Here is a 144,179-nt window from a genome sequence, read left to right as displayed (position 1 = left end):
TTGAGAACCCCATGAACAGTATGGAAAGGCAAAATGATAGGATACTGAAAGGGGAACTCCCCAGGTCAGTAGGTGCCCAATATGCTACTGAAGATCAGTGAAGAAATAACTCCAGAAAGAATGAAGGCGTGGAGCCAAAGCAAAAACAATACCCAGCTGTGGATGTGACTGGTGATAGAAGCAAGGTCCGATGCTGTAAAGAGCAATATTGCATAGGAACCTGGAATGTCAGGTCCAAGAATCAAGGCAAATTGGAAGTGGTCAAACAGGAGATGGCAAGAGTGAATGTGGACATTCTAGGAATCAGCAAACTGAAATGGACTGGAATGGGTGAATTTAACTCAGATGATTATTTTATTTACTACTGTGCGAGGAATCCCTTAGAAGAAATGGGGTAGCCATCATGGTCAACAAAAGAGTCTGAAATGCAGTACTTGGATGCAATCTCAAAAACGACAGAATGATCTCTGTTAGTTTTCCAAGGCAAACCATTCAATATCACAGTAATCCAAGCCTATGCCCCAACGAGTAACACTGAAGATGCTGAAATTGAACAGTTCTATGAAGACCTAAAAGACCTTTTAGAACTAACACCCAAAAAAGATGTCCTTTTCATTATAGGGGACTGGAATGCAAAAGTAGGAAGTCAAGAAACACCTGGAGTAACAGGCAAATTTGGCCTTGGAGTACGGAATTAAGCAGGGCAAAGGCAAATAGAGTTTTGCCAAGAGAACACACTGGTCATAGCAAACACACTCTTCCAACAACACAAGAGAAAACTCTACACATGGACATCACCAGATGGTCAACACCGAAATCTGATTGATTATATTCTTTGCAGCCAAAGATGGAGAAGCTCTATACAGTCAGCAAAAACAAGACTGGGCGCTGACTGTGGCTCAGCTCATGAACTCCTTATTGCAAAATTCAGACTTAAATTGAAGAAAGTAGGGAAAACCAATAGACCATTTAGGTATGACCTAAATCAAATCCCTTATGATTATGCAGTGGAAGTGAGAAATATATTTAAGGGACTAGATCTGATAGACAGAGTGCCTGATGAACCATGTACGGAGGTTCGTGACACTGAACAGGAGACAGAGATCAAGACCATTCCCATGGAAAAGAAATGCAAAAAAGCAAAATGACTATCTGGGGAGGTCTTACAAATAGCTGTAAAAAGAACAGAAGCAAAAAGCAAAGGAGAAAAGGAAAGATATAAGCATCTGAATGCAGAGTTCCAAAGAATAGCAAGAAGAGATAAGAAAGCCTTCCTCAGCGATCAATGCAAAGAAATAGAGGAAAACAACAGAATGGAAAGACTAGAGATCTCTTAAAGAAAATTAGAGATACCAAGGGAACATTTCATGCATAGATGGGCTCGATAAAGGACAGAAACGGTATCGACCTAACAGAAGCAGAAGATATTAAGAAGAGGTGGCAGGAATACACAGAAGAACTGTACAAAAAAGATCTTCAGGACCCAGATAATCACAATGGTGTGATCACTCACCTAGAGCCAGGCATCCTGGAATGTGAAGTCAAGTGGGCCTTAGAAAGCATCACTACGAACAAAGCTAGTGGAGGTGATGGAATTCCAGTTGAGCTATTTCAAATCCTGAAAGATGATGCTGTGAAAGTGCTGCGCTCAATATGCCAGCAAATTTGGAAAACTCAGCAGTGGCTACAGGACTGGAAAAGGTCAGTTTTCATTCCAATCCCAAAGAAAGGCACTGCCAAAGAATGCTCAAACTACCGCACAACTGCACTCATCTCACACACTAGTAAAGTAATGCTCAAAATTCTCCAAGCCAGGCTTCAGCAATATGTGAACCGTGAACTTCCTGATGTTCAAGCTGGTTTTAGAAAAGGCAGAGGAATCAGAGATCAAATTGCCAACATCCGGTGGATCATCAAAAAAGCAAGAGAGTTCCACAAAACCATCTATTTCTGCTTTATTGACAATGCCAAAGCCTTTGATTGTGTGGATCACAATAAACTGTGGGAAATTCTGAAAGAGATGGGAATACCAGACCACCTGACCTGCGTCTTGAAAAACCTATATGCACGTCAGGAAGGAACAGTTAGAACTGGACATGGAACAACAGACTGGTTCCAAATAGGGAAAAGAGCACGTCAAGGCTGTATATTGTCACCCTGCTTATTTAACTTATATGTAGAGTACGTCATGAGAAATGCTGGGCTGGAAGAAGCACAAGCTGGAATCAAGACTGCCGGGAGAAATATCAATAACCTCAGATATGCAGATGACACCACCCTTATGGCAAAAGTGAAGAGGAACTAATAAGCCTCTTGGTGAAAGTGAAAGTGGAGAGTGAAAAAGTTGGCTTAAAGCTCAACATTCAGAAAACGAAGATTATGGCATCTGGTCCTATCACTTCATGGGAAATAGAGGGGAAACAGTGGAAATAGTGTCAGATTTTATTTTGGGGGGCTCCAAAATCACTGCAGATTGTGATTGCAGCCATGAAATTAAAAGACGCTTACTCCTTGGAAGGAAAGTTATGACCAACCTAGATAGCAGAAAATATTACTTTGCAGAGATATTACTTTGCCAACAAAGGTCCGTCTAGTCAAGACTATGGTTTTTCCAGTGGTCATGTATGGATGTGAGAGTTGGACTGTGAAGAAGGCTGAATGCCGAAGAATTGATGCTTTTGAACTGTGGTGTTGGAGAATACTCTTGCGAGTCCCTTGGACTGCAAGGAGATCCAACTAGTCCATCCTAAAGGAGATCAGCCCTGGGATTTCTTTTGAAGGACTGAAGCTGAAGCTGAAACGCCAATACTTTCGCCACCTCATTCGAAGAGTTGACTTATTGGAAAAGACTCTGATGCTTGGAGGGATTGGGGGCAGGAGGAGAAGGCGGTGACAGAGGATGAGATGGCTGGATGGCATCACCAACTTGGTGGACATGAATCTGAGTGAACTCCACGTGTTGGTGATGGACAGGGAGGCCTGGCACGCTGTGGTCATAGAGTTGCAAAGAGTCGGACACGACTGAGCGACTGAACTGACCTGATCCAGCCCTGAGGTCTACACACTCTGCTGTTGCTGTACAGTCTGACCCTTTGGGACCCCATGGACTGCAGCATGCCAGGAGTTTCTGTCCCTCACCATCACCTGAAGTTTGCCCAAGTTTATGTCCATTGCATCAGTATTGCCATCCAGCTGTCTCATCCTTTAATGCCCTCCTCTCCTTCTGTCCTCAATCTTTCCCAGCATCAGGGACTTTTCAATGAGTCAGCTGTTCACATGGCAATCTCCAAGAGGGCTTACACCAAGGGGACCTTTTAAGATTGCTGTTGCCAGTGCCCCGATCCCTGTGCTGAACCACTGCCAGCCCACACCTCACAGGAGACCCTCCAACACTAGCAGATAGTTTTGGTTCAGTCTCCAGTGGGGTCACTGCTCCTTCCTTCTTGGTCTTGGTGGGCACAAGACTGGAGTCTTTGTTTCACCCAGTCCTGTGAAAGTCCTATAATAAAGTCCCACTGGCCTTCAAGGTCAGATTCCATGGGGATTTCCAGTCCCTTTGTTAGATCGGATTCCCAGGCTGGGAAGGCCTTGACAGGTTCAGAACCAACTTTCACAACACTGAGAACCTCTTTGTTATTAGTGTTCTCCAGTTTGTGGATCACCTGCCTGGTGAGTCTGGGATTTGATTTTATCATGATGGTGCCCCTCCTGCAACTATTTTGCCTTTTTTTGATGGGTTCCAGAATTCTCCTATTGATGGTTGTTCAACAGCTATTTGTGATTTTGGTGCTTTCACAGGAGGAGATGAGCACATGTCCTTCAACTCCACCATCTTGAACTGGAAGTCCCTCTTCAAGGATTTTTCCACTATATAGTTTCAATTAAAGGGTATCACACAAATTGTGGTTTTTTATACCTGGTTACTTTCACTTAATGCTTTCAGGGTTCATATACATTGTAAGCAATGTGCTTTACTTGCATAAATGAACTACACTGGGGTGGAAGAATGAAGTGGTATATATATAAACACAAGTAATGGTGCTTAGTATACACTTTAAAGCTGACTTAGTTGATTAGATCCAATTGTTTGACAGATTTTATCATTTTTCAAAACCCTAGTCATTCAGCACATCTCAGCTCAATAGCAGTTTTCCTGGGAAGGTTTTCATGACTATACAGACCGGTGTAGTTCCTCTTATTTCACATTCTCTGAACATATACCAACACATCATAGTATTCAATAAACTTTCCTCAAATTAGTAGACTTTTACTCCTTAATAGAAAATTCAAACAGTATTCATTTTACGTATTATCATAGTCCCACTATCCAACACAGTACTTAGAACATGTCCATGTGTAAGGTGAATCAGTGGACCAGTACATGAATGAAAGGATTCCTACAAACAAATATCATTCCATCATGGATAAAGTTTTCCAAAATGTAGCTAAGATAATATACATAAAACCCTGAAGGACGATGTCAGTGAAAAAGAGGAAATTGATTTGCAGACTCACAACTGAAGAAAAATCCCTTATTTGGGGGTTTAAAGTAACTATGGCATAATGGTGTCGATTTAATGGTGTCGATTTTGAGATTTCCCTAAGATGATCAGTATAATCTAATGGAATTTGAAGACCATACATAAAGTGATATAGGAATAGAAAACAGAAGTTCACATGATGCCTGACTATCAGTGTTTCAATTGACACATAAATTACAACTAATCATAAGGTGATATAATTTCCTTAGCATTGGGGAGGATAAAACTAGTTTAAATTGGAAAGATTAATTCAGATGACAGAAATACAGAATTCTGTAATATAATGTTATGCCTAATAAATATTGTAATTATTCTATAATGCTCATTATCCTCTGGCCATTTGAAAACAGAAATTGTATGGCTCACTAGAGAGCATTCGTTCTATGCACATGTCCGCAACAACATATTAAACAATAATTTCTTCCAGTTCAGTTTACAATATCCAATTCATAAAAACTGAAGCAATATATCAGAAAAACAATCAACCCTATTAAAAACTGGGCAGAACCTCTAAACAGACCCTTCTTCAAAGAAGATATATAGATGGCCAATAAATACTGGAAAAGCTGTTCAGCATAACTATTAGAGAAATGCAAATCAAAACTACAATGAAGTATCATCTCACACCCCTCAGAATGGCCATTATTAAAAATCTACAAACAATAAATGCCAGAGAGCATGTGAAGAAAAGGAACGCTCTTGCACTGTTAGTGCAAATGTAAATTGGTACAGTCACTATGGAGAATAGTATGGAAATTCCTTTAAAAACTAGGAATCAAACTACCATATCACCCAGCAATCCCACTATTGGGTGTACACCCTGAGAAAACCATAATTCAAAAACACAATTGTATCCCAATGTTCAATGAAGCACTTTTTACAACATGGAAACAACCTAGATGTCCACTGACTGATGAAAGGATAAAGAAGTTTCATGGTACTTATATACAATGGAATATTACTCAACAGTGAAGAGAACTGAATTTGACTCAGCTGTAGGGAGGCGGATGAACCTAGAGCCTGTGATACAGAGTAAGTCAGAAAGCAAAAAACAAATGTCATATATTGACACTTAAATATGGGATCTAGAAAAATGTTAGGGATGAACCAGTTGCAGGACAGGAATGGAGACACAAAGAACCGACTTGTAGATACATCTGGGGATGCAGAGGGTAGGATGAGTTGACACAGTAGCATTGAAACATAAACATTACCTAGTATCTAGTAAAAAAACAGCTAGCTAGCGGGAAGTTGCTGTTTAACACAGGGGGAAGGTGCTCTGTGATGACCTAGTCGGGGTGGGACAGGGAGGTTCAAGAGAGAAGAGATATATGTATATTTATGACTGGTTCACGTTGTTGCAATTATCCTCCAATTAAAAATAAATCTTTAAAAACCATGAAAAGTTGTGTTTTTTGTTTTTTACCAAGTGCAGAGGGGGCATCTCCATTTTATCTCCTTTTTATCCCCAAATCCTCCATTGTACCTTCCATTCTATAGTTCAAAGAAAGCCATTCAGAGTAGTATGGAGTGAAAGACCTTTCTTCTTAGCCATTTTTCTCTCTTTGATCTTTTTACTCCACTTTCCTAGATTGCATGTTTCCTTTTTAAAACACACACACACACACAATACAAATTGTTTGTTTGTTTTGGAGCTGTACTGAGTCTTCCTTGCATTTTGCAGACTTTCTCTAGTTGCTGCGAGCAGAACTCAGTAGTGGTGGAGCACAGGCCTTGTTCTTCCATGAAAAGCGGCATCTTCCCAGACACTGGCGAGCAGATTCCTATCCACAGCACCATCAGGGAAGTCCCTGGACTACATCCCTTATCCTAAACCTCTCAATTGAATGCCTCATTGTTGGTTAAATTCCATTTAGGATAAGCTCTATAAAATTGGATGAAACGCAAGCTGGTGAGGCAAGGGGGATGGTAAAGAGGACAGATGATGCACTGAAAAGCAAACATAAGTTTCACACTAGATTTTGATACAGGTTTCATTTTATTTTTAAGGGTCAATTAACTTCTAGAATTGACATACAACAGATGAAGTGTGGTTATTCCATTTAGGGCATAGAAGGAAAGGAACATTCCTTCCCTTTCCCAGCAGAAACAGCATCACAAGCACATCACCCAGAGCTTCAAGAAATAATTCACCTAATGAGTCTTGTGTGTGATGAAGTTGGAGCTCTTACTGTGGTGAAAATGGATCAATTTAGGGAATACTAGTCTGATCCAGTCCAATATTCCAAGAAATTGAGTGTCTCCAAAGGAATCTATACCAAAGCCCAAAAGAAATTTCAGAAAAATATGAAAGAAATGAAGTTTTCCCCCAGAAATCTGGTTTGTTTGTTTGTTTGTTTTTCATGAAGATTAAATTCCATGGAGAATCTATAAAACCCTCCAAGGGCAGATCTCATTGTTCCTACAGGACTTGTGGTCAGTCCAAGAGTTGCAAGATGTGCCCCTAAAGGATGGTGTGGTGGAGACTGACAGATCCTGGCAAGGCCTCTGAAGAGTCAGAAGGAGGTTTACCTGAAATGAGCTGAGCAGGTGCAGAAACAGTACAAGGTGGACCTGGACCACTGACTCAAGTCTGTTTCCTGAAGAATATGCTGTTGATGGGGACTGGGATCTGTTTGTTTGGGATCTTAGGGTTCAGGGATTCCCTCATGTTCATGTTCTTAAGCTTAGTACAGGTAGTCTCTCTGTATTACCATATATTTTTGACAACTGATGAGTGCACATTGACACATCATTGTCACCAAAATCCATAGCTTTTACTATTGGTTTATGAAAATATTTTTAAGACATAAAAGTCTATGAAGTAGGTAGATAAACAGATAGACAGATAGTGCAGTTACTTCATTTTTTTATTTTATGAAAGCCAATATTTATTAAAGCTGATTTTGAGTTTTCATTGAAAAAACACAAATAAATAGTGCACAAGGCATTGGGCATTCAAAAGATGACTAATGCATGTATTCCCCATAGAGTCTTGGGTATGCAATTAAATACACAAGTAAGCTCTGTAAATATGTGCTTTCCATCTCTTAAAGTTTCTAGTGATTTATCAGTTTTACATGCCTTCTAGATGGTTGTGTGTTAGTTTCTCAGTTGTGTCCAATTCTTTGTAACTTCAGGGACTGTGACCCACCAGACTCCTCTGTCCATGGAATTCTCCAGGCAAGAATACTGGAGTGGGTTGCCATTTGTTTCTCCAGAGGATCTTCCCAACTCAGGGACTGAGCCACATTGCAGGCAGATTCTTTTTCATCTGAGCCACCAGGGGAGCCCTCTCTAGATGGTGAACATGTTGAATTTCTTTGGAAAATCCTTTAGCAGTTTGTGTCTCTTGTTTCCCTCAATTTTAAATCTTCGAAATTAGTCCTAAGATATGATTCTTTTTACCTGAAAATCAGGAGATTTTCTTATAAATCATTTTTGCAATGAAGCGTTGTGCTGTGCTTAGTCGGTCAGTCATGTCTGACTCTTTGCAACCCCATGGATTGTACTCCTCCAGGCTCCTCTGTCCATGGGGATTCTTCTGGCAAGAATACTAGAATGGGTAGCCTACTTCTCCAGGAGATCTTCCCAATCCAGGAATTGAACCAGGGTCTCCTGCATTGCAGGCAGGTTCTTTGCCGACTGAGCTACCAGGGAAGCCCCAACGACATACTACTAATTGTTTATAACCCAGGATAGTGAAATATCCAGTCAAGTGGGGGATCTTCTTGTGAATTTGAAGCACACATTACCTGATAAATTCAGCTCCTAATGTTTTTGAAGCCATGTCTTATTGCACGTGATACAAAGATACAAGTTATAATTCTTGATTTTAAAATATTTCATTCTGGAGGAGGAGCTAAGATGGCAGAGGAATAGGATGGGGAGACCACTTTCTCCCCCACAAATTCATCAAAAGAACATTTAAACGCCAAGTAAATTCCACAAAACAACTTCTGAAAGCCGGCAGAGGACATCAGACACCCAGAAAAGCAGCCCATTGTCTTCGAAAGGAGGTAGGAAAAAATATAAAAGACAAAAAAAGAGAGAAAAGAGGGAGGGACAGAGCTCCGTCCCGGGAAGGGAGTCTTAAAAAGAGAGAAGTTTCCAAATAACAGGAAACACTCTCACTGCCGAATCTGTGCCGAGCCTTGGAAGCACAGAGGGCAACATAACTGGAAGGAAAAAATAAATAAACAATTAAAACCCACAGATTATGAGCCCAGCGGTAAATCCCCCAGCGGTGAAGCAGTGCAGACGTCTGTACCCACCACTAGCAAGTGGGGGCTGGGCAGGGAGGCGCGGGCTGCATCGCTTAGGGTAAGGATCTGGCCTGAATGCCCGGAGCGCTATCTGAGCGAACTAACTTGGGCTGGCAAACCAGACTGTGGGATAGCTAGCACGCGAAAAGCCCTAACCTAAGACACCGCCAGGCCTGCACACAGGACAAAGGACTGAACAGAGCTAGCCGGCTGCAGACCATCTCCTTCCGGTGGGCAGCCAGAGCTGGAAGGGGGCAATCACAGCCCCAGAGAGACATTTTCTACCGAACTGCAAGCAGGCTTCTTTGCTAACTAAGACTTCTTGGGGTTCTGGACGGTCAACATCCACCTGAGAAGGTGCACCTGTTGTACACACGGAAAACCGAGCGTCGGGGAGGCAATAAGTCGCAGCGACCGCTCTCACCAAACACGTCATCACCTGAGCTGCTTGGACCTGGGAAGGGCACAAAACGCAGGCCCAACCGAGTCTGCACCTCTGAGGACTACCCGAGTGCCTGAATCTGAGTGGCTTAGACCTGGGAGGTGCATGCAGCCCAGGGCCAGCCTTGGATGGTTCCTGGCAGAGCAACCTAGAGCCTGAGCAGTGTGGGCAGGGAGGGTACACGTGCCGTGAGTGGGGGCAGGCCCAGCGTGGCTGAGGCACTGCGAGCACACACCAGTGTTATTTGTTTGCAGGGTCCCTCCCTCCCCACAGCGGGACTGAACAAGTGAGCCTAAAAAAAAAAAAAAAGTGTCCACCACCACCCGCTTTGTATTAGGGTGGAAATCAGACACTGAAGAGACCAGCAAACAGAAGAAGCTAAAACAGAGGGAACCACCTTGGAAGCGACAGGCAATAGATTAAAACCCTGTCGTTGGTACCACTACATAGGAAGGGGCCTATAGATCTTGAGAAATATAAGCTGGACCAAGGAACTAGCCGAAAATGAACTGACCCCACAATACCCACAACACCACCAGAGAAAGTCCTAGATATATTTTTACTGTTTTTACGATCATTCTTTCTTTTTTTTAATTTTTTTAAAAATTTTAAGTCCTCTATTACTCCCTTAATTTTCACTTTTATAACCTGCTGTTACTTTGCAAAAAAAAAAAAAAAAGACCCTATTTTTTAAAAAGCAAACTTCATATATATATTATAATTTTTGTGACTTTGTATTTTTTTTCTCTTTTTCTTCTTTTCTTTAACATTGTATTTTTGAAATTCCAAACTTTACTCTAGATTTTTAATTTTTGCCTTTTGGTATTTGTTATCAATTTTGTACCTTTTTTTTTTTATATAATCTTTGTGACTTTTTATTTCTCTTTCTTTTTCTTCTACTTTTCTTTAACATTGTATTTCTGGAATTCCAAACTCTACTCTAGATTTTTAATTTTTGCTTTTTGGTATTCTTTTATCAATTTTTTACCTATATTTTTTTAATATAATTTTTGTGACTTTGTTTATTTTTTTTTTCCTTCTCTTTCTTTTCTTCTTCTTTTCTTTAACATTGTATTTCTGAAATTCCAAACTCCACTCTAGATTTTTAATTTTTGCTTTTTGGTATTTGTTATCAATTTTGTACTTATATTTTCTTTATAATTTTTGTGACTTTATTTTTTTTCTTTTCTTTTTCTTCTTCTTTTCTTTAACATTGTATTTTTGAAATTCCAAACTCTACTCTAGATTTTTAATTTTTGCTTTTTGGTATTTGTTATCAATTTTGTACCTTTAATAACCCAATCTTCAGGACCCATTTCTACTTGGGAGCGAGATTACTGGCTTGACTGCTCTCTCCCTCTTTGGACTCTCCTTTTTCTCCACCAGGTCGCCTGTGTCTCCTCCCTAAACCCTCTCTGCTCTACCCAACTCTGTGAATTTCTGTGTTCCAGATGGTGGAGAACACTTAGGGAACTGATTACTGGCTGGATCTGTCTCTCTCCTTTTCATTCACCTCTTTTATCCTCCTGGCCACTTCTGTCTCCTTCCTCCCTCTTCTCTTCTCTGTATAACTCCATGAACATCTCTGAGCGGTCCAGTTGTGGAGTGCACATAAGGAAGTGATTACTGGCTAGCCTGCTCTCTCCTGTACTGATTCCACCTCATCTCATTCGGGTCACCTCTAACTCCCTCCTCCCTCTTCTCTACTCCATGTAACTCTGTGAACCTCTCTGGGTGTCCCTCACTGTGGAGAAACTTTTCATCTTTAACCTAGATGTTTTATCAATGGTGCTGTATAGAAGGAGAAGTTTTGACACTACTGTAAAAATAAGACTGAAAACCAGAAGCAGGAGGCTTAAGTCCAAACCCTGACTCCAGGGAACATTAATTGACAGGAGCTTATCAAACGCCTCCATACCTACACTGAAACCAAGCACCACACAAGTGCCAACAAGTTCCAGGGCAAGACATACCATGCAAATTCTCCAGCAACACAGGAACACAGCCCTGAGCTCCAATATACAGGCTGCCCAAAGTTACTACAAAACCATAGACATCTCATAACTCCCTACTGGACACTTCATTGCACTCCAGAAAGAAGAAATCCAGCTCCACCCACCAGAACACCGACACAAGCTTCCCTAACCAAGAAAACTTGACAAGCCACCTGTACAAGCCCACACCAGTGAGGAAACGCCACAATAAAGAGAACTCCACAAACTGCCATAATACAGAAAGGACACCCCAAACTCAGCAATATAAACAAGATGAAGAGACAGAGGAATACCCAGCAGGTAAAGAAACAGGATAAATGCCCACCAAGCCAAACAAAAGAGGAAGAGATAGGGAATCTATCTGATAAAGAATTCGAAATAATGATAGTGAAAATGATCCAAAATCTTGTAATCAAAGTGGAATCACAGATAAATAGCCTGGAGACAAGGATTGAGAAGATGCAAGAAAGGTTTAACAAGGATCTAGAAAAAATAAAAAAGAGTCAATATATAATGAATAACACAATAAATGAGATCAAAAACACTCTGGAGGCAACAAATAGTAGAATAACAGAGGCAGAAGATAGGATTAGTGAATTAGAACATAGAATGGTAGAAATAAATGCATCAGAGATGAAAAAAGAAAAATGAATTAAAAGAAATGAGGACAATCTCAGAGACCTCCAGGACAATATTAAACGCTCCAACATTCGAATCATAGGAGTCCCAGAAGAAGACAAAAAGAAAGACCATGAGAAAATACTTGAGATAATAGTTGAAAACTTCCCTAAAATGGGGAAGGAAATAATCACCCAAGTCCAAGAAACCCAGAAAGTTCCAAATAGGATAAACCGAAGGCAAAACACCCCAAGACACATATTAACCAAATTAACAAAGATCAAACACAAAGAACAAATATTAAAAGCAGCAAGGGAAAAACAACAAATATCACACAAGGGAATTCTCATAAGGATAATAGCTGATCTTTCGATAGAAACTCTTCAAGCCAGGAGGGAATGGCAAGACATACTTAAAGTGATAAAAGAAAATAACCTATAGCCCAGATTACTGTACCCAGAAAGGATCTCATTCAAATATGAAGGAGAAATCAAAAGCTTTACAGACAAGCAAAAGCTAAGAGAATTCAGCACCACCAAACCAGCTCTCCAACAAATACTAAAGGATAGTCTCTAGACAGGAAACACAAAAAGGGTGTATAAACTCGAACCCAAAACAATAAAGTAAATGGCAATGGGATCATTCTTATCAATAATTACCTTACATGTAAATGGGTTGAATGCCCCAACCAAAAGACAAAGACTGGCTGAATGGATACAAAAACAAGACCCCTATAAATGTTGTCTACAAGAGACCCACCTCAAAACAGGTTACACATACAGACTGAAAGTGAAGGACTGGAAAAAGATTTTCCATGCAAATAGAGACCAAAAGAAAGCAGGAGTAGCAATACTCATATAAGATAAAATAGACGTTAAAAGAAAGTCTGTGAAAACAGACAAGGAAGGTCACTACATAATGATCAAAGGATCAATCCAAGAAGAAGATATAACAATTATAAATATATATGCACCCAACATAGGAGCACAACAATATGTAAGACAAATGCTAACAAGTATGAAAGGGGAAATTAACAATAACACAATAATAGTGGGAGACTTTAATACCCCACTCACACCTATGGATAGATCAACTAAACAGAAAATTAACAAGGAAACACAGACTTTAAATGATACAATAGACCAGTTAGACCTAATTGATATCTATAGGACATTTCACCCCAAAACAATGAATTTCCCCTTTTTTTCAAATGCACACGGAACCTTCTCCAGGATAGATCACATTCTGGGCCATAAATCTAGGCCATAAATTCAAAAAATTGAAATCATTCCAAGCATCTTTTCTGACCACAATGAAGTAAGATTAGATCTCAATTACAGGAAGAAAACTATTAAAAATTCCAACATATGGAGGCTGAACAACATGCTGCTGAATAACCAACAAATCACAGAAGAAATCAAAAAAGAAATCAAAATTTGCATAGAAACAAATGAAAATGAAAACACAACAACCCCAAACCTGTGGGACACTGTAAAAGCAGTCCTAAGGGGAAAGTTCATAGCAATACAGGCATACCTCAAGAAACAAGAAAAAAGTCAAATAAATAACCTAACTCTACACCTAAAGCAACTACAAAAGGAAGAAATGAAGAACCCCAGAGTTAGTAGAAGGAAAGAAATCTTAAAAATTAGGGCAGAAATAAATGCAAAAGAGACCGTAGCAAAAATCAACAAAGCCAAAAGCTGCTTCTTTGAAAGGATAAATAAAATTGACAAACCATTAGCCAGACTCATCAAGAAACAAAGGGAGAAAAATCAAATCAATAAAATTGGAAATGAAAATGGAGAGAAAACAACGAACAACACAGGAATACAAAGGATCATAAGAGACTACTATCAGCAATTATATGCCAATAAAATGGACAACGTGGAAGAAATGGACAAATTCTTAGAAAAGTACAACTTTCAAAACTGGACCAGGAAGAAATAGAAAATCTTAACAGAAACATCACAAGCAGGGAAATTGAAACTGTAATCAGAAATCTTCCAGCAAATAAAAGCCCAGGTCCAGATGGCTTCACAGCTGAATTCTACCAAAAATTTAGAGGAGAGCTAACACCTATCCTACTCAAACTCTTCCAGAAAATTGCAGAGGATGGTAAACTTCCAAACTCATTCTGTGAGGCCACCATCACCCTAATACCAAAACCTGACAAAGATGCCACACAAAAAAAGAAAACTACAGGCCAATCTCACCAATGAACATAGATACAAAAATCCTTAACAAAATTCTGGCAAGCAGAATCCAACAACACATTAAAAAGATCACACACCATGACCAAGTGGGCTTTATCCCAGGGATGCAAGGATTCTTCAATATCTGCAAATCAATCAATGTAATACACCACATTAACAAATTGAAAAATAAAAGCCATATGATTATCTCAATAGATGCAGAGAAAGCCTTTAACAAAATTCACCATCCATTTATGATAAAAACTCTCCAGAAAGCAGGAATAGAAGGAACATACCTCAACATAATAAAAGCTATATATGACAACCCCACAGCAAACATTATCCTCAATGGTAAAAAACTGAAAGCATTTCCCCTAAAGTCAGGAACAAAACAAGGGTGCCCACTTTCACCATTACTATTTAACATAGTTTTGGAAGTTTTGGCCACAGCAATCAGAGCAGAAAGAGAAATAAAAGGAATCCAGATTGGAAACGAAGAAGTAAAACTCTCACTGTTTGCAGATAACATGATCCTCTACATAGAAAACCCTAAAGACTCCACCAGAAAATTACTAGAACTAATCAATGAATAGAGTAAAGTTGCAGGATATAAAATCAACACACAGAAATCCCTTGCATTCCTATACACTATTAATGAGAAAATAGAAAGAGAAATTAAGGAAACAATTCCATTCACCATTGCAACAAAAAGAATAAAATACTTAGGAATACATCTACCTTAAGAAACTAAAGACCTATATATAGAAAACTATAAAACATTGGTGAAAAAAATCAAAGAGGACACAAATAGAAGGAGAAATATACCGTGTTCATGGATTGGAAGAATCAATATAGTGAAAATGAGTATACTACCCAAAGCAATCTATAGATTCAATGCAATCCCTATCAAGCTACCAACGGTATTCCTCACAGAGCTAGAACAAATAATTTCACAATTTGTATGGAAATACAAAAAACCCTCGAATAGCCAAACCAATCTTGGGAAAGAAGAATGGACCTGGAGGAATCAACCTGCCTGACTTCAGGCTCTACTACAAAGCCACAGTCATCAAGACAGTATGGTACTGGCACAAAGACAGAAATATAGATCAATGGAATAAAATAGAAAGCCCAGAGATAAATCTATGCACATATGGACACCTTATCTTTGACAAAGGAGGCAAGAATATACAATGGATTAAAGACAATCTCTTTAACAAGTGGTGCTGGTAAAACTGGTCAACCACTTGTAAAAGAATGAAACTAGAACACTTTCTAATACCATACACAAAAATAAACTCAAAACAGACTAAAGATCTAAATGTAAGACCATAAACTATAAAACTCCTAGGGGAGAACATAGGCAAAACACTCTCCAACCTACATCACAGCAGGATCCTCTATGACCCACCTCCCAGAATACTGGAAATAAAAGCAAAAATAAACAAATGGGACCTAATAACAATTAAAAGCTTCTGCACAACAAAGGAAACTCTAAGCAAGGTGAAAAGACAGCCTTCAGAATGGGAGAAAATAATAGCAAATGAAGCAATTGACAAACAACTAATCTCAAAAATATACAAGCAACTCCTACAGCTCAATTCCAGAAAAATAAATGACCTAATTAAAAAATGGGCCAAAGAACTAAACAGACATTTCTCCAAAGAAGACGTACAGATGGCTAACAAACACATGAAAAGATGCTCAACATCACTCATTATCAGAGAAATGCAAATCAAAACCACTATGAGGTACCATTTCACGCCAGTCAGAATGACTGTGATCCAAAAGTCTACAAGTAATAAATGGTGGAGAGGGTGTGGAGAAAACAAAACCCTCTTACACTGTTGGTGGGAATGAAGACTAGTACAGCCACTATGGAGAACAGTGTGGAGATTCCTTAAAAAACTGGAAATAGAACTGCCTTATGACCCAACAATCCCACTGCTGGGCATACACACTGAGGAAACCAGAATTGAAAGAGACACGTGTACCCCAATGTTCATCGCAGCACTGTTTATAATAGACAGGACATGGAAGCAACCTAGATGTCCATCAGCAGATGAATGGATAAGAAAGCTGTGGTACATATACACAATGGAGTATTACTCAGCCATTAAAAAGAATACATTTGAATCAGTTCTAATGAGGTGGATGAAACTGGAGCCGATTATACAGAGTGAAGTAAGCCAGAAAGAAAAACACCAATACAGTATACTAACACATATATATGGAATTTAGAAAGATGGTAACAATAACGCTGTATATGAGACAGCAAAAGAGACACTGATGTATAGAACAGTCTTTTGGACTCTGTGGGAGAGGGAGAAGAAGAGGGTGGAATGATTTGGGAGAATGGCGTTGAAACATGTATAATATCATATATTAAATGAGTCGCCAGTCCAGGTTCAATGCACAATCCTGGATGCTTGGGACTGGTGCACTGGGACGACCCAGAGTGATGGTACGGGAAGGGAGGAGGGAGGAGGGTTCAGGATGCGGAATACGTGTATACCTGTGGCAGATTCATGTTGATATATGGCAAAACCAATACAATATTGTAAAGTTTAAAAAAATGTAATTTAATTTAAAAAATAAATAAATAAATAAAACAAAATATTTCATTCTATTTTTGAAGACAGAACAGTAACTGTAATCAGTAATAGAAAGCACTATCTGGTCAAAAAATTCTGGAATTGGGCAAATAGAAATTAAAACTGTGAATTTGCTAATAAAGTAAGATGACATGGGTTAAAATATTTAATTCTTTGCTTAGCTGTGTCCTACTCGATTTATACATGAGAATAAAATCACAGTGAAATATGATATTATTGAAGGTTAAATTTAATGCCTATACAATGCCTGGCTCACAGTAGATTCATAGAACATGTTAGGCTAAGCCCATTGGGGCTGCTTTAACAAAGATATCATAAACGTTAAAAACAACAGAAACTGACAGTTCTGGATGCTGGAAGTGTCAGATCAGGGTGCCACAATGGTTGACTGATGGCTCTGTTTTGGAGGCAGAATTCTTATATCCTCACTTGGTGGAAGAGACTTGGGATCTCTCCAGAGCCTCTTTTATAATGCACTAACCCCATTCATCAAAACTCCACCCTCATGAGTTAAGCAGTTTTCAAAGACCTCCCCTCCTAAAGCCATCACTTCAGGCATTAGGGTTCAATATATGAGTTTTGGGGTTACCTAGATATTTAGATTGTAGCACTTAGCTTCCTATATTGCCTTGTTTCATCCATCTACCATACTTCTCATTTACTGAATTCCAACAAGAATTAACATTAACACATACCTGATACTATTGTTAATATTCCATTAACACATACCTGATGGCAAAACAAATTATGTTAAAAAGTTAAATGCATTTAATGAAATTGTTGTACAATATTTATGTCATGATGACCTACAATCTTGCTGAATGTGGTTTTAAGTCTGGCTCAAAGAATCTTTCTAGAAATTTTTATAACAGTGCTGATGCTATATAGACATATTTACACAAAATAATAATAGGGGATGTGATGAGAGTGAAAGAGGAGAGTGAAAAGTTTGGCTTAAAGCTCAACATTCAGAAAACAAAGATCATGGCATCTGGTCCCATCACTTCATGGCAAATAGATGGGGAAACAGTGGAAACAGTGTCAGACTTTATTTTGAGGGGCTCCAAAATCACTGCAGATGGTGACTGCAGCCATGAAATTAAAAGACGCTTACTCCTTGGAAGGAAAGTTATGACCAACCTAGGCAATGGCACCCCACTCCAGTACTTTTGCCTGGAAAATCCCATGGATGGAGGAGCCTGGTAGGTGGCAGTCCATGGGGTTGCACAGAGTCAGACACGACTGAGCGACTTCATTTTCACTTTTCACTTTCACGCACTGGAGAAGGAAATGGCAACACACTCCATTGTTCTTGTCTGGAGAATCCCAGGGACAGGGAAGCCTGGTGGGCTGCTGTCTATGGGGTCACACAGAATCGGACACGACTGAAGTGACTTAGCAGCAACATATAGCATATTGAAAAGCAGAGACATTACTTTGCCAACAAAGGTCTGTCTAGTCAAGGCTATGGTTTTTCCAGTGGTCATGTACGGGTGTGAGAGTTGGACTGTGAAGAAAGCTGAGCGCCAAAGAATTGATGCTTTTGAACTACGGTGTTGGAGAAGACTCTTGAGAGTCCCTTGGACTGCAAGGAAATCCAACCAGACCATTCTGAAGGACATCAGCCTTGGGATTTCTTGGGCAGGACTGATGCTAAAGCTGAAACTCAGTACTTTGGCCACTTCATGTGAAGTGTTGACTCATTGGAAAAGACTCTGATGCTGGGAGGGATTGGGGGCAAGAGAAGAAGGGGACGACAGAGGATGAGATGGCTGGATGGCTGGATGGCATCACTGACTCAATGAGTCTGAGTGAACTCCAGGAGTTGGTGATGGACAGGGAGGCCTGGTGTGCTGCGATTCATAGGGTCGCAAAGAGTCGGACATGACTGAGCGACTGAACTGACTGATCTGAACTGATAGGAATATTTCCAAATCTCAAAATAAAACAGAAGAAAAACTAGGATCCAAAATAAAAATTCCTAAATACTTTCTACAATAAAACTGACTGAAAGTCCCACAATAAGTGGACATAAATCAGGGATATCTAAGATCCATGGGGCAACAATTTCTGTAGAGAAGGAAGCAAAAGGAAGAAATAGAGTCAATTTTAGAACCCCAAAACTTAGCAACAGAAATACATTGAAATGTTGACAGGTTACTTTAAGAACAACTATTTAACCCAAGTAGGGTGAGTGGAGGCTGAAATATGTAAGGAGTCCACAGTAACATGTGAAGTGGCTGGTACTACCCAGTTCCTATAAGTCTCCAACATAACCAACTAAAACTCTCTTCCAGGATCAAGCTCCATGCTGAGGAAAAAAGTACTGGGAATAAAATATATAGGTAGAAAGACTGAGGTGGTGGAAGCAGAGAAAGTCTCAGGAAAAGAAGTGGGAAAAGGAAGCAGGAAATGGCAAAAAGTGAAGAGTTTACATGACTGAACACCTTATGCAAACAACAGAGAACTCTAGACTGATGCAGTGAAGAAAGCTCTCTTGACCCTTGTTCACCTGATAAAAGTCCAGGGAAACTAACAGCGTATGTACTTAGTTGCTCGGTCGTGTCAGACTCTTTGCAACCCCATGGACTGTAGCCCACCAGGCTCTTCTGTCCACAGAATTCTCCAGGCAAGAACACTGGAGTGGGTTGCCATGCCCTCCTCCATGGGATCTTCCCAACCATATACCATCAAAGGAGCAAGTTTTTCACTTCATATTTAGGAAGTGTCCAGAGGAAAGAAAGTACCTTCCAAATATAATAGGACTTGGTACTTACTGTTCATGAAGTGGCTCTAGAGTCCCTAGTAGAATCCTCAGGCCAGACCTCCATGAGGACTGTGCCTTGTCCTCCCACCTCGGAGAACCTGGCTCCAAGAGTCCCTCTCTGCTCCTTGGCCCCAGATACCCACAGCCCCGCAGCCCTGTCTCCCCAGATCCTTCTCCACCACGGGCGGGGCCACCTCCAGCTGTTCCTGAAGGGCAGTTCTGCAGCGTTTCATATTCCTCTCTTTCACACACTGTCTCTAGTCCCTGAGGTCACTCCGTCTAAGGAACCATCTATAAGTCATTTTGTCCTGGCTTGGCAACAGCAAACTATTCTAAGAAATCATTACAGGAAAAAAAAAAAAGTATTTATAATATATAAATAGAGTCTTTTCTAATGAGTCAACTCTTCACATAAGGTGGCCAAAGTACTAAGTTTCAGCTTTAGTATCATTCCTTCCAAAGAAATCCCAGGGCTGATCTCTTTCAGAATGGACTGGTTGGATCTCCTTGCAGTCCAAGGGACTCTCAAGAGTCTTCTCCAACACCATAGTTCAAAAGCATCAATTCTTAGGCCCTCAGCCTTCTTCACAGTCCAACTCTCACATCCATACATGACCACTGGACAAACCATAGCCTTGACTAGACGGACCTTTGTTGGCAAAGTAATGGTTCCAAATAGGAAAAGGAGTACGTCAAGGCTGTATATCGTCACCCTGCTTATTTAACTTATATGCAGAGTACATCATGAGAAACGCTGGACTGAAAGAAACACAAGCTGGAATCAAGATTGCCAGGAGAAATATCAATAACCTCAGATATGCAGATGACACCACCCTTATGGCAGAAATTGAAGAGGAACTAAAAAGCCTCTTGATGAAAGTGAAAGTGGAGAGTGAAAAAGTTGGCTTAAAGCTCAACATCCAGAAAACGAAGATCATGGCATCTGGTCCCATCACTTCATGGGAAATAGATGGGGAAACAGTGGAAACAGTGTCAGACTTTATTTTGGGGGGCTCCAAAATCACTGCAGATGGTGACTGCAGCCATGAAATTAAAAGACGCTTACTCCTTGGAAGGAAAGTTATTACCAAACTATATAGCATATTCAAAAGCAGAGACATTATTTTGCCAACAAAGGTCCGTCTAGTCAAGGCTATGGTTTTTCCTGTGGTCATATTATATATATACATATGTAAAACCTCCTCTGAGGGCCCAGGCTTTCTTATTCCTAACTGTGGGCCACATACCCAGCTCTACTAGGCTTTAATACTTTTCTGGTGAATATGTGATACAAAGGACCCAGATATGTCTGGGACCACAAGGTATTTCTAGTGATCTATCGTGTCTACTCCTGACAGAGTCATCAAACTTAACAATTCCCTGTGGTAGATTATATTGTATCTAAAACCCAGATTAGACATTTTCAAACCGCATGCAAACACAAAGGAGGAGGATGGTAATGAGTAGCTTCAGTCTCCAGGGTAAGGGTTACCAGATCTCTCCTCCTATTGATCCAGAAAGGACAAATACAAACAAGGATTTATTTTCTGCCCCTGCATTAAGGTGGCTGTCATTTTTCTGGGAACTGGCAGTGAGAGTTTCAGGGAGACAGGACAGAGAAATTGGGAACACTGGGGAAGGAAAGGGAAGGGAAGGGAAGGACTAGGACTCCCACCTGGAGTCTATAAACACTGTCCTGGCCCATTAACTTCTGTGACTGACTGTTCTGCCTCTCCTGCCTCCTTCTCATTATTGCTTTCACTTCTTCATCTTGGTTCCTGTATCAGTCACCCTCTGTGTGTTGTGACCCTAAGTGTGCTTTACATGGCTCTCTCATATTACCTCACCATCCCTATGGATCCCATTGTAACTCACTAACCCACATCTTTAAACAGAAGATATTCCTCATGGTCCTAATTTATATTTTTAAATATCTATAGGGCACATCTTCTTCCTTGATGGCTCAGTGGTAAAGATTCCACCTGCCAATGCAGGAGATGGGAGTTTAATCCCTGGGTAGGGAAGATTACCTGGAGAAGGAAATGGCAACCCATTCCAGTGGATTCTTGCCTGGGAAACCCCATGGACAAAGGAGACTGGCAGGCTACAGTCCATAGGGTCACAAAGAATTGGACCCAGGTTAAAGCTGAAGCTCCAGTACTTTGGCCACCTCACGCGAAGAGTTGACTCATTGGAAAAGACTCTGATGCTGGGAGGGATTGGGGACAGGAGGAGAAGGGGACGACAGAGGATGAGATGGCTGGATGGCATCACCGACTCGATGGACATGAGTCTGAGTGAACTCCGGGAGTTGGTGATGGACAGGGAGGCCTGGTGTGCTGCGATTCATGGGGTAGCAAAGAGTCAGATACAACTGAGCGACTGAACTGAACTGAACTGAACTAGTGACTAAACAACAACAGAAGTGGAAGTGTTAGTCACTCAGTTGTGCCTGACTCTTTGCAACCCCATGGACTGTAGCCTGCCAGGCTCCTCTGTCCATGGGATTTCACAGGCAAAGATACTGGAGTGGGTTGCCATCCCCTTCTTCAGGGGATCTCCCTGACCCAGGGATCGAGTCCAGGCCTCCTGCTTTGCGGGCTGATTCTTTACCAGCTGAGCCACCAGGGAAGCCCAAACAACAACAAAGAGCACATCTAATTATATAAGGACGGCTCACTTCTATTTTATTTAATACGGTCAATATCTTCACTCTACCGTCACCTTCAATCATCTTCCAAAATTCTGTTTCTTTCTTGAAAATCATTTGTAATAAATTTAAATTCTAACTTTATTTTAAGTAATTTTGGCTAAGAAGAGCAAATTAAGTGCTAAAAATGATAATGAGAACAATTTTTTATAGTATAGAATCAATGTGATATTTTACTAAAAGGTGATTTATTTGTGGTCTGTAAACCAAAGCTTCATAGCTCTCACAGTCACATGGTGCCAGTCACATGACAGCTCCAGTGTCACCCCTGGTACCTTCAGGTTAAGATGGCAGGTTCAAGGCTAAGGACATAGAACAAATGTCAGTTCCTGGACATTCTGGATCAGGAGTTCAAGGCAGTCTCCTGGAACCAGACAGTGGATCAGAATGACATGATATGTTAAAAAGGTGGACTCCGCCTTCCTGGTGTTAAGGAGAACATTCACTGTAATCCTCCAACACTCCCACTTTAATTCAAAGCTGACAAGATCTATTTCCCTCGGTGAAGCATTATAAAGTGTGCATTATAAAGTGTGCATTATAAAGCAGCAGTGTGAGCTTTGCTAACGTTGCCCAAAGATCCCTTATACAGAGCAACCCTCTCACTGTTTTCTCCAACTCTCAGACCTTTCTTCTGCTATAGTCATATTTGACCCTGTACAAATTCAGGAGTAAGGGTGACTGTCAGGAGATTGCTCAAATCTGAGAAACCCCTTCACCGGTGCACTCTTGAATGAATCAAATAGATGATATCTGATTGCCTTCAGGTTCTCTCTAATGCAGTGAAAATAGTTTAAGACTAAGTACAGTGTTAATATAAATGATATGTATTTGAAATGGATGTATTAATCATGAAAAATTACATGCTATAAATAGTACAGAATATACAGTGTTTCTCATATAAATTTCTCAACTACAAACAAGTAAAAAAAAACATTGATGGTTTATTGCAGATTAATGTCTGATACCAAAAGAAAGGCATATTTTTTTCTTCCCAAACAAATTTATGTTTTCTGGAAACTTTTCTTTTTATTTTCTCCAAATTACATCCTACTTCACCATCATGTTCAAGTTTAATAATCCATTTTGAGGGTAATTTTGATCACTGGTACTGTATTTTCTTTGTAATTTCAAATAATATATGTAAATATTTATTCTATATGAGTGTTCTCTAAAAATCTGTAAGTTACAAGAGGAAAAGACAAGTTTTGAGCTGTAAATGGTTATAAATGTAGACAAAAACAAATCTTAAAGTTTATATCATGGCATAAAATAATTCCAATCCCTGCAGTTATTACTGTGTAAAAAAAAAAAAAAAAAAAAAAAACAATAATAAAGAAAAATAAAGAAAAACGACGCTCTCAGAAATGTCTAGAAGTAGCTCTTGGAAAAGTTTAGGAGTATATATTTTCAGAGAAAATTTTCCTTACTAGTTTTCCTAAATTTTCACAAGTCATTAAACAAAGAAATAAATTGGAATGTGTTACGGTTCATAATCCTTTGTATCGAGACACCATTGAAAATGCAAAGCAGTAATGGGAGTAGACATTTGACACATCTCCATCCAGTAAATGACTCTATAAAGGAGACTCTATAAAGAGACCCAAAAGTCAATTAAAAAAAAAAGTCAACTTGGTAGAAAAATGCAGGGAAGGATGATTTGAGCAAGCATTTCACTAAAAGGGGGCTCATGGCTCAGACGGTAAAGTATCTGCCCGCAATGCAGGGGACAAGAGTTCGATCCCTGGGTTGGGAAGATCCCTTGGAGAAGGAAATGGCAACCCACTCCAGTATTCTTGCCTGGAGAATCCCATGGACAGAGGAGCCTGGTAGGTTACAGTCCATGGGATCGCAAAGAGTCAGACACGACTGAGCGACTTACTTCACTTCACCAAAAGGGGGTATCCACGTGTCTGATAAACCTATGAAAAATTGTTCCACTGAATTTGTCATCAGGTCAGTTCAAGCTAAAACCACAATGAGGGCTTCCCTGGTGTCTCAATAGTCAAGAATCTGCCTGTCAATGCAGGAGACAACGTTTGCTCCCTGATCCAGGAAGATTCCACATGCCACGGAGCAACTAAGCCCTTTTGCCACAACTACTGAGCCCCGACTCTAGAGCCCATGAGCTGCAACTACTGAAGCCCTTATGCCCTTGAGACCATACTCCACAACAAGAGAATCCACAGAAATGAGAAGCCTCCACACTGCAGTTTGAGAGTCGTTTCCCCACCACAACTGGAGAAAACCCCTGCAGCAAGGAAGACCCAACAGCAACAAAGACCCAAGAAAGCCAAAAAATAAAGTTTTTTTTAAAATTTCTAAACATTAATAAAACCACAACGAAAACACAAAATGACCAAAAAATTAAGACAGATAATGACATATGTTATCAAAAAATTGGAGGAAACAAAGCAATTATCGATTGCTTAAAAGTATGAAAGTTGATGTAGTCTCTGGAAAAATGTTAAGTATATGCTTTACGAGTCAACCATTTCACTCCTAGTTACACACTGGGTATCGCTTCTCTTTCAATAAAAAGATATGTATAATGTCTTCACGATGGCAGTATCTATGCTCACTCAATTGGAAATGAACATGTTCTTCAGTAGTAGAGAGAGTAAAATGTGGTATATTCATAGAATGAACTATTATGAAACAAAATAATAAAAACGCTGCATGCAACCAAGTGGATGATTCTCACCAATATAATTTTAAAGAAAAGAAACTACACAAAGAAGAGGATATGGTATGAGATTTCACTTACAAAAGCATTTCAAAAATTGATAGTGTCAGGGTATATTAATCACCAAGGTGTGATTAGCTTTATAGGAGAGGAGCTTGGAGCTGGGTCAGGATTGGCAATAGAGGATTCGAAATGGGAATATGATTACTTGGTGTTATGAAACAGAACATTCATTTGATGATTTCTTCACCATTATTCCATCATGTCTCAGTTCAGTTCAGTTCAGTCGCTCAGTCGTGTCCGATTCTTTGTGACCCCATGAATTGCAGCATGCCAGGCCTCCCTGTCCATCAACAACTCCTGGAGTTCACTCAAACTCACGTCCATCGACTCGGTGATGCCATCCAGCCACCTCATCCTCTGTCGTCCCCTTCTCCTCCTTCCCCCAATCCCTTCCAGTATCACAGTCTGTTCCAATGAGTCAACTGTTCGCATGAGGTGGCCAAAGTATTGGAGTTTCAGCTTTAGCATCATTCCTTCCAAAGAACACCCAGGGCTGATCTCCTTTAGAATGGACTGGTTGGATCCTCTTGTATTCCAAGGGACTCTCAAGAGTCTTCTCCAACACCACAGTTCAAAAGCATCAGTTCTTTGGCACTCAGCCTTCTTCACAGTCCAACTCTCACATCAATACATGACCACAGGAAAAGCCATAGCCTTGACTAGAACCTTTGTTGACAAAGTAATGTCTCTGCTTTTGAATATGCTATCTAGGTTGGTCATAACTTTCCTTCCAAAGAGTAAGCATCTTTTAATTTCATGGTTGTAATCACCATCTGCAGTGATTTTGGAGCCCAGAAAAATGAAGTCTGACACTGTTTCCACTGTTTCCCCATCTATTTCCCATGAAGTGATGGGACCAGATGCCATGATCTTCACTTTCTGAATGTTGAGCTTTAAGCCAACTTTTCTACTCTCCACTTTCACTTTCATTGAGAGGCTTTTTAGTTTCTCTTCACTTTCTGCCATAAGGGTGGTGTCATCTGCATATCTGAGGTTATTGATATTTCTCCCAACAATCGTGACTCCAGCTTGTGCTTCTTCCAGCCGAGCGTTTCTAATGATGTACTCTGCATATAAGTTAAATAAGTGGGGTGACAATATATAGCCTTGACATACTCCTTTTCCTATTTGGAACCAGACTGTTGTTCCATGTCCAGTACTAACTATTGCTTCCTGACCTTCATAAAGGTTTCTCAAGAGGCAGGTCAGGTGGTCTGATATTCCCATCTCTTTCAGAATTTTCCACTGTTTATTGTGATCCACACAGTCAAAGGCTTTGGCATAGTCAATAAAGCAGAAATAGATGTTTTTCTGGAACTCTCTTGCTTTTTCCATCATGTTTAGAGACTACTATAAAAGGGAGGAATATTTTAGGATCAGCAGTGTGGAACAGCATACTTTTATTACATTTCCATATATATGATATTCAGATATGGTTTCCTGCTTTTTGGATTCCAGTGACTTTTTTTTCTAATTAAACAATTTTTTTTAATTGGAGGCTAATGACTTTACAATATTGTGGTGGTTTTTGCAATACATTGACATGAATCAGCTCTGAGTGTACATGTGTTCCCAATCCTGAACCCCCTCCCACATCCCTCCCCATCCCATCCCTCAAGGTCATCTCAGTGCACTGGCCCTGAGCACCCTGCCTCATGCATCAAACCTGGACTGGCGCTCTATTTCACATATGGTAATATACATGTTTCAATGCCATTCTTTCTAATCATCCCACCCTTGCCTTCTCCCACAGAGTCCAAAATCTGTTCTTTATCTCTGTGTCTCTTTCACTGTCTTGCATATAAGGTTATTGTTACCATCTTTCTAAATTCCATATATATGCCTTAATATACTATATTGGTGTTTTTCTTTCTGACTAACTTCACTCTGTATAAAAGGCTCCAGTTTCATCCACCTCATTAGAACTGATTCAAATACATTCTTTTTAATAGCTGAGTAATATTCCATTGTGTATATATACCACAGCTTTCTTATCCATTTGTCTGCTGATGGACACCTAGGTTGCTTCCACATCCTAGCTATTGTAAACAGTGCTGCGATGAACATCAGGGTACACGTGCCTCTTTCAATTCTGGTTTCCTCAGTGTTTATGCCCAGCAGTGGGATTGCTGAGTCGTATGGCAGTTCTATTTGGATTCCAGTGACTTCTAAGGGCACTCTTTCCACCATATCATCACAAAAGAAGATAGGATTACACCACTGAACAGCATTTTCTAACCTGTGCTCAAATGGTCTCTTCTAATTACTTTGTTACTCAGTGTAGCCCATTTGTTTCTCTTACTAAATGTGAAATGTTGAGCTTAGTCTATTACTTTAGCTACATTTTAGAAAATCTTATCAATGATGGAATAATACTTGTTTATATGAAGTCTTTATTCAGGCATTTTTCATTGATCCACCTAATACTTGTATTCTATATACTGCATTGGATAGTGAAAACAAAAGATAAATATATAACATAATAGACATAAAATGCTAGGGATGATGTCAACAAAAGAGAGGAAATTGATTTACAGATTCACAACAAATTCAATTATTTTGAGGTTTAAAATATCTACTGTATAATTCTCTTTTAGGACATCTCTTGTGGATCAGTAGATAAGAATCTGCCCTGCAATGCAGGCGAAGGCGGGTTCAATGCTTGGTCAGGGAACTAGTATCCCACTTGCCCTGGAGCAACTAAACCTGCGTGCTGCAGCTACTGACCTCGCCTGCTCTGGAGCCACGTGCCACAGCTAAGACCTAGTGCAGGCAAACAAATAAGTAAAGTATTTTGGAGCTTCCCTAATAGCTCAGCTGGTAAAGAATCTGCCTGGCATGCAGGAGACCCAGGTTCGAATCCTGGATTGGGAAGATCCCCTGGAGAAGGAAATGTCAACCCACTCCAGTATTCCTGCCTGGAGAATCCCATGGACAGAGGAGCCTGGTGGGCTACAGTCCGTGGAGTCACAAAAGAGTCAGACATGACATAGAGACTAAACCACCACAAAAGATATATACCGTCTCTTTCTTCTTGGAAATTTCCATCAAGTACTAAAATTATCTACTAATTTGAGGAAAGTTTGCTCAATGTTATGATGAGATGGTATATGCTTAGAGAGTTTATAAACATTAATGGGCATTGGAAATTTGGGGGGTGATTGATATGTTCTGGAATTAGATATTTCTGGTTTCACACATTTTTATATATTTCTAGAAGACATTGAATCATGTGGTTTAAATGCAGTGATCTTTATGGTATATAATTTTTAGTTTAATAGAATTGTTACTTAAAAAGGAAGAAAGGCAATGGATTATATTCTATTAAATATTCCATAAAAAACTTTTATTAAAAGAAAATTTAATTAGCAAATTAATGCAAAGAGCATGGTTATGCCATTTTTTAAACATACAATCATTATGTTACATTAAGTAACAATGTGCTTGGACAGTCAGGTATCCTGTGGCCTCACACGAGGTTAAGGGCAGCAATATTCCCAGAGAAGTTGTTTCAATAAATGGTCCCAGAAGTGGGCAAATCATGGAGACCTAAGGCAAAGGAAAGGCTTCAGAGGGGAGGAGATGGAGGAAGGAAGGAAACTATATATGAGGGAACTCCTGAAAACATCATAGAAGATCACAGCTACATTGTCATAATCCAGAAACACGCCAATCCTACCCAGAGGCCTTTTTACATACTGAACTGAGGGTCGAGTGTTGGTGAAGAGACTATAATGATCGTTCACATTCATAGAAAAGAGAAGAAATGCTTCTTCAGAATCAATGCTGATACTGGTATCACTTGTCAAGATGTTTTTACAGACTCCCAGAATCCAGTTGAAGGACTGTGTCACATCTGCCTCCCAGTAATGCCTGCCGGAGGTGAAGGCCCGAGCTCCCCAGGCCACGAAACTCTCCCCACCCTGGAGCTTTCTGGACACGCCATGGTCGTCATCTCCAAATATCAGACTTGTATTATCCTCAGAAAGGCTCACATTATGAAAGCTCATTTTCTGATGCAGAACGTTATCCACTGCAGAGAGAACAAAAATCAGGTCAGCAACTGGGATTCCCATGTCATGAGAGATAGAATCTCTCAACTCAATAAATTCTTTCATTTTCCTTCCTCCAAGGAAACAAAAAACAAAGAGCAGATGAAGTTCAGACTGGTTTTCTGTGAAGAATAATTATTATTAGTATCTACAGCATATAGCAACTTCACTTTCACTTTTCACTTTCATGCCTTGGAGAAGGAAATGGCAACCCACTCCAGTGTTCTTGCCTAGAGAATCCCAGGGATGGGGGAGCCTGGTAGGCTGCCGTCTATGGGGTCGCAGAGTCGGACATGACTGAAGCGACTTAGCAGCAGTAGCAGCAGCAACAGCATATAGAAACACCTCAAATCAACTAGCAAAAGGAAAAAAACACAGATATATGAAGAAATATGTGAAATCTGATTTAATGTCAGTCTCTTTATACTTTGCTGCAGAAATAACCTAAACATTCTTTTTTCTTTTGTTAGAAATTGTTTATTTCCTTTGTCTTTCAGTTCAGTTCAGTTGCTCAGTCGTGTCTGACTCTTTGCCACCCCATGAATCGCAGCACACCAGGACTCCTTTGTCTTTAATACCATGAAACATGTGGATGACATGTTACTATCATACGGACATTTATTGGGGTATATTCTGTACCAATTATTTTCAAAGGTCCAAAATTTTATGAAAAGGCATAAAGGAATAATTTGGGAGCTTCTAAAAGTATGTTCTGAACTCATTCTATGAGGCCACCATCACCCTAATACCAAAACCTGAAAAAGGCCACAAAAAAAGGAAACTACAGAACAATATCACTGATGAACATCGATGCAAAAATCCTTAACAAAATTCTAGCAATCAGAATCCAACAACACATTTAAAAGATCATACATCATGACCAAGTTTGCTTTATCCCAGGGATGCAAGGATTCTTCAATATCCACAAATCAATCAATGTAATACACCACATTAACAAATTGAAAAATAAAAGCCATATGATTATCTCAATAGATGCAGAGAAAGCCTTTGACAAAATTCAACATCCTTTATGATAAAAACCCTCCAGCAAGCAGGAATAGAAGGAACATACCTCAACATAATTAAAGCTATATATGACAACCCCACAGCAAACATTATCCTCAATGGTGAAAAACTGAAAGCATTTCCCCTAAAGTCAGGAACAAGACAAGGGTGCCCACTCTCACCACTACTATTCAACATAGTTTTGGAAGTTTTGGCCACAGCAATCAGAGCAGAAAAAGAAATAAAAGGAATCCAAATTGGAAACGAAGAAGTAAAACTCTCACTGTTTGCAGATGACATGATCCTCTACATAGAAAACCCTAAAGACTCCATCAGAAAATTACTAGAACTAATCAATGAATAGAGTAAAGTTGCAGGATATAAACTCAACACACAGAAATCCCTTGCATTGCTATACACTAATAATGAGAAAATAGAAAGAGAAATTAAGGAAACAATTCCATTCACCATTGCAACAAAAAGAATAAAATACTTAGGAATATATCTACCTAAAGAAACTAAAAACCTATATATAGAAAACTATAAAACACTGGTGAAAAAAATCAAAGAGGACACAAATAGATGGAGAAATATACTGTGTTCATGGATCGGAAGAATCAGTATAGTGAAAATGAGTATACTACCCAAAGCAATCTATAGATTCAATGCAATCCCTATCAAGCTACCAACAGTATTTTTCACAGAGCTAGAACAAATAATTTCACAATTTGTATGGAAATACAAAAAACCCTTGAATAGCCAAAGCAATCTTGGGAAAGAAGAATGGACCTGGAGGAATCAACCTGCCTGACTTCAGGTTCTACTACAAAGCCACAGTCATCAAGATAGTATGGTACTGGCACAAAGACAGAAATATAGATCAATGGAACAAAATAGAAAGCCCAGAGATAAACCCATGCACCTATGGACACCTTATCTTTCACAAAGGAAGCAAGAACATACAACAGAGAAAAGACAATTTCTTTAACAAGTGGTGCTGGGAAAACTGGTCAACCACTTGTAAAAGAATGAAACTAGAACACTTTCTAACACCATACACAAAAATAAACTCAAAATGGATTAAAGATCTAAACGTAAGACCAGAAACTGTAAAACTCTTAGAGGAGAACATAGGCAAAACACTCTCTGATATAAATCACAGCAGGATCCTCTATGACCCACCTCCCAGAATATTGGAAATAAAAGCAAAAATAAACAAAGGGGCCTAATTAAAATTAAAAGCTTCTGCACAACAAAGAAAACTATAAGCAAAGTGAAAAGACAGCCTTCAGAATGGGAGAAAATAATAGCAAATGAAGCAGCTGACAAACAACTAATCTCAAAAATATATAAGCAACTCCTACAGCTCAATTCCAGAAAAATAAACGACCCAATCAAAAAAATGGGCCAAAGAACTAAATAGACATTTCTCCAAAGAAGACAAACAGATGGCTAACAAACACATGAAAAGATGCTCAACATCACTCATTATCAGAGAAATGCAAATCAAAACCACTATGAGGTACCATTTCACACCAGTCAGAATGGCTGCGATCCAAAAGTCTACAAGTAATAAATGCTGGAGAGGATGTGGAGAAAAGGGAACCCTCTTACACTGTTGGTGAGAATGCAAACTAGTACAGCCACTATGGAGAACAGTGTGGAGATTCCTTAAAAAACTGGAAATAGAACTGCCTTATGATCCAGCAATCCCACTGCTGGGCATACACACTGAGGAAACCAGAAGGGAAAGAGACACGTGTACCCCAATGTTCATTGCAGCACGGTTTATAATAGCCAGGGCACAGAAGCAACCTAGATGTCCATCAGCAGATGCATGGATAAGAAAGCAGTGGTACATATACACAATGGAGTATTACTCAGCCATTAAAAAGAATACATTTGAATCAGTTCTAATGAGGTGGATGAAACTGGAGCCTATTATACAGAGTGAAGTCAGCCAGAAAGAAAAACACCAATACAGTATACTAACACATATATATGGAATTTAGAAAGATGGTAACGATAACCTTGTATGCGAGACAGCAAAAGAGACACAGATATATAGAACAGTCTTTTGGACTCTGGGAGAGGGTGAGGGTGGGATGATTTGGGAGAATGGCATTGAAACATGTATATTATCATATGTGAAATGAATCGCCAGTCCAGGTTTGATCCATGATATAGGATGCTCAGGGCTGGTGCACTGGGATGAGCCATAGGGATGGTATGGGGAGGGAGGTGGGAAGGGGATTCAGGATGGGGAACACTTGTACACCCGTGGCAGACTCATGTCGAAGAATGGCAAAACCAAAACAATATAGTAAAGTAAAAACAAATAAATAAAAATATTATTTTATAAATAGCAAATAAAATAAAATATTTTTAAAAAATTAAAAATAAATAAATAAAAGTATGTTCTGGCTAAACATGTTCACATATCCTTCAGTTGTTTTGAGATTGATCCAATAGCAATACAATTATTCTACTTAAGCCATTTTAGTCTTTCTTGTCGATTTTTTCTGATAACAAATATTCTTTTACAATGCAGTTTTTTATAAAGGCAGTTATAATATAGAGCATATTAGAACCCAGCAAGGACATATTTAACTTCCAAGAGTGAAATAACTGAGTAAACAAAATATTGATTGATATTTTGATTGATTGATCTTCACAAAACTAAATTCTATTTTTTTTGTAATCACTTGAGCAACCTGGTTGTTCTTTTCCTGCTCTGTCTATGACATAAATATATGTCTGGCTTTAAATCGTCAGTAAACTGTAGGTTGCAAAGCTCAACTGCGATCATATTAATATAGGCAGAAAATATGTAGCAACTTTGTAAAGTTATGTACTAACGATGTCAGAAAAAGTAAAATAACAGAAGAAAGTTCCTTCCTAGGAAGCTCTCATGAAACACAGTCCTGATCACCACAGGGATGACTCTTACCTCTGAAGTTGTTCAGCATGTCTAGGATTCCAGTGACAGGCCAGCAAGTGAGCTCTGGGTTCACTGACTGAGGTTTCTGCATCTCTACCAAGTCAGTCCTGTAACAAATGACATCGATATATGTCAAGGCCAAAGGCTAATCATATGAATATTTTAAAAAAATACAATTTTATTCCAGTATATGTTGTCAGAATTCTCTTATTTTTTGGTTAATTGCATATGTATTATATTCTACACACTTGGGAATATAAAAATGTTACTGTATTCTTTTCTAAATGTAAGTTATATCAAATTGCAACTTCCCCATTCTTCCAAGACATGATTTCAGTTTTCAACTCATTGAACTTCATTCACTCCCTCTATTCCATCTCAGGTAATGCAAAGATCCTGGGCAGTTTACAGAGACCAGAAAATTCAGGAAATTCCTTTGAGACTTGAGATAGCAAGTAGTCTTCAAGGATACATTCTATTAACACAAGGAAGAGTTCACTGAGTGAGACAGCTTTGCTCTTGTCAGCCCAGCAAGGGAATCCAATTCAAGCCTGGCTTCCCTGGTCCTGGAAGCCTAGTATCCCAGAGAACACGAGGAAGCCCTCCCTCTGAGGTCCTGCATACAAGAGGGCTTGCTGTGATGAAACAGGCTGAGAGTGACTCCTAGGAACTGCTACTCCTAGGAACAAAATCATAGCCCTTTTTTCCATTCTTAGGGAATCTCCCTCTTTACTCTCTTACTCGTCTTCCAACTCACTATGGTAGGTGTTTCCTTTTTGATAGCTTAGAAAACTCCCTTCACTAAAGTTTATTGTGAGCTTCCCAGATGGTGCTAATGGTAAAGAACCCGCCTGCCAATGCAGGAGACATGAAACACGGGTTTGGTCCCTGGGTCAAGAAGATCCTCTGGAGTAGGGCATGCCAACTTACTCCAGTATTCTTTCCTGGAAAATTCCATGGAGCCTGGAGGGTTTCAATCCATGGGGTCACAAAGAGCCAGACACGGCTTAGTGTATATATATGTCAATTCCATATTCTCAATCTATCACTCCAACCATTCCTCCACTCTGGTTCTGAATGGAAAATGCTTAGAAAAAACTTTAAGAAAGTTCCAAAAGGTAAAACTTGAAAATGCAAAATAACAATGAACTATTTACATATCATTTAACTTGCATTTATCTATTAGGTGTTGCCTGGAGAATCCCATGGACAGAGGAGCCTGGCAGGCTTCGGTCCATAGGGTCACAAAGAGTCGGACAGGACTGAAGCAACTTAGCACACACAAACACACACACATAAGTAGTCTACAAATGGCTTAAAGTGTATGGGAGCATGCTTATAAGATATCTGCAAATACTATGCATTTTCAATAAGAGACTTTGCATTCTGGAATTTAGATATTCAGGAGGAGCTGAATGCAATTTCCAATGGTACCAAGAAAGAAATGTGTAACCCACTTAATCAAACAGAGAAAGTTGATCAGAATTAAAAATCATTAATTTATACTCACATCTCTAATACATTTCCCAAGGCCTGCAATGAAAAAAAAAAAAAAGATGATGTTAATCATGAGAGTTCTGTCCTTTCACATCTTCTGTACTATTCCTGATTGTTCAATAACGTATTGTTTTTCTAATTCTCTTCTAAGGAACAATCAGAAGCCATCTTAATAACAGAGCTTAAAGTAAAACATGATGGGCTTCCTCAGGGCACATTAAGGAAGGAAGGAGGCCAGGAAGAGTGTGTTTAATGATGCAGCCACATCTAGGATTCCAATGTCACTCATTGCCCATGCTACTCCCAAGGAGCGATCTCATCATCTATGATAACAATTAAAGCAAAAATGGGAACCATATAAGATGAACTCTAGAGTGCCTTGAAACTAATGACCAATTCTGACAATCTTGCTTAGAAAATGGGCAAAACCTTAATGTCTGCACTAAGTTTGGGATAACAGCAAGTGACAGAGGTTTAGGATAACATCTACTGAGATTTATTCCAAGAAGTTAACTTGACCCCTGGTCACAGAATATTGCTGATTTTGGATCATCTGTCTGAATAGTACTCTTGATCAAACTGAACATATCTGGCCCTATGTTAGCTAGAAAAAGGGCAAAAATCTTCCTAAGATTACCACGATATGATAAAATAGGGGATTGGACAAATACAATAATGGTATATGCAGGGAACATTTCAGTGTCACAGCAGCTCGTCTAGAAGAGTGTTTCTCTCTCTGATACCCTCCTTTCTCACCTGGAGCAACTCCATGTCTGGCTTGTGGCACAACTCAGTCAGCTCTCCGTATGTTTCTTTCAGACTTTCTCTGTACTGAGACATTCTGAACACACTCTCCTTGAGTTGGTGACAAATCTCATTTGCTTCTTGCTCCAGGGCCTCCAGGTGCAGTTGCTCCTCCCCCTGGAGCACGGGATGCATCCTCTGATATTCAAGTTTGATCATCTCTTTCCTTAAGGCCACAAACTTCTGAGGGGATAGTGGATTCAAAGCATTGATTATGTTCACATTTAAAAGAAAATCTCAAATATTATTTCCTAATTATCATCAAAAAAGCTCTTGAAAAATTTTTGCCTAACACATCAAAAAGTCTTGAATATTTTTTGGTCCTTCCCATCCATCCTTTCTCTCAGTGCTTAGTCTCTTTGTGTATAAATCAAGCTATCTGTGTGGTCCCAGGCTCTCTTCCTAGGATTCTTCAGGGTTCTTCAGATCAGTCCCTCAGTTGTGTCCAACTCTTTGCCACCCCATGGACTGCAGCACGCCAGGCCTCCCTGTCCACCACCAACTCCCAGAACTTGCTCAAACTCATGTCCATCGAGTCAGTGATGCCATCCAACCATCTCATCCTCTGTCGTCCCCCTCTCCTCCGGCCCTCAATCTTTCCCAGAATCAGGGTCTTTTCCAATGAGTCAGTTCTTCCTATCAGGTGGTCAAACCACTGGAGTTTCAGTTTCAGCATCAGTCCTTCCAAAAAATATTCAGGACTAATTTCTTTTAGGATGGACTGGTTGGATCTCCTTGCAGTCCAAGGGGCTCTCAAGAGTCTTCTCCAAAACCTCAGGGTTCTTACTCTATCAGTTATTTCCTTTCTAACCTGAATGTTGTTTTTGTCTTTTTTTTCTTTCCCTGATTTTTCCAAGTATTATTCTATGAGGCAAATCCCACTTAATAAAGTTTTTAAAATATGCTCTACTTTCCCTCTAGGTACTACTCTCCTCTCCTTCTCAGTCACACTGAGTGCAATGTTGTCTTATACTTCACGTCTGAGAACATTCATTCTAACCTTCAAAATTGGCCTAGGCATGCTTTTCTTGCTTTGATTCTCCTACATACCAGTATTCTTCGAACTAGAATGCATTATTAGAACAATGCACAATTAGAACACAACCTGTTCTAATTGTGATTACTGATAGGTCATTTGAAAACAATACTTTTCCAAGAAAGAGACCAATATTCTTTAAGGGGAACTTATATTGATCTAAACGTCTAAGCTAGCATTCTATCGATATCTATACAAATAAATAGGAACATTTTTATTCTTACCTTAAATGACCAAGCTTTTTTAGCTTCCTGAGTCAGAATGAGTTGCACTTTTTCTCTCATTCCCCATAAATAATCCATTCTATTCAGAAGTTTCTCCTGAAAAATACCCATGAGATTTAGTGATATGGAAGATGACATCATAAGTTTTATCCCCTTATTCATGAGCAAAGGCAGTTGTTGGTAACACAGAAATCTTGAGTTAGAGTACTGTGGTCCTGTTTTCCACCATGAATCTAATTTTATTGGAACATTTCAGTGTCAAAGTGACAGAACTGCATACTAGAGAATTGGGGGAACTTTACAGATGATGAAATCCATTTCCTAAGAAATTGCCACTCAGACTCTAATACAGCACAAGTAAGAAAACCTCAAGCTCCCATCAGAAGCCTGTGTCCCTGGTGCCACCCGCCCCGGGATGCTGCATTTCCACATGTGTGGACAATTGGGCAACAACACTGAAAGGACACATTATATGTGAGGATCCACATTCAGAAATCCCACCTCCACTATCTCTATCCCATCACCATCATAGCATCCTCATCTTCCTCTCTGACTTAGGAGCTTCTAGATCCTAAACTGCTCTAGAGGCATCACCTACCAGGGATTCCTCAGCAGCCCTGTGTATTGGCCTGTGGCTGTGAGCTGTGTACTCGGGGTGCTCAGAGCAGGGCCCACAGAGCAGGGTCTGGTCAGCCTCACAGAAGAGGCCTTTGGCTTCCTGGTGTGTCACACAGATCTGCTCCTCAGAGCTGTGGTCGTGGTCAGCTCTGGACTGTCTGGCAAGGGAAGCCAGCCTCTTGAGCACAATATTGGTTTGGAAATCAGGGCTCTCTGCTATTCCCCTGCACTCAGGGCAGCTCCTTGGAGTCTGGCCTTCTTCCCAGCAAAGGCTCAGACAGGGACGGCAGAAGCTGTGCCCACAGTCTATGGTGACGGGGTCCAGGAAGCAGTTCATGCAGATGGAGCAGGTGAGTTCACTCTGGAAGGCTTCCAGTGTGTCTGAATCCATGTTTCTAAAAATGAAAGAGAGAAATAGAGAGTACAAGAGAGAGAAAGTCTTTCTTCTGCCCTGATTAGGGAAAATAAATCCTTTGGACAAAGTCTTGTCTTGAACTTCTAATTAATTTCCATATTTACTTATCCCCCAATACAAATCTAGAAATGTTGAATACAGAGAGGTTGGGACCATGGTTTGATACAAATGTTGAAATTAGATAGAGAGCCCCTAACATCTTTTTTTGTATAAAATAAACCATGATCTCAGTCATACCTAAATTACATGGAAAAGCTAAAGATTAGATCAGAGGGTAAATGTTAGGATGACTCCAGAGTTACTTTTATTAGCTGATTGGTGTAGAAGTACATATGTATTCTCAGTCTGTCTCTTTCTCTCTGGTTCTTCATGACTCACTGACTAGATCCTGAACCTGCACATACTTCATCTCTATGCTAATGTTCTCTTTTGCTTTGAAGTATAACATGTGCTTTTTTTAAAGACAAGTAAAATTGTTTACCAACAATTTAAACTTAATATAATCAATGCTGGCTTTAATTTTGAAGTTCTGAAACTATAAACATTTCAGTGTTTGCTTCCAACTTAAATAGTAAAACTCCTTCCTTTAAGACAAAAAGAAATAAAGAAATATGTTATTTCTAGTTCAGGAAAACTATTTTTCCTGGAATCAGTTTAGATCATCAGAGTTGGTCATATTTTGAACTAGTGAACATTCAAGCTACAACAATAATCACTAAAAATTAATCAGCTGGTTTTTAAAACAAAAGAAAAATGTTTGAATGTACACAAGGTTTCCTGTCTACATTAGAAATTCCAGAGTTGTAGTTAATGGAAGCAATTTCATATCCTCTTTGTTTCTAATATTTCTTTCTTTGACAAATGCCACTTCTTGGGAGTCCCTATTGGTTGATTGGATCCATTCTGAAAACTTCAATTCCAGACTGCAAACTAACGGTTTTAAAAAGGTAACAAGTATGATCTTTACAAGAAGGTATTCTATGGGGAACACATGTATACCTGTGGCGGATTCATTTTGATATTTGGCAAAACTAATACAATTATGTAAAGTTTAAAAATAAAATAAAATTAGAAAAAAAAAAGGAAAAAAAAAAACAAACATTGAAACCCAAAAAAAAAAAAAAAAAGAAGGTATTCTGATTAATTTCGCCCATTTAAATCATGCTCTTCTTTGTAAAGTCTATGAAATGTATACATCATGTTGAACATTTTAGGAGTTCTATGGGTTTTATAAATACTCATGTCTTTAGGAATGTCTTTTAAGACCTAAACACATCTAATGACCTAAAAGGTAGTGGAAAATAAAAATGATTAAATAACTTAATATTACAGATAAAATATCTGCAACAGATATTTTCAATATTGGTGTCATCTTCCAAACCTAAGAAAAACTACCTGCTTGCTTGAAAAAGAGCCAATCTAATCTTTAATTAAAGATTTAATTAAGACAAATATTTAAATGGAAAATATTTGGATAAAGGAAAGTGGGCATGAAGATATAATTTCAGTTATCACACATTGTGACTAAGTATTTGGTTTAACTACACGATTCTTGTTATCTTCCCTGTCTATGAGAAGTTGAATGTAACAGGCTACTTCTTTCCAAGGCTGAAAATTTAGCTCTGGTCAAGAGACAGAAAGTAAACCCTTGCTTAATTGAACAACTATAACATCAGGTTTAAGATGCCTTTGGAAAAAATATGAGCAGTGATGCGTGCAGTTATATTTATAGGTAGAAATTATTGAGAGGGCCATTACAGACTTCTGATCAATGACCACAAAATGTTCAGTAGTATAGAACCTAACACCATGGACTAAAATGTCCATCAAATAAGGACAGAGTTTGATGAAGAGGAAATACAGTAAGCTCAGTTTAGAATGGGCTAGAAACTGGCAAAGAATTCATTATGAATATAATCACTTCTATACTGATAACATTAATGATCATGATAATATGAAAATAATAGGAGAACCTAATACGTGTTGCTTACTATTTCTAGGCATTGGATTAGATCCTGTTATATAACTATTTTAATCTTCTGAACAATGCTAACCAGTTTTCTATTTTTACCCCCAATCTGTAAGAAAGTGACTTGACATAGAGTGAGTAAAATAAGTAATTTGTCTACAAATCTCACATGGAATAAATTCTTGATTCAGTGCTCACATATAGATATTACTGTTGAAATTTTAAAAAATCTTTTGTGTCCACAATTACCATTACAGTTTACTTAATTGAACATAGAAGAATCATTGTACCTTCATCAAACTCACCTTTGGGTTCTGTTAATGAAATTTTCCAATCTTGTGCAGTAAGTAATTCTGTTAAATTCAGGATGGAGTTTAGGTACTCACCTTCTTGTGGCAGAAACTCAAAAGTATCCACAGACCAGCCAAATCCAAACACAACAGCTCTGATGTCTGGAGAAAAAGAGCTTGGATCTTTGCTGGATGCTTTATATATGATCTGAGGACCACGCCCATTTCTTAACAAGCTATAGAGTTATTAGCCCTTGTAGGTGCACATGATTAGATTTGGAAAAGTTGATTGATTAGATTTTGGATGCCATTTATTGAAGTCAAACCTTTGAAACCTACTTAATCCAATCCCCATGATCCAAGCTTTGGTAAAATGTAATGACATTACTTTACACTTGTAATCCATGAAGTTGTTGTTTGGAAAATAAATGAACTCCCCAAATATGAATTTCATCTCTCCATTTAAAGAACTATATTATAGCCCTAATTGCATTGACTCATCACCCACTAGATTTATGTATCTGCCTGAGTTTGCCTGCCTTCCTTAGGTGACAACTCTTCAGAAAGTGGAATCCTTCACATTCCATTTTTCAACCCCCAAGCTCCTCAATAACACCACTGCTCTGGTCCTTATAACCTTCTGCTCTTTGGTGACGATGACTATTCTCAACCTCATCTGAACTGAATTTCTCTCAAATTTTATTCTTTTCATTCAGTCCTCCATGAAATTCTTTCCTCTAAGATTTGGGTTTTTTTGTTTGTTTTGTATGTGCATATTTGGTTACACACTATTGCCTTTTTTCTGTCTATAACTGCACACACAATAGCTGTTAATGACTGCTTTCTAAAACTGTCCCTTTTCTTCCCTACCTGCATATGATTTCATTCCCACTCATTCAAGAATAGAAAGATTGATAGTTTGTTGCAAAATTAGTGATTACATCATAGTTTTATACTATGCTGCTAAGTCACTTCAGTCATGTCTGACTCTGTGCGACCCCATAGACGGCAGCCCACCAGGCTCCCCCGTCCCGGGGATTCTCCAGGCAAGAACATTGGAGTGGGTTGCATTTCCTTCTCCAATGCATCAAAGTGAAAAGTGAAAGTGAAGTATGATTGACTAAAAAAGTCCTAGACAATTTGAGGAAGAAATATGATATTGACTGTTAAGTATGGGCAGCTATCTCTTAAGGCTTTCTTTTTTACTGTGTTTTCATTCTAGCCTTCAAAAACACTTTCTTACTTTAACCCAAGATGGGTCATAGTGCTTCACTCAAGGAAGGAGAGTAGACATGAAAATTTCTTTATTTACTTTAAAATTTTTATTGAAATATCATTGATTTCCAATGTTGTTTTAGTTTGAGGTATATAGCAAAGTGAGTCACTTACACATATACATATAGCCACTGTTTTTTAAAGAAAATTTTCCCATATATATCAATAGAGAGTAATAAGTAGAGTTCCCTGTGTGATACAATGGGCCCTTCAGTTCAGTTCAGTCGATCAGTCATGTCCGACTCGCTGCAATCCCATGAATTGCAGCACACCAGGCCTCCCTGTCCATCACCAACTCCTGGAGTTCACTCAGACTTGCGTCCATCAAGTCAGTGATGCCATCCAGCCATCTCATCCTCTGTCGTCCCCTTCTCCTCCTGCCCCCAATCCCTCCCAGCATCAGAGTCTTTTCCAATGAGTTACTCTTCGCATGAGGTGGCCAAAGTACTGGAGTTTCAGCTTTAGCATCATTCCTTCCAAAGAAATCCCAGGGCTTATCTCCTTCAGAATGGACTGGTTGGATCTCCTTGCAGTCCAAGGGACTCTCAAGAGTCTTCTCCAACACCACAGTTCAAAAGCATCAATTCTACGGTGCTCAGCGTTCTTCACAGTCCAACTCTACATTCATACATGACCACAGGAAAAACCATAGCCTTGACTAGATGGACCTTTGTTGGCAAAGTAATGTCTCTGCTTTTCAATATGCTATCTAGGTTGGTCATAACTTTCCTTCCAAGAGTAAGCGTCTTTTAATTTCATGGCTGCAGTCACCATCTGCAGTGATTTTGGAGCCCCCAAAAATAAAGTCTGACACTGTTTCCACTGTTTCCCCATCTATTTCCCATGAAGTGATGGGACCAGATGCCATGATCTTCACTTTCTGAATGTTGAGTTTTAAGCCAAGTTTTTCACTCTCCTCTTTCACCTTCATCAAAAGGCTTTTTAGTTCCTCTTCACTTTCTGCCATAAGGGTGGTGTCATCTGTATATCTGAGATTATTGATATTTCTCCCAGCAATCTTGATTCCAGCTTGTGCTTCTTCCAGCCCAGTGTTTCTCATGATGTACTCTGTATAGAAGTTAAATAAGCAGGGTGACAATATACAGCCTTGACGTACTCATTTTCCTATTTGGAACCAGTCTGTTGTTCCATGTCCAATTCTAACTGTTGCTTCCTGACCTGCATACAAATTTATTATCTATTCTATATATTATAATGGATATAAGTCAATCTCTCAATTTTTCTGCCCCTTCTTCTAAGTTGCTAATCATAAATTTGTTTTCTACACGTGTATCTCTTTTTAAAATAACTTCATTTCTACCATTTTCTTAAGATTCCACATATAAGTAATGTCATATGGTATTTTTCCTTTTTTTTCTGACTTCTTTCCTTCCTTTTCCTGACAATATCCAGGTCCATCCATGTTGCTGAAAATGGCATTTTGTTCTTTTTTATGGCTGAGTAATATTACATTGTATATGACATTGATATCATCTGTATCCATTCATGAAAAGGCAAAAAGATATAACACTGAAAAATGAACCCTTCAGGTCAGTAGGTGTCCAATATGCTACTGGAGAGGAGTGGAGAAGGAACTCCAGAGCAAATGAAGAGGCTGAGTCAAAACGGAAATGAAGCCCAGTTGTGGATGTGTCTGGTGGTGAAAGTAAAGTCCTATGCTGTAAAGAAGAACACTGCAGAGAAACCTGGAATGTTAGGTCCATGAACCAAGGTACATTGGAAGTGGTCAAACAGGAGATGGCAAAAGCGAACATTGACATTGTAGGAATCAGTGAACTAAAAGGGACTTGAATGGGCAAATTTAATTCAGATGACCATTGTATCTACTACAGTAGGTAAGAATCTCTTAGAAGAAATGGAGTAGCCATCATAGTCAACAGAAGAGTCCAAAAGGCAGTACTTGGATGCAATCTCAAAACAACAGAATGATCTCTGTTTCCAAGGCAAACCATTCAATAGCACAGTAATCCAAGTCTATGCCCCAACCACTAATGCTGAAGAAGATGAGGTTGAATGGTTCTATGATGACCTACAAGACCTTCTAGAACTAAAACACACAAAAAAGATGTCCTTTTCATCATAGGGGACTGGAATGCAAAAGTAGGAAGTCAAGAGACACCTGAGTCTGACTTTGGAGTACAAAATGAAGCAGGGGAAAGGCTAACAGAGTTTTGCCAAGATAAAACACTGGTCTTCTACCATCTTCCAACAATACAACAGATGACTCTACATATGGACATCACCAGATGGTCAATACCAAAATCAGATTGATTATATTCTTTGCAGCTAAAGATGGAGAAGCTCTATACAGTCAGCAAAAACAAGACTGGAGCTGACTGTGGCTCAGATCATGAACTCCTTATTGTCAAATTCAGACTTAAATTGAAGAAAGTAGGGAAAACCACTAGGCCATTCAGGTATGACATAAATCAAATCCTTCATGATTATACAGTGGAAGTGACAAATAGATTCAGGGATTAGATCTGATATGGATCTAATGTGAGAGTTGGAACATAAAGGCTGAGTGCTGAAGAACTGATGCTTTTGAACTGTGGTACTGGAGAAGACTCTCGAGAGTCCCTTGGCAGCAAGGAGATCAAACCAGTCCATCCTAAAGGAAATCAACCTTGAATATTCATTGAAGGGACTGATGCTAAAGCTGAAGGTCCAGTATTTTGGTCACCTTATGCAAAGAGCTGACTCATTAGAAAATACCCTGGTGCTGGAGGCAGGAGAAGGGGGCAACAGAAGAGGAGATGTTTGGATGGCATTACCAAGTCAATGGACATGAGTTTGAGCAAACTCCAACAGATAGTAAAGGACAGGGAAGCCTGTTGTGCTGCAGTCCATGGGGTCACAGAGTCAGACACAACTGAGTAACTGAACAAAAATCCTTAATATTATTCAATTAAAATACTGCATCACTGTTTGTTTTTTTTTTAATTTGTGCAATTGTATAACAAATACATGGTGGAGACTGCCGTGGTGGTGCAGTGGATAAGAATCAACCTTCCAATGCAGGGGACACAGGTTGATAGATTCTTGAAGATTCCACATGTCTCAGAGTGACTAAAGCCCATATACCACAACTACTGAGCCCAAGCTCTAGAACCCGGGAGCCACAACTACTAAGCCCGCATGCTGCAACTACTGACTATATGCCTAGAGCTTGTGTTCTGAAACAAGAGAAGTCACAGCAATGAGTAGCCTGTGCACCAAAATGCTGAGTAGCCCCCACTTGCCACAAACAGAGAAAAGCCCATGCAGCAATGAAGACTCAGTGCAACCAAAAATAGGTAAGTAAAATTAGGAAAAAAATTTTTTTAAGAAATGCATAGTAGGAGGAAAATAGATGTTGAGTGCCCCAAAGAATAAACTGTCAGTGCTGGGACTTGAATGTGTTCAGAATCTTTGCACATCTTCTCCATACTTTGTTCTTTATCTCAGGTAGCCAGACACTACAGCCTGTTTCCAGCAGGCTCTGGAAGGACATTAGAGGGTAAGAGAAAGAGAGAAGTCGCTGTTATTTCTTCTCTTCCTCTCCACCTCAGGCACCATCTCCTTCATGGTTCCAGCCTGGAACTGACTCTGATTCTGACTCTAAGGATAATTAATATCATTACCACCCTATCTCCACAGCCTAGTTTGGTGATGGCTTTCTTGCTGATGCTAATCTCTGTGTGGTTCCACTATCTCTTGTTTCTATTGTCCCCTCTTATTTCACAGTATAACCAATTCCTTGCATTACATTCCCTCTTTTTTAAATGCCCAGAATTTTTTTGAGTTTTACCGATCCGTTTGCATTTCATATTTTAAAGCCTCAAGACCACAAGTTAAAATATGAATCAGGGACTTCGCTGGTGGTCCACTGGTTAAGAATCCACCTTCCAACCAGAGGATCCCTAGTTGGGAAACTAAGATCCCACATTCCACAGAACAACTAAGACTCAATGCAGCCAATTAATAAATTTTTTACAAATGCTAATCAGTTCCAGGTAACAAATTATCCCTTATGAAACGAAGTAAATGTAATGTAAGAGAAGTAATCTCTTCTAAAATGGACTAAGTATGCCCTATTTGTGTTTCTCAGAGGAGAGCATAATCTTTTGTCTCTTTTTTTGTTACAGAGGTTTTGATTTACATCAAAACTCAGTGCTGTCCCTCGTGGCTCAGACTGTAAAGAATCAGTCTGCAAGGCAGGAGACCCAGGTTCAATCCCTGGGTCAGGAAGATCCCCTGGAGAAGGAAATGGCAATCCACTCCAGTATTCTTGCCTGGAAAAATCCCATGGATGGAGGCACCTGGCAGGCTACAGCCCATGGACTAGCAGAGTTGGAGTGGACTGAGCAACTAACACTTTCACTTTTCAGAGCTGTCAATCAGCAAGTTTAAATATTTGTTTAAACTAGCTGCAGAAGGAAATGGCAACCCACTCCAGTACTATTGCCTGGAAAATCCCATGGACGGAGGAGCCTGGTAGGCTACAGTCCATGGGGTGGCAAAGAGTCGGACACGACTGAGCGACTTCACTTTCACTTTCACTTTAAACTAGCTAAAATTTATTTAAAGGTACATCTATAAATTAAACATGTTAAAGATATATGAAGTATTGCATTTCACTACCTGTGTTCCCTATTGATTCAACTCAGTCATCCAGTTTATCTTTGCCTACACCCACCGTACAGGTGAACCAAACAAGATAGTCAGCCTTGTCCCCCAGAAAACATACCACACAGTTGTGTGTGAGTCGCTTCAGTTGTGTCCTTCTCTGAGACCCCACGGACTGTAGCCCGCCAGGCTTCTCTGTCCATGGGGATTCTCCAGGCAAGAATACTAGAGTGGATTGCTGTGCTCTGCTCCAGGGTATCCTCCCGACCCAGGGACTGAACCCGCGTCTCCTATGTCCCCTGCATTAGCAGGCGAGTTCTACACCACTATTGCCTCCTGGGAAGCCCCATTATACAGATAGATAAAGGAAAACACAAAACAATTTTTGGAAACACGCTTAAATTAATCCAAGATTTAGTAAAATGCAACTGAAATGCTCAATGCAAAAAAAGATTTAGAATTATATAATAATAATGTTCTGGAAATAAAATCAGTCACATATGTATTTTTAAAGTAATTCTTAGTGTCCACATTATGAAAAGTATTTAAAATATTTGAAATGAATTTCAACAATGTATTCAAAAATTATCATTAAAACATAATATTGAAAACACCAATGAACTATTTTACATTCTTTTTTTATACTAAGTTTTTGACTTGCAGGATGCATTTTATAGTAACAATTCAGTTTATTTCAGACTAGTCACATTTCAAGTGACTGAAACCTAAATGTGGCTACCCTGTTAGACATTATTGTTGTTGTTCAGTCACTAAGTCGTGTCTGACTCTTTGGGACCCTATGGACTACAGCACATCAGGCTTCCCTGTCCTCCACCATCTTCTGGAGTTTCCTCACATTCATATCGAGTTAGTGATATTATCCAACCATCTCATCCTCTACTCTCCCTTTCTCCTTTCGCTTTCAATCTTTCCCAGCATCAGGGTCCTTTCCAATAAATCAGCTCTTCACATCAGGTGGTCAAAGTATTGGAGCTTCAGCATCAGTCCTTCTAAAGAATATCCAAGGTTGATTTCCTTTAGGCTTGACTGGTGTTATCTCCTTGTAATCTAAGGGACTCTCTAGAGTCTTTTCCAGCAACTCAATTGGAAAGCATCAATTCTTTGGCATTCAGCCTTCTTTATGGTCCAGCCTTCTTCTTTTTTTTTTTTTTTTTCCTTTTATTTTTTTTAATTTATTTTATTTTTAAACTTTACATAATTGTATTAGTTTTGCCAAATATCAAAATGAATCCGCCACAGGTATACATGTGTTCCCCATCCTGAACCCTCTTTATGGTCCTTCTTTATGGTCACATCTGTACATGACTACTGGAAAAACCATAGTTTTGACTACAGGGACCTTTGTCACCAAAGTGATGGAGTTAGACAAACCATTTGTTACTTGGGAGATACCTTATTTTCAAACCCTCAGTTGACAGAACAATTTAAAGTTGTCTCAGGAAGACAGAATGGACTGGACCCCACTATCTCCAGCTCCATATCAATAAATGAGCATTATAAACATTTTCATGTGATAGTTTTAGACAAAAAGTAAAGTCAGCTAGGCTGTTTGCTTTATAAGAGAGAACTCACTGGCGACTGTACTTAGTATCCTAATGTCCACCAGTGAGGATCTTTATCTCCTGGATAATGTCAATTGTATTCTTTAGCCCTTTTGTAGAAGTTTCAGACTACACTATTCTTATGGTATTATACTATACTTTTAAAGAAGATTAGGTTATCGTAGGTATAAACACAAGCTGAAATCTTTCTGATTTATACAATGACCTAATTTATTTAAGGCAACAGCTACCTCTTCCTGCAATCCTCAACCCAAGAACAGTGATTGTTTTGTGTATCTGTAGTTCTTACATTCTTTAAGCCTCCATTTACCTTATACTAGACAATACTTTGCAGCTCCAGTGCTATTATAATTAATCATTCTTTATGTTAATGTTACTTCTTTACATTTCTGTGTGGTTTCTCTGCCTTGACTGAATGCATTTAATGGATAAGTGATATATCCATGCAAGGGAGCGCTCTATGTCAGTGAAGTCTGATGACCTACAGCCACAATAATACATGGATGGATGAAATGTCAAGAGTGAGTAAAAAAAACAAGTTATAGTGAAATATATGGGGTACAATTTTATTTTCAAAAATTCTAAAAATACACAAAGTCAAACACATGTATGGAATAAAGCAATGTATGGTAAAAGCATAAAATTCAAGAAAGTGAGTATCTCTGAAAGAAGGGGAAGGCATATGGTCAGCAGTACATGGGCGATCCAAAGATGTTGGTAATGTTCCTTTTCTTAACCTGGTTATTGGAGGAGGTTTACAAATGCTTACTTTGCACTGTACATATATGTTACATATATCCTTTGGTATAAACAACATATTTGCTAACTTTTTTAAAAAACAATTATCCCTTATTTTATAGAGGGACTATATATTTACCTTCGGATTTCCCTGGTGGCTCAGACAGTAAAGAATCTACCAACAATGCAGGAGACCTGGGTTCAATCCCTGGGTTGGGAAGATCCCCTCGAAGAGGGCATGGCAACCCACTCCAATATTCTCCCCTGGAGAATCCCCATGGACAGAGGAGCCTGGCAGGCTCCTGTTGCAAAGAGTTGGACATGACTGAGTGACTAAGCACACATATTTACCTTCAGGGCTTCCCTAGTGTCTCAGCAGTGAAGAATCCTCCTGCCAATGCAAGAGACACAGAAGACACAGGTTTGAGCCCTAGGTTGGAAGATCTGCTGGAGAAGAAAATGGCAATCCAGTGCAGTATTCCTGCCTGGGAAATCTCATGGACAGAGGAACTTGGTGGGCTAAAATCCATGGGGTTGCTAAGAGTCAGACATAACTTAGCGACTAAATAACAATAATAAAACAAAACATTTACCTTCAGGGTGACTAGACCAGAGTTGCCCAACTACTGATTGAATACAGCAATCCTCTCAGCCCTGGGAGGCCAGGCAGACAGAGGGCCGGGCTTGAAGAAGCCCTGTGGATTTTCCCCTGTGTTCTGTAACAAACTGATGCTTTCTACATGTGCAGTGACAGGAATAGATCTGGAAGTGTTGAAGGAGACATGATTCTCTGATAACGCCACCTAAGTGTATTAAAATTTTAGGCACTTATTTTCATCATTTAGTTCAATCTCAGAATAACTTTCTATAATTTCAGAAGAAAAATATCCATCTTTCTTATTGATCTATAAGAAGAAGAAAAGAAACACCAAGGTAGATATATGTATCTGTCTATACCTATGTATATATATGTACACAACTTTACTTTTCAGTTTATCAATACATCCAACATGATTCTTTCTGATTCATCATTCCAATTCAGTATGCATTTTACAAAGAAATTTCTTAGGCGACTTCTCTCAGAGTCCCTGCTGCAGCCTGCACGGTGAAGGCTGCAATAGAAATCTGTCTTTTCACTTCTTCCCAGGCCTTGGATGGGTCCACTCTGTTTTCAATATCAAAGAGAGCATCGTAGATCCCTGGGAATGACTCCCCCATGTACTTGTTGTGGCTGCTTGGAGCATAGATGATATGCCTGTTGATAGAAAGAATTTGCTATCAGTTGCTCAAATTACATATATAAGGGAAAAAAACAAGGGCACTCTATAATTCTTGGATTGTATAATTCTAATTGCCACTTGTCAACTAGACTTCCAAGTTCAATCTCCAAAGACTATGAAGTATGTGGTAATTAACTATATTTTGACTTTAGACAATGACTTAAAGTGGCTCAGAGCAACAAAAATGATGACAATGATAGCAACAGCAGCTTGTCACCTACTATATATCACACTTGGCATTAAATTATTAACCTACAATTTTTCTAAAGGGTTTCCCTGGTGGCTCAGTGCTAAAGAATCCGCCTGCAATGCAGGAGACTGCCTGCAACATAGCAGCCCCGGGTTTGATCCCTGGGTCCGGAAGATCCCCTGGAGAAGGAAATGGCAATCCACTCCAGTATTCTTGCCTGGGAAATGCCACTGACAGAGGAGCCTGGCAGGCTACAGTCCATGGGGTCGCAAGAGTCAGACATGACTTAGTGAGTAAACCACCATAAGTTTTCTAATTCTTGAAAATAAATTCTACAAAATTGATATTAGCATCTTTTTTTTTAATTTAATTTTATTTTTAAACTTTACATAATTGTATTAGTTTTGCCAAATATCAAAATGAATCTGTCACAGGTATGGCATCTTAAAGAGGAGGAAATTGAGGTCTGGGAGATGAAGTGATGAGTCTTAGTGTATACTGTAAAGAAGTGATGACTTCAAAATACCATTCTATCTTCTGAAATGCAGCACAATAGGGTCTCATTTGTGACCCAGCCAATCAATTATTGTACGGGCTTCCCTGGTGGCTTAGAGGTCAAGCATCCGCCTGCCATTCCAGGATACGTGGGTTCAATCCCTGGGTTGGGAAGATCCCTTGGAGGAGGGCATGGCAACCCACTCCATATTCTTGCCTGGAAAATCTGTGGACAGAGGAGACTATGGGGCTGCAAAGAGTTGGACACGACTTAGTGACTAACAACAGTAACGGCAACCTTTCACTATGCTTTTCTCCTACTTAAAGAAGAAGTCATGCTGCAATACCCAGCATCAAGCCAGAATGATTAAAAACAGTTTCGTAACATTCAACATGCCCTCGGAAGAAGGTGCTGTTTTACTGAAGGAGCTAGTGAAAGTGAAAGCAAAGGTCATTCAGTTGTGTCCAACTTTTTGCAACCCCCCTCCATGGACTATGCAGCCCATGGAATTCTCCAGACCAGAATACTGGAGTGGGTAGCCTTTCCCTTCTCCAGGGGATCTTCTTCCAGCTGAGCCACAAGAGAAGCCCAAGAATACTGGAGTGAGTAGCCTAGCCCTTCTCCAGCGGATCTTCCCAACCCAGGGGTTGGGAACCGGGGTCTCCTGCATTGCAGGCGGATTCTTTACCAACTGAGCTATGAGGGAAGCGTGTGTAATAACCCCGGAAGAGAAGGACAAATTCCACAATTAAAAGGCAAAGAGAGAAAGGGGCACAGTGCTGCCGCCAGAGGGAGACCATTCACTCCGTTTGGATGACACCCTTGGTCTCAATTCCAATTCTTCACAAATAATCCCTACACACAAAGATGGGATGTTTCTGGCTGGTCAGTGATCTAATTCTTTCTGAATTCTTAGTAAGATCAACCTGGGGACAGTTGATGGTTATCAGAAATACTTAATAATTATCAAAAATTAGGGGAAAAAACTGAGTATCAACATTGTAAATAAGTATATATTTATTATGCCTTATGTATATGCTGCTGCTGCTGCTAAGTCGCTTCAGTCGTGTCCGACTCTGTGCGACCCCATAGACGGCAGCCCACCAGGCTCTGCCGTCCCTGGGATTCTCCAGGCAAGAACACTGGAGTGGGTTGCCATTTCCTTCTCCAATGCATGAAAGTGGAAAGGGAAAGTGAAGTCGCTCAGTCATGTCCGACTCTTAGCGACCCCATGGACTGCAGCCCACCAGGCTCCTCCGTCCATGGGATTTTCCAGGCAAGAGTACTGGAGTGGGGTGCCATTGCCTTCTCCTATGTATATGCATAAATACACATTTAAAATAAAATAAAAAGGGGCTAAAGTTTATGTATACCAAAGCAGAGATTTTTATTTTCTACTTCTGACTTCCTCACTCTTCTAAATTTCCTACAATGAGCATACACTTTTTATATACAGAAACAAACAAAAAAGATAATAAAAACCTGTAGTAATCATTTTATATAAATAAATAATATTTACCATTTACTACATATGTTTTGGAATTTTTTGTTTGCAAGAAATCAAATACATTTTTGCCACAATGCAAATAATAAGAAAAAAATTTTTTTAAATGAAGAGCCATATTTTTATCCTTACCTATAGAAAGGCCTGTCTGGTAATCCTAAAGGATCAGTAAATGCTCGTTCCAAAAACATCAGTTGATCATTCATAATTCTTAATAATATGGGGCTAGAAAAGGAAAGGCATAAGTTGCAGCTTCACAAAAATAGGTGCACTACCCAGCAAATTAAACACTCAAAACAAATCTAAACACAGCTAATTTTAAATTCCTATAACATGCAAATTAAGAACAGTAGCATGCATAGTTATATTTCTTTAAATCCCATAAAGTAATATTCTGCTGAGGCTTATAATTAGGTCAGAAATAAAGAAACAAATATCATATATTTAATGCATATCTGAGGAAACTACAGAAATGGTACAGATGAACATATCTGCAGGGCAGTAATAGAGAGTGTAGGGAATGAAGTGTGGACACGGGCATGGGCAGGAAGGCATGGATGAACTGGGAGATTAGGACTGACATATATACACTGCCATGGATAAAACAGACAGCTACTGGGAACAGCTACAAAGCACAGAAAGTTCAGTTCAGCTCTCTCTGCTGATCCAGATGGGTGGGACGGGAGCCAGGTTGAGAGGGAAGTCCAAGAGGGAGGGGATATATGTATACATATAGCTGATCCATTTCTTTGTACAACAAAAACTAACACAACACAAAACTGTAAAGCAACTATACCCCCAATTTAAAACACAAACCCAAAAAACCACTGAAAATGTTCAATGTGCCAATGGAAAAAACTACAGTAATTTTTATTTACAATGAAATAACTAACTATAAACCTAGGTATTCAAATAATAGGCAAGAGTTTTTCATTTTAACTATCCTAATAATCTGTTCATAGAAGTCATTTAAATATTGAAATGGGTTAGTATATTAATATTTAGTAGGGTGCCTAGAAAATTATATTTACCAAATGATGGCTAATAATATTTTATTGTTTTTAAAGACAAACCTACATGAACACAGGGATGTTGCTTATTTTGTCCTTTCAACGATATTTGAATGCCTGTTAGGTATCAGACTCTTCCTGCTTACAGAGTTCACATTCCAAAGTGTGCAGGAGAGTGTTACTGTAATAAAAATGCCTCAATATACCTGAAAATTTACTAGCAATCCTGGAGTAGGGCAGCAATATGTTGTTAAATTCAACGTATTTTCATAATTTAATTAACTAATGAAAAATAATCATTACCATAAGGAATCAAATTACTTTATATAAAAATGAATTATCTCTAGCTTTGTTATGTCTTAGTTTTAATAAGAAAACTATGTGACCATTATTATTCTGAATGTTTATAAAATATATTCCTTTTAATCATTTGAGCAATCCTTCAAGTTATGCACGAATAGCAGCCCCATTCCATAGAGGAGATATTCAGATTCAGTAGAGAAATAACTTGCCCAAGTTCACATCTAGAAAGTTTTAGAGTGAAATAGGAGCTCACTGGGATGGTGGTAAAGGTAGTACCAGGTGGTACTAGTGGTAAAGACCCCACCTACTAGTGCTGGAGATGTAAGAGACACGGGTTCTATCCCTGGGTCAGGAAGAGTCCCTGGAGGAGGGCGTGGCAACCCACTCCAATATTCTTGCCTGGAGAATCCCTATGGACAGGGGAGCCTGGTGGGCTATAATCCATGGAGTCACACAGAGTTGGACCTGACTTAAGCAACCCAGCGGGAGCAGCAGTAGGAGGTCAGTACTATTCCTTCAACTGAAGTATGTCAACAAAAGGCAAATCGAATAATTAAAGGCCACAGAATTTGGATATGAGCTATTTTCAACATTCATTTATTTAGCATCAAGAACTCAGGTTAAGTGATAGTATAAAGGTAAACCGTGGGAACAGTCCACATTAACTAATAAAGAGGAAAATTGAATGAACCATAACTTCAATAAGGTATCACAAGTTTCTGAACCAAATTCATAAAGCATTTGCTAAGAACACAGAAACTCATGTGGATACACACACACACCCCATTCGGATGTTCCTTGTTCAGCGCAGTAAGTCACTTGAGTTGTGTCTTATTCTGTGCGACCCCATGGACTGTAGCCTGCCAAGCTCTTCCATCTACGGGACTTTCCAGGCAAGAATACTGGAGTGGGTTGCCACTTCCTACTCTAGGGGATCTTCCTGACCCAGGGTTCGAACCTGAGTCTCCTGTGTTTCCTGTCTCCTGTGTTGGCAGGCAGATTCTTTACCACTAGCGCCACCTTGCAGGGTTCAAACTAAAACATCCCTGGGAGGTAAATGCTCAGAGCACCAGACTTAAGTAAACAGGATCTATTTCCACCAGAAGTATGCTGGCCTTCCTACAGAGACTGGAGGAGGCTAGGTCTTGAGGCTGAAAACTATGTGACCATAAAGGTACCAAGAAGTCAACACTCTGTTTTCTTCAATGGGTTAAGACATTGATTGAAGAAAAGCAGGATTCAAGAAGTGTCTCTTCCACAGATTTCAAAGTTTGGTTGAGAAATTCTGCATCCACCTTAATTTATTTTAGCCAGCATTTACTTTCGTTATGTACAAACCACGGCTCCAGGTGTTTCAGGGTATGCATACATAATATAGAGATACAAATTGTACCTTAACTATCATTTAGAGATGGTAAGACAAATCCAGAAATACTCAAGGAAGTGAAAGCCCAATGTGCTAGATTACCATGCTATGCCATCAGGCAGTTCCCCCACAAGGAAGAAACATCATTTATTTAATGACAGAAAATCAGGCAGTTCCCCCACAAGGAAGAAACATCATTTATTTAATGATAGAAAATCAGCTTTATAGACTGGAGTGGGTTGCCACTTCTTACTCCAGGGGATCTTCCGGACTATACAGTGTTTGACATTACTCTAAAATTTATTTATCATTGGTTATTTTTACTTAGATAAAAATTTGAAAAGAATTATAAAGTATAAGGGAAAAAAATCTTCACATTCCCCCAAGGATAACATGATTATTATACTAATTGCTTTCTTGTAATATTTTCTGTGTATTTAAAAAAATAGTGTATATGAACAATTTTATGACCTTTTTGTTTGCTTAACATATTATTATATCTTAATAAACTTCTTTCATAATTATCAATTTTAATGTTTACAAAATGTTTAAATTGGTGGACATACGATTGTTTAGTAACTTCTGTTCTTATAGGTATTAAGGCTGCTTTGAGTTATTTGATATTATAATTTGAATTTTTCTATGAGAAGCCATTTCATTCCCTCAAACTTGAGACCCTTTCCTGAAGGAAAAAATTTCAAGAAATAGAAATACTATGGCACAGTGTAAGAACACTGTCATTGCTCTAGAAATTGTAACAATATGTATTTATGTTTTTTAATAGCTTAAAGCAATAGCAATTTCAATGCTATCAGAAAAAATAAAGCCCAAGAGTATCAGCTTCAGTGTACTGCCTGTAGCAATTTGCACAAACAAATTTTAAATTGCTACTCACTTGATATGAAAATAATACATTTTCGTTTGTGGTTTTGGAATTACTAGTAAATTTGAATTTTTTTTCTATTTCTGTATAGATGATATGTTATTTTTTAATTCGCTTGTCAGTATCAATATTTCCCACTTTGTCTTTTCGATTCTCTTATCAGTTTTCAAAAACAAATTTTTATAATATTTGTATTACCCCCATTCATATTTTCTGGGTCTTTATTACCCACCATCCAAACTTTCCAGTCTTTTGTCTTTGATTTGGATTATTAGTTTTCATATTATTAAACATTTTAATATTCTCAAATCTGACTACACTGTCATTTCTAAACTTTGAATCTCATTTCTAAGATATTTCAATTTTTATTAAAAAATTGTTCTATACCTGTTGTTTATCTTTGTGTAGAATGTGAAGTGAGATTTTGGATTCACTTTTTTTTACCAATTCCTGAAAGAGCTTATACAATATTATTATTTAATACTTTTCTCCTTTGATTTTAATGTATCCTTTATTACAAATATTTCCTTATATATCACTGGTCTAACCTTTCATCTGTCTGTACTCTCTCTTTCCATGTATTCTTGCATCAGTCCCCAAGGATTTGATATTTGTATCATCATTATGTATTTAACTGGTATTCACTCTCAAAATTCTACTTTTTGGAAAAAAATAATGGCTTTATCTTATTTGCTATTCTGGATATAGAGAATTTTTCCAGGTGGCAGTGGAGATTATGAAGTGTTTGTGGGAGTAATGACATTAAGAAGAGGGAAGAAGAAGGTGTGTTTTGGGAAAAGAAGAGTTTGGTTGAAATCTGATGTACAGATATTTAAACAACAAGAAAAAAAAAACAAGAAAATTATGGGGACATATGGTGAAGGACTCTTCAACGTTAAGGTGGAAATTTTGTTACTACTACTCAGTTCATAGTAATGGAGGTACCAGCATTCTCAACAGCACATATGTAACCTGAATGTCAAAAATATATCTTTAAGAGATATGGCAGCCCAGTGTAGGGTGTGTTAGAACAGAAAGAAAGCAGAAAAACACTTTCCAAAGATAGTTCAACAGTAAGACATCAACTAGTATTTCTTTTTCATTATATACAGTGAATGCATAGCATATATATCTGTCTCTCTGTATATATGCAGAACATACTTGTTTTTATCCAAGTCTTGCAGTCTCTCACTGAAATTAGAAGCAATCTCTGTAAAATTCTTCACTGCAGAAAAGAGTGAATCTAAAAGAGAAATTAGAAGCTAATGAAATGGCATTGCTCTATAGTTTAAACAAGGGGAACCATACAGGAAGCTGTTCCTTTTTGTATTTAACAAGGTAAGTATATTTTGTATATTGCAAGATAGGCATCAGTGAGACAGAGAAAACATTTATATGCATAAAATATTTGATCATGTGGAATAGCAATAAATAATAAATGGACCTAAGGTAAGTCATTACATTTTAGATTACAGATTGAGAGTTTTGAAAGAGCAAAGGTAGCATACCAAATGACACACTGTATGTTTTCATTTCTTGTAGATGCTTCATTGAAATATTGTAGATGTTATCAGCATACTTTCTTAAAACAACAGCATAATCTCGACAGTCGAAGGGCAGCACTATGGAATTGGCTATTTCGAAGATGATTCCACCTCGAACCTGGGCCACAGTGAGGTGATACTTAAATGCTGGATCGTAAAATTTTTCCACTAATTCATACGTTTCATAGATACTATGATACAGTGGATAGCTGCTGAATGTGCTTGTTTCCTACAAAAAAAAAAAAAAAATCCAAAATGTATCCCTTGTAAGATAACTTATATAAATGCATAGTATCACAGTTACTGTTAGTAAGACTGTTTTTGTCAGTAATGAATAAAGGAAGTATCTAAGTACTTCAATAAGCCACTTACTAAATGTTTATTATTATATTATTAAAACCTGCCCCAGGTTTTCACTAGTAAAAAAGTATGTGTATATAACATAAACAATACTGTAAAAATGATCTTGGAAGAAACCTAACATTCTTGCCTTTTAGAAAACAGGAGATGTAAAAATCTTCCTCAAATAAAGACAAGATAATGCTGCATTTGTGTGAAAATAATTTAAGAAGACAGAGAATTGTTAGAGGCAAGAAAATAAGCATGATATATTATATAGGGCAATGGTGCAAATTGTTTACTGACTGAAATTCCTTGAAAGAGTAATTTTCTGACAAGCAGTGTGCTGATGAGTGAGTCTAAACAGTGAGGGTTCAGTAGTAGATCTGAAATCTCACTAAAGAGAGAAGTAATGCTAAGACGGTTATAAGAATACAAGAACATACACAAAAGGCAAGAGGGAACAACTTTTCAAATTCTGAGTTGCTGATTTATGCCTTTTGCCCACTTTTTAAAGATGCTTGCCTTTTTTTTAACTGATATAATAGAACACTTTATATAGAGGTGTATTGAGAGTGGGACTCTGGAATTAGCCTGCCAGAGTCTGAATCCAGGCTTCAGAACTTATTACCCCAAATAACTCTGGCAGTTTATTAACCCCAGAATTACTAACCTTTCTTGCTGCAGTTTTCTCATAAGAAAATGTAGCTGATATTTACGTCTGCCCTCAATACCAACCCCAGTGGTGAGAGATTTTCTGTCTGGGCAGAATAACCAACCCAAGACAAAAGACTACAGATCTCAGTGTTAGCTGTCTCCCACCGAAGCAACTAGAACAGGCACTCCCATTCCCTCTCTTGTGAAGCTTCCCCTTCAACATGCACCACCCCACATATGAGCTTTCTCTAGTCTCACTCCCATACAAGAGAGATAGCCAAAGATGGCCAGGCATTTGAAGACAGCTTTTAACTTGAAAGTTATAGATCCAGCCTGCAAACTAGAATAAAATCATCTCTGAGTAAGGAGGTACTACAGGGAATGGAGGGAAACTTAATTAAAAAAATAAATAAATGAATGGCATAGTTGAAGAAAACATTGCAGAATGTAAAAAAAAGACACAGATAGGAATGCAGGAGAACAGATAAAGGCATTGGAAAAGAATCCCCCAGAGGCTAAACAAATTCATAAGAGTTGAGAAAGAGAAAAGAGGGAATAATCAAAGAGAAAACATTTCCTCCAACTACAATCCATAGGTTTCCACAACAAAGGGTATAACTTGTGCCCAGTTCACCATATTAAAATATGACATAATGCGCATTTGTTCACCAAGGGCAACACAGTCATAAAGAGTAGATACTAAAATTTTCCTTTAAAAATAAAAAGCAAGAAACAACAGATCAGGGAACAAATAACATCTCTCAACAGGCTGGGAGACAATAAAGCAATAAGATCAAAATTCTAAGGGTATAGAATTTGCAACAAAATTTTTTTTCCCAAATTATTGAAGAATTCTGTGTAGTGTAACTAGCATGCAAGGTATTTAGCTTTTGTTCACTCTTTTCAAGAAGTGCCTGAAAGATGTGATCCAAAAAAAAAAAAAGAGAGGTGAGTAAGTAAGAAAAAGGAAGACATAACATCTGGGAAACAGAAAATCCAAAGTATGAGTAAAATGAAAATGTTCTCAGCTTTCTTTTAAAATTTAGGCAAGAACTGTGCCACAGGCAGAAAGAATAACCAGAGAACCCAGAGGAGCAGAAGAGCCCCAACAGGGAAAATGAACTCTGCCAGATCACCTGATGAGTTTGAATATACTAGAAGTTTGTAGGTACATGGAGGGAAAAAAAAAATGCCTCTAATAAACAAGCATAGCACAAATATGATATTGAAAACAATGCCATGAAGGTAAGTATTTGGGGGTTGGGAGAGGATGTGATATAAGAGAACTGAATGCCTAGCTTCCCTAGAAAGAAGTAAACGGATAATACCTAAAACTGAAAAAGAAAGAAACAGCAGAAGTATATGATTGAGTGAAGTGAGTGAGTGAAGTCGCTCAGTCCTGTCTGACTCTTTGTGACCCCATGGACTGTAGCCCACCAGGCTCCTCCATCCATGGAATTTTCTAGGCAAGAGTACTGGAGTGGGATGCCATTTCCTTCTCCAGGGGATCTTCCCGGCCCAGAGATCGAACCCAGGTCTCCCACATTGCAGGCAGACGCTTTACCGGTCTGAACAGACAGACATCAGAAGAAACCAATTAAAAATGGGAAGAATTCTAAGTTGCTGAACAAAATCAGGGATGTAGCGAGCATGGTGGTTAAGTCACTTTTTTTTGATCCAGAATTATTTATTTAGCTAAAATATATTCATAATTAATCCTGAAGAACTTATTAATAGACTTACCCAATCTTTAGTATACCTTGCTCTGCCTGAAGCAATTCCAAGTCTTTGGAAGAACACTTCAAAATCATTTCCAGATCCTAATTTGCTAATCCTTTTAGAGATAAAATACAGGATTATTTGAGTAACTTCTTCATTGACTACAGATCAAAATGAATTAAACTAAATCTCCACTCAATACTATAAATACAATTTTTAGATATATTGACTTTAGAGAAGCAACAACAACAACAACAAAAAAAAAGGAATGTCATTTTTTACTTCCCAGAAGACTATTTTGGGGAGGGGTTATCATTGTTTTTTTGAGTTTCTGGACCCAATTCCAACCTGTTTATGTGGGGAGGGGAGGGTTTCCCACACCGACAGCACACAATTCTCCAGGACACCACATGGGTGTTCTACAATTCAACTCAGTTCTGACACTGCCCACCTGGAGTCAGGTCCCAGACATGAAAGGCTTGCCACCAGAGACTGTCCCACCCCCCAACTCAGAATCCTGTGCTTCTGACCAACCACTACAGAGAGGAGGGTCCCACAAACACCTTCTTGGATTGGCTAGAGCAGCTCATAGAACCAAAAGAAGCATTTACTTACTAGATCACCAATTTATTGTGGAAGATTGTAACTCAGAACAGCCAGATGCAAGAGATGCATAGGATGAGGTACAGGAAATGGGTCAGAACTTCCAACCCTGTCCAGGCTCACCACTCTTACAGCATCTCCACATGTTCACCAGCCAGGAAACTCCCCCAAACTATAGTTTTGAGATTTTATGAAAACCTCAGTACATGGTCATGATCAATTAAGTTATTGGACACCAATGACTGAGTCAACCTCAGGCTGCCTCCCTTCCAGGGATGTTGAGGGCCAGATTGAGAGCTATAATCCTCAAATCACTCAACTGGTTCTCCTGGCAACCAGTCCCCACTTTAAGTGTGGGTCTATGTTACCTCATTAACAAAACAAAAGATACGTTTGTCCCTCTCACCTCTTAGAAAATTCCAGGGATTTTAGGAGCTCTTTAAGAGAATCAAGAAGAATTGTATTGCCTATTAAAAATTCTTGAAGTTGGAAAGTATTTTCCTTCACTGATTTATTTTATTATCTTTATTTGTTGTACATGATACAGTTAAAAGAATCAGGAAATTTTCAGATAACTCAGATTTAAATCCTATCCTTAAAATTTCTTTTTTTTCTTTTTTTATTTTTTAACTTTACAATATTGTATTGGTTTTACCATATATCAACATGAATCCGCCACAGGTATACACGCGTTCCCCATCCTGAACCCTCCTTCCTCCTCCCTCCCTGTACCATCCCTCTGGGTCGTCCCAGTGCACCAGCCCCAAGCATCCAGTATTGTGTATCGAACCTGGACTGGCGACTTGTTTCATATATGATACTATACATGTTGCAATGCCATTCTCTCAAATCATCCCACCCTCTCCCTCTCCCAGAGTCCAAAAGACTGTTCTATACCTCAGTGTCTCTTTTGCTGCCTCGTATACAGGATTATTGTTACCATCTTTCTAAATTCCATATATATGCGTTAGTATACTGTATTGGTGTTTTTCTTTCTGGCTTCACTCTGTATAATAGGCTCCAGTTTCATCCACCTCATTAGAACTGATTCAAAAGTATTCTTTTTATAAATTCTATCCTTAAAAATTTAAATTATTCATACCGTTATCTTAATCTCAAACTACTGAGATATTTATTCCTCATCCCTTGCTTGTGAAGATATGGCTAAACCTGATATGATGCTTATATTCTTATCAGAGTAACCAAAATATTGCATGATGTTCAGAAAAAAGGAAATTTATTAAGCAGCAAGAGGACAGACTGAGGCACCATGTGCATAATCTATTCAAAAGAAAACCACATTTTGATGGCCTAAGATTTAATTTCAAAACACATATCAATACTTTGTAAGCAGACAGGGTAGGGGGTCCCTAGAACAAGAGAACTAGGTTTGGCTTTCTTGACATAAGACAACTCACTTTTTATCTAAGCCATTTTGTGATAAAGCCCTGGCCACAATGCTTATCCCTGAACAGGTCTCAGTAATAAATGATTTTAAGGCAACAAGAAAATTTAGGAACAAATGACCTGGGCAAGAGAAGTAACAACAGCAAAGATAATAAGCCTGTTGTAAAGACTTTCAGTTCAGTTACAATGGTAAATATTAGTCTAAAGAACATTTTTGAGCCGTTCTGCAGAACATAAACCCCTACGTGTGGTCAACCACCAGATCAGCTGGGAATGATGATGTTAACCTTTTCTGAACTCAGTCAACTAAAGTTTGGACTTTTTCAAATTTTGTCCCAATTTTATTATGAATTATACTCTGCTGAAGCCCCTTTATGAATATGCATGTACTCTTAGCTTAAAACATCTATGATTTTACTGTTCAGGGAGATACTGCTTTGGGAAAGATCCCCAGTGTTTTCGAGGCTACCATGATGGCTCAGCAAGTAAAGGATCTGCCTGCAATGCAGGAGACACAGGAAATACAGATTTGATCCCTGGGTTGGGAATATCACACTCTAATGTTCTTGCCTGGGAAATCCCATGGACAAAGAAGCCTGGTGGGCTACACCACCGCAGTGGGTCACAAAGAGTCATACAGGACTGACTAAGCACACCCAATATTTTCCATACTTGCTGCAAGTAATTCATCCTTCCATCTCCAGTTCTTTGACTTGGTTGTGTCTTTTGGCTCTACACCCCTTGAGAGGCAAACCCAGTTTTCAGGTAACAATTTTATTTGTGAACCTAAGCACTGCTTAATCTTTATCAGATGTTAGAGAATTTTAAACTTTTATTATTTATTAAAAGAAGCTATCCTTTATTTTTGATACAATTCCTTACTAAATTCCATACAGAGTTCTGTTTGTTTACCTTGGCAAGTCACTGAATTCAGGGGAAGGACTTTTTTCATTCCAGCTCTCAAAAAGAGACTTGCCTTCAAAACCTTCATCAGGACTTTGGAGCTACATGAGTTAAACAGGGGAAAAAAGAGAGTATCTATTAACCAGGGAATGAGTAGTTAAATCATATTAAGGAAAATATGAGAAGTAATTCATACATTAGCAGTCATTAAAAATTACAGCACTGAGTTTCTGATGATATGGGAAAATGTTACTATATATAATATACCTATTATAAAAAAAATACATGGAGTGTATGGAAAGAAAGGGTATACCAAATTATTACCAAGCCATTAAATTCAGATGGATGGTCATAATATAAGATTTTTTTTCAATCTGTTCTTCTGAATTAAAGGAGGCTACTTTCAATGATCCATTCCTTCTCCTCTTAAAAGAAAATGAAAAGGAACAAAATGGTTAAGGGAAGATTTTTGTTTTGTTTTAATATTGCTTTGTGCCAACAAGGTTGTCAAAGTCATTAAATAATACATAAGAAAATAAATACACTAATATTTTACTTAGTTGAGTGTATATTGTATTTATGTTAAACACAGGGCTTTTAATGAATTTTTAGATTTTACAGATAAGAAAACTAAGGGAGTAAAATATGCCCTACTACTGAATGTGAGTTTCAGAGCATTAAATGTTATGCCAAAACATCTAGCACACTAAATTGAGATTAATATTCCACTATTATTGGTAATTGACTAGCATATGGTATAAAAAGTTTTCATTTTCTATTTAATAAAAGTCCTATGATCTTTTTTTTTTTAACAGATTCAACTCAAAAAAATTTATAGACTACTTATGCTGTGGAAGACTTTTTGTAGATGCTAGCAATACAAAGTATAGTAACACACATTACATATCATCTACTAGTGGGAACTGTAAATAAAAGTGTGGATTTCATGTGCTAGGTGCTATAACACAGGGATGTGCAATGGTCAATGGGAATACAATTAAATTTACAAAAGCATGAGGTAAAATGTCAGTATGTAAAGCAACAAAATAACTTCACTCAAGCTTATAAATTTACCCAAAACTTTTTGCTACAAATGGCAGAAACATTCCATTTATTTTAGGAAATATGAATTTTTGAATAATGTAGAAATATATTACTAGATTGCTTAGTTTATCACTAAAATTTGAAATGCTGCAAATCATCTTCTCAAAATAAACAAAACATAATTTTTAAAAATCCAAAATTACCAAGTATCACATACTTTCAAACCTAACCTAGAAGTAGTGTTTTTGCATTTGTCACAGAGAACCACCAATCCACCTGGTAAGTAAATATAACTGCCAAGCTTCCTCAGCATTGACTTTAAATTCCATAAATGGTGGGAATTCTCTGAGATGCAATGTTTCAAATATTTAATTTTGTAAACACATCACAGGAATTGATTAAAAACTGCAGATCCTGAAGGAACTCTTAAGTAACATATGAATAGATTAGTGCCAAATTAAACTTTTCCACTCCTACTGAAGATGCCAATAAATTAAATGCCATGCTTGTTAAGCCAAAGCTTAACCATATGTTTAGGGTCTATTTAAAATCCCTACTTAAGGTAAACAAATATTTTTCTTAGTAAATACATTTCAGTTGGTAATTCTGTTAGCCCTCTGTTAAATAGGCAAGTTTTTTTTTTTAATCCTTTTTCTGTTCCAAGGAGGTAAATAGCAGTAAAAACAAAAATCTGTCATGCAAAAGCTCATTCACTATGACTAACTCTAGGACCAGAGGCTTTATGGGGCAGGAGAAGTAAAATGAAGAGCTGCCTGTCAGTCCTGCAGAAATTCAGACACCACCAGGTTCAGTATCTTGTGCTGCCGTCAGAAGGAATAAGGCAACTTTAGCTCAGTGGACTGAAAGCCACAGCAGGAAATCATGAACTGAGTACATTCAACCCATGTACTCCAGTCTCTGTCCCAGGACTCTGCATGCGGTGATTTACTTACTCTTTCTCAACAAGTTAGAAATATCAACTTTTCCTGAGTCCTGAATTAATTGGTATCATATTAAAGAGTGAAAATCAGTTTTAAAACTAAGAAGTTAAACCACAGGACTCAGTCATAGTGTAGGTACTGAACACGTTGTGACTTCAATGGCTAATGCTTTTTGAGCTCTGTTTTTTCATTTCAGATGGATATGGCATACTCAATGCTCCCCATAGACTGCCTCAGACTGATGTGGGGCAAAACAGGATAGCATCCACCATTTATAAGACATTTCTAGGAGTGGATCTTTGCTATGTGGAAAAAAAAAAGTTATAAAACAACAGTTGTTCAACATAATAAACATAATAATGCCACCTCAGGAAAACATTTGTAGAACTTAAAATTCCATGTAATTATTTTTACCTCCTTTGTTAGGTTATATACCAAGCTGTACATAAGTGGGGTACAATCAACTCTCAGAGTGTAGTTTCCTGAAAGACAAGGAGAAAGTTGTTTTCTATTTCATTACTTTATTTTATTCTTCCATTTAAAGACCATTCCTAACTCCTTAGCCAGAATGACCCTTTTAAAATCCGGGGACTTCTGTGGCAGTCCAATGGTTAGGACCCTGCATTTCCACTGCAGGAGGTGCGGGTTTGATCTCTGACCAGAAACTAAGATCCCACAAGCCTTGAGGAGCAGCCAAAAATAAATAAATAGAATTCAAATCTGATCAAAACTTTCCAGTTCATCCCTGGATAAGATTCATCCTTATCTTGACCCTTGGTGCAACACATGAAACAATCTCTAATCACCTCTCACCTTTCCAAATCTTCACCTTCTACTCTGCCAAAGCAAATGTTCTGTACAACAGAGATAATAAAAGTACTTCCCTCACACGATTACTGTGTCAAATAAATGTTTATATTTAAAGCTTTACTTTAAAACATTTAAAGTAAACGTTTATGTTTATCAGCATTTGCCGTTGTTGGCACTTGAGCTAAATTTTGTATGTGAATGTCAACACCCTAAACTAAGGATAGCAGTGTCTTTGGAGAGTTATTTCAGAATGGTTTCAGTAGAAATTTTTTCTTCGTAAATTCTGCATCTTAACATTAGGAAGCCAATGCGTGATTTACTGTATTATTTGAGAAAGGAACAGTTAATAAAATTTTAAATACAAAACAAAGTGAGATAAGCTGTGTTCCAATCACAGATTAATGGGGGTATTATTTGCTTTTGATCCTAAAAAGGATTGGGAAACAACAAAACAGCATTAAGTCAGAGAATGACATGATCAGCAAAACCCACAGATTTAAAAAAATTCATTATAATCTTAAAAAAACAGCAATAGAACATTATTCTACTTTTGAAGAATATGTTTGGAAAACTCATTCTGTGTGACAACGTATTTCATCTTCATATGTGTTTAAATGAGGATGATAATAATCCAAGTTAACATTTCTGAACATTAACCCTGTGCAAGGGACAACTCTGGGAATTTTGTAATTATTAACTTATACCCTTATAAGAACCTTTGAGATATATGATATTAATAAATCTATTGAGAGCTGAGAAAACTGAGACACAGAGAGCAACAACCTGAGGTCACATAATTAAGAAGTAGAAGGGCCAGATATAAGTCCAACCCCTGAGCCACTAACTAAGGAAAGTCAGAGGAAGGAGGGGAAGATAACCGAAATGCACTAATTAACTTAGGAGACAACGCAGCTTAGATACATGGACAAAGAAGAAAAAGTAAATGCCAATGTGCCTCCATCATATGCAATGTCCCAACTGTTTTTGACATGGCAGACTTACTAATAAACTGAAGAAAATATTCTATTGTCCATCCTTCATTCATTTGTTGCACCCATGCAAATAACATTTATTTAATAAGACATTAAGAATCCAGGAATGAAGTATGATCCCACCTGTTCCTGGTAGAAGAATATAGTCTAGAAAGGGAGGCAGTTTCTAAAACAAATAATTACTTAATAATGGCAGTGATGAGTATTACAAAGATACCATTTCCTGGAAAAAAATGGCATTCCTAAGGAGACTCTAAGAATTAAACAGACGGTGTGTTGAACAGCAATCTGAGTATAGAGAACAGCAGTCACAGTGGCTGACACGTTACATGTGGTCAAGGAACAGAAAGATGGGTGGGGCTATGGTGTAGTGTGATTCATACCAGCTTCCCTGGTAGCTCAGTTGCTAAAGAATCTGACTGCAGTGTAGGAGTCCTGGGTTTGATCCCTGGGTTGGGAAGATCCCCTGATGAAGGAAATAGCAAACCACTCCAGTATTCTTGCCTGGAAAATCCCATGGACAGAGGAGCCTGGCAGGCTACAGTCCATGGGGTCACAAGAGTCAGACACAACTTAGCAACTAAACCATCACCATGGTGCAGTGAGTGACAAGGGACTGTTTGGGTTTCTTGGAAGTTGACCTGAGGTTGTCTCTTCATTTGAATCTCTGTTTATCAAAACAAACCCATTCAAAAGTCCTGTCTTCAATGCTTATCTCATTTCTCAAGCCTTTCCTGAAGTTGCTATCATTCTGTCCTCTGAATTCCAAGATCAGTACAATAATATCTTTCTGAGAGTACCTGCATATATCAGAATCCTAGACTGATTTATTTTACCATCTATACTAAATCTTGGGCTTCCCTGGTGACTCAGATGGTAAAGAATCCGCCTGCAAGGCAGGAGACTTAGGTTCAGTCCCTGGGTTGGGAAGATCCCCTGCATGAGGGCATGACAAACCACTCCAGTATTCTTACCTGGAGAATTCCCATGGACAAAGGAGCCTGGCAGGCTGCAGTCCATGGAGTCACAAAGAGTCTGACATGACTCAGCGACTAAGCACAGCACAGCACATACTAAATATTAAACTCTCGAGTATTAGATTGTTCTTTATCAACCCCTAATTCTTTTGAAATCTTGGAAAGTTCATTGCATAGAGAGGTGCTTAGTAAGTATTTGAATTGAAGAAAAAAAATTTAGAAGAAAAAAATCTTGGTGAAAGATGAAATCTTGGAAGCTAGTATCTGTCCTCAAAATGTGTATGCATGATATGATAATGACAGGAGTTAAACATAAATCATAGCTTTTTGATACCCCACTCTAAAATTACAGAAATCTCTAGTTCCATAACTGATTTATTCATTTAACAATCACTGAATTCCTACCATAGATATGGTATCTGCCAGATGAAACAAGCAAATCAAAGGGTGCTGTTTCAATAGAGTCCAAATTAGCGTCCTAGAGCTCACAGCTGCCGTGAGCACAACAAACCAGCAGGAGATTCCCTCACCACCTGTCCCCCGATTTCTATTCCTTGTCAGTGCATGATTTATGAACTAAACTGCTGCTACTACCAAGATCATATGTATTTTCCTATGAAACTGATGATATTCACCTTCTATAGAAGAATCAGCATTGATATAGGCCACACCACGCTCCTGAAGGAGTCTGGAATTTTCCTATAATAAATAAATAAAGTTAAATAAATTAATAAATAAACATATAGTCATAACTCCCTTCTTAAAAAAAAAATGCACATATACATTCACTGTATGGTGTGTGAATGAAGTTGGCCCAAGTTCACACCAAATTTGACATATAAGACTTTCCAGATTTTCAACGTTTGAAAGAATTTGGCAAGAAATAACAAGCAAAACATTTTTAAGACTAAAATTTGAGATGAAACTGTCCACATTCTTAATATGGTGAGCAGAAAAGTTGATTTCTTAATCACACATAATCCTAGAAGCTAAGTTCTTCTGTGTTACGGTACCACCTACTGGTCAAAACTTTAAAATTTTGTTTTCAATTTTAAAACACTGCCAAAGAGTAGCAAGATTTTTATTGATAGAAGTGGATTCTGAACCTTGAAAACAAGCAATTTTCTGTGTCCTGACTATAAAAAATAAAGTGAAAAAACATGAAACTAAGTGAAGAAAATAATATGAAAGAGACAAATCAAGATATTTTGGCTCTTCTTGACACCAGCATAAATCTTCATTTACAGGAACACCATTTTTTTCTTGGTAAACTTCAAAGAAAATATAAGTACACATGGCTTCTCATAATTTCAAGATAATAGGAGATAAGTAAATATTTATATCATGACTAGAAGTTAATGTAATTAATGTTATTTTTGCATATATTTACTTTACCAGCAATGCTGCTATTACCCACAGCCAATAATGCATGCAGGTAAAATTACTTTGCAAAAAGCCTCATAAATATTCTGTGGTGAGATTTTTCCATCTCACTCTTAGCATGATTTAAAGTAGGCCATTATGATATGAGGAAGACAGTACAAGCTGAAGGAGTATTTAAATATGAATAGCTTTAGCAGCTAACCTGAAAAAACTGAAACCTGATATCTTATTATGATGTACAGTTTCTAGTGGATTTATTTAGCTACCAGCACATTCTCAGAAAGCAAAAATTATTTCCACAATTGACATTAAGTGGCTTTAAAAGTTCAAGTACAATTTAGTTCTCATGTGACAAGATTTTTGAACATGAATACGTTGTTTCAGACTTTTGAAAAAAAGTTTGAATATTTTCTTGCTGGATTGACATTATTCTTACATTCTTGTGAATTAAATATTATCTATTACTATGAAAATGTATCTTACATTGAATTATCAACTAACCTCTGCCCACTCAGTGGAACCAAAAAGACCAAATTCTTCTGCATCCCAGCTCGCAAACAGAATTGTTCTTCGAGGCCTCCATCCTGAAATATATGTGCATAACTAAGATGGTGACTGCAGCCATGAAATTAAAAGGTGCTTGCTCCTTGGAAGAAAAATTATGACCATTCTAGACAGCATATTAAAAAGCAGAGTCATTACTTTGCCAACAAAGTTCCGTCTGGTCAAAGCTATGGTTTCTCCAGTAGTCATGTATGGATGTGAGAGTTGGACCATAAAGAAAGCTGAGTGATGAAGAATTGATGCTTTTGAACTATGGTGTTGGAGAAGACTCTTGAGAGTCTCTTGGACTACAAGGAGATCCAACCAGTTCATCCTAAAAGAAATCAGTCCTGAATATTCATTGGAAGGACTGATGCTGAAGCTGAAGCTCCAATACTTTGGCCACCTGATGCAAAGAACTGACTCACTGGAACAGACCCTGATGCTGGGAAAGATTGAAGACAGGAGAAGGGTACAACAGAGGATGAGATGGTTGGATGGCATCACCGACTCAATGGGCATGAGTTTGAGTAAACTCCAGGAGTTGGTGATGGACAGGGAAGCCTGGTATGCTACAGTCCATGGGGTTGCAAAGAGTTGGACACAATTGAGCAACTGAACTGAACTGATAAAAGCTGGGAAAATGCACAATATAGACAAGACATCAGCATGCCCAACAGCATGACAACAGCAAAAATTCATTGGTTGCTTAGGAAGGGTGAATTATGGTGATAATCTTAATTTCCTTCTCAATGACTTTAAACCTGATCTGTCAATACAAATTAGAGTATCTGTATTGAAAAAAGTGGGGAATGATAAAAATTCTGTGAGATCCAGGGAACTCAAACAGGGGCTGTGTGACAACCTAGAGGGATGGGATAGGATGGGAGGTGGGAGGGGAGGCTTAAGAGGGAAGGGACATATGTATACAAATGGCTGATTCATGTTGATGTATGGCAGAAACCAAAGCAATATTGTGATTATCCTTCAATTAAAAATAAATAAATTCAAATAAATAATTTTTTAAATATTCTATGAGTTCATAAAACATTCTAATAGGTTTACGATGACTAGCTAAGAATAGGAAGCCATCTGTGGTCTGCAGCTGCCTGGAGTGAAAGAAAGTGTTAGATGTAGACTGTGGTCTTATAGCCAATAGAACTGAGAGAAAATCCTTTACGACTCTTCCGAGCCGCACTGGCATCACACAAACAATTGTTCAGTGTCAGTTGGCTGTGTGACTTCACTCCATTCTCTGCCAGAATTAGTCAACAGAAGCTCCGTTTGCAACAACAGGGTCTGCTGCTGCTGAAAAGTACACCATTCAGTAGGAAGGTCATACGGCTTGGAGTTAAAAACACTGACCTTGGAGTTTAAAAGATCTTAATTCAAGCCCTGGTTCTTTCACTTACTAGCAGTATGACCAAGGGAATGTTACTCAAACTTGCTAAATCCCTGTTTCATCATCTGTATACCAGGAAGAGCAGAGCAAAGATAAAGATACTCTTTGACTGTTGGGAGGATTAAATGGCATAATAGTTATAAAGACAGCATTAAACAAGTGCTCTAAACACTGCAAGTTGTCATTGTTTCAGTACATGTTTCATTTGTGCTTCTTAAGACTGAATATCCCTCTGGCTATTGAGTCAAGTGCTTCATGTTTGTTAAGAGTATTAATAGTTATTATTCACATCCCCTAATAATTATTATTCCTCATCACTGCAGTCTGTAGGCATACTCTGAAACTGTCATAGTCATGTTTTATATTTACCACAGGGATCCTTCTTGCAAAATAATGAAACATTTCATAATAATATTAACACAACCTAATTCACAAACTATGTAAATTCTAGTTTCCATAATTCTGTTTTCTTAAAGAATAAGAAAACTGTGTGGTAAAAAGAATAGAGCACCCTTAGATTTGATTTCAAAGAGAGATGTCATGGTTTTTTGGACTGGGAGCCAGAAATCTGAATTTCAATCCCAGACTCTGTCACACACCCACTACACAACCTTGGGTGAATTACTAAATCCTAAACACTTCAGGAGAAAGTGAAGAGGAACTAAAAAGCCTCTTGTTGAAAGTGAAAGAGGAGAATGAAAAAGTTGGCTTAAAGCTCAACATTCAAAAAACTAAGATCATGGCATCTGGTCCTATCACTTCATGGCATGGGGAAAGAGGGAAACAGTGTCAGGCTTTATTTTTGGGGGCTCCAAAATCACTGCAGGTGGTGATTGCAGCCATAAAATTAAAAGATGCTTACTCCTTGGAAGGAAAGTTATAACCAACCTAGATAGCATATTCAAAAGCAGAGATATTACTTTGTCAACAAAGGTCCATCTAGTCAAGGCTATGGTTTTTTCTGAGGTCATGTATGGATGGTAAGTGTTGGACTGTGAAGAAAGCTGAGCGCCAAAGAATTGATGCTTTTGAACTGTGGTGTTGGAGAAGACTCTTGAGAGTCCCTTGGACTGCAAGGAGATCCAACCAGTCCATCCTAAAGGAGACCAGTCCTGGGTGTTCTTTGGAAGGACTGATGCTGAAGGTGAAACTCCAATACTTTGGCCACCTTATGCAAAGAGTTGACTCACTGGAAAAGACCCTGATGCTGGGAGGGACTGGAGACAGGAGGAGAAGGGGATGATAGAGGATGAGATGGCTGGATGGCATCACCGACTCGATGGACATGAGTTTGGGTAAACTCTGTGAGTTGGTGATGGACAGGGAGGCCTGGTGTGCTGCAATTCATGGGGTCGCAAAGAGTCGGACACAACTGAGCGACTGAACTGAACTGAAACTCTTCAGTTAACTTATTTTTGCTTTGTGGGATCTTTCCAACCAAGGATCGAATCTGTGTCCCCTGCACGGGAAGCATGGAGTCTTAATCACTAGACCACCAGGGAAGTCCATCAATTAATGTATTTGTAAATCAAAATGAGAAATAACTAGGTAAACATCTCCCTGGTACTATGTGTTCAAAACAGATAGCACACATAATAACATTGTTTCTCTGAGAAAGTAGGTACCACACAAACATAGCATATTTTTACTAAACATAACATATTTTTACTATTTTCACTGTTGCTAAGAGAAAAGAAGAATTATGGATCACATTTCCAGCCCACAGACACCTTGTCTGCAGGAGCAGTAAACAAAGTAGACCATCTGTTCTCAGTGTGCAATGTTCATTTTAAAAAAACAACCAATTGAACTGAATTTTATTTTGGTTTCATAAAAAGTTTCTAAAATGACTGAAGTAATGGTCAGTCTAATAGTATAATATAATCTGAAAGTCCACAAAAGAAACCAAAGCAAAAGTGAGAATGCAGAAATGAAACTTTTGACAGCATCCTATTAAGCAAGAAGACCAGCATTTTTCTGAATAAGCTTTCATCTCCGCAGTCACTTAGTGCCCTTGACCTGAGGCCTGAGGCTGGGAGAGCCCAAGGAACTCCTGTTCACACTTCTCAGACCAGGACACAGTGGCTTATAATCTAATTCTGGTGGCTATTCTCCAGCGAAGAAACCCATTTCCATCTTCTTTGTTGCCAAAAGAAACCATGAACAGTATAATTCCTTTATTTCAGATTATAATTTAATATCTAAACATAAGTAATATGAATATTATATATAAAGGAATTATTACAAATAAATACATAAAAGAATAAACAATATTATTAACCTTATATAACCTTATATATAAGGTGGCACAGTTGGTAAAGAATCTACCTCTAATGCAGGAGATGCAGGTTCGATCCCTGAGTTGGAAAGATCCCCTGGAGGAGGATATGGCAACCCACTCCAGTATTCTTGCCTGGAGAATCCCATGGACAGAGGAGCCTGGTGGGCTACAGTCCATGAGGTTGCAAAGAGTCAGACACAACTGAGTGACTGAACACAAGTAATATAGCTGCTAACTACTGAAAGCTACTCTGCTCCTAACCGCTATTATATATTGTATGCTACTACTATGATTTAATTTGCATGCAGCCTCTCCTGTTTCACACAAACCACTGAGGTGGTAATTTTACACTCACTTTACTGAAGACCAAACTGAGATTCAGAAAAAATGGTATTTTTACTTTTTGCTTACATTACCTTCTTTTTTCAGCTTTCCAAAACTCCTGACAATTTCATGAACGACAGCTGCTCCACTCTGAGGGTCAATGCCACCAAATACCCAGGAGTCACGGTGGCCTCCAAGAATGACATATCTGTCTAGAAAGCATCATTGCAAAATTACTTGCCATTCCAGGTCAAGAACAGAGCAAACAGCAAATGACTCAATAGCATCTAAACACAAGGCCTAAGGACTCAAGATAGCAACATTCCTAAAGACTTACATAAATATATCACTCTTCTGAATGTGATGTATGAAGAAAATATACATGTGATAAACAAATGTAAATACTTCAATGAATTATAGTAATTATAACTATATAAGTAATGATAAGTGAATATAAAAGTATCCTTTTCCACCTCTTTAATTCTCTGTTGCTCCTCTTTTACCAATTTACACTGCTTCCAGTATTTTCAGAGTAAAAGAAGAGAGTGGCCATGTAAAGAGTTCTCCACGTTCTACTCTTTCTACTTAGTTTTTAAGGTACAGCTCACAGATTCTACCTCTCTATAATCTGCTCCCATTTCTACAGGGAGAGGGAATCACACCACTACCCTGCTTTCAAGGCAGTCTTTTCATGTTGATAAAGCATTTACCACACTTAAATGTAGGGGGCTCCTTGTCCCTGGTCTGGGTCTTTTATAAATATCCCTCCATCCCCAAAGCCTAGCACAGAGCTGGCACAAAACATGTACTCAGTGAGGTTCAATAAATAGTTGTTTATCACTTAGTGCTCACTGGAAGGCATATCAATATTCTTTATCCCTGAAAGAAAATACTGGCTGCTTGTATGAAAGGTATGCAGTTTAATTCTATTTTCGTTATAAATTTATAGGTCCTAAGGAATCAAAACATAATAAAGTAAGATTATTTTCAAATGTATCACTGAGCAGCTTATCTGAAATCATATGAAAATCACATGTCTATGTATTTTACCAATTTCAGTGTAAAAAAATAAATAAATCCAAGTACAGGATTCATTAACTTGAAGTTATCTTAACTTCGTAAGAGTGTTATTTATCATTACTATGAAGATATTTCTCCATGCAAAATATGCGCTAAAGAAAACTGGAGTTCTTTAAAAAGAAAAAATGCTCAGATTAAACAGCTAGAAACGATCTCTCCCTGCTCCTCCTCCCTTGTTCCTTTAATTGAAGCATGCGTAGTTTTTCACCAAGCTTGCACATCTGACCAATCTAGTCCCAACCTTTATTCACAACATGCATCACAATGCAAAATTACCTCCTATGGATCTGTTTTGTGTTTACACGAGTTCCATTAGGACTAAGAGTTGCCTTGCTTTGTTCACTCTACATTCCCAGAGCTCAGAGCAGTATCTGGCACCAAAGAATTGCCCAATCCATATTTGCTGAACAAATTACTAACTTACCTGGCTCCACTGCCCCTCTGAGAGTTCCAATCACATTGTAAATTCTTTCCACTTTATTGTTGGAATGGATATGCATCTTGACTTTTCTAACGCAAAAATAGAGGACACAGGCTAACAATATTGGTTAACAGCTTGCCACCCACATTTTTTAAATCTTTCATTTTTTGAATATTTCTAAATTCACATAAGTGATAATTGTCCAATTGTGATACCCTTTCCAACCTGTTGTTATATCTCCTGCTGATAGTAGATTGTACTTTTGAGTCATCCTCTAAAATTTTCAAAAAAAACCTTTTTTTGAAAAAAGGTTTCCTCCCCCTAAAGAGGGTTACAATAAAAACAATCTCTTAACTGTGCAGAAAAGTTTCCAATAAATCCAGGTCCAACATTGTAGGGCACTTGAAGACCTCCTTTCCAGCTGTCATCTGGGGGTGCTAATCCACCCATTCTTCTGTTGAACATAAAAAAATATTATTAGCTGATAGTTAATTCTGAGGTTATAAGTTAAAATGTCAAAGAACTTGCTTTCTGTTTTTGTTTGTTTGGCCACACTGTGCATCATGTGGAATCTTTATCTCTGACCAGGAATCAAACCTGCGCCCCCGGCACTGGAAGGCAAAGTTTTAACCACTGGACTGCCAGGGAAGTCCCTGAACTTGCTTTCTTGAATGCCTGCTTATAATAGCTTCTAGTACAATTTGCAAGGATATACCATTTAACACTTACACCATGGTGACTACAGATGTGAAATTAAAAGATGCCTGCTCCTTGGGAAAAAGGCTATGACAAAACTAGACAGCATCTTAAAAAGCAGAGACATTACTTTGCCAACAAAGGTCCGTATAGTCAAAGCTACAGTTTTTCCAGTAGTCATGTATGGATGTGAGAGTTGGACCATAAAGAAGGCTAAGTGGCAAAGAATTAATGCTTTTAAACTGTGGTACTGGAGAAGACTCTTGAAAGTCCCTCGGACAGCAAGGAGATCAAGCCAGTCAATCCTAAAGGAAATCAACTCTGAATATTCATTGGAAGGTGAAGCTGAAGCTCCAGTACTTTGGCTACCTGATGGGAAGAGCCGACTTATTGGAAAAGTCCCTGATGCTGGGAAAAACTGAGGGCCAGAGAGAAGAGGGCAACAGAGGATGAGACGGTTGGATGGCATCATCAACTCAATGGACATGCATTTGAGCTAACTCTAGGAGATAGGTAAGGACAGGGAAGCCTGGTGTACTGCAGTCCACGGGGTTGCAAAGAGTCAGACATGACTGAGCAATTGAACAACAACACCAAAGTTGACTTTTACATCAGACATGAATTTGGATCCCAGATCTATCACATATTCTTGAACTTTGATTTATTTGTAAAATAAGTTATTACAATATTAACTCATGTGGTTGTTTTATAAGTAAATTGATAAAAAATATGTAAAGCATTTAGCACAGTGTAAGTGCTAGAACCTAATTAGTACTTTATGTATGTTAATGCTACTGTCATTGTCTTTATTACGATTGTTGCTGCTGTCATAATCCTGGTAGTTACTCAGGGAGGCAAAGAGAAGCCATATAATCACATTCACTTTAGTATAAAAGAGTAAAAAAGAATATGAACATCCCACCCAGGTAAATTAAAATTTTACTATAACTCAAATTTCATCAACTTTTTATAAAGTTCTCAGCATTCCTGGGCCATTATATAACTCTATGTCTCTTTTCTTCTTAAACATTTATTAAGAAACTTTCATTTTATGATATATCTAATTTATAAAATACTGTCTTTTCTAATTAATTCATAGTATTACATTGCTAACCATTTGTGGGAATATGAGAATTGACCATCAGGGACAAATACCACATTCCTTAATCATGCAGAGGGAGTAAATTTTCACAGTGAAATTCATGAATTGTATGTTCTTACATTTTTAATAAGATTAAATTCTAATCATGTATAGTGTTTCATTATACCTTACAAAGTATAAAATAAAGTGTTAGTCGCTCAGTTGTGTCTGACTCAGATTTTTTACTGTCCACCAGGAAAGCCCTTACAAAGTATAGATATGGATGGAGAAATGGAAACTATCTTATTGCCTTTGTATATGAAGATCATTGCCTCCTTCCAAAAATTATGTTGTACTTTCCAAAATTCATTTTTAATCACTGTCTTGAATGCAAAGTATACTTCCACAGCAGTTATGATATTAATGACTGCATTTACAAAATGACTTACTAAAGCTGACTTAAACACATTTGGTAATTTTTTCATTAAGTAATTACTGTAGTAACACAGTTAGAGCACAGCCAAATTTGACTAGTTTACCCTAGTCAAATGGTAGACACTAGATTAAACAAACCTCACGTCTAATTCCATAAAATCCCTACTTTTTTCCTTCCATGCATTCTTCTTCTAACTACAATAATACAGGTTTACTTTTGTACAGCATTTAGAATTATGGACTTCCCTCGTAGCTCAGTCAGTAAAGAATCCGCCTGCAACGCAGGAGACCCAGGTTTGATTCCTGGGTCAGGAAGAACCCCTGGAGTAGGGAATGGCTACCCACTCCAGTCTTCTTGACTGGAGAATCCCACAGACAAAGGAGCTTGACAGGCTACAGTCCATGGAGTCACAAAAGAGTTGGACATGACATCGCCAATAAACCACCACCATACATATTTTTGAAACTGTTTTTCCCATTCAATACTATATTATAAGCATATATCCACATCATTAAATACTCTTGTACAATATATATTTTAATAGCTTCATGTACTATCATAGCAATGTATTTAACTACTTATCAATGATTGAAGTTCTGTATTGTTTATAGTTTTCCACTATTACAAGTAATGCTATAATCACATTCATCTTTTAAATGTAATGAATATTTAGACTCTATATTTGGACAAATACATAGTCCATGGTGCCCTCAAAAACTGTGCTCCATCCTGAGCCTTAACCCACATGGCAAAGTTAAGAGTTCAAAAGAAAAACATACCAGGGTGCTGTTCCTTAATCTGCCCTTCAATGGACCATGCATGAGTGCATGCCAAGTAGCTTTAGTTATATGCAACTCCTCGTGACCCTATGGACTGCAGCCCACCAGGCTCCTCTGTCCATGGGATTCTCCAGGCAAGAATACTGAAGTGGGTTGCCATGCCCTCCTCCAAGGAGATCTTCACACCTAGGGATTGAACCCAAGTCTCTTATGCCTCCTGCCTTGGCAGGTGGGTTCTTTACCACTAGCACCACCTGGGAAACCTCATTAAATTGGACAAATTCCTCCAGCTGTCTGATGACAGCCTCCTCACCTACAATGAGGGCACTGCACTAGGTCATGAAAAGTTTTCTGATACATTTTAAAATAGTTACTAAGACTGCCTTGAATTCAAAGAAAAGAAATTAGCCAAATGCTTTGGTCTCTAGTGATAAATCACTAGAGAAATCAGCGATGACTTCTTGAACCCTGCTCGAGAGTAATGGAGAAGAAACAACAGGAAGACAGTAGAAAGCAGGACAGGAAAGAGGAAAGAGTTCCAACATCAGGTTAAACAATAACAAGTTTGAAGAAGCTTCAGTGATGAAAGCAGAGGAGGAAGAGGAATGAATTAAGATGATAATCAATGGAAGATGCTTTCAAAGGGTGTTATTCTAGGTCCATGAAAAAGTAGTCAATAAGAGAATTCAATAAGTAAGAGATTTATCAGGGGAAAGGCCAATGAAAGAAATAACAAGGGTGGTAGGAAACGCCAAGAAAGCCAGATAGAGAGTAAAAGAGAGAAGAGTGTTGGTGGCAGAATCCCAAGAGCCTTGCTCTCAGCATTTCTATCCCTCCCATCAGAGGAGTCCATGTCTCCCAGTAATGGGCCTCATTTAACATCCTTGCGGCATCTAGTTCCTGACGGGGAGCATCTAGTAGAAGCATGGCCCTGACACAAGTAGGGTGATAGATTTAGCACAATGCTTCAGCACAGTGGAGCAGACTTCCCTGGCAGTCCAGTGGTTAAGAATCCTCCTACCAATGCAGGGGATGTGGGTTTGATTTTTTAATCTGGAAAGATTCCATGTGCAGCAGAGCAACTAAGCCCACGAGCCACAACTACCGATCCTTGCTCTAGAGCCTGTGCTATTCAACAAGAGAAGTCCCACAATGAGAAGCCCATGAACCGCAATGAAGAACAGCTCCCACTTGCAGCAACTAGAGAAAGCCCATGTGCAGCAACGAAGACCCAGCGCAGCCAAAAATTAATTTAAAAAAATGCAGTGGAGGGGCGGTCCCAAGATGGTGGAATAGGGCAGGGAGACCACTTTCTCCCCCACAAATTCATCAAAAGATCATTTAAATGCTGAGCAACGTCCACAAAACAACTTCTGAACACTGGTGGAGGACACCAGGCACCCAGAAAGACAACACATTCTCTTTGAAAGGAGGTAGGACAAAATATAAAAGACAGAAAGGCAAAAGAGTTAGGGATGGAGACCTGTCCTGGGAGGGAGTTCTGAAGGAGAAGTTTTGACACAGTAGAAAACCCTCTCACAGGTGGGTCTGTGGGGAGTTTTGGAATCTCAGAAGGCAACGTAACTGGGAGGAAAAAAAAAAAAAACCCACAGAATACACGCCTAAGCACAACTGTCAGTAGAGAAGTAGCACAGATGCTCATGTCTGCCACAAGTGAGTGGGGGCTGGACAGGGAAGCACGGTCTGCATGCTTAGGGTAAGGACCAGGCCTGAATGCCCTGAGGACAATCTGAGGGAGCTAACATCAGATAGCAACCCAAACTGTGGAATCACCAGAAAGAAAAAAAAAAAATTTGAATTTTCCTGCATAAGGCTCTAACGCGCAGCCTAGCCTGCTCACAGAACAAAGGACTGAATGAATACCAAAGGAGAGCTGGCCGGCTGCACACAGGCCCCTCCCCATGCTGGAGGCAGAGAGGCAGGTGGGCGACAGCAGAGCTGGAAGGCAAGGGGCAATCTCGGCCCCAGAGATGGCATTCTCCACCAAACTGTGAGCAGGCTCCCAGTTGCTAACCACATCTTCCTGGGATCCTGGACGGTTGACATCTGCCAGGAGGGTCGCAGCCTGAGATCAGCTCTCCACAGGAGACACACGGCACACCTGAGATGGTGCTCTCACAGCACACCCAGGAAACAGAGCGGCCAAGAACAGGAAGGTGAATAAGATGCACAGCCCACCTGGGACAGTGCACTCTCCAAGCACCTGGTCACCTACGCTGCTTGAACCTGGGAAGAGCACAAAACGCAGGCCCAACTGAGTCTGTGCCCTTCAGAGTACCCAAGAACCTGAGCGGCTTAGACCTAGGAAGTGCACGATACGCAGGGCCCGCTTTGGATAGTTCCTTTGCAGAGCACCCTGAAGCCTGAGCAGTGTAGACCTGGGAAGCACACACTTCCATGAGCTGGTGCAAACCCAGTGTGGTCCACACACTGCAAGCACTCCTCACACATGCCAGCAATATTTGTTTACAGCGTTCCTCCCTCCCCACAACACAACTGAACAAGTGAGCCTTGTGTCAGGGTGCAAATTAGACACTGAAGAGACTTGAAAACAGAGGAAGCAAAATAAACAAAGAGGAGGTAATTGCTCTGGAAGTGACAGGTGCAACACATTAAAACCCTGTAGCTAACATTGACTAAGCATTAGAGGGGCCTATAGACCTTGAGAAGAAGTACAAGCTGGAAAAAGGAACTATCTGCAACTGAACTCACCCCACACTGCCCACAACAGCTCCAGAGAAATTCCTATATTTTTACTACCATCACTTTTTAATTTTTTAAATTTAAGTTATTTATAATTCCTTTAATTTTCATTTTTATAACCTACTATTACCTTGCAAACAGAAGAACCTACTTTTAAAGCAAATTTCGTATATATATGCTTTTTTAATTTTGTGATTGATTTTGCTTTGTGTTTTTTATATTGTATGTTTGAGAGTCTAACCTCTACTCTAGATTTTTAATCTTTGCTTTTTGGTATTTGTTATCAATTTTGTACCTTTAAGAATCTAATCTCCAGTATCGATTTTTAATTAGGGATGTTATTACTGCCTTGATTGCCCTCTCCCCTTTTGACTCTCCCCCAGGTCACCTCTATCTCCTCCCTCCCCCTTCTCTTCTCTACTTAACTCTGTGAATCTCTCTGGGTATTCCAGACTGTGGACAGCACTTAGGGAACTGATTACTGGCTAGACTGCTCTCTCACCTTTTGACTTCCCCTCTTCTCCTCCTGGTCACCTCTATTTCCCTCTTCCCTCTTCTTTTCTCCATGTAACTCTGTGAACCTCTCTGGGGTGTCCTTCACTGTGGAGAATTGTTTCACCACTAACCTAGATGTTTTATCATCTGTGCTGTATGGATGGAGAAGTCTTGAGGCTACTGTAAGAGAAAGAATGAAAGTCAGAGGCAAGAGGCTTAACTCCAAAACTTGAGAACATCAGAGAACTCCTGATTCCAGGGAACATTAATAGACAAGAGCTCACCCAAAAGTCTCCATACCTACACAGAAACCAAGCTCCACCCAAATGCCAAAGTTCCGGTGCAAAACATACCACACTAATTCTCCAGCAAAGCATTAAAAGCCCTGAGCATTAAAAGACAGGCTGCCCAAAGCCATGTCAAACGCACAGACATCCTAAATCTCATTACTGTACACTTCATTGCACATCAGACAGAAGAGATTCAGCTCCACCCACCAGAACACAGGTGCAAACTCCCCAAACCACGAAACCCTGACAAGCCACTAGTCCAACCCACCCACAGGGAGCAGGCTCCACAATAAACAGGAACCATGAATTCCAGCCTACAGTAAGGGCACCCCAAACACAGCAATCCAAACAAAATGAAAAGGCAGAGAAATATTCAGCAGGTAAAGGAACATGATAAATGCCCACCAAACAAAAGAGGAGATAGGAAGTCTACCTGAAAAAGAATTCAGAACAGTGATAGTAAAGATGATCCAAAATCTTGAAAACAAAATGGAGTTACAGATAAATAGACTAGAGACAAGGATTGAGAAGATGCAAGAAATGTTTAACAAGGACCTAGAAGAAATAAAGAAGAGTTAATCAATAACAAATAAGGTAATAGCTGAAATCAAAAGGACTCTGGACAGAACCAGAATAACCGAGGCAGAAGATAGGATAAGTGAGGTGGAAGATAGAACAGTGGAAATAAATGAAGCAGAGAGGGAAAAAGAAAAAAAGAATTAAAATAAATGAGGACAACCTCAGAGACCTCTGGGACAATGTTAAATGCTCCAACATTCGAGTCATAGGTGTCCCAGATGGGACAAAAAGAAAGGGTATGAGAAAATACTTGAGATAATAGTTGAAAACTTCCCTAAAGTGTGGAAGGAAATAGCCGCCCAAATCCAAAAAAACCCAGAGAGTCCCAAACAGGATAAATCCAAGGTGAAACCCCCCAAGACACATAACAGTCAAACTAATGAAGATCAAACACAAAGAGCAAATATTAAAAGCAGCAAAGGAAAAGCAATAAATAACACACAAGGGGATCCCGATAAGGATAATAGCTGATCTTTCAATAGAAACTCTTCAGCCCAGAAGGGAATGGCAGGACATATTTAAAGTGATGAAAGAGAAAAAACTACAATCTAGATTACTATACCCAGCAAGGATCTCATTCAGATATGATGGAGAAATTAAAAGCTTTACAGACAAGCAAAAGCTAAGAGAATTCGGCACCACCAAACCAGCTCTTCAACAAAGGCTAAAGGATCTTCTCTAGACAGGAAACAAAGAAAAGTTTTATAAAATTGAACCCAAAACAACAAAGTAGATGGCAATGGGATCATACTTATCAATAATTACCTTAAATGTAAATAGGTTGAATGCCTCAACCAAAAGACAAAGACTGGCTGAATGTATACAAAGCAAGACCCCTATATATGCTAACTACAAGAGACCCACCTCAAACCAAGGGACACATGCAGACTGAAAGTGAAGGGCGGAAGAAATATTTCACACAAATGGAGACCAAAAGAAAGCAGGAGCAGCAATATTCATATCAGATAAAATAGACTTTGAAATAAAGACCATGAAAAGCAACAAAGAAGGACACTACATAATGATCAAAGGATCAATCCAAGAAGAAGATATAACAATTATAAATATATATGCACCCAACATAGAAGCACCTCAATACTGAAAGCAAATGCTAACAAGTATGAAAAGAGAAATTAATAGTAACACAATAATAGTGGGAGACTTTAATACCCCACTTAGACCTATGGATAGATCAACCAAACAGAAAATTAGAAAGGAAACACAAGCTTTAAATGATACAATGGACTAGTTAGACCTAATTGGTATATATAGGACATTTCACCCCAAAACAATGAATTTCACCATTTTGTCAAGTGCACATGGAACATTATCCAGGATAGATCACATTCTGGGCCATAAATCTAGCCTTGGTAAATTCCAAAAAATTGAAAGCATTTCAAGCATGTTTTCTGATCATAATGCAGTAAGATTAGATGTCAACTACAGGAAAAAAACTATTAACAATACAAACATATGGAGGCTAAACAACACACTTCTGAATAACCAACAAATCACAGAAGAAATCAAAAAGGAAATCAAAATATTCATGGAAACAAGTGAAAATGAAAACACAACAACCCAAAACCTATGGGATTCAGTAAAAGCAGTGCTAAGGGGAAGGTTCATAGCAATACAAGCTTACCTAAAGAAAAAAGAGAAAAATAAATGCCCTGACTCTACACCTAAAACAAGCAGAAAAAGAAGAAATGAAGAACCCCAAAGTTAGTAGAAGGAAAGAAATCATAAAAATCACAGCAAAAATAAGTGAGAAAGAAACAAAGGGGACTATAGCAAAAATCAACAAAACTAAAAGCTGGTTCTTTGAGAAGATAAATAAAATAGACAAACCATTAGCCAGACTCATCAAGAAACAAAGGGAGAAGAATCAAATCAACAAAATTAGAAATAAAAATGGAGAGATCACAACAGACAACACAGAAATACAAAGGCTCATAAGAGACTACTATCAACAACTATATGCCAATAAAATGGACAACTTGGAAGAAATGGACAAATTCTTAGAAAAGTATAACTATCCAAAACTGAATCAGGAAGAAACATAAAATCTTAACAGACCCATCACAAGCACAGAAATCAAAAATCTTCTAACAAACAAAAGCCCAGGACCAGATGGCTTCGCAGGCGAATTCTAACGAAATTTAAAGAAGAGCTAAAACCTATCCTACTCAAACTCTTCCAGAAAATTGCAGAGGAAGGTAAACTCCCAAATTCATTCTATGAGGCCACCATCACTCTAATACCAAAACCAGACAAAGATGCCACAAAAAAAAAAACTACAGAGCAATATCACTGATAAACATAGATGCAAAAACGCTTAACAAAATTCTAGCAAACAGAATTCAACAACATATTAAAAAGATCATACATCATGACCAAGTGAGCTTTATCCCAGGGAAGCAAGAATTCTTCACTATTCACAAACCAATCAATGTGATACACCACATAGCAAATTGAAAGATAAAAACCATATGATTATCTCAACCTACATGGAGAAAGCCTTTGACAAAATTCAACATCCATTTATGATAGAAACTCCCCAAAAAGCAGGCATAGAAGGAACTTACCTCAACATAATAGAAGCCATATATGATAAACACACAGCAAATATTATCCTCAGTGGTGAAAACTTGAAAGCATTTCCCCTAAAATCAGGAACAAGACAAGGGTGCCCACTCTCACCATTACTATTTAACACAGTTTTGGAAGTTTTACCCATAGCAATTAGAGAAGAAAAAGAAATAAAAGGAATCCAGATTGGAAAAGAAGAAATAAAACTCTCACTATTTGCAGATGACAAGTCTCCTACATAGAAAACCCTAAAGATACTAGCAGAAAATTACTAGAGCTAATCAATGAATATAGTAAAGTTGCAGGAAATAAAATTAATACACACAAATCCCTTGCATTCCTATACACTAACAATGAGAAGACATAAAGAGAAATTAAGGAAACAATCCCATTCACTATTGTGACGAAAAGAATAAAATACTTAAGAATAAATTTACCTAAAGAAACAAAAGACCTATATATAGAAAACCATAAAACATTGATGAAAGAAATCAAAGATGACACATATGGATGGAGAAATGTACCATGTTCATGTATCTGAAGAATCAATATAGTGAAAATGAGTATACTACCCAAAGCAATCTATAGATTCAATGCAATCCCTATCAAGGTATCAATGGTATTTTTTCACAGAACTAGAACAAATAATTTCACAAATTGTATGGAAATACAAAAAACCTCAAATAGCCAAAGAATCTTGAGAAAGAAGAATGGAACTGGAGGAATCAACCTGCCTGACTTCGGGCTCTACTACAAAGCCACAGTCATCAAGATGGTATGGTACTGGCACAAAGACAGAAATATAGATCAATGGAACAAAACAGAAAGCCCAGAGGTAAATCCATGCCCTATGGACACCTTATCTTTGACAAAGAAGGCAAACATATACAATGGAGAAAAGACAATCTGTTTAACAAGTGGTGCTGGGAAAACTGGTCAACCACTTGTAAAAGAATGAAACCAGAACACTTTCTAACACCATACACAAAAATAAACTCAAAATGGATTAAAGATCTAAATATATGACCAGAAAAAATAAAACTCCTAGAGGAAAACATAAGCAAAACACTCTCCGACATAAATCACAGCAAGATCCTCTATGACCCATCTCCCAGAGTAATGGAAATAAAAGCAAAAATAAAAAAATGGGACCTAATTAAACTTAAAAGCTTTTGCACAATGAAGGAAACTATAAGCAAGGTGAAAAGACAGCCTTCAGAATGGGAGAATATAATAGCAAATGAAACAACTGACAAAGAATGTCAAAAATATACATGCAGCTCATGCAGCTCATGCAGCTCAATACCAGGAAAATAAAGGACCCAATAAAAAAATGGGCCATAGAAATAAACATACATTTCTCCAAAGAAGACATACAGATGGCTAACAAACGCATGAAAAGATGCTCAACATCACTCAATATCAGAGAAATGCAAATCAAAACCACAATGAGGTACCATTTCATGCCAGTCAGAATGGCTGCTATCAAAAAGTCTACAAACAATAAATGCTGGAGTGGGTGCGGAGAAAAGGGAACCCTCTTACACTATTGGTGGGAATGCAAACTAGTACAGCCACTATGGAGAACAGTGTGGAGATTCCTTAAAAACCTGGAAACAGAACTTCCGGAAGACCCAGCAATCCCACTGCTGGGCATACACACCAAGGAAACCAGAACTGAAAGAGACACATGTAACCCAATGTTCACTGCAGCGCTATTTACAATAGCCAGGACATGGAAGCAACCTAGATGCCCATCAGCAGGTGAATGGATAAGAAAGCTGTGGTACATATACACAATGGACTATTACTCAGCCATTAAAAAGAATGCATTTGAGTCAATACTAATGAGTGGATGAAAGTGGAGCCTATTATACAGAGTGAAGTAAGTCATAAAGAAACCCACCAATACAGTATATTAATGCATATATCTGGAATTTAGAAATATAGTAATGATAACCCTATATGCCAGACAGCACAAGAGACACAGATATAAAGAACAGACTTTTGGACTCTGTGGGAGAAGGTGAGGGTGGGATGATTTGAGAGAATAGCATTGAAACATGTATATTATCATGTTTCAAAACTGGATTACCAGTCCAGGTTCGATGCCTAAGTGAGGGTGCTCAGGGCTGGTGCACTGGGACAACCCAGAGGGATGGGATGGGGAGGGACGGGGGAGGGGGGTTCAGGATGGGGAACACATGTACACTCGTGGCTGATCCATGTCAATGTATGGCAAAAACCTCTACAATATTGTTATTAACCTCCAATTAAAATAAATTAGTTTTTTAAAAAACTAAAAAAGAAAAAAAGCACAGTGGATCAAATGATTGTTACAATCCCTGAAGTTGATGATCTGGAAAGACTCACTTTCATGGTGGTATTTCACTTTATTATCAGTATTTAAAGCAAATCCCGGATTAGAATCACTGTTGTATAAAACAGTGCTAAAATTGTATATTCCACCCACCACAGAGAACTTTGGTATGGAATAATGAAGACAAAAACATGACACCTGAAGAATGTCTGTAAAGAGAATTACTCAAATAGCCATCTGCTTGTTTCTTACAAACTTACTCCAGGAGCTTCTGTGCATCATAGTATCCAATTGGATGAACAGGAATGTTTGGAAGACCGACAGCCTCTGCGATTTCACGTCTATAAGCATATTCTGAAAAAGTTGAACATATTTCTAATAAAAATGGAGTCCCTTTCAAAATGTTCTCTGTAAATCACACTAAGGTGAAAGTCAAAAAAATTACAATAATAATAAGGTGAAAGTCACTGTCATGCCTGACTCTTTGCAACCCCAGGGGCTATACAGTCCATGGAATTCTCCAGGCCAGGATACTGGAGTGGGTAGCCTTTTCCTTCTCCAGGGCATCTTCCCAACTCAAGAATCAAACCCAGGTCTCTTGCATTGCAGAATTCTTTACCAGCTGAGCCAAATCACACTAAACACACTTTTAAATTGCATATACTAGAACTGTTAAAAAGACAGCTTCAAATGTTAACAAAAATGTGCTGCAACTGAAACTCTCATACATTTCTTCTAAGAGTGTATATACTCTTTACAGTCACTTTAAACAACTTCTTTGAAAATTAATATTATGCAGAAAATTATACGCTATGGCACAACAACTACGCTCCTAGTATTTACCCAGGAAAGACAGAAACATGTTCACAGAAAGACCTGCACAAGACTGCTCATAGCAGCTGAATCTGGGTAGCCAATACTGGGAACCATCCTGCTGTTCACAAACAGGAGAATGAATAAGCAATTTATAAAGGAGTCCCATAATAGAATTCTACCCAGCAATTAAAGGGAAGGAACTATCAATACACACAATAACATGACTAATCTCTACTTGTTATACTGAGTGAATGCAGCAAAACAAATGATGAGGAAAAAAATCACAGATTTTTCTATGACAAGACAATTAAACTGAGAAGGAAAAAGGATAACATGCTCTGTTTGTGGCAGTCTTTGCAAGTGTGAAATGTGCATCTGCATAGTACATTAACCAGACCTCCTCAAAGTAGAATAATACCAACCTCTGAGAAAAATGAATCCTTTCTTATGATGTCAGTATTGACATTTTAAGGTTAATATTTCTCTTTCATACCATACATGGAATAGTATTGACCAAAGGCTTATTCTATTCATGCATTACTAGATCAAAATATCTTTGGTCAACTTAATGTACAAATCTAATCTGTCAGTATGATGCATAAATTCTTTTCTCAAAAACATATAAAATTGCATCTCTAACTCCCAACCAGTGGAACAGTTCTCAGAGCTTCTGAGAATCTGTTCCCTGGGTTATACTCCTCAGTTTGGCATAAATAACATTATCTTTCCTTTCTTCTTAGCTTGACTGTTACTTGATTTTCTGTCAACACACAAAAGAACAGATAGAATCTGATTCAATTTATATGAAGCTCAAAACCAAGCTAATGAATGACAAAAGATATCAGAAAATGGCCGCTTCTAGGGGTGGGGCTATGGTAAAAACTGACCAAAAATGGGCACCAGAGAACTTTCTGAAGTCACAGAAATGTCCTATATCTTATTTTGAGTGACACAGATACATACAACTTTTTTAATTTAGTGAATTAACGCTTAAGATCTTTGCATGTTATTACATGTAAACTCTACCTCAAAATAAAAACACACATCCTGTCATTTCTCCAGATTTAAGAAAAATAAAAGCTATTTTTCCATTTTTTTCTCCAAAATTTCAAATCACAAGAAATTTATTGTTAATGTTCAGCTGCTCAATCGTGTCCAACTCTTTGCGACCCCGTGGACTGCAGCATGCCAGGTTTCCCTTTCCTTCACCATCTCCCAGAGCTTGCTCAAACTCATGTCCATTGAGTCAGTGATGCCATCCAACCATCTTGTCCTCTGTCATCCCCTTCTCCTCCTGCCTTTAATCTTTCCCAGCATCAGAGTCTTTTCCAATGAGTTGGCTCTTCACATGAAATGGCCAACATATTGGAACTTCAGCTCTAGCATCAGTCCTTCCAATGAATATTCCAAGTTATTTCCTTTAGGATTGACTGGTTTGACTTCCTTGCAGTCCAAGAGACTCTCAAGAGTCTTCTCCAACACTAAAGTTCAAAAGCATCAATTCTTCCGCACTCAGCCTTCTTTACTGTCCAACTCTCACATCCATTCATGACTAGTGGAAAAACCAGAGCTTTAACTAGACAGACCTTAGTTGGCAAAGTAATATCTCTGCTTTTGAATATGCTGTCTAGGTTGGTCATAGCTTTTCTTCCAAGGAGCAAGCATCTCTTAATTTCATGGCTGCAGTCACCATCTGCAGTGATTTTGGAGCCCAAGAAAGTAAAATCTGCCTCTGTTTCCATCTATTTGCCATGAAGGGATGGGACCAGATGCCATGATCTTAGTGTTCGGAATGTTGAGTTTTTAAGTCAGCTGTGTCACTCTCCTCTTTCGCCTTCATCAAAAAACTTTTTAGTTCCTCTTTGCTTTCTGCTACTAGGGTGGTGTCATCTGTATACCTGAGGTTATTGATATTTCTCCTGGAAATTTTGATTCCAACTTGTGCTTCATCTAGTCTGGCATTTCACATGATGTACTCTGCGTATAAGTTAAATAAGCAAGGTGACAACATACAATCTTGATGTACTCCTTTCCCGATTTGGAACCAGTCTGTTATTCCATGTCTGGTTCCAAATGTTGCTTCTTGACCTGTATACAGGTTTCTCAGGAGAAAGGTAACGTGGTCTGGTATTCCTATCTCCTTCAGAATTTTCCACAGTTTGTTGTGATACACATAGTCAAAGGTTTTAGTGTAGTCAATGAAGCAGAGGTAAATGTTTTTCTGGAATTCTTTTGATGTAGGTGATTGTAAAAGCTAGTCTTTCTATGGCAAAATGACATAATAATACATTACATGGGATTTTTTTAATTTAGAGCAATAATCAAAAAAGGGCAATGAATAGACAAAATAACATTGACAAAATGGTATTCATTATCTCTAATTTTTTGTGTCAGAACTATCCCATAATAAAGAGTGAAATTAAAAGAAAAATAAGAAAGGACACAAAAGGGAATTTCTACAATGTCATCTTTTAAATCTGAGCATAGTAAACAGAAATATTCCAGTTGATTTTATTTTATGTTCATAATTTTAGCTTTTTATAACAAACAGAGCTTAGGAGAAGTTGCATTTTTCAAAACTTGGGAATAAAAAGGCTAAGTTAGTAAAGTTCAGGTAGACACATGATTTTATCACAGGATAATACGTATTGCTTAAAAAAACCTATGACAATGTACTATGTTTAAAAACTTACAAAGCCAAATACATAAGCTTTAAAGGAGTCTACAATTAGATAGAAGGATCCAAGATGAAAAATAAATATGGAAATACCACCAATACTTTGGTAACCTACTTTATCCAAGTTATAAACCTTTATTAATTTTAAACCACACAAACTAAATGATGACAGATTTTTGTAAATGTTATCAAATAGCTGAGTACATTAAAAATATGCTCCAAGTTCTCTTGTTAATAATTATACAGCAGGGCATTTCAGCATGAGACAAATACATGGACTCTGGAGCCAGATAATCTGAATTTGAATCCCCACTCCTCACTTAATGGTGCAATGAACAAGGCAGACTGTTTACTTCTTTCTGGTTTCACATTCCCCATCTGTCAAGTAGAGATAATAACACAACAAAGCTTATAGGGTCGTTAATGCATTTAAAAGCTAGAATTTTGGAAACACTCCTTGAAAGTGATCACTATTGTCTTTACACAGTAATGACACAATAAGCATTTTCCAGACTCTGTATTCAAAATATGCCATTTCAGGGATTTATAGAGTTTGTTTTACTGTCCCTTATCTACAATTAGAAATTTTAAAAAACTGCAAAATCCATTAATTGGGAGAGGGCATTTATTAATACTTGGCAACAAAACATGATCTGATATAAACTAATTTGGCAGCAAGATCTGACTTGAGCAGACCTGAGGCTATTTATATTATTTATGTACCCTCTGCTTAAAATGATTATTCATACATTTTACTGTAAAATATTTACATGCTTGCTTCCCACATTTTGTCCCAGCCTATGTGAATGTTATGCAGTAAGGTATATGTACCATCTTACTTTTAAATATTTGAAAATGTCTGCATTTCAAAACCTACCAGATGCAATGGTTCCAAACAAGGGATAAGGGACCCAAACCAATAATTTTCCGACTTCAAAACCCTTTAATTTATTCTTAGATGCAAAGACAGTAAGAAAATGACATACTTTATCCTTTTGTCAAAGGGAATCTTTTGATAAAATCACTTCAAAATGTTAAAAGTCTCTGTGATGATTGAAGCCTGATCACTCACCATTTGCCGGGTAGCCAGGTGTGAGAGGGTCCCCTGCACCATTAAGATTTAAGATATTTCCACGCTGAACACCACCTCCAGGAAGATTCCAACCATCCGGATATGCCTCCACCCCAGGAGCAAAGTAATCAGCAGGATCTGAGTACAAAATGATCCCTCTGGCCCCAGCTAGCTGGGCATTTTTAACCTGGAAAACAGTCTTTCTTATTTTAGGTTGGTTATTTGAAATTACATTTAAATAAGTAACTAAAACTTATCTTCAGTCCTTATTTTTAATCCTTATGCTTACAACAAAGGACATCTCACAGAACTGGTTTTGTCTTTTTCTTATGCAAGCTCTGAAACCTAGTTTCCAGGGCTGGATTAGCCCTTGGAGCAGATTTTTTAAAATGTACATACCAGTGGTAACAGGTACCTACTATTTCCTTCCTCTAGTCTAGAAGCACAATAAACAAGTAGATTTCACAGACTAGATTCCCATTTCTTCTATGGTTGAAAGAGAATATTTTTTTAAATTAATTTCCCACAAAAGGGAAAAAAAAAAAATCAAGTACTCTATGTGCTCAGTCCCTCAGTTGTATCTGATTCCTTGTGACCCTATGGTCTGTACCCACCAGGCACCTCTGTCCATGGGACTTCTCAGGTAAGAATACTGGAGTGGGCTGCATTTCCTACTCCAAGGGATCTTCCCGACCCAGCGATCGAACCCCTATCTCTGGCATCTCCTGCACTGGCAGGCACAATCTTTATCACTATACTACCTGGGAAGCCCCAAATCAAGTGTTGGTAACTTTCAAAACTGCTGTGCATAGGTTGGCTTGTCTCATTACCTCTAACAAAGAATTAACACCAAAATTTAATTTAGTAAATATTTTCAAAGGTAATATTTAAAGATACTAAAGACTAACAACAAATCCAATGCACGCTACTTCATAGACTACAGGGACAATGTGTAGATATGGAAAAACCTGCAATGTTCTCCTTGAACTTCTACAGAGGCCAAATTCCAACGACCCAGGTTAAAACCTGCCTATAAACTAGCACATGTACCCTCCCTATTAGGCAGGAATGGTAAAGAGTATGGGAAAATCATGGTCATCAAAAAATTTTAAGGATGTGGTTCTACCCATGTAAGATACAATATGAAAAACAGAAAGCGTTAGTCTCTCAGTCATGTCTGACTCTCTGCGACCCTATGGACTGCAGACCACCAGGCTCCTCTGTCCGTGGGATTCCCCAGGCAAGAACACTGGAGTGAGTAGCCATTCCCTTCTCCAGGGGGTCTTCCGGAGCCTGGGATTGAACCCAGGTCTCCTGCATTGCAGGCAGATTCTTTACTGTCTCAGCCATCAGGAAAGCCCAAGATACAATATAACTTTTTATTTTTACTGAAAAGAAAAACAAAGAGTTGTGTTTTTTTTACCTTATTTCCTCTGAAAATTTTCCCATATCTGGCAATCAGAATCTTCCCAGAGCAATTGATTTTCATGTCCCGCTCCAGTTTAAAGAAGTCTTCAGTTCGTGCATAGTTAACATACACCAGGTCACCCTGTTGAGAACATAGATGACTTAGTACAAGAAAGATTTCATAAAAGAGGTTTCTCGGCATGAAGACTGTTTCGCGTTTTTGAAAGAGGAAAGAAGCAAGAGTATGTAAGAGGGTCAAAAAAGCCTCTGATAAGAGATTCAGGGGAGAAATGAACTTGAATTGAGAAGGCAATTAGCTGGGTAGAGACTTATTAATTAAATATTAAGTTTTGTTTATGTCAAGATCTCCTCTGTAGTGACTATAAAACTATAGAAAAGCATTCCCCAGGAAAATGTACATAAACAAATACACTGTCTATGCAATTTGGAGGGACGAGGTTCCCTAGGTTAAAAAGCCCTTCATGAGAGCTTTATTCTCTTTGAAGTATATTCACAATGCATCTTCACACAACCAGGTAAGAAATAATGGTCAGGTAATGCCACTACTTTACAAATTTGGCTTCATATCATTATAATGATCACAAGGAAATCTCTAAGTCTCAACATTATCATTTGTAAAATGGCCTGCTAGATTAGATCAGTGTTCTTCACACACTTTTTTTTTTTTTTTTTTTGCTTACCTACTCCTTAAATTAATTTTGAGAAGCAATGTATCTCTCCTTTATTTTTAGGTTCACATCTGAAATTGTTTGTCATATCTTTAAGTTGCCATAAAGAATACAATTTCCAGCACATTACAAATATTAACATTTTCAGAAGCAATTTTACCTCTTTTATTTATATCCAAAAGAATTTAAATACTATAATGATTTATTATTCAACATCATTCAACAACATTGTAAAGCCACACTCTTCAGTCAGAATTTTATCAAGTTTTCTCCTTGAACATGTATTTTCCCCCTTGCCTAAAGCATCTTACTATATACTAAGGTGACACCAGGGTGTCCTGCCTAGATTCCTCCTCATTGAAGATGCCCTTGCTCCAGAGAAGGAAGGCTCTCTGCAGGCCATCAGAGGGCTCTCTGTCAGCCCTTGCTCAAGACCAGCTACACACAGCCACTCTGCTCGAGGTCATGTCCTTCCAGGATACACATGGTCAATGACTGATCCATGTGGGAACAGAAAGATCTGGTCATCTTTGTCCAGCCCAGGGCATTCTGAAGGGCTCTTCTGACTCCAGAGCAGCCCATTGGGTCAGTTGAGGCTGTCCTTGAACTGGCATTGAACTGCAATTTCTCCCTCTGTTTGTTCCAGCTTCCTTCCCCTCCCTGCCACAGATATTGATCCCAAGAGAACACTCCTTAATTAACATCTAGCATGGCAAATTCCATTTCAGTTTCTGCTGCCTAGAAATCTGGATAATGCTTGTAAATCTTAATCACTGCCAAACCTGCCTTGATTAAGAATCATGTGTATAGTGTTTAAAAATATTTATTTCCTATGACAAGCTGTACATGTTAGGAAAATTCTTCATGTGACTTACTATTATAATTATTAGCAGTATCAAAGTGAGTCTAAGCATCATTACAAACTTTCATAAACAATGCCTAAGCATAAAATTTTGCTTGAAATACAACTTTCAGTGCTATGGGATGTTAAAACATTTGGTCATAGATCTATGGATGAAAAAATTATTTCCAGAATAAGTCAGGACTATCAGTTCCATTCACATTTCTCATTGTTAGACATGTTTTGAGAAATTTTAGGATATGAATGAAAAAAAAGTTGTTATGGAATTTTCCCTGAATTATTTTAACTCTTTCCAAGTTACAACCCCTAAATCTCACACTGATCTGTTATCCAAGTTAATTCTAATGGTTTTAGCTGGAAACTCAATTAGACTCATCTTTAATTTTGTTCAACTATAAACCATTTGACTTGACAAATTTCTGTCACCTAGCTATTAGAATCTTTCACTAGCATCTCTTTGTTTGGAGGTCTAGAGATTTTTTTTTTTTTTTTACAACTCAGAGATATGTTTCAGGATGGATGAGTGATGTCTCTCATTCATAAAATAAGAAATAAATAATTGTAAATCAGGGAGGTGGAAACAGGGGACCAGCAGAGCCTTACCACAGGCTAGTTCTCAATTCCATGAAGAATCCACTGAGAAACAAATAATGTGATTGTTTTATTTTAAATGATCCTATATCTGCCTTTGGAAAGTCTTTACATACCTTAGTGTTTGAAGTCCCCATCCTACACTATTTCTAATATCCTATCCTTGTCTGACACTATTTCTAGTATCCCATCATTTTATTTTGGTTATTGTTTTCCTCTTTGACTATGTCTCATAACACATGCACAACAAATTTATAATGTATTGCAATAAGGTTGTTTCCAAGCTGACTCTCGGATTCCTTCCACAAATATGTTGAAGACATATCATTCTAGGGACTGCAGATACAGAGAATCCCTGTCTTTGAAGAAACTTTTGTTCATGTGGAAGGCAGAGACAATAAATCATAAAAGTAATAAGCAAATTGTGAAAGTGAAGTTGCTCAGTCGTGTCTGACTCTTTGCAACCCCATGGACTGGGGCCTACCAGGCTCCTCTATCCATGGGATTTTCCAGGCAATAGTACTGGAGTGGATTGCCATTTCCTTCTCCAAGGGATCTTCCCAACCCAGGGATTGAACCCGGGTCTCCTACATTGTAGACAGACGCTTTACCGTCTGAGCCACCAGGGAAGTCCTGGTAAAAGCAAATTGTATACAATATTAAAAAGTGATGAGTTCTATAGAGAAAAAAAATTTAAGTTTAAATATAGTAAGCAAACAGACCTTGTATTCAGTTGTGTGCAATTTCCAAAAAAAAAAAAATGAAGAAAGCTTATTGAGAAAGTGACACTTGAATCTTTGCTTCAGGAAAAGGATTACTTTTAGCTATTATTTTTCTTCCCAAGATCGATGCAAGATCAACAAACTATTGATGATAGCACTGTATGTCTGGTTTATAATCATTAGCCTTCTCTAGAGCACACTTTTATTCCAACTGTGAATACACAGCCATTAACCAATTTGGTTCCAGTGAATTCTGTTTAGCATAAATGTTCTACTTGAAATTTATTCATATATAATATCACCAACTTTGGGAAAACTGACTACTTCTTTAAATGCCTGTAAATTGTAGCTACCTTTTAATCTGCACATCTCACAGAACAAATTGGGATGGAGAAGGGACAGGAGAAGAAATTAGTTTGAAAATGATAGAAAACTTTGAAAATGAAAACAAGTGTAGGCAGACAGGTCCTCTTGGCACTTCACAAATGCAAGCTGTCATTGCTAGTTAGAAAAAATCTTTGTTTTCAGACAATGACCTTCTTGTAAAATTTACACTGCACAATTGTTCTATAACTGGAAATAATTAACAATGTTGCACTGTTAGAATTTTCCATTTCTTTCAAGCTTCCATCTTCCTGTTCTTGTTAATAGAGACAGAACTGGGACATAAGATCAATGGTTTTCAAAGCATGGTTCCTGAACCCAGAGTCAATACCATCTAGGACCTTACCAAAAACAAACTCTCAGGCTTCACCCAAGATCTAGTGAAATTTAGGGGGTGTGAATCAGAATCTGTGTTTTATAAGCCCTCTAGATTATTGTGATACAAGCTAAGTTCAAGAAACACTGAATTAAACTATAATTACAGACATTGTTGAATTGCTAATATAAATAACCTAAAGCAAAACTTCCCTGATAGCTCAGTTGGTAAAGAACATGCCTGCAATGCAGGAGTCCCCAGTTCAATTCCTGGTTTGGGAAGATCCTCTGGAGAAGGGATAGGCTACCCATTCCCATATTCTTGAGCTTCCCTTGTGGGTCAGCTGGTAAAGAATCCCCTTGCAATGTGGGAGACCTGGGTTTGATCCCTGGGTTGGGAAGACCCCATGGAGAAGAGAAAGGCTACCCTCCCCAGTATTCTGGCCTGGAGAATTCCATGGACTGTATAGACCATGGGGTCGCAAAGAGTCAGACACACTGAGCCACTTTCACTTTCAGAGGATTCAGATGTAGATCCACAGACGGTGTGTGCTTAGTCACTTAGTTAAGACCAGGATCCTCTGTCCATAGAGATTCTCCAGGCAAGAATACTGGAGTGGGTAGCCTGTCCCTTCTCCAGGGCAACTTCTCATCCAGGAATCAAACCAGGGTCTACTGCATTGCAGCAGATTCTTTACCAGCTGAGCTACCCAAGATCCATAGACGCTCATGGTGAAACATCCTAAGAACACATAATTAAAAATCAAAACTAACACTTCTCTGCCTGGGTTATAGGTAATCCAAAGAAACACACCAGCCAGCAAATCAATTTAGTATTTGAACATACACAAGTTCTTGGAGAATCCCTTGGAGAATCCTATGTATTTTCCAGCCTTGCATTAATATAGAAAGTTTAAATCTACTTGAAAGAAATGAGTTAATCATCTCTATAATATAATTTTCTTATGAGTAAAATAATTCTGTCATAACTGGACAGTTGCATTTCAAAGAATCAAACTGGACCACTTTCTCATACCATTAAAAAAAATAAATTCAAAACAGATTAAAGAGTTAAATGTAAGACCTGAAACCATAAAACATCTAGAAGAAAACATAGGTAGCCCACTCTTTGACATCTGTCTTAGCAATATATTTTTTTGGATAGGTCTCCTCAGGCAAGGGAAACAACAGCAAAAGTAAACAAATGGGACGACCTCAAACTAAAAAAGTTTTGCACAACAAAGGGAACTAACTCTCAATATAACTAAAAGGCTGTCTACTGAATGGGAAATGTATTTGCAAATGATACATCTGATAAGAAGCTAATATCCAAAATATACAAAGAATATAAACAAACAAACAATCCAATTGAAAAAATGGGCAGAAAATGGAATAGTAATTTTTCCAAAGAAGACATACAGATAGCCAACAGGCACATGAAAAAATGTTTAACATCATTAACCATCAGGGAAATGAAAACTAAAACCACAACGAGGGACCTAAGTTCGCAAGCAGTCCAGTGGTTAACACTCTATGGTCCCATTGAAGGGGCACAGGTGTGGTCCCTGGTCAGGGGGGAGCTAAGATCCCACATGTTGTGAGGCACAGCCAAAAAAAGAAAAAAACACAGTGAGATATCACCTTACATCTATCAGAATGGCTATCACCAAAATGACAACAAATAACGTGATGGTGAGGATGCAGAGAAAAGGGAACACTCTGGCACAGTTGCTGGGCTTCCCAGGTGGCTCCATGGTAAAGAATCTGCCTGCCACTGCAGGAAATGCAAGAAAAGATCCCTGGGTCAGGAAGATCCCTTGGAGGAGGAAATGGCAACCAACCCTCTCCAGTATTCTTGCCTGGAAAATCCCATGGACAAAGAAGCTTGGCGGGTTATAGTCCATAGGGCTGCCAAGAGTCGGCCACAACTGAGCACACACACACACTGGCATGGGCAGTCGCTATGGAAAACAGCATGGTGGTTCCCTCCAAAATTAAAAATAGAACTGCCATACAATGCAGGAATTCCACTCTTGGGGCATATCCAATCCTGATATTTATCAGAAAACAAAAACACCAATTCAAAAAGACACATGCAACCCTATGTTCACTGCATCATCATTTATAACAGTCAAGAAATGGAAGCAACTTAAACTCCCATCAAAGAAGATAGATAAAGAAGATGTGGAAAATATAATATAATCTACAATGCAGTATTACTCAGCCATAAGAAGAATGAAATCGTTTCATTTGCATCAACACAGATGGACCTAGAGGGTATTCACCCGAGTGAAATAAGTCAGAATAAGAAAGACAAATACCTGATGACTTGACGTACATGTGGAATCTAAAAAACACATGAATAAACAAAGAAAACAGTGACAGTCATAGATACAGAGGGCAAGCTGGTAGTTGCCAACGGGGAGGGAGTGAAAGGATGAGAGAAATACGTGAGGGAGATTGAGAAGTATAAACTTCCAGGTACAAGATAAAGAAACAGGTATGAAATGTACTATCTGGAGACTATAATCAGTAACTATTAATACATCATATCTTTGTGTAGTGACAGATGGTAACTAGACTCATTGTGGTGATCATTTTGAAATATATAAAAATAATGAATCATGTTGCATAACTGAAACTAATAGAGTGTTATGGGTCAACTGTACTTCAAAAACAAATGCATAGAGATCAGATCTGTGGTTACCAGAGATGGAGGGTGAGGGGTAGTGGGTACTGGAGAAAGGCAGTCCACGTGTATAAACTTCCAGTTAAAAGATAAGTAAGTACTAGACTTGAAATGCACAACACGGTAAATAAAATTAATTCTGCTGTATCTTATATAGGAAAGTTATCAAGAGAGTAAATCCTAAGAGTTTTAGTCACAAGAAAAAAAATTTTTTTTATATTTCTTTGTATCTTTATCACTAAATTTATTGTCATAATTTTGTCATGATGTATGTAAAGTCAAATCATTATGTTGTATATCTTAAGCTCGTACAGTTATTCTGTTTAGTTGCTGAGTCGTGTCTGACTCTTGTCACCCTGTGGAGTGTAGCCCGCCAGGCTCCTCTGTCCATAGGATTCTCCAGGCAAGAATACTGGAGTGGGTTGCCACTTCCTTCTGCAGGGGATCTTCCTGATACAGGGATCGAGCCCATGTCTTCTGCATTGCAGGCAAATTTTTCACTACTGAGCCACAAGGGAAGCCCCAAACTTATAGTCTTATTGAGATACCAATTATATCTCAGTAAAACTAGAACATTCAGAAAACTAAGATTATGGCATCTGGTCCCATCACTTCACAGGAAATAGATGGGGAAACAGTGGAAACAGTGTCAGACTTTATTTTTGGGATCCAAAATCACTGCAGATGGTGACTGCAGCCATGAAATTAAAAGACGCCTACTCCTTGGAAGGAAAGTTACGACCAACCTAGGTGGCATATTCAAAAGCAGAGACATTATTTTGCCAACAAAGGTCCGTCTAGTCAAGGCTATGGTTTTTCCAGTGGTCACGTATGGATGTGAGAGTTGGACTGTGAAGAAAGCTGAGCGCCGAAGAATTAATGCTTTTGAACTGTGGTGTTGGAGAAGACTCTTGAGAGTCCCTTGGACTGCAAGGAGATCCAGCCAGTCCATTCTAAAGGAGATAGTCCTGGGTGTTCTTTGGAAGGAATGATGCTAAAGCTGAAACTCCAGTACTTTGGCCACCTCATGTGAAGACTTTACTCATTGGAAAAGACCCTGATGCTGGGAGGGATTGGGGCAGGAGGAGAAGGGGATGACAGAGGATGAGATAGCTGGATGGCATCACCTACTCGATGGACATGAGTTTGGGTGAACTCCAGGAATTGGTGATGGACAGGGAGGCCTGGCGTGCTGCAATTCATGGGGTCGCAAAGAGTTGGACATGACTGAGCGACTGAACTCAACTGAAAACTAGAAGAAAACAAATGAAAAAACAAAAAGAAACAAAAAACAATGTACAAAACTAACTGGGGAATTTTCACTGGTTATAGAGTAAACCTACAAACTGAGCGCTTATCTTATAAAACTCTGTCTTCCCAGCCAGAAACATGATCTTCTTCATACATAATATTGTCACTGCTCAAAAAATTTCACTGTTCTTCAACCAGTCACACTCATTTAATAATTTTTACAATTCATTTTATATTTGAGGGCTATTTTAAACTACATATTTGTTATATTTTCTGCTATTACATATCATTTGTCCTTATATTTAATTGGTAATATCATGGCTATTTTTAAATAAAGAGCTATTAGTATTTTGGGGATATTCTGACTGTATCACTGTAAATAAAGAATGAGGAAATTAAGAAAGACCCAAAGTGTGAAAATATAAAGAGAACACTGGATAATGTCACAATAAAAGAATTCTCTTCAGTAAAAAGCATTATAGACAACATGAACAAATATGAATAAAATTAGAAGATGTTTGCAATATTTAAACCAATATGGGATGAATAACTAAAATATTTAAGAAACCACTGAAGTTAGTAAGAAAATGGCCAGAAATTCAACAGGAAAAGATGGCTGGTAATCATTTCACAGCATAAAAAAAAAAAAAAGAATAGCTAACAAATAAGTATGCTTAGATATCTATGATCTCATTTTTAATCAAAAATGTGAATCAAAATAAATTAAAACAACAGTAACACAATCCAGTTCAGTTAAGTTGCTCAGTCGTGCCTAACATTTTGTGACCCAAAGGACTGCAGCACACCAGGCTTCCCCTTCTATCACCAACTCCTGGAGCTTGCTCAAACTCATGTCCACCGAGTCAGTGATGTCATTCAACCATCTCATCCTCTGTTGTCCCCTTCTCCTCCTGCCCTCAATCTTTCCCAGCATCGGGGTCTTTTCCAATGAGTCAGTTCTTCACATTAGGTGGCCAAAGTATGGGAGTTTCAGCTTCAGCATCAGTCCTTCCAATTAATATTCAGGATTGACTTCCTTTAGGATTAACTGTTTTGATCTCCTTAGTGTTCAAGGGACTCTCAAGGGTCCTCTTCTCCAGCATCACAGTTTGAAAGCATCAATTCTTTGGTGCTCAGCTTTCTTTTTGGTCCAACTCTCACATCCATACATGACTACTGGAAAAACCATAGCTTTGACTATACGGACCTCTGTCGGAAAAGTGACATCTCTGCTTTTTAACATGCTGTCTAGGTTTGTCATAGCTTTTCTTCCAAGGAGCAAACGTTTTTTAATTTCATAGCTACAGTCACCATTTGCAGTGATTTTGGAGCCCAAGAAAATAAAGTCTGTCACTGTTTCCATTGTTTCCCCATCTATTTGCCATGAAGTAACTGGACCAAATACAAAAACAGAATAGTTTTTCATTTTTCGAAAGTTGAGTTTGAAGCCAGCTTTTTCACTCTCTTCTTTGACCTTCATGAAGAGCTCTGTAGTTTCTCTTCACTTTCTGCCATAAGGGTGGTGTCATCTGCATATTTGAAGTTATTGATGTTTCTCCCAGCAATCTTGATTCCAGCTTGTGCTTAATCCAGCCCAGCATTTCGCATGATGTACTCTGCAGAGAAGCTAAATAAGCAGGGTGGCAATATAGAGCTTTGACATAACTCCTTTCCTGATTTGGAACCAGTCCACTGTTCCATGTCCGGTTCTAAGTGTTGCTTCTTGACCTACATACAGATTTCTCAGGAGGCAGGTAAGGTGGTCTGGTATTTCCATGTCTTTCAGAATTTTCCACAGTGTTTTGTGATCCACAGAGTCAAAGGTTTTGGTGTAGTCAATGAAGCAGAAATAGATGTTTTTCTGGAACTCTCTTGCTTTTTCTATGACCCAACAGATTTTGGCAACTTGATCTCTGGTTCCTCTGCCTTTTCTAAACCCATTTTGAACATCTGGAAGTTCTCAGTTCACGTACTATTGATGCCTGGCTTGGAGAATTTTGAGCATTACTTTACTAGCGTGTGAGATGAGTGCAATTGTGCAGTAGTTTGAACATTCTTTGGCATTGCCTTTCTTTGTGATTGGAATGAAAACTGACCTTTTCCAGTCCTGTGGCCACTGCTGAGTTTTCCAAATCTGCTGGCAATTGAGTCCAGCACTTTAACAGCATCATCTTTTAGGATTTGAAATAGCTCAACTGGAATTCCATCACCTCCACTAGCTTTGTTCACAGAATCACAGAAAACTAACCAAACTAATCACATGGATAATAGCCTTGTCTAACTCAATGAAACTATGAGCCATGCCATGTAGGGCCACCCAAGATGAATGGGTCATGGTGGACAGTTCTGACAAAACGTGGGCCACTGGAGAAGGAAATGGCAAACCACTTCAGTATTCTTGCCTTGAGAACCCCAAACTAACAAAACAACACAATTAGACAGGCAAAATTTAGAAAGTTATATAACCTCAATTGTTGATGAAAATGTGAGGGAAAAGGAACGCTCATATATAGTGTTGCAAAGAGCGATAAACGGCTGCAGTCTGAACACTGTGAAATGTAGCATTTCTTACAAACCGGCAATCCCACTACTGGTTTACTGTACACAGAGAAACCCTTGCAAGCCCACACAGGGACATGTATGAGCACAAGCTCTCCAACACTGTTTGTGGTAATTCAGATTTAGAGGCAAACCACATGTTTGCCACTAAGAGAATGGATAAGCTACATGTGGTGTGCACATAACATGGGGTACTCTGCAAGAGTAAAAAGTAATGAACCATTCTGACATAAAATAGATTTTTAAAAAATAGCTAATTGAAAATAGTCATAGACCAAGACCTAAGATATATTATTTGCATATATTCAAAATATACCAATCACTAATAAGCCCATGTTTTTATAAGAATATATACATTCCTAAAAGTATAAATACATTACAGATGATGGCAGGGTATAGGGGATGTGGAGATAAGGAATGAGATTGAAAATAAGGATAAAAGATGAAAGGAAAGAAATTAAATTAGGAATCTTACATGGACCCATGATGGTAATGTGTCTTACCCAGAAGATAAAGTCTATTTAACTCTAGACACCTGAGATCTAAAATATATTATCTCTTCATTCCCAGTTTTTATATCCTTTATTTCTATGTCATGTCAATTACGAAGTAACTACAATGACTGAAAGGAACCTATTTATGTACAAATTTGGGGGAGAATTTTTCTAATATTGTGCCATTAACTATGATGTTAACTATTCATTTAAAACAAATTTCATACAACTGTAGAAAATACTCTAAACCTGTGAGAGTTTTTAAATATAAGTTAATCAAATGCATTAGAAAATAATAAAAAAGAGTATGTTTTTAAACTTTACATATTAAAAAACATAGCATTGCCTAATATTAAATCATAGGTTTAATAATTAATTAAAAACATAGGTTTATTGCCTATGTTTTTACAATAAACATTGACTGACTGGTGAAGTGTTTTAGTCGCTCAGTTGTGTCTGAATCTGCATCCCCTTTGACTGTAGCCTGGCAGGCTCTTCCGTCCATGAGATTTTCCACGTAAGAACACTGGAGTGGGCTGCTATTTCCTTGGAGCTTTAAATATCAATTCAGTTCTAAATGTAAATTTTTTACTAGGGATGTTTCTGATAATAGTCAAGTGTTTATCTCTCTATTGAGTGATACTTACTTCAATATTCCAACTTCTTGGAATATCCTAGGTACCTCACACCCTATATGTCCAAAACTGAACCTGCTGCTGCTAACACTTCAGTCGTGTCCCACTCTGTGTGACCCCATAGACGGCAGCCCACCAGGCTCCCCGATCCCTGGGATTCTCCAGGCAAGAACACTGGAGTGGGTTGCCCTTTCCTTCTCCAATGCATGAAAGTGAAAAGTGAAAGTGAAGTCGCTCAGTCCTGTTCGACTCTTAGCAACCCCATGGACTGCAGCCTACCAGGCTCCTCTGTCCATGGGATTTTTCAGGCAAGAGTACTGGAGTGGGTTGCCATTGCCTTCTCCGAAAACTGAATCTACCTGATGTCAAATACTATAGCAGGAGAGGTAACATTTTAAAAGACATTAATAAATTATATTCAACTCTTTCAAGTTTAGCTTTCTTATAAAAAACAAAGTACTATCCAAGAATCTAGGGATCTACTGTGAAAACAGATAATAAACATGCACACTGCCTTATTAAGTAAACCATACAAATTTTCTAAAAAGGATGTCTGTATTCTTCATTTGAAAATGGCAACCATTTCAAATTCTCATTCAGGTTCTTTATAAAATCAATCCAAGTCTTACAAAGGTAGCAAAATATGTAGTATTTCCATATAGTAGAAATTAATTGGCAATAAAAAAAGAACAATCCATGGATAAGTGCAAAACATGTGAATTTTCACAGGTCCTATACTCACAAATGCTATCGATTCCATTTATATGAATTTCTAGTATAGGCAAAACTAATCAAAGGTGGCCAAAAAAAAAAAAACCACGGAGAATGAGAATGACTGCCTTGGGAGCGTGTGGGGCTGACTGAGAAGGGGCTTAGAAGTACATTCTGAAGTGACAGTAATATTTTATGTGTAGATGGTGCTTTAATTACATAGGTGAATACATTTGTCAAATAAATGTTCACTTTGGATATCCCCATCTCAGTGTGGTAAATTTTATCCTAAAAACACTATGAACACAAAATGTATATTCCTTCTTATTACTAAGACATTCTATTTCTTAAATGTAGAAAAAGATAAATTTGGATTACATCAAAAACCTCCACAATATCCCTTTAATTACTGCCTGCATATACAAGGAAGTTCTGTTTGTTATTTTTATCATATGCATTTTTACCTCTGGCATTCCTTGTGGAGAAAAGGCACTAAAGGGTGGCACAATGTCTGAGACATTTTCATATCCTGGAGGAGGCGGTTCAAATAACGATGTGTTGAAAATCTAGAGAAGCAAAGCATAATAATTAGAATCAAATCAGGTAAAGCTTAATTACTACTATCAAGCAAATAAATGTGTATCATCTCTTTCACCAGGAGAGGGTTAATCAAGATTTCTGTATTTTAAAGATGCAAATCAAAGAGCCAGACCTCTGCTAGACGCTGTGAGGAGTTCAAGAGGTGAATAAACTACAGACCCTCAGAGGGTCTACAAGCAGCAGCTTTTGATTTAGAAGGAAAAGTTCACTTTCCAAATAAAAAAATAACATCATGTAGTATTATCAGTTGGAGAAGGCAATGGCAACCCATCCAATACTCTTGCCTGGAAAATCCTATGGACAGGGGAGCCTGGTAGGCTGCAGTCCATGGGGTTATGAAGAGTCAGACACGACTGAGCGACTTCACTTTCCCTTTCCACTTTCATGCATTGGAGAAGGAAATGGCAACCCACTCCAGTGTTCTTGCCTGGAGAATCCCAGGGACGGGGGAGCCTGGTGGGCTGCCATCTATGGGGTCGCACAGAGTCGGACACGACTGAAGCAACTTAGCAGCAGCAGCAGCAGCAGCAGTGTTATTACTCACTTATAAAAATGTTAAGCTAATTACTTATAAACAAATTAAAGGTTAAATTCAATTCTAACCAAATATAATTTTTCAAGTGTATCACTGACACTGTTAAGTGGGAATTAATATTATTTTACTTTCCTAACTACTAAAAAAAACAAAATTAATAAAATTAACCATTACCCCACCCCCAAAAAAGAAGAAAATAAAAAAAAAAAAAAAAGAGAGAAAAGGAACATTAGGGGGAAAAAGTAAAAGTAAAATTCATATAAGTAGTATTACTGTAAGTCAGTATAACAAATTTTTTTTTAATTTTTAAAAAAAGCTTAGTATGTCAGACTAGATAAATTCAACTGTGTACCATTTTACAAGAAGTTACCTAAACATATGATCACAGTAAGTCTGAAAGTAACAATGCAGAAAAAGAAACACCAAACAAATACTGTTTATATCTAATGGAAGAGCTCCAAACTCCAGGAATCAACAGAATTCAACACGGAAATAAAAATAATCCATCATTATGGTTAGAAAATCTAATATTCCTTTCCCAGTAATTAATAAAAATAGACAAAATGAGAGCACATCAAGGATAAAGGATATTTTAGCCAAACAATTAACAAATTTTAACTAATAAGCAAATATAAAATTATTAAACTCAACAACTGAAAATATTTTTTTCAAATAACAAGAGAACATTTATAAAAATTGATGACACAATAGACTAAAGAAACGACTGCAAAGGATTAGTGTCATACAAATTGCAATTATTTGATCACAATGTAGTTAATTTAGAAAATCAGATCTTGTGAGATCTAGTTGAAGTAGTTCTTAGAAGGAAATGTATGGTTTTAAATACTCATATTAAAAAAGAATAAAGGTCCAACATCAATAAATTAAGTATTCAATTGAAAATTTACAAAGAACAGCAAAATAGAGACTAGGAAGGTAAGAGGGGAACTTAAGAAAAAAAAGTAATACAAATAAATAATATTAGGAGTAGAAAAAAAGGCTTATCTATAGATCTTGCAAAAAAGATAGTAAGAAAATTCTAGGAAGAAATGTGCCAATAATTGAAAACTTAGATGAAATGGAACAATGGATTTAAAAAAAATTAAAACTGACATAACAGTGCATTTTAAACGAATCTAAATAGTCCCATAACAAAAAAGAAATTGAATCAGTAGCTTAAAATCTTCCATAAAACAAAGTATCAAAACCAAGTGGTTTTCCTTTGATCTGAAATACTAAAAGATTTTTTAAATACAATACAACCTATTTCAGAGATTAAAAACTCATTTTATAAGGCAAGTATAATCTAGAAATTATAATCAAATAAGCATATTGCAGAAATACAGGCCAAACATGTTATCAATATAATAAATGTATACAGATATGAGTTGAAAACTCTACTACATACTAATATTATACATTTCAAAAATGTAAACTAATCTAATATTACATCATTCATTATAATTATCATTATGAAAAAGAAAACATATGCTCATCTCAAAAGTTATCTACAAAAAGAAAAAATTTCTGATAAAATTCAATATAAATTCATGACAAAAAAGTCTTAGTGAACTTGAAAAGTGAATTAGTGCATGCTGTGCTAAGTCGATCGAGTTGTCTCCAATCTCTGTGATCCCAGGGACAGAAGAGCATACTGGAGTGGGTTCCCATGCCCTCCTCCAGGGGATCTTCCCAACCCAGGGATCGAACCCACGTCTCTTATGTCTCCTGCATTGGAAAGTGGGTTGTTTACCACTAGTGCCACCTGGAAAGCCCTGAATTAAGGTAACCTGACATAAATATCAAAATTAAGGTGAAACATTAAAGACATTCAAGTCAAGGACACCTGCTGCCTTCACTTCCTTTCAATATTAAACTGTAGGTCCTGGCCAGTGCAGTAATTTAAAGGTGCTGGGAGATGGAGAGAGAATCTGGGCTGACACTATACTAAAGCACCAGCTACCTACTTCAGGTGCTGACAGAACCTAAAATGAAACCAAATCAACTACTACTCTTCAAAAATTCCCACATCTTCCATTTTTCCTGTAATTTTTCTCTGTAATAGAGAACAAACTGATCTGAATCACTGGGGAAAATTCTAAGCAAAACTATACTAAAGTGCAATAAAAATCCACCTTGAGAAAAAGTCATCTCATCAGCAAGTCTTTCAGTCAAGGGAGTATTCAAGCTGGTCTCACTTGATTTGCCTTTATGGCAACCTTCAATTTTACAGCATCACTGAGCAGGTGGACTTCACATCCAGTTTATGAGTTATTCCAACAACTGGGAAAAGTTTCTTATGGTCAAGGAAATGACTCTTCTGGGTGACTTCATCAAAGACAGACAATACACCAGTGAGCAATGTTCACTATCCAACATTCACTAACATAGCCTCAAACTATGTATTCTGAGTATAAGTAAAATAATTTTGGTTTACAAATTTTTATTTAACTTTTGCAACATAAAAAGGCAATATATATATATATATATATATATATATATAGTTCAATCTATATGGCACATTGTCCCTACATAAATAAAGAGAAAATAATGCATAATATGTATTGAAAACATTTCTGGTAGAATCTATAAAATATTAATCATATTTGTTGTCTGTGGGAAGGAGAACATGTCTGTGCCATGCGGGACAGTAAAATTCGCAGTTTACCTAGCTTAGCTATGAACGGTCAGTCACATTAATTGATCTGGGAGATGGGGACCCAGTAAGAGAGTATCTGTAGTTGGGGCAGAGGGGTGAGAATAGAGCTGAACTGTCACAAGGTCAAAAGAAAATGCCTGAATCTGAAACGCAAGCACTACAAGCACAACATTTAAAGAAACAGAGGTATATATCAAAAGAAATCAACTCAGGGCTGAACAGTGATTCCCTCAGGGAAGAGGGAAATAGGGAAGAAGCAAGGCCCTTTGAAGAACTGTGTGAATATTTATATGCAGGTATAACTGGATAAAAACAAAACTGAATTAATGATATAACTTTCAAAAAAGTTAATAAGCTTTTGGCAGCTAACCCCATTCAGGAAAACCTCCAAAATGAAACTTCTAATTATATGTTTATGTTATGGGACAGGCTTTAGAAATTTCATAAATGCTTATAATAGGAAAAACAAATAATGAAATGGAATAAAAGCAAAGGTAGGGATGAAACTGGGAAGTGAAGAGGAAGAAAAGAGAAGAAAAATGAAAGTTTGTTATTTTCCTCATTGTATACAATCACCAAACTTGAGAAATCAAATTTGGTTTAATGCATTTTTTTAACCTTGTATTTTTTTAACCTTAATATACTTTTTTTAATTTTACAGTATAGTTTTGGTTTCTGCCATACAACAATGCAAATCAGTCTTAATTATACATACACGTCATCACAGAGCACCAGACTGCGCTCCCTGTGCTACACAGGGACTTCTCACCAGCTGTCCATCTTAAACCGATAGTGTATATATGTTGATGCTACTTTCTCCATCCGTCTCACTCTCTCCCTCCCCCACTGTTTCCACGTATTTTTTAATATTACTGGCATTTTACTATGTGATCAAATACTCTTCCTAAATATACTTTTAAAGACTCTTTAATAATTATATAGATAATGTCACCACTTATAAAGGCTACGGAATTTTATGGAGTGTATTGGTATTCCCCATACCAACCTTAAAAATATTTTTATAATTGTGAAATGGTTTGACAGTATTTTTAAAAGTTAAACTGTATTAACTATTATAATTTAAAAAGAGTGAATATGTAAAGTTTCAACTCATATTAGGAAATTTACCATGGGATTGTATCACTGACTACAAAATAGCATATTAATCATTAAGAAGAGGCTGATTCATTAGTCAATAAGAGGAGGTGATTAAAAATTTGTATGTACAAAAATCACATGATATTTTGTGCTGACCAATCAAACTGGATACATTTGAATCTATATGCAATTTAGAAGCTCCAGCGAAGGGGACTCAAGAAAGCTATCTAGAGGAAAAGGGCTATTTTAGATATGGATATGGTAGCTCTAAGACAAATACTGATGAATATATGAGTTATATTTTATGAGTTTTCATATTGAATATACATCATGATATGAAATATCTCAACTACTTGTATCATCTTCTTTTCCAATTATGTGCCCTTACTAGCAAAGAAGATTGTGAATTTTTAGCATAGATGTAATTCTCGAGTGTTTCTCTCCAAACTCTCTTCTTTCCAAATGCCCACACCCAAGTTCTGGGTACACAGCTGAATACATGATCAAAGGAAATATAATCATGAATTACCAATAAAAACCTACTGGCTCAAAAAACACATCTCTCAATTTCCTAGCATCCTCAAATTGATGCATGATCTTTTATCATCTGAACCAATCAAAAGTGTATCTAATTTAGCCATAGTTTACTAACATATCATATTTTGTTAGTGAACAATAGTTAAAAAGAAGAAAATAGCAACTGTCATCAAGCATCAATTTCTCAGAATCTTTTCAACACCACGTTATATTCAAACATCATTAAGAAAGAGTTGGCACCAATAGTAAGATCATTAAAGGCATCATTCACAAGTGTCAATACTAATTTCTATCAGCGTTTGGAGATGGCACAGGGCATTCTTTTACAGAAGGCATTTCAAAACAGAAGATGGGGAGCTTATTTTTTCTTTCTTTTTACCTCATTTCCATCTTCATCAATTATTGAGATGTAGTTGGGAACAGTCTCATTTGGATAGGACAACAGGACATCATAATGGGCTAACTCAACAGAATCCAGGCCAAATTCTTTCCACTGAGCTTGAATTTCCTTTGCAAGCTGGAAGTTTTGTTCTGTTCCAGCTAAATGCGGTATCCGTGTAAAATTACTGTTGAACAAAAATTGAAAGTAGTTAGAAATTGTTTAGTCAGCCTTTGTCTTAAGTCAACAACCAAATAAAGCAGATTTACATTTTAAAAAAATACTTTTAAATGCTACACCTTAAAAAAGCAAAGTGGTACCATTATGACATCAAATAGATTTTAAAGTGTTTTAAAATCTTCATGTTATAATTTGTACTCATTCAAGAGAAAAATCAGAAAAACTGATCCTCATAGAGAATTGATATGTGTACACCTGTAGAGGATCTCTCCATATTAGATGAGGAAAGTGTTCTATTCTTTCCTTAAGACTCAGGCATATTTGAACTTTCATGGAATTATCTATTTATTTCACCTTATAAAATATAATTGGAAAGTAAAAAATATTTTCAGCCAAAGATCAAGCTGTGACATTCCAAGAACTACTGATAATCACATTTATTTTAAAATAATGAACATTATAGCAAAGTGAGAAACCTTTTGGTTAGCAGCCATTTTAAATTGTCTTCTTTAAGAAGTAATTTGGACATATTTACACAAGCTCAAACCGAATCGCTTGTATTCCAATCACCATGCATTCTAAGTATAATACTAAAAATCAACAATGAGAATTAGTCTGACCAAGAATATCTTTAACAAATAACAAACCATGTGGCTAAAATTTTAGGTACGACAAATATTTTCAAGAATAGACTAATTTCTCATTTAGTATGTGTAGATACTGGGGCTTTTGTTTTAAAGTTCTCTTTCTTGGAAATTTGTTGTTTCCTTGAAGATTCAGTTCACTGTTATTTTCAATTTAAATCGTTTCAAGAAAAAAAATCCCATATGACAAAGCATCATGTGCATGAAACGACATTTATTCATTTCTAGCTTATAAGTGTCTTGAGCTTCATGAATTTCTCATTCTAATTATGTAGGTTTTTCTAAACTCAATCTACTTCCATTCTTACAGTGATTTAAAAAAAAAAAAAACAATGAATAACGAACATAGATATAGTCATACTAATTTCAAGTGCTGAATCCCTTAAAAAAAACTAAGGGAGGAAGGGGAGTCCTGGGATTAATTTTATAATTAGAGTAAAATCATTTAAATTGTTATTTACAAAAACAGTATTACAATTCTCATTCAATAAATATTTAGAAGTTTAAAACCCTACACAGGATTTCTAATGTGTATTTGCAAAATAAAGTAATGAAAAGAACACAATTTTAAGAGGCAGCTGAGGCATCTATGCATTTCCTCATCGACCTGGAAAGAAAACATTACACAGCCAACATGTTGCTATTTTATTCCTTATTACACAAATCCAAACTGTAACATAACTAAAATAGATGCAAAGTTTGCAAATTTCCTGAAGTCATAGCTATAACTCTATTCTTACATGAAAGAATTGTTATGAGAGGCTTGATCCTGCCCACACAGACACACACACAGGAGATCATTATCAGACTTTATTATCGAAATGACTCCCCTAAAACTAAATTCCCCTGCCAAATTCATGATGAACCTCTCTATCCAAAAAACTTTATTCCTTTTTCACATTTGGTCTCTATTCCTGTCAGCATTAAGGAGTGTCAAAGAAAAAGGCGGATTGAAATCAAGCAGTACCTCCAAGGGCCCTCCCAGATACAAAAGCCCCACGGTGCCCCCCGTTTATATTTTGTAGTAAAAGGCTTTAATCTCCTAGGCCTTCCCTGAGTTCCAAAGAGCAGACACAAGCAATTACCATTATGGAAGTGAGTGAATACAGAAATAAAGGAACAGTGGTAAAGCAAGAAAAGTAATGATAATTTAAACAATATAACAATCTGATACATATCTTTGAGCTGTTCTGCAGAAACTGAGAACCCCACATAGCTGGAGTATGGTGACTACGTGCTGACCACAAGGACATAGACCTGAGACTACTTAGAACCACAAAGTTGATGATTTAGATTTCCGAAACATCATCTGGTTACCTCATCACCAACCAATCAGAAGAAAGTCCATGAGCTGCAACCAGCTTCTCAAATGTTGTCTTTAAAAACCCTCCCCTTGAAAGCCATCTATGATTTCCGGTCATTTGAGTTTGAGGTGTCTGTTCTCTCTATTTGGCACCCTATAATAAACACCGTACTCCTTCACCTCAACCCAGCGTCAGTAGATTGCAGCAGGCTAGCAGACCCAAGTTTCATCAGGTAACTTGATGAGTGAAATTCCTGGTAAAAGTTTTGTTGTTATCAATCGACATACAACAAGCATGCTATGATCAGCGTTAGAATCGATTCATTTGAAGAAAAGTTGATCCTAAAAATGACGAGTAGGAAAAAAGATGTGTTTCCAAGGATAAATAAAATCAATTGCCACAAAATCGGTGTCCTACAGGTTTTGCCACTGTCTTGTTGTATGATCCTGGCCATGTCTTAAATTTCTCATTCGTTGTGAGTGCTTAGTGGCTTAGTCATGTCTGACTCTTTAAGATCCCCATGGCCTGTAGCCCACCAGGCTCCTCTGTCCATGGGATTCTCTAGGCAAGAATACTGGAATCGGTTGCCATTTCTTCCTCCAGGGGATCTTCGCAACCCAGGGATGGAACCCGAGGCTCCAGTGTCTCCTGCATTGCAGATGACAGGATTATTGGCCCTCTGAGCCATCAGAGAAGCCCTCTCATTCATACAGAAGGAGAAAATTGCTACCTCACTAATACACAAAGATCTGAGGCTCAATGAGACAACTGGTAATAAACAGAAGTTCTGTTTTTTTGTTTTAATCAATTGAGAAGTGTGTCACAATTTCTTGACCTACTAGAATATCAAGTTATTTTTTAATTTATTTGAATAATTTATTAACTATCCAAAATAGCTAACATCGTGCATTTAAAAAATAGGCACATACATCTCTGTCTGGCTAAAAAACTTTAAATATGTCCTAAGTATCATTATGTCATCTCAATTAATAAAGGGAGCTATTGATGTACATTTTAATACACTACATTTGGTTTACGAATGAACAATGCTTAGAGACATTAGGTGACTTAAAGACAACCAGTGAAAGGTAGAACTGGTTTTCAAATGCAGATCAGTGAAATTCTAAAACATTCCTCTAAAATAACCTTGTCTTTCAGAAAGCGTGGAAGAAGAATGCAAAATAATGAACAAATCTGAGACTTTTACCAGGTGTTACAAAACAAAAGGAAAACACAGGACAACCTTGCACGCCAAGGGAGACCGAAAAGGCAGTCCCTCCTTAATCCTTCCAGTCAGAGTCAGGTAACTTCGAAACAGTAGAGAAACTTTAGCAGTAAAGCGAAGGGTTAGAAAAGGGGAAAAGACAGATCTGAGCCTTTAATGACCCCTGACCTAAGGGTATAAATAGACTGAACAGCTCCAATGGACAAATGGCAAACTGGAATTAGGGGGAGTTCAGGAGGCTTCTGGAGATTCTGTGGCCCTTGGAGGGGTGAGTGGGGGTTCTGTTCATCTCTTTTTGTGTTAATGGTGAAAATTCTTGAGTTCTAAATGATGCCAAGCAGGGCCCTGTGGGGTTTCAGGCATGGAGGCCTTTTTGTCCCCCACTTCTCTAGGCAAGACTCTACCTTCATGACCTTCCCTGAGTTCTAAAGGGCAGACTCAAACAGCTGCTAATTAAGAGAAATCACCTGAAATATGGTGAGATTAAAGGAACCAGAAAAACTCATCAAGTTTAGGAGACCCAACCACCTGAGACCCTGCATACATCCTAACCTTGTCAGTTGGCAGAAGAATGCTAATACCTCGATCCTTGTCACATAACCCTATCTGACTGTTTAACCTCTTCCATTCTCCAGGGCTTCCCTGGTGGCTCAGATGGTAAAGAGTCCGCCTACAAGGCAGGAGACCTGGGTTCGATTCCTGGGTTGTGAAGATCCCCTGGAGGAGGAAATGGTTACCCACTCCAATATTCGTGCCTGGAGAATCCCCATGGACAGAGGATCCTGGCAGGTCATAGTCCATGGGGTCACAGAGTCGGACAGGACTGAGCGACTAACACTACACACTATACTATTCTCCAGGGAGAGGAGCACAGTTCTTGAGGTACTCCCCCTCTGCCTGCCAAAGAAATAAAGTCACTCTTTCCTCCCCCATAACTGTCTCCATATTTCTGTTCATCACTGCTACACAGAGAGCCAAGATTTTGGCAGTATAAACAGAAGATCTTGGTCAAGGCCATGGAGAATAAGCAAAAAGCTGAGGGCCCAGAAAGTGAGAAGATATTCATTTTTCTTCTTTGCTGGTCACTCCACATCACAGAGGATGAGATGGTTGGATGGCATCATTGACTCAGTGGACATAAGTTTGAGCAAATTCTGGGAGATAGTGAAGGACAAGGAAGCCTGGCGTGCTGCTGTCTGTGGGGTCCGAAAGAGTCAGACACGACTTGGCGACTGAATAACAACAACCATGTCACAGGTCAGAAAAGGAAAAAGGAAGCAGAGGTAGCACCTGTCTAGGAGTGAAGATTATGTCTAGCCAGACTCCCACTTTCATTACATCTATTATATATAACTACAGAAAAAGACATGGAAGAGGCAGAAAAATTTCCACAAAAAAATTTTTTTAATTCCATATCTCTCACCAGAAATGGCCCTTATAAAGACTTGACAGATGCCCTAGCAAATTTTATTCATAGTTTTAATTTTAAAGACTATGTGTATATTCTCTCTGGTGTTAGTTGCCTCGTTATGTCCATCTCTTTGAGATCCCATGGACTGCAGCCCAACAGGCTCTTCTATCCATAAATTCTCTAGACAAGATACTGGAAAATGTAGTCATTCCCTTCTCCAGGGGATCTTCCCAACAAAGGGATCAAACCCAGGTCTGCTGCATTGCCTATCTATCTATCTGTTCACTTGCCTGTTTTTATATAAAATTATAACTTGCATTGGAGAAGGCAATGGCACCCCACTCCAGTACTCTTGCCTGGAAAATCCCATGGACGGAGGAGCCTGGTAGGCTGCAGTCCATGGGGTCGCTAAGAGTCGGACACAACTGAGTGACTTCACTTTCACTTTTCTCTTTCATGCACTGGAGAAGGAAATGGCAACCCACTCCAGTATTCTTGCCTGGAGAATCCCAGGGATGACGGAGCCTGGTGGGCTGCCGTCTATGGGGTCGCACAGAATCGGACACAACTGAAGCGACTTAGCATAGCATAGCATAGCATAACTTGCATTCATAAAGGAATCCTTTAATCATTATCAGGACTTCAAGTATTTTGTTTTGAAAGAGTCTAAGTATTCCAATCAATTACTCAATAAAAGTGTTTTATTTTTAGTTGTCTTGAAAATACCTTTTAAATTTATTCATTTACTCTTTTTCTCCATACCAGGGATAGCTATTTCAGGAAATAGGCAGCAGGTTTTTACACTAGGTCACACATATGCTCTCTAATTTCATGCTCATCATAACAGTATCACTATTCCCATTTTACAGATGTGAAAATGAGAGCTCAGGAAGGTTACATATTCACTCAGTTATGTTAATATCAACAGGCAAAGATGGAATTTAAACTTGTCAATGTCTGACTTCAAAGTCCAAATTTATTCTTTTGACTTAAACACATTATCTTCCTCTAAAACAGGAGTCAGCAAACTATGTTTTAAGCTGGCTCTTTACAGGAAAAGTATGCTGACACCTGCTTTAAAACATCTATCATGATAAAGTTCAGCTGAGGGTAAGACTTTTTTTTTAAGTCAGTTTCTGTTTATGAAATAATGGATCAAGCTTCTAAACAGAATAACAAAATTTTTCAACTTGATATAAACTTTGAAGTATCTGCTTACTACAAGAAGGTCTTGATGTTCTCTGCTTTCAACTCATCCAAAAACGCTTTCTTTACATTATGCTGTGGAATGTTAGTAGCTTCACTGGAGGACTTTATAAACCATCCTGCAAAAGACAAACAAATATAGGAATGGGGTATAAGATTACAGACAGAGCATATTTTTCCTTATTATTTTATTTATCATACGTAAAACACAAATTGTCCATGACCTCTGGCATTAACTGAGATTTCCTGAAGTTTTCTCTTGCCTACCTCCATTGGAAAAAAAATCATGCAGACAGACTTAATTACAAATCAGTCACAATATATTTTTAATCCAATTTCATTATGTATTGCTGTTATTCTAAGAAATGCTTTATGATATTAGCACTAAAATTAAATATACTAATGGGGAAAAGGAAAGCCTAAAGGAGATCCACCTTCTTTCTCCTTCAAGCTTCTATCCCCAGTGACTACTCCTCTGCTGACCCAGAAAAAACATTTAGTAGATGTTTAATGAATTATGAATATATTTCACGTACATAAATCATTTCAAAGAGTTGAAGGCAATTCAGTCTTATAATCTGTTCTGGTTCTGACACTAAAACAAAGTGTGATAAAATATTCTGTGCTTCCAGTTGAAGGCAGGCTTGAGAAGTCCAACTTCAGAGAGCTACAATGAAACTGCAAGACACCCAACATCTCTGCAAGACAGAGGCTAGAGGCAACGGGCAGGCAGTTCGCCCAAGACCATGATCCGTTGTAGTTGGCTTCATGAAAGATGATATGATTTGTGCATAAATGGTTACCAAAACCACCCAGCTAGCTTTTATGGAGCTTTCCAATTATTAATCACATACATGCTACACACATGCATATATACATGTGTACTGAAATAAATGGTTGGCAGCAAATGGAAATACAGTTCCACCAGTATGTTTAAAAAAAAAAAAAAAGGGACTTGGAAATGACTTTAAGATCAGGGCACACGGGGGATGAAATGCTTGAATAGAGATCTGAAAAATGAGTTGGATAAAGAGGATGGAGGCCTGTGGGAGGGAAGGAGCAGAGAATCCTAGGGAAAAGTTAACATTAATAAAGAACGCACTCTGTGTAAGCCACTGTATGGGGCCAGGGCAACACTGGGTACACACTCAGTCGCTTCAGTCGTGTCTGACTCTTTACAGCCCCGTGGACTGTAGCCTGCAGTCTCCTCTGTCCACGGGGTTCTCCAGGCAAGAATACTGGAGTGGGTTGCCATGCCCTCCTCCAGGGGATCTTCCCAACCCAGGGATTTAACACGAGTCTCCTGCATTGCAGGTTGGTTCTGTACCCACTGAGCCACCTGGGAAGCCCAAGGGCAACACTAAGAAGCACAAAATGCTTCTAAAAGACAGAAAAGACTTCCCTGGTGGTACGGTGGACGGGAATCCACTTGCCAAGACAGGGGACACAAGCTGGATCCCTGGTTCAGGGAGACGGTACATGCCAGGGGCAACTAAGCCTCAGTGCCACAGCTGTTGAGCCTAGAGGCCAAGAGGTCCAACTATTGAGCCGTTTGACCCCCACTCCTGGCAACTAGAAAGCTCGAGCACAGCAAGACCCATCGTGGCCAAAAAAAAAAAAAAAAAAGACACATAAGATCCTAATCTTCGTGCTAATCTTGCCGAGTGAATTTCCCACGTTTTCAGTTGAGACAATTGAAACTCAAGGTGACCGGTGTCCTTAATGAGCACACTTATCTCACCTAAGCCTCACAGCAACCCTGATATCCACATTAGTTATGAGCACAACGTGGTTCAAAGGGCACAAAGCAAGCAAAAAGAGACTGAGTTCGAGCCAATCTAGCAGGTTTATTGGAGAAGGAAATGGCAGCCCACTCCAGTATTCTATGCTGGAGAATCCCATGGCAGGCTCCTCTGTCCATGGGGTTGCAAGACTCGAACATGACTTAGCGACTAAACTACTATTCCTAGCAAGTTTATGCCCTGGTCTTCTAAATCCCAGAAAGGGAGCCCAGAATTCATAGTATGGGTAAACTACCTGGGGATACCTTACACTAGTCTTGTGCATTAAAGTACAATTAGAAGCATCTCCTCCCCAGGAAAGAATAAAGTGCCAATTTACTACTCCCAGTAAGTTACAGCTATTGTTCTTACAAAGACTGACAAAAAAGGCTAAGAGATTTCCTCACTTGCTCAAGGTCAGGAAGAAGTTGCACAGTCTTTAAGAAAAATCTCAGCCTTGCTCCCTGATTACCTTGGAGAGTTGGGTTAGGTCTGCAAGTTAGTACACAGGGGAAAACTTGAAAGCACTGCTGTTAAAGTTCTGCTCAGGGCACTGACAATAAGGTCAGCCAGTTACTAACTGTTCCTCTATTACTTACTTCCAAAAAGAGAGAAAGGGGCTCCCGAGAGGCAATGCCCAGCGCTCTCCTCACTGTACACATGAAGCAGTCTCAGGCACAAGACTAGATAAAGACCCCAAAGAGGTAGGAGTCGTTTCTTACAAAGCTTCTTGGACGATCTAGCAAATGCCCCCCAGATCCTGCGGAAAGGTGCCAATTTCTCGCAGGCCTGCAGCCGGTGGAACTTTCTCAAGTTCAGTTTCAGGGTTTCTGCACTCTCCTGACCCTGGGTGCCTGTCCTACAGCAGCCCGTCCAGAACGCAAACGTGCACCGTCCCCGGCAACTAAGTCCCACCTAACTCGCGGGAGCTGGTCCGCACGCCCCCCAGCCGGATCCCCGCCCCGGAGCCCAGCAGCAGTATCCCCCGCGGCAGGGGGCCCCGGAGCCCCGCGGGCCGCGGGGCAGCCGGCCGGGCGGGGGCCGAGCATGGCGCGGACCCCCGTCCTGCCCCTCGTACCGAAGAGGAAGCCGAGGACGAAGAGGCCGGCGCCCAGCACCACGGCCCCCGCGCAGAGCCGGCGCGGACGGCGCCAGGCCACCGAGGCCGAGTCGGTTTCGTGAAGCGGGTTCCACATCACGGCGCGCGGCGGCGGGGCCTCCGGGACCGTGCGGCGGCACCGCTGCAGCCTCGTGGGCGGCTGGGCAAGGGCGCCTTCCCCCGCCCCGCGCGGATCAGCCGGGCCGCCGGGAGTGCGCTCCCCGCCCGGGCTCCGCGGATCCCGCCCCCGAGACTCGGTCCGCTCGACTCTCAACCAATCCGAGAGAGCGAGAGGCGGAGCCGTCCGGGAGCAAACCCCTACTCCGCGGAGAGGTGCTTAAAAAAAGAGAAAAAGTTTGGCTTCAGGATTTCTAGCCCTTATTTTAAAATGAAAGGAAAAGGAGGAACAAAGGGAAGGAGGAAGCGGAGGACAAACGCTTCTCCTTTCTGCACTCCCAGGCCACAGTCCTATGGACAGAAAGAAAACTGCTTCGCGCGGAATTCAATGGAAGGGTCCTCCATTTTTTTCTGTCTATGAAAATACATTTTCCAGGCTAGTTGGTAGACTAAATTATTTCTCAAGAACTTTTTCTCGGACCTGAGATCCCACTCGACTCTTTGCGACCCCGTAAACTGTATGGTCCACGGGATTCTCCAGGCCAGAATACTGGAGTGGGTAGCCTGTCCCTTCTCCAGGGTATCTTCCCAACCCAGATATGGAACCGGAGTCTCCTGCATTGCAGGCGGATTCTTTACCAACTGAGCCATCACGGGAGCCCCATTAAATACTATTACAGCCCTGTAATTAGTTGGTGATGGACAGGGAGGCCTGGCGAGCTGCAATTCATGGGGTCGCAAAGAGTCGGACACGACTGAGCGACTGAACTGAACTGAAATGAATGAGGAAAATCGAGTAGAAAACGGTAGTGCCCTATTTTGGCACTGATTTGGATTCAGGGAGTAAATTTTGATGTCAATGTGAGTTACCGCTCTGCAGTTTTTCCTAGTGAAGATCACTGATATTAATAAACTATTAGGAAATTATTCCTGCCTTTACATTACAGAGCCATTTTTTTAAAGAAATGATACTGGTATTTGCTGACGGCGGAGACTTTATCTCGTTTCATATCCCAGCTGCACTTGGCACTCTATTACGTTGTGGGCGTGAAAATCAGTCTTTGTTGAATTAACCTGGCAAGTCTGCCGCTATGTCGCGTCAGTCGTGTCTGACTGTGCTACATCGCACATAATTTTACCCTTGTTCAGATAAGATCAGTCGCTCAGTCGTATCCGACTCTTTGCGACCCCATGAATCGCAGCACCCCAGGCCTCCCTGTGTCCATCACCAACTCCCGGAGTTCACTGAGACTCACGTCCATCGGGTCAGTGATGCCATCCAGCCATCTCATCCTCTGTCGTCCCTTTCTCCTCCTGCCCCCAATCCCTCCCAGCATCAGAGTCTTTTCCAATGAGTCAACTCTTCGCATAAGGGGGCCAAAGTACTGGAGTTTCAGCTTTAACATCATTCCTTCCAAAGAAATCCCAGGGCTGCTCTCCTTCAGAATGGACTGTTTGGATCTCCTTGCAGTCCAAGGGACTCTCAAGAGTCTTCTCCAACACCACAGTTCAAAAGCATCAGTTCTTCGGTGCTCAGCCTTCTTCACAGTCCAACTCTCACATCCATACATGACCACAGGAAAAACCATAGCCTTGACTAGACGAACCTTTGTTGGCAAAGTAATGTCTCTGCTTTTGAATATGCTATCTAGGTTGGTCATAATTTTCCTTCCAAGGAGTAAGCGCCTTTTAATTTCATGGCTGCAGTCACCATCTGTAGTGATTTTGGAGCCCAGAAAAATAAAGTCTGACACTGTTTCCACTGTTTCCCCATCTATTTCCCATGAAGTGATGGGACCGGATGCCATGATCTTCGTTTTCTGAATGTTGAGCTTTAAGCCAACTTTTCCACTCTCCACTTTCACTTTCATCAAGAGGCTTTTTAGTTCCTCTTTACTTTCTGCTATAAGGGTGGTGTCATCTGCATATCTGAGGTTATTGATATTTCTCCCGGCAATCTTGATTCCAGCTTGTGTTTCTTCCAGTCCAGCGTTTCTCATGATGTACTCTGCATATAAGCTAAATAAACAGTTGATATTTAAAGGATGACAATAACCACAGGCTTTATAAAAATCAATGATGTTCTTAAAATCTGCAAGGGAAACTGCATGCATGGCCTTTAGCTGGGACTGCTTAATGGGAACATTGTATTTAACAAATCCAGGAAATAGCAGAGCTTGAACCTGCTGGAGATAACAAAAAACTTGGGGCCCTGGAAGCTGCGGGAGGGGTAGTCAAGGAAAAGCAGACAGTTTACTTTGGGAAAGGCAGAGAGTGAGGACAGACAGGGCTAGATGGTAGAGAATCTCAGGTACTTTATATAAAGAATTTCTGAGCTAAGTAAAGAGATATGGGAGAATTAAAATGTCAACAGTGAACCGAGTCAACTACTAGATGACCTAGGACAGGTTAGGGTTAGGGAACCCTAATCCTAACCCTTAATATCTTTCTAACAATACCTTTTATTTCTTGAATATTGCCTAATGTTCTTGTTGTCAAATCTAACCAAGAATGGTAGAAGAAGTACTCACTGAGCACTTTCTAAACGAGACACTTTATATACACCTTAACTTGTTTAATCATTGGTACGTTTCATAGTTGATACTATCACTTTTTTCATTTTACACATAGAAAAACTGAAATTTAATTAGATGGAATAAATTACTCAAAGTGACAAAGCTAAAACATAATCCAATGCTTATCTTACTCTAAATCGCTGTCCTGTCTGCACTGAACATGGGATATATTTGCTAAGAGCTCTGCTTATATTGGGAGGAGCACTGGGCTTGAAGTCAGAAGACTTGGACACAAGCTTCAGTTCTGGTCCTGTCTAAACCCTAAATCCTCAAAAGTGACATAATGTATCGTCTCATTTGTAAAAAAAAGAAATAGGATCATCTAATAACATTATTAAGAACTGTTGATAAAGATGTTCTGAAGGTTATATGTGACTGTAAATGAGGCAAATTATATTTATTAAATACAAGAAGTGTTTTTGAACAATATAAGAACTACATGACAATTTAGTTAATACCCTTTACAATGAGGTAAGCTACATTTGAGAAATCAGAGAACAAATGATAATTTGTCATCTTATAGAAAGGACTCCTTCTCCCCTCATGAAGCATACAGTTTAGCGGGAAAGACGAAGCTTTTATGAGTAATTAATGACTAATTAATATCATGAGCACATTCTACATGGTAAGCACTTACTATATGCTTTGAAAGGTAATTTTATTTGACTACCAAGATTTTGCCCTAAAGAATTTGAAATCTCTAAGAAGTGATTTTACAAGCCACACTAGATTTTTCTATTGTCATTTTTATTATTTCCATTTTATAGCTGAAGAAACTAAGCTTTAGTGAGGTTAAATTACTCCCTCCCCTACAAAAACACACGTGTTTTCTTTGATAAGTGTTGGATCACATTATACTTCTTTCTTTGACTATTGAGGAAAGATTATAGATGACCTTTATATAAAGACTTGTAGAAAAGTCCAAAATCCAGTGGAACATGCGCTTATTTCTCTTGATTATAACATTTATCATTCTGTATTGTAACTGTGTTTATATGTCTATCTTCCTGAATATTGTGATCTTTTTCGAGGTCAGGTACTTTATTTGACACATGTTTATATGCATAATATTTGGCACAAAATAACAATTTGATAAATATGCATTCATTAAACAAATAAATGAATGATTGAAGAACAATTGTAATGCTAAAAAGGAAAGCCTTTTGCTTGCTAATTCACTATGTAATAGGTCACCTAGTGACAAATGATGAGTCTGTCATCCCTATACCTTGCCTGGGTGCCTATTTGAGTTTTCAAAAGCACTGATTTCATACGATACTCTCCCCAACCCTGAACCACTTACTTCCTCCACACATTTATTATGATTCACAAATTCCCAAGGAAAAACAAATATAAAATTTGTTTAATAATGCTTTATTTGAAAGTGTTCAAAATTGCAAATGCACTCCTCTATTTGCAATTTGCAAGTTTCAATTTACATTTTGCAAGTTGCAAAATACAACTCTTATTTCCACTTTTATATTCATAATATTTTCTCTTAAGAGCCTGCTTAAAAACACTCATGTTGCGTTCTTGATATTCATAGACATTTGCTACTAACACATTGATCTCTGCTGCTGCTGCTGCTAAGTCGCTTCAGTCATGTCCGACTCTGTGCGACCCCATAGACGGCAGCCCACCAGGCTCCCCCATCCCTGGGATTCTCAAGGCAAGAACACTGGAGTGGGTTGCCATTTCCTTCTCCAATGCATGAGAGTGAAAAGTGAAAGTGAAGTTGCTCGGTCGTGTCCGACTCTCAGCGACCCCATGGACTGCAGCCCACCATGCTCCTCCATCCATGGGATTCTCCAGGCAAGAGTCCTGGAGTAGGGTGCCATTGCCTTCTCCGAATACACTGATCTCTAGTTTTCCTTAATTTTATGTGTTAGGCTTTTGTTGCACATTTTATTCTCTTATTCCCTTTCAGGTTTTAAGCTTCTTGGTGCCAGGAACAATATCATGTTCCCATCTATTTTCCAGAGTTATCACAATGCTTCATATATAGAAACATCCTTTTGAATGATTGGATGACATTATACTAAGAGTTGAAGCAATTATGAGATATGAGAGATGATTTCTATTACTGAAGAACTTTATTCAAAGGGGGAAGATAGGGCCTAAATAGAAAGATAAATTACAATACCAGAAAGCAAAGATTATGAGCCAAGAAGAATAGCAACAGCTGATGTTCAGGAAGCATTATGGGCTGCACATTTATACCTAATGATTCATATTAACCTCATTAGTGTTTGTTTGAAGAATACCTTGAAATATTTCATAGTGTCATATGCCCATCCATACACACAAAAATTGTGTGGCATAACTTTGTAGGTAGGTGAATAAGATAAACTAAAATGTGACCTGACCATCCTCTTCATCTCCCAGTGCATGAAATAATATATTTAGAATAGAAATATTAAATGAAGGAAACATAGCACACACAAGTATAGTGTTTGTACATGAAAACGTAGTATTTGCATCTGTATTAGTTACCAAGTCTTACAGCATCTCTCGACTGAAAACTCCGCCTGTTGGGCCTGGCAGAGCGCTTCTCACATTATGCGTGCATGCTGTCACGTCAGTCGTGTCCAGCTCTGCAACCCTATCAACTGTAACCCACCAGGTTCCTCTGTCCATCGGATTCTCTGGGATAAGAATACCAGAGTGGGTTGCCATGCCCTCCTCCAGGGGACCTTCCTGACCCAAGGATTGAAACTGGGTCTTTCTATGTCTCCTTCATTGGCAGCCAAGTTCTTTACTACTAGCGCCACCTGGGAAGTCTTTGTCACATAATACTTATACAATAAAAGCTTTTAAATGAATGAAGTGTACAGCAACTACTAGATGATGACTAGTTATTACCTAGTTACAAAACTCTTTTAAACAATCAAGAGTATGGTACAAAATACAATCTATCTATTATTTAATTCAGTAATGAGAAAAAGTATTTTTGTCCTTTACTATTATATGCTCATAAATGTATTTTATTCAATCTGAAAAGCATTTCTTAAAATTAACACCAAGGGCCAAGAACTGGTCTGGGTCACAAACACCAAACTAATAAGATTTTTCTTTGCTTCAGTTCGGATTTCTTACTCCTGGAACTTTGGCAAAAACAGGTTGCAAAGCCTTGTGAGAAGAAAAATTAAGTACAATCTAAACCCAAGTATGTAATCTCTGTTGGTTATTAGATCTACAAGACTGTTATATGAGTTGCTATAGTAACTACACATAGAGCATTATAGGCACAGTGTCTTGGTCAGCATTTCAGGTAAATATGCCAAACACGTAAGAGTATCCTTGAAGAATCTTTGAAATGACACCAATGTTCCATTTTTGAGAAAGTAGATTTTAAATTCTAGAATATTTAGATTTAAACATAGAAATGTTTAGGTAATCAGATTATGTATTATTCCATTAATTACTTAGTATTTCAAAACTGTGGTTTGTGATATTTAAGAGAATTTGGTCTATTCAATTAGACTTGATTCTAATACAAGCTATATAATTGAATAATTCAATTACCTACTATCTTTATATGCAGTTTTTTTCTGAAATATGTAAAAGAAGTTAATATTCTCCATAATTACAAATTAAAATTTTAGACTGATGAGAATTAATTTTAAGTTCCTGATAAGATTTGTTAGATGATTGAATTGCCTAAAAATTAACAGAATACATTACATGTATAAATGCTGTTTAAAATGTTTAATAGTATTTAATTAACTAAGTGTGTAAACATAATACTAAAACTATAAAAGATCCCAGAGTTATTGTTAAAATTTATTAGATTTATAAATTGAATAAGATACATATGCAGAAATTAAGGAAGTTAAAGAACAAGTTTTTTCTTTAATTTCTAATTTCAATCAACCAAATAATAATTATAAAAGTTAAAGTAAAATTCTGAATAGATCTTTTAATATATATAAAACCTTCCCTTGCTGCTAAGTCGCTTCAGTTGTGTCCGACTCTGTGCGACCCCATAAACGGCAGCCCAGCAGGCTCCCCTGTCCCTGGGATTCTCCAGGCAAGAACACTGGAGTGGGTTGCCATTTCCTTCTCCAATGCATGAAAGTGAAAAGTGAAAGTGAAGTCGCTCAGTCGGATTTTTAAAATATTGCAACACAGATACTCAGAGAGTTTAGTAAGGTGAAATGCTAGTTCCCCAATGAATACTTTCTCTTCTGGACTAGATGATATCACTTCTCTTAAACTGTCTGGCATTCCTTCTCAGTTTCCTTTGCCAGCTCCTCCTTCACCAGCCCTTTAACTGTTAGGCTGCCTGAAGCCTCTGCCTTTGGCTCTGGGTTCTCTTCTTTCTGTAGCATCCCTTGAGGTGATTTTAAACTCCAAGCACCATCATGCCCTGGCAGAAACTGCTCACCAAACGTATTTCCTATTTCCTAGGCATACAACTTAGACCACAAGTCTCATTCTCCCTTGAAGTTAAGTAGGCCTATACTACTGTGTAAGAGTTAATAAAATATACAAGGAAGTATTATATACCACTGCCAAGCCTAGCCCTTAATACTTCCTACATAATCCTCTCTCTATTCACCTCAATTATGTGGCTGAATACACAAGATCTAGCAGAGATATCAGAGGCTCTAGGGAATGGTATAGCCTCAAGATACAAAAAGCATCAATTTCTGAATCACTGTTTGGAGGAATGACCAGCAATCAAGAATGTCTATTGGACTTTATAAAAAAAATAACTTCTAATTTTTTAATCCAATAGATACATTACAGAAGTCAGTGTCACTAAGTTTCACTTATCTCGATAGAATCCTCTAGTTTTTCACATTTGTTGTCTGCCAAGACTTCACACCCAAGATCCAGAATTAAACGTTCCATTGTTGAATTGAGATCTCCACCCGAGCGTCTACCCGGCCACTCAAACTTCACATGAACAAAGAGTAGCTGAGTGACTGACAATCAGTGTTAGTAAGGGTTCTACAGAGAAACAAAGCTAAAAGGCTATGTATAAATATATGGAAGAGGAGATTTATCATGGGAATTGGTCATATGGTTACGGAGGTCAAGAAGTCCCACAGTCTGCTGTCTGAATGCTGGAGAGCTAGGAGAGCTGATGTTAAATTTTAGTCCTGGTCTGAAAGCCTGAGAAGGAGTGTGGGGGGATACATCTCTAGTCTTCAAGTCTGAGGCCCAAGAACCACTTCCTCTGATATCTGAGAGCAGGAAAAGATGAGCAAGAAGAAATTCACTGTTCCTTCACCTGTTTGTTCTGTTAAGACCCCAATCACACTGGTAAAGGTGAAACTTTACTCAGTTTACTGGATCAGACGCTAGTCTCTTTCAGAGACACCCTCACAGATACAACCAGTACTAATGTTCTGCAGCTCTGAGGGCATCCGTTAGTCCAGTTAAGTTGATGTATCAGTCTCTTCACCACCACCCCCAACACCTTCACTTTCCACTCTCCAACATTACCCCATCTCCAGCCAGACTTCTCTGTCGGCTCTATCTGAATAAATGACACCATTCTCCATTGTTGTTCAGGATAAACACCAAAGTCATTCTTTATCCACTTACTTATGAAATATTTATTGAGAGTCTCCTCTGCATCAGGAAGTATGCCAGGTACAGCATATACAACAGTAAACAAAATAACCTGGTAGCTCTTCTCTCTTTCAGTCAAACCTGACCACCAACAGGGTCCTCCTAAAAGATATATACAATCACATTTGATTTTTTTTAATATTTGTTTTATTTATTTATTTTATTTGGATTTGCTGGGTCCTGGTTGCAGCACATGGGATTTCTACTTGCAGCGTGTGGGATCTAGTTCCCTGCCTGAGGATTGAACTTGGGCCCCCTGTCTTGAGAACTCAGAGTCTTAGCCACTGGACCGCCAGGGGAGTCCTTCACATTTGATTTCTTGCTTGAAAATCTTCACCTTTACTCTTTTTCCCTACAAAATAAACTGTAATTTTTTTCATCAAGATATATATATAATTTTTTCCCAAGACCTTATACAAATCTATTCTTATAGTGGACACCTTGAAAACCTCATGCTTCTGGGTGCAGTTATTAATAGTTAAATGAAGAATAGATACCTAATTCAGCTTAGAGGAAGATCTTTCTTTGCTGTGGTGTTGAATTGGAGATTGAGGTGGCTGGAAGTGTTATGTATGTACCCAGTCAGCTTCCGGCTACCACATGTTCACAGAGAACTAAGGTTAACCAGAAACTAGAATAAAGCACATGAACAGGGAGGAGCAGAAATAGTATTAGAAATGGAGTATTCCCTTAACTCCTGACCTTCAAGATCTTGATTCCAGGTTTTATTGAGACCAAGTGTTGTTCCTACCTTTGGGTTCTGAGAGATACTCTTATTTATCCTTGTAATAAACACCTGCCCCTTTGCACAGTCTCCCTTTTCGTGAAACTAACTTTAGTTTATTTTACTTGCAACATTTAATCCTCAATAATTAAGCTCTCCAGCCACATCTCTTATTCAGCAGTACTTCCCCATTCTCCTCTGCTATCACCTATTGTAAAAAACTTGTCACACAGAATTGTAAGTGTTTTCTGAAACATTCTTGGCTGTTTTGTGGCACTGAACTTTGTAAAATTTGTCTCATTGGCCTCAAATGTCCATTACCACTTAACTTTCTGGGAGTGTTCTCGTTACATATTAAGGTTCTTCTCAAATATCATCTCTGCTTTTCACTTTTTCTGGACTTTGGTAAGAAGATGTTTTCATTTTCTGTGTTGCTACAGTATTCCACCTACATATCTGTTACAGTGTGAAGGAAATGAAATCACTCTAGAAAGCTTTTCTTTCGTATTAGACTAACTCACGTGCAGGAATGGTCTTTAATTCTGAAAACTATTTGAGTTAGTCTCTATTTTTGAGAGTATTTCTAATGTATAGAAATGTTTGTCTTTAAGCCAATCAAATAGAGTTCTTTAAAAATTAACTTTGGCAATATCATTGGAAGTAGAAAAATATCACATACCTAAACATACATAGACATACATAAATGTACAGGCAGATACAAACAGAGACCTTATGGCTCTGAACTTTTAGCCAAGAAGCAGATAGGGTAGGGGTCCCTGAAGAGAGAAAACCAGATAAGGATTTCTTGATGTAAGAAAAGCAATTTTGGTGATCAAAGCTTGGCCACAACGCTTGTTCTTGGACAGGTCTCAGTAATTAATAATCTTAGAAGAACAAACTAATTCTTGTTATCAGGCAAGAGAAATAACAATAACAATGATAATAAATCAGTTGTAAAGACTGTCACAATGGTAAAGATTAACCAGAAACACATTTTTGCAGAATTGAAATCCTCTTGAGGACTCAATTACTTAATCAGCTGGAACCTAAGAAATGATGATGTTGACCCTTTCTGAACTCCATCAACTACAACTTGGATTCTGTCAAACTTTACCCCAATTCTATACTGAATTCTCCTCTGCTCAAATCCCTTCATGAGTATGTATGTACCCTTAGCTTAAAAGTTGCCCTATTTTGCTGTTCAGAAAGAAACTTCCTTGGGAGAAAGATCCCCAGAATTCTCTGTACTTGCTGCTAGTAATAAATACTTCCTTCTCCCCACCCTTCATTCCCCACAACAAATGGTTGTGCCATTTGGCTGACACCCACCAGGAGGCGAATCCTATTTTTTGGTAACAATATAATAATACAAAACTCACAAGTTTAGAAAAGAGTAGTAGTTGGATCTAAATTGTGTTTGAACTCACTGGGTTTTTTTTTTGCAGATCCTGGGGCTCTGCTCTATTTGCATTTTAAAACTTTCCAGTCTTTATTTAAGGGACCTGATTTTTTTTTTTTTTTGAAGGCTTTGTCCCTTCTGTTAAAGGCTTTGCCTGTTTTGTGAGTACTCATTTGGCACTTTGACCTGACTCTTTTGAAACTGGGCTGCTTCTGTTGGAAATGTGTGCTAAGCCTTTGGTCGGATTCCTTTGGAACCAGGCTGTTCCTACTGAAACTATGCTGTTTAGGATTTTTCTTTTTTTTTTTCTCTAGAGTAAAACCTCTAAGAAATGGAATCCAAGTTATCTAAAAGTTTTGATCTTGCCCTCTCATTTCAGAGACTCCAGCTGGTTTTATGAATAAAAACAATAGTCCCTCCTCATGCAAATTTCTATCTAAATGGACCTACTTAACCAAAAGTAATGTAGAACATTGATCTCTATTATGGGGAACTTTTTGAACTCCCCAAACGTACTTTTCTTAAACCTAAATTAGACAGCCATGGCTCTAAAATTGTCAGAACTGAATGGGATGCTTATTTCAATTGGTATTTCAAGGCTTCCAGGTGTTATCAGACATCTAAAATTGTCTCTCTGCAAAATACAATTTTCAAATTAACTGAGGCAAACAAATAGTTGAAGACAAGATGGCTTCTGAGGCCTCTCTCTCTGTCCCCCTGCCCCAGATCTTTTTATCCAGATGCATGGCCTCCATATTTGTGCTCAGGCCCCCCTCCACCTCCATCTTTCTCTTTCTGTTCTGCACTGTCTCCACCTTCTCTATAACTTCTGCTTCTTCATTCCATTTCTCTCATCAAATTTCCCTTTTTTTCCCTAAACCTTTCCCCACTTCCTCCTCCTATGGACTTATTAGAACCTGTCCTTTAAAGTTAACTCTTCTGAGCAGCCAAACAAACCCCAAGTTTTTTATGTTCCCTGGACTAAGGCCAAATTGTGAGCCATAATTAAAGAGTTTCCAAAAGTAACGAAGGACCAAACCCTCTCCACAGGTTTGCTGAAGAACTTAACATGGTTATCAAACTTTTCAACCTGTTTTTTGTTTGTTTGTTTTTTCTGATCTATGTCTGTTACTTTACATGCTTTTTGGTGAGAGTCAAGCTAAACATTGGATGAAATTTGTCCAGAGAGAACTTCCTGAAAGAGATTTAGAAAAACAAATTCCTAACTTTTGGCAAGAAGCCAGAACATTCTCTTGAGAAATTGACCCAGCTCTTAGAGTGGCTTTTCTTAAGCCTATTGATTGGAACAAAGTTCAGGTTAGCACACAAAAATCCAATGAAACATCTCATAGCTATTATAATCAACCTGATTTTTTTCAGAGAAAAGTCTCATCTTCCTTCAGATGTTGAATCTACTTGGGTAGTCTTTAACTCTATGTTTGTTAACATGCTGAACTGGCATCTTTCTTTTTAAGCTAAAAGGACCAGGGTGTAACAAGAAACTATGTCCACTCCAGATTTAGTTAACTTGGCAAATCAGCTCACTTGTACTCGAGATGAGTCATATAAGAAAAAGATTGCTGAAATTTTAAATTTTCAACTCCATCAAATGAAGATTCCCAAACCTGAAGTTTCCCAGACAAAACCAAAGTCCTCCTAACTTCTGCTATTATTGCAGCAAGCTAGGACTTTGGAAAAAAGACTGTCACAAACTTAAGTGTTGCAGATACCTTCAGCCATCTAAGATTTTTCAGTGTCCTCCTAATTCCCGATGACCCAAAGGGATGTGAAAGATACTATCTTCTTGATATCCAGAGCCACTTCAAACAATGGTAGGACCTTAGCCACAAATGAAGTGCAACCCACATTTCTGTTCCTCTATGCTCTGCTATGCTTAGTCGCCCAGACCTGTACGACTCTTTGCGACCCCATAGACTGCAGCCCACCAGGCTCCTCCGTCCATGGGATTCTCCAGGCGAGAATACTGGAGTGGATTGCCATTCCTTCCTCCAGGCTGTTCCGCTATATCCAGCCACAAATAAGGTGTAACTCACATTTCTCTCTGGCCATATGTGGGGGGCCCAACCTGACAGTTGTCAAGCCAAGTTCTCAGGACACAAGACAAGACAGAAAAAAGACAATAGCTCTTCCTGGGAAAGAAAGGACTGACAACCAATGAGTATCTGAAAGCAAACTCATGAATCAAAATTCAAAGATCTAATTCTTACCATTTTTTCCTTCAAATCTGAATTTGGAAAGGAGGTAACAATGTAAAATTTACTTTTCTTTCTACCAAGCACCACAGGCAGAGATATGAGAGAGCTGACTTAGGTAAGAATTCTCACCCTTTGCTGGCTTCTGCCAGTTTTCCTAAGATCCCACCTGCAGGCTCTGGAAATAATAGGATGTCCTAGCAGGTCCCATCTTGGTCACCAAAAATGGTAACAGGAATAAAAATTTTCCTTCTACCCTTTATGATGAGTTCTTAGCTGAGACCTCTTTTTCTCTAAGACACCTCATAAATAGATAAGTTTATCTAAATTAAAGTTACTCCACTATGGTCACTGTCCTTCAGAAGTTTCATTGGTAAGGTTAACTGCTTGTTCAGCCTTAGGACAAAATTTACTTACCAAGACTTAACTCAGACCCACCCCAACTCCAGATCCAGTCCAGTAAGTCAAACCCAATCTGACTCTGGCCGATTTCTGGACCTGATCTGGAAAAAGAAACGCACAGATAAAGTCTGGAAGCTAATTATATAAAAGCCGCAGACGAGGTAACTATCATCTCAGCTTCCCAGGTGGCGCAGAATCTGCCTGCCAATGTAGGAGATGAGAGTTCGATCCCTGGGTCTAGAAGATCCCCTGGAGAAGGAAATAGCAAACCATTTCATTATTCTTGCCTGGGAAATCCCATGGACAGAGGAGGCTGGCATGCCTACAGTCCATGGGGTCACAAAGAGTTGGACATGACTTCGTGACTATGTAACAACAACAACCCACCATCTCTAGAGACACTGAGAAAGCAGAGAGTTCAGGGGTCTCAGCAGTTACCTTTGATTGGTTGGTTGCTTCTTGCTCCTGGGAGCTTTAGTTGAAGGGAATCTCCTTTGGTTCCCTCTTCTGATATCAGAACCATTAAAATATAAACTCAGGTATATTAAAAATTTTTAGAGTTAATTTGAGCAAAAATCAAATGGAATCTGGCAGCACCAAACCAGAAGTGGTTAGGAATGCTCCACAGACAGGAGTACAGGGAGAAGCTTTTCTAGAGAAAAGGTGGAAGTGAAGTAAGACGATTACTCCTTGGGTACAGGCTGAGGTTTGCTCCCTGTTTATGACTGGTTGTGCTTAGCATTTTGACTGAAGCATTTATAGGGCTAGGTTTGGCTTTGCTTACACGGGCCACCATGAAATAGGGCCACAAACTCTAATGGCCACTGCTCATCTATCTGTTCAGGACTTTGGATTTTATTGCAAGTCAAGTCAGTATCAGGCAAGGGTCCCTTGCCAATGATATCTCTAATGCAAGTTATTTAGGCTTATAAGGACTTTGTTGTTGTTGTTGGAGTAGTAGTTTATCAAGCAATCGTTTGAGGGCTTAGAAGAGGTTGTTTGTGACCTGTTTCACAGTTTTCTTATACATTGGGGTACTCAATGCCCTCCTGCACTAGAATACTTGTTATTTTCTTCAGAAACATCTGTACTATGATTGAGTCCATTTCCAAAATGTACTATATCTTGGTTAAGAAATTTTATGAGTTTCCATGCTTTTTTTCCTCCAGCAACTGAACCAAACAAGAAGTGTTTTGAGCTATTGATCAATAGTATGCTAAAAAAGAAATGTTCTTTGTGCATTATAAGTTTACTAGCTAGAATGGCTTTAGAGGAGAAAGACCTCTTTATCCTTCAGAAGTGGCAGGAAAATCAAGGTGTTCCCCAGCGTTGGCTCATCTACCTGTGGCTCTGACATGATCGTATGAAGTGATATTAATGAAATTTTTATAATCCAGATCATTGTTTTTGCTCTTTCTGTTGAGGAACTTAATCTGTTCTTCTGTTCTAGCTTTTCCTTTTCATAGCAAGTGAGTCATAGGAGAGAGGGGAGAAGTGGGGAGTGTGACAAAGACTTGAGAGTGACATTCTCTAGAATGGTTGAAGAATTAGGCCAACTAACTGGACTTTGCTATTTAATGAAAAGAACACCACACCAGGAATCAAGAGCTGTGGATTAAAAGAAGCGATAATAGAATAACGTCAATTCCCCTCATTTTTAACTATTTAGCTTTTAAAATTACTTAAACTTCTTAGTACTTTCATTCTTAATTATTTCCTTAACAAGCTGTAACAGCTGCTGTAAAAATTCTGATATAATCTTTGAAAATAAAACAGCACATAGTAATGACGATTTTTTTTTGAATAACAGAAATAAAGATGTTATAACAGTTATTGCTTATTTTCTATGTGTCTGGGATTGCAAAAAATCACTGACATGGGTAATTGAAAATAACTGAAATATTAAGTGAGCAACATTCTAGATATACATGACAATATTTAGTTTGGTTACAGATTAAAATATAAAATAAAAACTTTTATGAATTTTATATTTTTATTATATAAAATGAAAATTATAAATTTTATATTTAAAACTTTTAATATATTTATCATATGAAATAAAAAATTTTATATGTCACCCTACTTATTTAACTTCTATGGAGAGTGCATCATGCGAAATGCCAGGCAGGATGAAGCACAAGCTGGAACAAGTTGGAACAAGCTGGAATCGAGATTGATGGGAGAAATATCAATAATTTCAGATATGCAGATGACACCACCCTTATGTCAGAAAGTGAAGAGGAACTGAAGATCCTCTTGATGAAAGTGAAAGAGGAGAGTGAAAAAGCTGGCTTAAAACTCAACATTCAAAGTACGAAAATCATGGCATCTGGTCCCATCACTTCATGGCAAATAGATGGGGAAACAATGGAAACAGTGACAGAATTTATTTTCTTGGGCTCCAAAATCACTGCAATTGGTGACTGTAGCCATGAAATTAAAAGACACTTGCTCCTTGTAAGAAAATCTATGACCAACCTAGATAACTTATTAAAAAGCAGAGACATCACTTTGCCAACAAAGGCCCACATAGTCAAAGCTCTGGTTTTTCCAATAGTCATGTACGGATGTGAGAGGCGAATCATAAAGAAAGCTAAGCACGGAAGTATTGATCCTTTTGAGCTGTGGTCTTGAGAGTCCCTTGGACTGCAAGAAGATCAAACCACTCAATCCTAAAGGAAATCAGTCCTGAATATTAATTGGAAGGACTGATGTTGAAGCTGAAGCTCCAACACTTCGGCCACCTGATGCGAAGAACTGACTCATTGGAAAAGACCCTGATGCTGGGAAAGATTGAAGGCAGGAGGAGAAGGGGATGACAGAGGATGAGATGGACATGAATTTGAGCAAGTTCTGGGAGTTGGTGATGAACAGGGAAGCCTGGCATGCTGTAGTTCATGGGGTCACAAAGAATTGGACTTGACTGAGCCACTGACCTGAAGTGCCAGAAACTGAAATAAAGGTTTATATTATGTTATTTACTCTCACAGGCTTTTTACATGTCCTTTCGTTGTCTCAATTTACAGATGAGGATGTTGAAGATTGCTCAACCATTGCTTTGATTTCATGTTATTGTAGCAGAAACTAGTTGAGGCACCCCATTATGTTAGCCCTTGTTGTTGAATATTATTAGTCACTCGGTCATATCTGACTCTTTGCTCAGTCGAGTATATTTGTGTGTGTGTGTGTGTGTGTGTGTGTGTGTGTGTGTATGGAGAAGGCAATGGCAACCCACTCCAGTACTCTTGCCTGGAAAGTCACATGGATGCAGGAGCCTGGTAGGTTGCAGTCCATGGGATCACTAAGAGTCGGACATGATCCAGCAACTTCACTTTCAGTTTTCACTTTCATGAATTGGAGAAGGAAATGGCAACCCACTCCACTGTTCTTGCCAGGGACGGGGGAGCCTGGTGGGCTGCCGTCTATGGGGTTGCACAGAGTTGGACACTACTTAACCGACTTAGCAGCAACAGCAGCATATATATATATATATATATATATATATATATATATATATCTTTGTATGTCTCTCTCTCTCTCTCTCTCTATATATATATATATATCTTTGTGGGTGTGTGTGTGTATATATATATATATATATATTTGATGAGTCTTTGCAATCTCATGAACTATATAACCCATCAGGCTCCTCTGTTTATGGAACTCTCCAGGCAAGAATACTAGAGTGGGTAGCCATTCCATTCCCCAGGGAATCTTCCTGATTCAGGGATTGAACCCAGGACTCCTGCATTGCAAGTGGATTCTTTACCATCTTCCCCACCTGGGAAGCCCATGTTAGCCTTTCAGTTCAGTTGAGTTCAGTTCAGTCGCTCAGTCGTGTCCGACTCTTTGAGACTCCATGAATTGCAGCACGCCAGGCCTCCCTGTCCATCACCAACTCCTGGAGTTCACTCAGACTCACATCCATCGAGTCAGTGATGCCATCCAGCCATCTCATCCTCTGTCGTCCCCTTCTCCTCCTGCCCCCAATCCCTCCCAGCATCAGGGTCTTTTCCAAAGACTCAACTCTTCGCATGAGGTGGCCAAAGCATTGAAGTGTCCACTTCAGCATCATTCCTTCCAAAGAACACCCAGGACTGATCTCCTTCAGAATGGACTGGGTGGATCTTCTTGCAGTCCAAGGAACTCTCAAGAGTCTTCTCCAACACCACAGTTCAAAAGCATCAATTCTTTGGCACACAGCTTTCTTCACAGTCCAACTCTCACATCCGTACATGACCACTGGAAAAACCATAGCCTTGACTGGACGGACCTTTGTTGGCAAAGTAATGTCTCTGCTTTTGAATATGCTATCTAGGTTGGTCATAACTTTCCTTGCAAGGAGTGTCTTTTAATTTCATGGCTGCAGTCACAATCTGCAGTGATTTTGGGGCCCCCCAAAATAAAGTCTGACACTGTTTCCACTGTTTCCCCATCTATTTCCCATGAAGTGATGGGACCAGATGCCATGATCTTAGTTTTCTGAATGTTGAGCTTTAAGCCAACTTTTTCACTCTCCTCTTTCCCTTTCATCAAGAGGTTTTTTTGTTCCTCTTCACTTTCTGCCATAAGGGTGGTGTCATCTGCATATCTGAGGTTATTGATATTTCTCCTGGCAATCTTGATTCCAGCTTGTGCTTCTTCCAGTCCAGCGTTTCTCATGATGTACTCTGCATAAAAGTTAAATAAGCAGGGTGACAGTATACAGCCTTGACGTACTCTTTTTCCTATTTGGAACCAGCCTGTTGTTCCATGTCCAGTTCTAACTGTTGCTTACTGACCTGCATCTAGGTTTCTCAAGAGGCAGGTCAGGTGGTCTGATATTCCCATCTCTTTCAGAATTTTCCACAGTTTATTGTGATCCACACAGTCAAAGGCTTTGGCATAGTCAAGAAAGCAGAAGTAGATGTTTTTCTGGAACTTTCTTACTTTTTTGATGATCCAGCAGATGTTGGCAATTTGATCTCTGGTTCCACTGCCTTTTCTAAAACCAGCTTGAACATCTGGAAGTTCATGGTTCACATATTGCTGAAGCCTGGCTTGGAGAATTTTGAGCATTACTGTACTAGCATGTGAGATGAGTGCAATTGTGTGGTAGTTTGAGCATTCTTTGGCATTGCTTTTCTTTGGGATTGGAATGAAAACTGACCTTTTCCAGTCCTGTGGCCACTGCTGAGTTTTCCAAATTTGCTGGCATATTGAGTGCAGCACTTTCACAGCATCATTTTTCAGGATTTGAAATAGCTCAACTGGAATTCCATCACCTGGATCCACTAACTTTGTTTGTAGTGATTCTTTCTAAGGCCTACTTGACTTCACATTCCAGGATGTCTGGCTCTAGGTGAGTGATCGCACCATCGTGATTATCTGGGTCGTGAAGATCTTTTTTTTTTTTGGTCTTTCTTTTTTTTTTAATTTTATTTTATTTTTAAAATTTACATAATTGTATTAGTTTTGTCAAATATCAAAATGATTCCACCACAGGTATACATGTGTTCCCCATCCTGAACCCTTTGTACAGTTCTTCTTGCCACTTCTTCTTAATATCTTCTGCTTCTGTTAGGTCCATACCATTTTTCTCCTTTATCGAGCACATCTTTGCATGAAATGTCCCCTTGGTATCCCTAATTTTCTTGAAGAGATCTCTAGTCTTTCCCATTCTGTTGTTTTCCTCTATTTCTTTGCATTGATCACTGAGGAAGGCTTTCTTATCTCTCCTTGCTATTCTTTGGAACTCTGCATTCAGATGCTTATATCTTTCTTTTTCTCCTTTGCTTTTTGCTTCTCTTCTTTTCACAGCTATTTATAAGGCCTCCCCAGACAGCCATTTTGCTTTTTTGCATATCTTTCCATGGGGATGGTCTTGATCCCTATCTCCTGTACAATGTCACGAACCTCAGTCCATAGTTCATCAGGCACTCTATCATATCTAGTCCCTTAAATCTATGTCTCACTTCCACTGTATAATCATAAGGGATTTGATTTAGGTCATACCTGAATGGTCTAGTGGTTTTCCCTACTTTCTTCAATTTAAGTCTAAATTTGGCAATAAGGAGTTCATGATCTGAGCCACAGTCAGCTCCTGGTCTTGTTTTTGCTGACTGTATAGAGCTTCTCCATCTTTGGCTGCAAAGAATATAATCAATCTGATTTCAGTGTTGACCATCTGGTGATGTCCATGTGTAGAGTCTTCTCTTGTGTTGTTGGAAGAGGGTGTTCGCTATGACCAGTGCATTTTCTTGGCAAAACTCTATTAGCATTTGCCCTGCTTCATTCTGTATTTGCCTGTTACCCCAGGTGTTTCTTGACTTCCTACTTTTGCATTCCAGTCCCCTATAATGAAAAGGACATCTCTTTTGGGTGTTAGTTCTAAAAGGTCTTTTAGGTCTTCATAGAACCATTCAGTTTCAGCTTCTTCAGTGTTACAGGTTGGGGCATAGACTTGGATTACTGTGATATTGAATGGTTTGCCTTGGAAATGAACAGAGATCATTCTGTCATTTTTGAGATTGCATCCAAGTACTGCATTTCGGACTCTTGTTGATCATGATGGCTACTCCATTTCTTCTAAGGGATTCCTGCCCACAGTAGTAGATATAATGTTAGCCTTTATTCAGCCATTATTCTCTCCACCTATTCAAACTATAGATGTTTGTTTTCCCTCTCTTTCTTGCTAATTGCACGGTGAAAATGTTTGCCCTCCAGTTAAAGTTGTACTGTGAACGTGGTGTTTACCCCTTCCAAGACAACATTCCCTAACACTCCTTTCCTCTGGGAGTATATTGTGTTGATTTCTGCCGTACAACAACATCAATCAGACATAAGAATATGTATATCCCATCCCTCTTGAACATCCCTCCCACATCCCCTCTCCATCCCACCCCTCTAGATTGTCACAGAGCACTGTGACAACTTCCTACTAGCTATCTATTTTGCATATCTTAATGTATATGTTTCGATGTTACCCTCTCAATTCCTCCCATCCTCTCCTCCCCCCACTGTGTCCACCACTCTGTTCTCTGTGTCTGCATCTCTATTCCTGCTCTGCAGATAGGTTTGTCAGTACTATTCTTCTAGATTCCTTATATATGCATTAATGTATGATAGTAATGTGTTATATTTGTTTGTCTCTGGTTTACTTCATTCTGTATAACAGGTTCTAGGTTCATCCACTTCATTAGAACTGACTCAAATTTGTTCCTTTTTATGGCTGAATAATATTTCACCGTACATATATACACGACTCATTGGAAAAGACTCTGATGCTGGGAGGGATTGGGGGCAGGAGGAAAAGGGGACGACAGAGGATGAGATGGCTGGATGGCATCACCGACTCGATGGACATGAGTTTGAGTGAATTCTGGGAGTTGGTGATGAACAGGTAGGCCTGGCATGCTGCAATTCATAGTGTCGCAAAGAGTTGGACAAGACTGAGCGACTGAACTGAACTGTATATATATATAACACAACTTCTTTATCCATTCATCAGTCAATGGATATCTAGATTGCTTACATGTCCTGACTATTGTAAATTATGATGCTATGAACACTGGGGTGCTTGTGTCTTTTTTAATTATGGTTTTCTCAAGGTATATGCCCAGAAAGGGAATTGCTGTGTCACATGGTAGTTTTATTTCTATTTTTTAAAGGAAATTGTTTAGGAGCACTCTTCATTCTAGAAGGAATGTCAGGGGATGGTAACCCAAGGACCACCAGAATCTGTTCTGGAATCACCAGACACCAGCCCTAATGGTCTCAATGCCCCTAGAAGGAGAAGAAGTGTGCAAGACTACATCAGCCTTGATCCTTGTCTACAGCCCTATTTTCCATCCTAACACCATAAGGCTTCTTCCAGCTTCCCAGGGAAGAGGGCACAGTCTTAGCATTAGCTTGCTATGGCCACTGTGCTTGCAAAGTAATGAAGCTACTCCTTTCTACTCCTCCAAAGTTCTGTCTCCATATTTCTATTTGGCACTGGTGAATAGAGGTCGGGTTTCTCAGCAACATTTTTATACCACACTACTTGTCATCAAAACTGATTCAAAGGAATAACTATGATTTTAAGGAGATCTCTAATTCCAATGCACTGTTTATTCCTGAAAGAGGGCCTTTCCCCCTGCTCCCTACCATACAGTCAGAGGATAGGTTGCAAGCAAATGTTTAGAATACTTTTTATTCCTAGATAAAGCCTGTAAAGTTTACTTTAGAGTAAACAAAGGGAGAAATAGAACTTTGGCAAAATGATAACATGACCTTTAATGTGTTTTAGTATTTTTGTTATTCAGTCACTAAGTCGCCTCTGACTCTGTTCAACCCCATGGACTTCAGCAGACCAGCCTTCCCTGTCCTTCACTATCTCCCAAAATTTGCTCAAATTCATATCCATTAAGTCTGCGATGCCATCTAACTATCTCATCCCCACCCTCCCCTCTTCTCCTTCTGCCTTTAACCTTTCCCAGCTTCAGGGTCTTTTCCAATGAGTCAATTTTTCGCATCAGGTGGCCAAATGATGTACATGCTAAAACACTGAGGCAGTAATGAATTGAGGAGAATAGAATCCCTTAGGCTTTAATAAAAGGAAGATCCAGATGAGAAATACAGGTGTATTAGAATGGCTTAATGTGCACAGGAAGCATCTGAGAAGTCTGTTAATAATTCCTATTTCCCGTCACTACCCAGGGAATTGTTGCTGTGAGGAAGCTTGAGACAATATTCTGTTCTCACTTAGCCAAGAGATTAGTGAAGCAGTGTGAACTACATTTCCTTCTTCACAGCAAGCTTTTGCCTGCAGGGACCAGAATTCATTCATCTGTTCATTCATTTTTCCCCTAGGACCTGAGATCTTGCTCATAATAACCATGTGGATGTACTGAATTGGACCGTCAAAGTGAAAGACTCTTGTCAAAGAAGAATCATTAGAATTGTTTGAATTGGAAAAGAGAACACATTCAAGAAAACACTATTTGTCCATCTGGGAGAGAGAAGACGTGGGGTACAGGGATGGCTATATGTGTCCAACAAAACAAGGTTAAATGAAATCTCAAGCCAATTATATTTGAGTGATCTGCTGCTCAGAGTGCATGATTAAGTTCCTAGCAGGTTTTATGTCTGCTGGGTACTTTTCCTCTACAGACTCTGAAAGCACTTTGAAAAGACTGTGTCACCATTAGGAGACAACATAAAGCTCCATTTGATTAGGGCCTCCCTCTCTGGAAACATGCAGGCAGCATTCTCTCTGCTGAGCGCCAAAGAGGAAGCAGAGAAGAGGGTTTGTTTCCATTGAAATAGCAGAAAGACATGTAGAGAAGCACAATATGGTTTCCTGAGTTGGAAATTCACTAGAACGCAGGGATGTGAGTGTCCATCTTCTCTAAAACACACATATGAATAGAGTCCAATGCATATGAATAGAGTGAAACATTAAATGCAGGAGCAAACAATGCTGAAGCCCTTGCCCTCATTTATTGATGTCGATGTATTTGGCATTCCAATAAATATCAGTGTCACAGGGAAGAACAAAATCTGACTCTGTGTAGGATCTGTTTCTTTAACTTTTGGTTCCCATTGCCTTTGTTTGTAAAAAGAATACCGTCTATACATAATGGTCTGCCTCCAGGGACTCTGCCTCTCTGCCTGAACATATCCCCTCCTTGGGGCTGACCATTCAAAGAGAGATTTGCAAGATTAATGGCCTTTTTACTTTACTTTCTCACCTCCCCCTCTCTGTTCTGTAAAAGATACTGGCATCCAGACCCCCAGACGGTCTTTTGGAGATTTTTGTCTACCATCTTCTCAGTTTGCTGGCTTTCCAAATAAAGTCATCATTCCTTGTTTCAACATCTCATCTCTGATTTACTGGCCTGTTGTGCGGTGACCAAAAAAACCTTGGACAGTAACATTTGCTGGTACAAAGATATCAATAACCAATTTAGGGCATACATGCTCTCAAGGGGTCGCTGTTCCCCATGCCTCTTTTGTCACAGGACCTAGATGTGGAGAAGTTATCTGTCCTTCTTTCTCCTACTGGACCCTTCCAGATCATTTGCCCTCTGACTGTCTTAAAAATCTCCCAGCATGATGCTCGCTCATGTCATCAGATTTTATTACTTTTACTTTTCTTTATTGCCTCAGGATTGTGTCATGTGTGTCTTTACAACACTCCTGTGTATCATATCAGCCTTTGCAACACTCCTGTCATAAATCTGGATAAATGTCCATGGATTAAATTTCCAAAATCCTGACCTCTTCAGAGAACTTCTGTCAACTTAAAACATACTCACAACCTAACAGTTGAGAGTTCTGTTTTATTCAGGGGGAATTTTTAGGACTTCAAGCCCGGGAGGCAGCATCTCAAGCAACCTTGAGAGAACTGCCCTGAGGAGGCGGAGATGAGGGGGGTGGCATGGGGGCTCAGGTTATATAGAAGTTTTGCAACAGAGGACCGGTAGTATGAATGTCAAAAGTTTATTGTTATTAAAGGAAAACCAGATATCTCAAGTTAAAGTATTTAATGGTTTTCTAGGTGTGTATTGCAGTGTTCAGTCACTCAGTCATATCTGACTCTTTGAGACCTTATAGACTGCAGCACACCAGGCTTCCCTGTCCTTCAGCATCTCCTGGAGCTTGCCCAAACTCATGTCCATTGAGTCGGTGATGCCATCCAACCATCTCATCCTCTGTCGTCCACTTCTCCTCCTGCCCTCAATCTTTCCCAGCATCAGGGTCTTTTCTAATGAGTCAGCTCTTTGCATCAGGTGCCCCAAGTATTGGAGCTTCAGCTTCAATATCAATCCTTTCTCTGTGTGGGAAGATGCAAGAGTCTGGGCTCACTGAAGTCATTCTTTTGATATGCAGATAAGTTTTCTGGGACCAGTATCCTGTGTTCTCACATCCTGAATTTCCTCAGGGCACACTGTAGGGAGTGGCAGTCTTCACTGGTTGGCTCAGATCGTAAAGAATCTGCCTGCAATGTGGGAGACCCAGATTCGATCCCTGGGTCAGGAAGATCTCCTGGAAAAGGAAATGGCAACCCACTCCAGTATTCTTGCCTGGAGAATTCCACGGACAGAGGAGCCTGGTGGGCTACAGTCCATGGGTCGCAAAGAGTCGGCACAAATGAGTAATTAATATACACAGGAAGCGGCTGTAGTCTAATGGCTGCTAAATGGCAGGTATTCTTTGCCTCCTAAATTCCCTTAGGGCCCATCAGCTCACCATCGGTGTTGGCTGCTACTGGTGGTGGACGCAATCGTTGATAACAGCGACATGTTTTGTTTATTGATATGGCAGGAAATATTCCATTTCTCACTTCCATTCTACTTAAGCTACGCAGGTCCTTGGTTCTAACCTAGAACAATGGACAGATACCTCTATCTCCTCTGTTCTGCTACCACCATGTCAACTAACCTGCCCTATGTGTATATTCTCTCTTCCTTCGTGTTACTGTGCATGAACTAACCATCATCCTGTCTGCTAACATTTGTACACTGGTTCTCAATCCCTTCCACTTAGACAGTTACACTCTCTTCTTTACACAATATTCTCTGTCTCAACCAGCCCAATGCAACGAAAGCGCACACAGTAGAAACCGACTGCAGCAGAAGTCCAACATGGCCGAAAGCGGCGGAAATCCAACGCAGAGAAAGCCAAGCGCAGCGGAAGTGACAGGAAGCAGAACGTGGCAGGAACTGGCAGAGCAAAAAGGTACTCAGCGGAAGGCTTCTGCAGCTCAGTCTCAGATTCCAGAAGACCTCTGGTTAAGAGAGGAGGCCCTCACCTCTATGGCTGGAAGGACCATATGGCTAACAAAATCTTAATTCCTTTACGGTTGCTCGTTTCTTGTCTCCTTGAACACTCAGCGAGCAGGCGAGCAGGTGTGGATATAACTGAGGGATTCTGGCAGGGACTACTTCCCAGCATGTCCTGAAGGCCCCATTGTCCGTTGCACCCCAGTAGCTGTTGCCCAAACGGGTGAGGGTTCTTCTGTCCTTAATCTCCCCTGTGCCAAGGTTCAGGCCAGTGAAAACTGTGTGGGCACAAGTCAGGCATTTAGCCACTTTCCCGGCAGGTTGTGTAGAGGATTCCTCAGCACGGTCTTCCGGCTGCTTTCTCCTCCTGTCCTTCAGCTCCTCCCTCCATCAATGCCACTCTCTGCAAAACATCGGGAGGGTTATCAGGTTTCTATTTCCAGAAGGTGTGCTCTTTTCGTGAGCCCTGTCTGGGCCCACAGTGTTGCCTCTGCAACTTTTTGGCAAGACAACCAGAAAACGG

The 144,179-nt window shown here is 38.7% G+C and overlaps 2 protein-coding genes across 5 annotated transcripts; both read right to left on the bottom strand.

Annotated features, from left to right (window-relative positions):
• Positions 1-28,218: 28,218 nt before the first annotated feature.
• LOC147342584 (tripartite motif-containing protein 64-like) lies at positions 28,219-39,961 on the bottom strand. Of its 4 annotated transcripts, none has more exons than XM_086383150.1 (7): positions 39,763-39,943; positions 37,054-37,468; positions 36,456-36,551; positions 35,148-35,378; positions 34,405-34,427; positions 32,904-33,001; positions 28,219-28,929 (listed from the first exon to the last, which is right to left on the bottom strand). In XM_086383150.1, the coding sequence occupies exons 2-7, from the start codon at positions 37,462-37,464 to the stop codon at positions 28,436-28,438; spliced, it is 1,353 nt and encodes a 450-aa protein (XP_086239276.1). In that variant the 5' UTR covers positions 37,465-37,468; positions 39,763-39,943; the 3' UTR covers positions 28,219-28,435. The 4 variants fall into 4 exon arrangements, with proteins under 4 accessions (XP_086239276.1, XP_086239277.1, XP_086239278.1 ...); XM_086383151.1 differs by having other exon boundaries at positions 39,844-39,940; XM_086383152.1 differs by lacking the exon at positions 37,054-37,468 and having other exon boundaries at positions 39,763-39,941.
• A 7,825-nt stretch (positions 39,962-47,786) lies between these two features.
• FOLH1 (folate hydrolase 1) lies at positions 47,787-119,128 on the bottom strand. Its single transcript, XM_086383147.1, has 19 exons — positions 118,875-119,128; positions 116,029-116,134; positions 110,046-110,232; positions 104,702-104,803; positions 92,352-92,477; positions 90,929-91,115; positions 86,624-86,717; positions 74,730-74,828; positions 74,378-74,463; positions 72,966-73,085; positions 68,825-68,907; positions 67,576-67,639; positions 64,576-64,643; positions 62,186-62,277; positions 59,288-59,378; positions 56,513-56,777; positions 56,166-56,247; positions 51,575-51,667; positions 47,787-49,227 (listed from the first exon to the last, which is right to left on the bottom strand). Exons 1-19 carry the CDS (start codon positions 118,990-118,992, stop codon positions 49,038-49,040), a joined length of 2,253 nt encoding a protein of 750 aa, XP_086239273.1. The 5' UTR covers positions 118,993-119,128; the 3' UTR covers positions 47,787-49,037.
• Between the last annotated feature and the right edge of the window lie 25,051 nt (positions 119,129-144,179).

The sequence above is a fragment of the Bos grunniens genome, chromosome 29, assembly GCF_055505025.1.
Source record: "Bos grunniens cultivar Pamir isolate PY7600 chromosome 29, Bosgru_T2T1.0, whole genome shotgun sequence".
Taxonomy (NCBI): Eukaryota; Metazoa; Chordata; class Mammalia; order Artiodactyla; family Bovidae; genus Bos; species Bos grunniens.
Note: the sequence above shows the minus strand (reverse complement) of the source record. Positions and strands in the feature narration are given on the sequence as shown.

Excerpts from the sequence above, each read along its gene's own strand:
- LOC147342584 (XM_086383150.1), bottom strand. The coding sequence starts at position 37,464 with ATGGATTCAGACACACTGGAAGCCTTCCAGAGTGAACTCACCTGCTCC. Across the intron at positions 36,552-37,053 it reads GGGCTGCTGAGGAATCCCTG|GAGAAACTTCTGAATAGAAT; the intron begins GTAGGTGATGCC and ends GGTATTTTTCAG. Across the intron at positions 35,379-36,455 it reads AAAAAGCTTGGTCATTTAAG|AAGTTTGTGGCCTTAAGGAA; the intron begins GTAAGAATAAAA and ends CTATCCCCTCAG.
- FOLH1 (XM_086383147.1), bottom strand. The coding sequence starts at position 118,992 with ATGTGGAACCCGCTTCACGAAACCGACTCGGCCTCGGTGGCCTGGCGC. Across the intron at positions 110,233-116,028 it reads AACATCAAGACCTTCTTGTA|TAATTTTACACGGATACCGC; the intron begins GTAAGCAGATAC and ends TTTGTTCAACAG. Across the intron at positions 92,478-104,701 it reads CTCCACAAGGAATGCCAGAG|GGTGACCTGGTGTATGTTAA; the intron begins GTAAAAATGCAT and ends TGTTCTCAACAG.